The sequence below is a fragment of the Cetorhinus maximus genome, chromosome 14, assembly GCF_964194155.1.
Source record: "Cetorhinus maximus chromosome 14, sCetMax3.hap1.1, whole genome shotgun sequence".
Taxonomy (NCBI): domain Eukaryota; kingdom Metazoa; phylum Chordata; class Chondrichthyes; order Lamniformes; family Cetorhinidae; genus Cetorhinus; species Cetorhinus maximus.
In genome coordinates, this window is record NC_135892.1 from 47,692,019 (window position 1) to 47,836,197 (window position 144,179).

The window sequence follows — 144,179 nt, forward strand, 5'->3', positions numbered from 1 at the left end:
GCAGGTGGTGAGGGAACCAACAAGAGGGAAAAACATACTTGACCTCATCCCCACCAACCTGCCTGCCGCAGATGTATCTGTCCATGACATTATCGGTAGCAGTGATCAACACACAGTCGTTGTGGAGACGAAGTCCCGCCTTCACATTGAGAATACCTTCCATCGTGTTGTGTGGCACTACAACTGTGCTAAATGTGAACAGATCTAGCAAGTCAAGACTGGGCAACCATGAGGCGCTGTAGGCCATCAGCAGCAGCAGAATTGTATTCAACCACAATCTGTAAGCTCATGGCCTGGCATATCCCCCACTCTACCATTACCACCAAGCCAGGGGATCAACCCTGGTTCAATGAAGAGTGCAGGAGGGCATGCAGGAGCAGCACCAGACATAGCTAAAAATGAGGTGGCAACCTGGTGAAACCACAACACAGGACTACTTGCATGCCAAACAGCATAAGCAGAAAGTGATAAACAGAGCTAAGTGATTCCACAACCAATGGATCAGATCTAAGCTCTGCAATTCTGCCACATCTATTCAGGAATGGTGGTGGACAATTAAGCAACTCACTGGAGGAGGAGGCTCCACAAATATCCCCATCCTCAATGATAGGGGAGCCCAGGACTTCAGTGCAAAAGATAAAGCTGAAGCATTCGCAACAATCTTCAGGCAGAAGTGCCAAGTGGATGATCCATCTTGGTCTCCTCCAGAGGTCCCCAGCATCACAGGTGCCAGTCTTCAACCAATTTGATTCACTTTCACTCAGAAGAAAGGTAGTCAGGAAATGCCCAGGGTGCATCTCACTCGAGAAACGTTTCTCTGTGTTGGAAAATGGTGAAAGTGACAGTTCCTCTGGGGAGTGAAGCCATGCTCATGGCACTGTGAGTGGCTCAGCTACACAGGAGGATAAGAAAAAGAGGGGAAGAGCAATACTGGTAGGAGACTCAATAGTAAAGGGAACAGACAGGCATTTCTGCGGCCGTAGACGTGGCTACAGGATGGTATGTTGCCTCCCTGGTGCCAGGGTCAAGGATGTCACTGAATGGCTCCAGGGCATTCTAAAGGGGGAGGACAAACAGACAGAGATCGTGGTACATATTGGTACCAACGACATCGGTAGAAAGAGGGATGAGGTCCTGCAAGCAGAATTTAGGGAGCTAGGAAGCAGGTTAAAAAAAGCTAAGAAGCAGGACCTCAAAGGTAATAATCTCTGGATTACTTCCGGTGCCACGCGCTAGTGAGTATAGAAATAGGAGGTTAGTCCAGATGAATGCGCGGCTGGAGAGATGGTGCAGGATGGAGAGCTTTAGATTTCTGGGACATTGGGACCCTTTCTGGGGGCGGTGGGGCCTGTACAAGGCAGACAGGTTGCATCTGAACTGGAATGGGACCACATCCTTGCGGGGAGGTTTGCTAGTGCTGTTGGGGAAGATTTAAACTAACTTGGCAGGGGAGTGGGATCCTAAGAGGAGGTTCAGCAGTGGGAGATGCACAGCCAAAATTAGAAGAGAGAGCAAGTCAGTCTGGAAGGCATAAAAATTATAGGCCAGTTAAGGCACAAGGGAGTTTGGCAAGGTTGGATGGTATTTATTTTAATGCAAGGAGTCTGACGAATAAGGCAGATGAATTAAGGGCACAAATTAACACATGGAAGTATGGTGTCATTGCTGTCATAGAGACATGGTTGAGAGAGGGGCAGGATTGGCAGCTCAATATTCCAGGGCATAGGGTCTTCAGGCGAGACAGGGAAGGAGGTAAAAGAGGAGGGGGTATTGTAATATTGATCAAGGAATCAATTACAGCAGTAAGGAGGGATGACATCTTAGAAGGCTCCTCAACTGAAGCTATTTGGGTAGAACTTAAAAACAAAAAAGGAGCAATCACATTTCTGGGAGTGTACTATAGGCCCCCAAACAGCCAGAGAGAAATAGAAGAGCAGATATGTAGACAAATTTCAGAGAAGTGTAAAAATAATAGGGTAGTACTAATGGGGGATTTCAACTTCCCCAACATTAACTGGGTTAGTCGTAGTGTGATGGGTTTAGAGGGAGCGGAATTCTTAAAATGCATCCAGGAGAGCTTTTTAAGCCAGTACGTAGGAGGTCCTACAAGAGATGGGGCGGTCCTGGACTTAATTTTAGGTAGTGAAGCCGGGCAAGCGGTAGAGCCATCAGTGGGGAGCATTTTGCAGATAGTGATCATAACTTCGTTAGATTCAAGGTTGTTATGGAAAAGGGCAAGGATGAGCCAGAAATCAGAGTTCTAAATTGGGGAAAGGCCGATTTTAATAAGCTCAGATATGATTTGGCCAGAGTAGACTGGGAGCAGCGACTTTTAGGTAAATCTGTCAGAGCAGTGGGACTCATTCAAGAAGGAACTAGGGCGAGTACAGGGTCAACATATTCCAGTAAAGATAAAGGGTGGGACCAACAAATCCAGGGAACCCTGGATGTCGAGGGGTATACAGGATTGGATAAAGAGAAAAAGGGAGGCTTATGGCAGATACTGCGGGCTCAAAACAGCAAAAGCCCGAGAGGAGTATAGAATGTGTAGGGGGGAACATAAAAAGGAAATTAGGAGAGCAAAAAGGGGGCATGAAAAAACATTGGCAGGTAAAATCCAAAGTTATTTTACAAGTACATTAAGAGTAAGAGGATAACTGGGGAAAGAATAGGGCCCATTAAGGACTGTAGTGGTAAATTGTGTGTGGAGCCAGAAGACGTAGGTAGGGTTCCAAATGAATACTTTGTGTCGGTGTTCACAAGTGAAAGGGATGATGTGGGTATGGAAATCAGGCAGAAGGACTGTGATATAATTAAATAAATTAGCATAGAAAGGGAGGAGGTTCTAAGTGATCTGGCAGACTTAAAAGTAGATAAATCTCCAGGCCCGGATGAAATGTTTCCCAGGCTGTTGAGTGAGGCAAGGGAGGAGATAGCAGGGGCACTGGCAATAATTTTCAATACCTCTCTGGCCACAGGAGAGGTGTCAGAGGACTGGAGGGCAGCCAATGTGGTACCGTTATTCAAGAAGGGAGGAAGGGATAAACCATGGAACTACAGGCCAGTCAGTCTAATCTCAGTGGTGGGAAAACTATTGGGAGCAATTTTGAGGGACAGAATTAATATACACTTGGAGAGGCAGGGATTAATCAAGGATAGTCAGCACGGTTTTGTTAAGGGGAGGTCATGTCTGACCAATTTGATTGAATTTTTCGAAGAGGTGACCAGGTGTGTAGATGGGGGCAATGCATTTGACGTAGTCTACTTGGACTTCAGCAAGGCTTTCGATAAGGTCCCGCATGGGAGACTGATAATGAAGGTATGAGCCCATGGGATCCAAGACAGCTTGACAAATTGGATCCAGAATTGGCTGAGTGGCAGGAAGCAGAGGGTGATGGTCGAGGGGTGTTTTTGTGACTCGATGCCTGTGTCTAGTGGGGTTCCACAGGGATTGGTTTGGGTCCCTTGCTCTTTGTGGTAAATATAAACGATTTAGACTTGAATGTAGGAGGGTTGATCAGTAAGTTCGCGGATGACATGAAAATTGGTGGGGTGTTAAATAGTGAGGAGGATTGCCTTAGATTACAGGAGAATATAGATGGGCTGGTCAGATGGGCTGATCAGTGGTAAATGGAATTTAATCCGGATAAGTGTGAGGTGATGCACTTGGGCAGGCCAAACAAGGCACGGGAATACATGATGGGAATGGTAGGACCCTAGGAAGTACCGAGGATTGGAGGGACCTTGGTGTGCATGTCCAGCCGTCCCTTAAGGTAGTGGGACAGGTAGATAAGGTGGTTAAGAAGGCATATGGGAACCTTGCCTTTATTAGCCGAGGCATAGAATATAAGAGCAGGGAGGTTATGCTGGAACCGTATAAAACGCTGGTTAGGCCACAGATAGAGTATTGCATGCAGTCCTGGAATCCGCATTATAGGAAGGATGTGAATGCACTAGAGAGAGTGCAGAGGAAATTTACCAGGATGTTGGCTGGGCTGGAGAGTTTTAGTTATGAGGAGAGATTGGATAGACTGGGGTTATTTTCCCTGGAGCAGAGGAGATTGAGGGGGGACATGGTTGAGGTGCATAAAATTATGAGGGACATAGATAGGGTAGACAGGAAGGAACTTTTCCCCTTGGTGGAGGGATCAATAACCAGGGGGCATAGATTTAAGGTAAGGGGCAGGAGGTTTAGAGGGGATATGAAGAAGAATTATTTCACCCAGAGGGTGGTGGGAATCTGGAGCTCCCTGCCTAAAATGGTGGTCGATGCAGAAATCCTCGTAACATTTAAGAAGTATTTGGATGTGTACTTGTGATGCCATGGCATACAAGGCTATGGGCCTAGTGCTGGAAAATGGGATTAGAATAGTTAGGTACTTGTTTGACTGGCGCAGACTCGATGGGCCAAAGAGCCTTTTTCTGTGCTGTAGACCTCTATGACTCTGTGACTCTATGACTCCACATGATATCAAGAAACATCTGAAGGCACTGGACACTACAAAGGCTATGTGCCCTGACAATATTCTGGCAATAGTACTGAAGACTTGTGCTCCAGAATCTTGCCACACCCCTAGCCAAGCTTTTCCAGCACAGCTATAACATTAGCATTTACCCAGCAACGTGGAAAATCGCCTGGGCATGTCCTGGACACAAAAATACGGACAAATCCAATCCTACCAATTACTGCCCCATCAGTCTACTCTCCCATCATCAGTAAAATGATGGAAGGGGTCATCAACAGTGCTATCAAGTGGCACTTGCTCAGCAATAACCTGCTCACTGATGCTCAGTTTGGGTTCCACCAGGGTCACTGAGCTTCTGGCCTCATTACAACCTTGGTTCAAACATGGACAAAAAAGCTGAACTCCAGAGGTGAGATGAGAGTGACTACCCTTGATATCAAGGCAGTATTTGACCGAGTGTGGCATCAAGGAGCTCAAGTAAAACTGGAGTCAATGGGAATCAGAGGGAAAACATTCCACAGATTGGAGTCATACCTAGCACAAAGAAAGATGGTTGCGGTTGTTGGAGATCAATCATCTCAGCTCCAGGACATCACTGCATGAGTTCCCCAGGGTAGTGTCTTAGGCCCAACCATCTTCAGCTGCTTCATCAATGACCTTCCTTCCATCATAAGGTCAGAAGTGGGTATGTTCGCTGATGATTGCACAATGTTCAACACCATTCGCGACTCCTCAGACACTGAAGCAGTGCATGTCCAAATGCATCAAGACCTGGACAATATCCAGGCTTGGGCTAGCAAGTGGCAAGTAACATTCTCGCCACACAAGTGCCAGACAATGAACATTTCCAACAGCAGAGAATTTAACCATCAATCCTTGACATTCAATGGCATTACAATCGCTGAATCACCTACTATCAACATTCTGGGGGTTACCATTGACCAGAAACTGAACTGGACTAGCCATATGAATACTGTGGCTAGAAGAGCAGGTCAGAGGCTAGGAATATTGCGGCGAGTAACTCACCTCCTGACTCCCCAAAGCCTGTCCACCATTTGCATGGCACAAGTCAGGGGTTTGATGGAATACTCTCCACTTGCCTGGATGAGTGCAGCTCCAACAACACTCAAGAATCAAGAAGCCTGGCACTATCCAGGACAATGCAACCCACTTGATTGGCATCCCTTCCACAAACATTCACTCCCTCCACCACCGATGCACAGTGGCAGCAGTGTGTACCATGTACAGGATGCACTGCAGGAACTCACCAAGGCTCCTTAGGCAGCACCTTCCAAACCCACAATCACTGCCATCTAGAAGGACAAGGGCAGCAGATACATGGGAATACCACAACCTGGAATTTTCCCTCCAAGCCACTCACCATCCTAACTTGGAAATATATCTCCATTCCTTCACTGTCACTGGGTCAAAATCCTGGAACTCCTTCCCCAACAGCATTGTGGGTGCACCTACACTACATACACTGCAGGGGTCAAGAAGGAAGCCCACCACCATCTTCTCAAGGGCAATTAGGGATGGCAGTAAATGCTGGTCTAGCCAGCGATGCCCACATCCTGTAAATGAATAAAAAAAGAATTGCTTCAATCCTAGAACAGTTCCCAAGGATCAATAGGTAGCAAACATAACCCTGCTATTTAAGAAAGGAGGAAGAGAGAAAAGGGGAACTGTAAGCCATTTAGCCTAGCATCAGTAGCAGGCAAAATGCAAAGAACTGTTATTAGGGACGGGGTAATGGGGCACCTAGAGAATCATATGATTAAGCAGAGTCACCTTGGATGTATGAAAGGGAAATCATGTTTGACAAATCTATTGAAGTTTTTTGAGGATGTAACTAGTAAGATTGGTAAGGGGGAACCAGGAGATGTGGTTTATTTGGATTTTCAAAAATCATTCGACAAGGTACCACACAAGAGGCTTCTCCACAAAATCAGGAGTCATGTTTTGTGGGTAATACATTAGAGTGAATTGAAGATTGTTAATGGACAAAAGAAAGAGAGTAAGAATAAATGGAGTATTTTGGGATTAGTAGGCTGTATTTAGCAGGGTAATGCACGGATCAGTACTTGGACCTCAGCTATTACGATCTGTATCAATAATTTAGATGTGGGGACTAAGTGTAATGTATCCAAGTTTGATGATGACACAAAGTAAACAATAAGGAGGATAAGCAAAGAGGCTGCAGAGGGATATACATAAATTGGATGAGAGGGCAGGAACATGGCAAATGGGAGAAAATAAGTTGAAATTATCTGTTTTGATGCTCAGAGACTGGGAAATATTTGCATTCAGAGGGACCTGGTTGTCCATGTACATGAATCACAGAAAGTTAAATTGCAAGTAGAAAGACAAAATGCGGTTAGCTTTTGTCACAAAAGGGATGGAGTATAAGAGTAATGGAGTCTTTCTACAATGGTACAGCAAAGCCTATGGACCCTGACAACATCCCGGCTGTGATACTGAAAGCTTGTGCTCCAAAAGTAGTTGCACCTACAGCCTAGCTGTTCCAACACTGGAACCTACCCCACAATGTGCAACATTGCCCATTACCCTGTTCACAAAAAGGACAAGGCCAATCCAACCAATTACATCCCCATCAGTCTATTCTCAATCATCAACAAAGTGATGGAAGTGTTATTGATAGTGCTATTATGTGACATTTATACAGCAATAACCTGCTTACTGGTGCTCAGTTTGGGTTCCGCCAGGGTCACTCTGCTCCATTACACCAGTAAACAAACTTCATTGTTGATAGTGAATAGTGAACCAGAGTCTTTTGAGGGTCATATAAATTGTTTACATGCAAACTGCAGTGAAAGAAAATGGCCTGATTATATTTCATACTGAATAATTTAAAAAGCAAAAAGAAACAATGTGCAAGGGTACGGGGAAAAAGCAGAAGTATGGCACTAAGTCATGATGCTCATTTGGAGATCCGATGCAGACATGATGGGTCAAATGGCCTCCTTCTGCACCATAACAATTCTGTGATTCAGTGCCTTTAGAAAGGGAGAATTAGATACAATATTTTTACAGTTTCAAGTTCTCTTTACCTTTTGACTCGTGGTGTTAGGACAGGAAAAGGCAGTCTCTCTTGCTGTCTCCATACACTTTCTTTCATTCGCAAGTTTGCAGCGCATACACATCAACACAGCAATTTTGCTGAATTTGCAAGTTTTTCTCCTGCTTATCCAATTTTAGAAGATTCATGGACAATTGGGGAGGGCTGAAAATTCAACTATATGTGTGAGAGAGTGCCACTACCTCTCTTCACATGACAGGAGAGACACTTTTCTAAGATCCTCCACACCCACAACTCTCCCCCGGTCCCTGCCACCATGTGTACCCACGTGCTTAGAATAGACATCCTCTGGAAGATGTAGAGCACCTCCTGATTGGGTGACAGCCCTTCCAACTTCAGATGAATATCTTCAGCCTTAGGTGCTCATGTGATGATAATCTTCTAGGTTTTATATATTGAAAAACTTGGCTTAACAAATGTATAGAGAAACTCACCATAATAAAGATGATATTTGATTTGTATTTTTTGTATTTCCAGGAAAACAAACGATTTACATAAAATAGTAAGATGCCTTTCAGTAATAGATTTACAGCTTAGCGTTGTACATGAGAAGGTCTATCTCCTTTCATGGGAGCATGATGGGAGCAGTATGTAACATCTACAAGATGAAGTGCACAACTCGCCAAGCCTCTTTTGGCAGCACCTTCCAAGCACATGATCTCTACTATGTAGAAGGACCAGGACAGCAGATCCAAGTCACACACCAATCCTGACTTGGAACTATATCGCTGTTCCTTCACTGCCGCTGGAACAAAATCCTGGAACTCCCTCCCAAACAGCATTGTGGGTGTGCCCACACCGCGTAGACTGAAGCGGTTTCAAGATGACAGCTCACTACCATGCTCTCAAAGGCAATTAGGGATTGCCAATAAATACTGGCCTTGGCAGCATTGTTCACATCCCATGAACAGATAAAAACAGTCCAAAAAGCTGCTGCTCCCCCAAACTATTGCTTTGACATTCAGCCACTGCAGGAGTTTTAAGATCTACAATTGAACCCATGATTCACTGTGTGGAGTGTAAGAGCTCACAGTCCAGTTTATTAATTAAAGGATGATCCTCAATTTTTGGCCAAATGTTATCCCCAAACTTCTAAACTTTTCCTACCTGGTGCGGTGGGTAGCGGGCAGATCAGAGGGGCTCCTCATGGGACTGCTCCTGGACTTGTTTGAAAAGACACTACACTGGCAAAATCATGAAGGGGCTGGGCAGAGTAGATAGGGAGAAGCTGTTTCCGCTCGTAAAAGGATCCAGAACGAGAGGACACAGATTCAAAGTGATTTGCAACAGAAGCAAATGTGATGTGAGAAAGAAGTTTTTCACACAACAAGCAGTTCGGGTCTGAAATGTGCTGCCTGGAAGTGCGTTGGAGACAGGTTCAATCAAGGCATTCAAGAGGGCACTAGATGATTATTTAAATAGAAACAATGTGCAGGGGTATGGGGAAAAGACAGGGCAATGGCACTCGGTCATAATGCTCATTTGGAGAGCCAGTGCAGACACAATGGGCTGAATGGCCTCCTTCTGTGCCATTAAGATTCTGAGATTCTGTCTCCTATGAGTGCAACACACAGGGAGGGTGTTTCAAGGAGAAGGACATTGGTCTTCTTTAGTGTATGTCTGTGAGAGATCTGTATTGAATTGATCTTAAGATGTCTGCCCCCAGAGGCAGGGTGCATCATGGTGGAGTCACACGACTATAGCAAGCCAATCAGTCAGTAAAGCATTTCCAAAACCCAAACATCCCAATTTTCATATTAAAAAAAGATACAAACATCCTGCTTTTCATATTTAAAAAAAGATACACACATCCCTTCTGTTCTAGTGAACAAAAGACGGTTTTGCAAGCATGATTCTGTGTGGTTGTGGGTTGTTCAAGTTACCCAATATTTACTCACTGTTCTCATGCATAGACAACTGTTTGGTCTACTATTCTGTCCCTAACTTCCTTTCTCAACTCGTGTAATTGCTTACTTAATTCCCTTACATAGTTCCATATTTTTCCTTTCAGTGGCCCTATATCTCCTCCTCCTACTATAATGCCTTCAGGTAATTGCATGGCCCTTCCTGTCATCAATTCAAATGGGGTGAACCCAGTGGTCCTATTTGGTGTAGCCCTCAGGTGCATCAGAATACTGGGCAATACGGTAGCCCAGCTGTTCCCTGTCTCCTGAATTGCTTTGGCTATAGATGTTTTTAGAGTTCGATTCATTCTTTCCACCATCCCTGAGCTCTGCGGGTGGTAGGGAATGTGGAAATTCTGTTTGATCCCCATGAGTTTACATGTTTCCTTAATGACCCTTCCTGTAAAATGAGTACCCTGGCCTGAATCCATCTGGATAGGCACTCCCCATCTAGGTATTACATCCTCCGCTAATATCCTAGCCACGGTTGTTGCTGAGCACCAACCCAACGGGTAAATTGGTCAATTATTACTAAACAGTATCTTTTCCCTTTTGACATCGGCAATGGTCCAGTAAAGTCAACTTGTATCTGTTCCCAAGGTCCCTTGGGACGAGGTTGGTGTTGTAGTCTAATTTTTACGGCCTTGCCTGGATTACATTGCGCACACACTATACACGGTTGACGCTATTTGGATACATCTCTTCCAACTCCCTTCCACCACCAGCATTGACTTATTAAGTTTATCATATTGTTCTGCCCGGTGTGTTGGTTACCGTGGTATACCTCTAACAGCAACCATCTAATACCCTGAGGGGCGATGACTCTTCCTCCCTTTCGCCAAATCCCATCCTGATCGTTGTCCGCCCTCCATTCTTCCCATTCCTTCCACTCTCCTCTCGCTGCATTATGAATGTCTCTAATATTTATTTCAGGGATCCCCAGGTTAGTGTATTATCTTGTGGGTTTATGACTGCACCCAGCAGTCACAGTTTCTGTCCCTATAATTGTCCCCTTGCCGTTTAGGCACACCCAAAATTTTACGGGTAGTTCTATGCCCTCTATTTCTAATTGTACCCATTCGCTTCTCCTTGCCTTCATTCTTCCCCCACCTACCCCCTGTATCAATATAGTCTGTCCAGTTGTGGGTATGCCCTCATTTGTTAGAGATATAGAAGCCCCCATGTCTATTAACATTCTACAATGCCGGCACCCTAACACTGCATTAATAAACATCCTTGAGTCTCCGCCTCTCTCGTCTCCGGAGGCCGAGGCTATCTATTTGGGTTGTAAGAGTTTCATCACCTCCACCAGGCCTTGCTTTGTAGCAAATTCCATCCCGCCTGGCGCATTACTGATACTCTCCTGTTGTTTGGGTCCACACCCCTCTTTACCTCCCCCTCTTCGTCAGCAGTCTTTTTTGAGGTGCCCCATCTTTTGACAGTTTTCACATTGCCGCTTTCCTTGAGGGCAATCCCGGGCAAAGTGTCCTGTTTGTCTGCACTGAAAGCAGTCAGGGGTGGGGTTCACAGCTGCCACTGTCGTTGCCTCCGTAGTTGCTATCTTCCCCTTTCCTGCCACCTTTCCGCTTTCTAGCTGCTCTGCCCACATTATTAAATCATTCTAATTCCAAGCCATGACTAACCCAGTGGCAAAAACCTTTTGTTGTTCCTCACCCAGCCCTTCCTTTACCATGTTCAGAAATACCAGATCATCCTTAGCGGGGTGCTGTGTCCCACTACGATCCTTATAGGCTGCCCTATAACTAAACTCTCACCAAACTCGGATGGTGATCCCCCTTTTTTTTGATGTACTCCCATAATGATTCCCCAAATTGGCCTTACTTCCCCTAATGCTTCAATTACTCCTTCCTGTGAGAGCTGAATCTTGTCCTCGTCGGGTCGAGCGGTACCATCACACCTCATTCCCATCAGGTAGGTACCATCCCTTACCCTGAAATTAATTTTGTCCCATGTCCCTCTATCAACTTTTGCCCTTACTAAGGCATGGCAGTCTCCTGGGGTGAGGGCATGGGCCTCTTGTAATTCGTCCAATTTTTGCCAAAAGTCTGTGTTCCCACTATTTTTCTTAGGGGTGGGCAGTTCTTTGAGTAACATCTGCCTCTCCATAGTTGTGAATGGCACCACTATTGTGTCCCTTGTTGTACCTGCCCACCCCACCTCCCCCCCCACCGGTGATTTTGTTTGTCTATGGTCTGATAAGGGGCCATCCGGGTAGGGGCAGAAGGTACCATGGGTCCGTTATATAGAGGTGGGTTTCCTCCTTTCTCCCAGCCTTCCCATTGCTCACTATATTTAGCTGCCTCATCATCTAAATCCCATTCATCCTTATTAGCCCCTGTAACAAACTAATCTACCTCTGCGACCGGTGCAACTTGACCGAGGTGTTTCTGTATTCATTTGGTTTGCTGCAGATATAGACTCAGAATGGGTACTGTAGCTTTGTCAGATTTATCATTAGTCTGAGCTTCCACCATTCCTTGGAGCGTGACGGTAGGTTGCTCGGCTGCCAACCATGTTGTTTCATTTTGCTGATCAACTTTCTATGCTTCCTGGAAAGGTGAAGGGACATGGTTCCTTCACCTCCCCATTCCGCAACAAACTTGAGTTCGAATTTCAATCATACTCACATTCACACATTAAACAGGGACACACAGTTCCTCCGAGACACTCCATCTCCCGAGGCTCAATTGCCTCAACTGTCCACCTGAGCCTCCCTGGCTGAAACATTCGGATTCGCCCTATTAGACCTCCGTTCTAGTCTGACGCTAACAACCGGAGAGTATCTTTCAAATGAAAATACTCACCAGATCATTGTTCCGCCTTCACAGAGGTCCAGGCGAAACCTGCTGGCTACGCCACTGAACAGGAGATGTTACACTCTCCGATCCTGCAACGACCACACGAGACTCAGGCTTCCTTTTAACCGGTTTTATTCAAGCATATGCAAGAGAGCCACAACCATTCCTAAGAATCAAGCTCCCAGATTGATTACATTTCATTACTTTTGTACTTTTTCTTATCATAATACATTTGAGTACATTTGAATACATCCAATTGGTAACCGACACACTGGTTCCATACCATCTCTATCCTATTGAGTACATAAACATGTGATTTAGCTATCCAATTATTCTAAAGCATGTCTACATAGTTATAATATCCAATCAGAATTAAGGCACATATACATGGACCTTGATTCTTGCAACTCAAGACTATTGTGCTTCATCAAAGCCCCCTCTTTGTCCATTGTTCATCTTCCCATATCTAAGCTAAAACCTTTTAGCTCCTTCCCCATCTGAGAGAGGAGTACACTTAATCTAATTTATGTCATACTTTTGTCTCCAGTCTGACTCTCAAGGCTGTACAATGTTCATCTGGTAACATTCAACTGTTAATATGTTTAGCAGTAATGGTTGCCTGGAGATTTAAGTGTGATCAGCAAATTCTTACTGCATTTTCATTTCATTTATTTAATTTCCCCCCTAACAGTGGCAACACGCACCCGATTCTGTGCTTGGAGCCTCATTAATTACGCAGAGGCGCATTTTGCTCCAAATCACCTGGCGGGTTAGGAGCTGATTCATCTGTCCGCCGTCAGCTGGCAGGTTCAAAGGTCAAGGCGCCATATTTAACCGCCAGTCCAACACACAACCTCACTCTCTTCAGTCCACCAGAGATGACTGCAACTCATAAGAGAAAGGTAGACACCCTCAGGACGAAGTATGCACCCTGCTTCACCCACCAGGCCCTCCACACCTTAGTTAGAAGGATGCAGGAACAACTGCACGTGCTGTACCCCACAAATGGCTGCAGAAAGTACAGCAGCCTCACCTCTCAGGCCTGGAGCAGGTCAGTGTGGCTGACACCCGCATTTGAAGTGCCACCTAGTGCAGGAAGAGGACGAATGATCTCATCCGTTGCGCCAGGGCAAGTCATCCTTCAACACCCTCCAATATCAAACTCTCATCATGGCATCATGCACTCAAACATCTATTCTCTTCAGGAGTTTCACGCAACCATTAGCAGGGGACACATATCAACACTTGTTCTCTCACTGAGACTTTCACATCACCACCATCCCAGCTATCATGTTGCTCACACTCCATCCTCTGAATCTTCAGGGGAGGACACACCACACACAGGGGACATGCATCTCACCCAACATCTGCTCCATCCCTTCTCACCACATGCCCTTCATGCAGGCCAAGCTGGCACACAATAGGTGCGAGAGAACGCAGACCGGGGGAAGGGATGTCCGACATCTTCGCCCTCAGTGAATTTGAGAAGGCTGCAGCCGAGCTGGTTGGGGACGAAAGGGACCATTCCTGTGGAGAAGGGGAGATCAGCCTCTCCAACCAACCTAGGATGGATCACAGCTTTATCACTTCATCAAATCCTGACACTCACAGTGAGTCACCTACAGTCTTATCTAGCTCATGCTCATTAACTGAAGCTCTCTTTCCTATTTTCTAGACACAAGCACATCAAGGCCCTCAAGCCAGTCCAGTAACACCAATGTGAGCCCCTGGACCTCATCCAAGGATGAAGCTCCTGAAGAAACATCACGGCACCCTTCACCAGCTCAGAGACACACATGTCAGTGGGGCACAGATGTAGATTAGACTTGGGCTCACTTGCTGGGGAGCACCTCATTGACACATCCCCGCAGCAGTCAGAGGCAGGGATAGCCCAGGTCTCTGGCACTCAGAGTGCTGCTGGAGACCAGCCACCCACTCAGTCCAAGTCAGATGATGAGATCTAGAAGCAGCCACCAAATCTATGTTGGAGATGCAATGACAGGCGGTGGAACATCTGGCAGAGACTCGGCAGTCACTCAGCAGACTAGAGCGAACGATGGAGGAGTCCATCCGCGTTCTATCTGATGTTGTGGCTCTGACATGTGAACGCCTTGAGGTCACCATGGGAAGGCTGGCGACCACCATGGAGACCTTGGTCCAGCAGATCTTGCCAGATTCGTGCTCGGCCTGCAGTCCATGACCGCACATCGTGGTGGGCACCATCAGGATGTAGGTGACATGGGGACGAGGCCCCTTGACATCCCTCTGAGTGGATCATCTCTAGCAGGAGTCAGGGCGCCTCTGGCACCCACAGGGAGGATGAACGTCAGCCGAACACCCCGGGGGCTTCCTCTCAGGATATTTCAAGGGTGTGCAGCCGCTCACAGCCCCCTCAGCCTGTGATCCTATCCACTCAAGATTCTCAGGCTGCTGAGGATGCTTCGGACCCTGAGCAGGTGACCCCTATCAGGCCGGGGCCCTCCAGGCCATGGTCCACCAGATGACATCTGCCAAGGTCATCACAGACATCAGGACATAGCAGTCAACAGGCTGCCTCCACCTCTGCTGCAGATGTGGGGGCTTCAATCAGGCGTAGCACCAGAGTTAGGCAAGTTAAGAAAAATTGATGTCACTTTTGGGTCATGGGTGTGTTAGACATGTAACTAAATTGCACTTATGTTAATACATGTGATGGTTATGTGAATGTCCTTGTCAACTGAAGGCATTGTGATTTTGTACTTTGGAATCCTCTTATTTCAAGGTTTAGCCTTCCTCCCACTCAGTGATCGTGTCCCACTGTGAGATTAACATTCCTGTGATGTCAACCTCAGTTGAACTAGTATCTACACCCTTTGTGTGATGTCAGGGAGATGTGTTTAAATCTTTATTGGAAGTGTGTGATGTAAGCGTTTCTAACACTTCTTCCTCAAAGAACATCATTGAGCGAGGGCAGCTCATCAGCATTGATATTCTCACAGCATGTATGTCTCCTCATTGGTAATGGCAGAACAAAAGACATGCACAGGAGGAGGAGATTCCTAGGCATGTCCACATCTCAGTCACAGCAGTGTTTGCATCATTAAATGGGGGCAAAGGCTTCAAGTCTTCTCTCGCATCGATCTTGTTCCTAAGTGGGCTCTCCCAGAGTAAGCTCACTCACAGGGCCCCATGAACCAAAGCAAAGAGCACGGCCTGGCGATTCATGAGGAAAGTGCAAATGCAGGACTCGTTCTCTCCGCAAGTGGGTGGACATCTCCTGCATTGAAAGAAGATGGTGTTGAGGGCTAGGAGAGATGTGGCCATATTCCTTCACTTGACTTTACTGTTCCTGGAACCTGTCAGCGATTAACGTATCATGGGCACGTCTCCCACATCTTCCTACCTCCATGGCGTGATTGCACCCATACTGACCCTCAGCAGCCCCCTGAGGTTCTTGGGCCTCTGGAACTTCATCCTCTGATAAGTTCTCATCCTCCTCCAGGTCATCCTCTGGCAGGGGGTCACCTCTTTGCATTTCCAGGTTGTGAAGGCGCAACACACTGCGATGGTGCGGGAAACCCTGTTGGGAGTGTATTGGAGTGAGCCATCTGAGCGGTCCATGCATCTGAAACACATCTTCAGAAGCTCTATAAGGGAGCATGTGGACCTGTGAGCAGCGTTGTACCTCCCCTCGGAACGACTCTGAGGGTGACGCACCGGTATCATCAGTCAATGTTTCAGTGGGTATCCCTTATCCCCAAGCAGCCATCCCTGCAGACGTAATGGCCCCTCAAATATCTCAGGCACCTGGGAATGAATCAGGATATGGGAGCCATGGCAACTCCTAGGGTACCATGCACAAATATGCAGTATGTGCTTCCAGTGATCATACATCAGTTGTACATTGATGGAATGATAGCCCTTGCGGTTTATAAACATTAGGGCCTGCTACCATGGAGCCCATAAAGCCATATGGGTGCAGTCTTTGTACATTGCACTCTAGGGAGACCTGAGATGGCGGTGAAGCTGGTGAATCTTGCAGCCTGGCTATCTTTGTCCAGACCAAACCTGACAAAATGATGGGCCTTCCTGTAAAGGGCATCTGTGACCTTCTTTATGCATCAATGTGTTGCCAACTGAGAGATGCTGCACAGGTCGCCTGTTGATCCTTGGAAAGAATGAGAGGCCAAGAAATTGAGGGCAGCAGTCACCTTCACAGCCATTGACAGGAAATACTCTCCAACTCCATGTAGCATCAGGTCTTCACAAAGGTGAAGGTGGCATATGTGATGTACTAGATCTCGGGACAAGTGCAGACGTACATGGCATTGCCTCTCGCTCATTTATAAGTAGGAGACTCTTGGATGATAAAACCTAGGTCTGGCGAGTTGCCCCCATTCTCTGGGTCACTCCGCCTGAAACTCCTGTTCATGCTGTGGCTCCGCTTGACCATGTCCCTCCTGCTGGAGCTGCACGTGGAGTCGCCTCTCCCTCCTTTACCTCCTCTATTGCATTAGGACCCTGATAAAGGCAGCATTGAGCCCTGGCTCTGGATCTGCTTTTGCCTTCTCTCTGAGAGGAAACATTGAAGACATTAATGATTCAAGTGGCAAGAAAGCGAAGCTCAGAGGGTGACGCATTTGGAGACTGTAAGTGTCCTTAGTTTTTCCTGCCCTACTTGCATGGTGGCTGATGCTGCCTTGTCCCTGAGACACTAGCACACACATTGAGGTGACCAAGATGGCATCGCAGGTATGTAACATCTTGAGCCCTGCATGGGATGCTGAAGTTTAATTGAGATGAGTGACCCAACCTAGCTCTGTGCTCCAATCTCTGATGTGGCATATTAATGACCAATCAGTTGCTCATGGTCAATGAGTGGATGCCCTTTGGCCTGTTAGGAGTGTCACATCGGGTAAACACATGACAGGTCTTCATTGATGGAATTCCATATATGAGACAGCTGTGTCTCTATCACTATTGCCTCCATTCCCAAATTCTAGGTTCCCATGTGTTATACTTGAGAAGCAGCGACTGTGATATGAAGCCACTGAGTTCTGAGAAGCCCTTTAACAGTGCTAATGGCTTTAAGTGGCTTTCATTGCAAGGAGATCTTCTTCCTTTCTTTCTAAGCAGTCTCCTACTCACTCTGGCAGCAACAAGAGGTTAGATGGCGACCCCAGAAAGCTCCCCCTCGTGTTTGCACTTTCCCCTCCCCGTTGACCCCATTGCATTTGTCAGCCCGACCCTGGTTGAAGTGCTAATCTCTGAAAGTGGAAACCTGCATGAGTACCACAGCACAGTGGTGTTCCTCAGGACAATGAAAGCAAAGAGCAGGAGCAGTCTAACCCTACAACTCCAGTAGCGTGGCATTCATCGCAACAAGACCGGCACAGCGCTATGGCAGATATGTTCCACTCGCCTCGAAGTTACCAGCGAACTGAGGTCCGACACGTGCATGCCATCCCTTTTCAAACGGGTTTGAGGCCGACGTAATTTCCCGCTGGTGTGACGGAAGATTGGAAGACGTGGCAGGATTCTGGCGTGCAGTTGTTTTAATGAGCATTCATGACATGCCAATGAATGCTAAATGGCATTCGCATCGTTAGTCGGCAGGATAACCAACCTACCAGGACACACCATCAGGAGACTTGCAACCTGTTTTTATGGTGGCAGGTTTCCTATTTTTTGCCTCCAGCTGGATACTTCGCACCCGCCCGCCACGAAACCCACCGCAGGTAGGATGGGAGAATTCCACCCATAGTCTTTAAGCCATGCAGATCTCTTAATGGAACATGTACACGTTGACACTGGCTGTTCATCTGGGTGATGTTCCTCGTCCAGATCGTGTCTCTCCCGTGAGCCTTGTTGCATTGGTGATTGCTGTTGTTTATTTCAGTTGTTGGGGACCACTGGGATTGATGGTAGTTCTTTACTCAGTACAACTGGTGAGATCCCTTCTCCCCGACCCCCCCAATTGCTGTGAAGGGACAGCTTCGATAGTTATTCAGATATGCCTGTAGTTGTGCTGTTATATTTGGTTGTTCACTTCCATTGCGTACGATCGAGGTGACAATTTGTCAATGCATGTGCCAGGTTTCCATGTGGGCTGACTTCTGTTGAGAGTAGTGAAGGTTTGTACTCTGACTGGCTCTCCGATGCTCAGTTCTGGCAATGGTTTGGCAGTCTTGCCAAACTTAAATTTGGATTTCTGTTGTTTCACCTTGATCTTTCACTCACACCAATTACTCCTTCTGGTTTCAGTATCTATTTTGCTATTGCAAAGTAGTTTGTGTGTGGCGTGACATTAGTCTCTGGACAGGACTACTTTCCTGTAGAACTGCTTCATTACCTTTGGTTCATGCATTTCATTGCACTGAAGTGGTCAGCAACCATCTTGTGTTTTACTTGAATATTGTCTCCCTCTCTCTGTCGTCTTCTGTCTCCTTCGCTCTGGAGTCTTTAGTTGTCCTTTCTCTGTTGGCACATTCAAGGTTACCAGCTCAAGCTTTAGACATGCTCTGGCTAAAATGGGTGGCCATTGCATCCCATCTATGATCTGGAACTCGATATCTTCCTTCTTGCCAATGCATTGGGCTGTCAGCCTAACTTGTCCTCTCAGTATGAGTCTTGTGCCATCAAATAGCCTTAATCCTACTTTCGAGCGTTTCAGTTTTGGATCGCCACGTTGAGCCACTTCATACAGATCAGTGAAGGTCATCATTTTGCATGATGCACCTATGTCTACCTGACACTTCTTGTTCGCTTGATACTCTCCCTCTGCAGTCAACCTTGTCACAAATCATTTGTCTCCTATAGACTTGACTGAACCAACCTGTCATATATTGTATAGTTCTTCATCAGACTCATCTGCTGAAATCTCTCCAATGGCCATCTGTATAAGCTTGTTTTTGCTTTTTTCTGGCCAAGTACTTGCGTGTTTTCCAATGCTGGGTAGTCTTTCTTTTCCTATGCACGCTGCCCTCCGCAGTATTTGCACACTGCCCTTTGTCTGCGATTGCTCAGCTCATTTGGCTTGGACTGTCTCTCAGCATAATGTATCTCCTGGTCTTCTCTGCCATACATATGCTCTAGCTGTTATTTCACAATTTCTACATTTCAACACACGTCTATTGTTTTCTTTAGCATCAGTTTCTCATCTTTCAGCAGACTTGCTCTCACCGAGGGGTCCCTCACACCTAAGACATCTTTCAGATCATCTTTTAGCTGTCCAAATTAACATGATTCTGCTAGCTATGTTACTGCCGTGATGTAGCATTCAATGGTCTTGTTTTCACTCTGAACTCTAGTGTTGAATAGATAACATTCATATGTAACATTCACTTGGGGTTCAAAATGTGCATTCAACTCTTTCAAAATCTCTGTCGACTTTTTTTTTGCCTGTCTGTTAGCTTTGGGGTGGTATACACTTTGTAGCAGTCCCTCACCAGCAGAGTTAACATTGTGGCCACTCTTATCAATTCAGGCATGTTCATTAAGTCTGTTGCAATCTCATAATTTTGTCATCGTGAGTGAAAACTGCCAGTTTTGCCATGCATCATTTTTCAATATTACTGGAGATCGGATTGGAAAATTTACTGCATCCATTTTTACTCACTCAATAATTAACTTGCAGCCTCTGTGTTTCCTTTGTCCTTTTTCTGTGCAGCCAGTAATTTCACTTGTAGCCTGTGTGTGCTTTTCTTTTGTCCTTTTTTCAGCAGCGTTTTTTCCTGCAGATTTGTACTTTTCTGTGTGCCTTTCTGAGCTGTTTCACTTGCAGCCTTTGTCTGTTTTCCTTTGTTCTTTTCAGTAGCTTTTTTTTGCAGTTTTGAACCTCTCTGTGTTCCTGGGTTCTCAGTGTCTTCTCTGCTCCTTCTGCATGGTTTAAAAATCGACTTTTTCTTCACTTCTGTACACCATATTTCAAGTATGGGGGGAAGCAGTGCCGTAGTGGCCTTGTCACTGGACTGGTAATCCGGAAACCCAGGGGTAATGCTCTGGGGACCAGAGTTCAAATCCCACCACGGCAGATGATGGAATTTGAATCCAACAAAAATCTGGAATTAAAAAAGTCTAATGATGACCATGAAACCATTGCCGATTTTCATTAAATCCTATTTGATTCACTAATGTACATTAGGGAAGGAAATCTGCCGTCCTTACCTGGTCTGGCCTACATGAGACTCCAGACCCACAGCAATGTGGTTGACTCTTAAATGCCTTCTGAACAAGGGCAATTGGGGATAGGCAATAAATGCTGGCTGAGCCAGCGATGCCCACATCCCATGAACGAATAAAAAAAGTATAAGCACAGCTGCACATCTTCAGTGTGTACTCAGTGAGAGCCTTAATTGAACTGATCTTCATATGTCTGCCTCCAGAGGCAGAGTGCCTCATGGCAGAGTCACATGACTATGATAAGCCAGTTAGTCAGTACAGCATTGCATTTCCAAACCCAAACACCCCTTTTATCATATAGAAAGAAGATACAAACAGAGGGTCACTTTTGATGTCTGCCTCTTTTGCACAGCCTTGTCAATGCCCAGATGATGCCAGTGATGTGCTCGGGACTTCTGGACATAGGAACATTGGAACAGAGGTTGGCCATTTATCCCCCTGAGCCTTTTCTGCCATTCAATGAGACCATGGTTGGTTTTTGACCTAACTGCATATACCTGTAATTAAAGTTATGATTTAGAATAATAAGTCTATTTTAGATATTATTTATATTCAACTTATCATACTTGTGATGCATCCTTAAGTCAGGGCACCTGTGCAGGTTTCCTTCTGTTGGTAAAACAGGAGCTGCCCAACCCAATGCCACCTTTGTTTTCTTTTAGGAAATTTAAATTTAAATTTTGTCCCCCACTTCCATGTTACGAAGGCTATGTCCATTGGACACTTAAATTAACACAATTCACCAGTCATTTCTGGAGAGGATCACTGGGTGGAATGCCAGCTCAATGGTGCAACATTGGACAAATTTCAGTCCAATTATGGCTGGATATTGCAGTGAGAATAACAGCTGAGGCTAATAGTGCCATTACAGGGTAAATCAAACAGCAATTTCTGACATCTGCACATGTGCAGTTAAAAGCACAAATCCAGGGGTTGGTATCAGAAATAACCCACCCCTCCATAGCTACGCTTTTACAGCCCTCACCAATAGACTCAGCATTGAAATGACTGTAATCCAATAAGTGAAGGGGACTCACCCACTAGTTCTGCACTAAAAATGGCTGAAAAAACTAGGGCTGTACATGCAGGAGTGAGTTTTTAATAGTACGTAAACAATCTTCCTGGCCTTGAAAGTGTAATTTCCCTCAGGAGAAAATGAGTGTTGGAGTTTTTTTAAAAACTAAAAGTTTATTTTTTAACTTTTCTGCCTGTCTCTTGTGTCTCTTTCCAAGACGGTGGAAAACAAGAGTAACCTTCCCTGCTGTGGAAAACAAGAGTAACCTTCCCTGTGTGTCGCACTCATATTTTACTTTTCTGCCTGGCTCTTTTGTCTCTCTCTCTCTTAAACCCGTCTGTTTTTCCCAATCTTTATCTTGCTTCCTAAATATTATTTAAATGTAATTTATATTTCCTGCTTTGCACTTCCTGGTTTAGATTCTCAGAGAGGATTCTTCAATCCGATTGACAAAAAAGCCTAGCTGTTCCTTGCAATCATGGCATATTAATTTATAATTAATGGCACTGTTTTAAAGAAGAGTAGGAGGGTTACCTCCAATGTCCTGCCTGATATTTATTCCTCAATCAACATCACAAAAACAGATTATCAGGTCATTATCACATTGCTGTTTGTACGGGCCTCAATGCAAATTTGCTGATATGTTATCTACATTGAAACAGTGACTTCACTTCTGTAGTAATTATAGTTTTAGGAAATATAGGACTGTAGCTCTAAGAATAATTTGGCGTTATAAGATCATATGATCTGTGTAAACCAATGTGTTAACAGTACAGGGAATCTCTACAGGGGGGAGTTCTTCTTTAGTTATGGGGTTTGATGAACATGTGTAGTTGCTGCTGTTGTCATGTAAATAATGTTAAATGTTTCCACTAAGAAAAGTTGTCTGAAGATCAATTCTATAACAACTTCAAAAGCATTTCATTGGCACTTTGGGACACCAGTGGTTTGAAAAGCACTACATAAATGCAAGTTTTTCTTTTCTTTTCAATTTCACAGATGTCACAGATCACCTGCAGAGTGGATGGAGGTGGGGCACTGAAACAGTTGCCGAGTTAGAGCAAGTCCGGGCTCTATAGCCCACGAAATCTGTCAGTAAAGTGCATGGCATGCGCTATTCTTTTGACACTGACTTTAAAATCCATGGTTAGTGAAACCTTTTAAGGTAGAGCTTCAGAGAAAATTTCCAAGAATATGTCATGGATAAGGCTATTTTAGATCTTGTGTAATAAGACAAGCTTAATTAGTAATCTCATAGTAAAGGATCTTATGGAGCAGAGTGATCATTATATGACAGAATTTTACATTAAGTTTGAAAGTGACATACTTAAGTCTGAAACAAGAGTCTGACACTTATAAAACCCATTGTTGTACGTTGGCTGTGACTGGCTAAGTTGCAGAGACATGAACAATAGTTTGAACAATAACTGTTTATTGTATGAACATAACAATTTACATATATATATATATAGATATATAAAATAAAAGACTACAGTGTTACTCAGTCTAAGCATTGAGTACTTGACTCCTAATCATGTGATTCTCTCTCTTAAATCATCATGTGGCCAGTACTATTTCTCCAGTCCCACACATTAACCTTTTCAGCCCTGAACACCCTCATACTACACCCGTTACATAAGTATGGGGACGAGTTACCTGAAGTTGATTTGGAAAGCAGGTCAAAGGGAATGGAGATAGATAAGCAGTGGCAAACATTTAAAGAAATAATTCAAAATTCTCAACGAAAACACATTCCATCAAGAGACATAAACTCCCCTGTAAAAGAGATTCATATGTGGTTGACTAAAGGAATTAAGGATAATATTAGGTTTTTAAAAAATGCATATAGTCATAAAAAGAACAGTAATTAGCCTGAAGATTGGGAGGGTCTAAGAAACCAGCAAAGGACAAACAAAAATTGATAAAAAGGGAAAAATGGATTATGAGACCAAACTAGCGAGAAATATAAAAGCAGGTTTTAAGAGCTTCTACAGGTTATTAAAAAAGAGGGTGGCAAAAAGTAAGCATTGGTTGCTTAGAGGCTGAGATGGGAGAAATTATAATGGGGAATAAGGAAATGGCAGAGACACACACATATTTTGTATCTGTCTTCACAGTAGAAGATACAAAAATCATACCAAAACTAGTAGCAAACCAAAAGGCTAATGAGAGTGAGAAACTTAAAGTAATTAATATCTGTAGAGAACAAAGTCAAAAGTAAAAGTCAAAAATTCCCCTGGACCATGATAACTTACATCCTAGGATTCTAAAAGAGGTGGCTGTAGAGATGATTGACAAATTGGTTATGATCTTCCAAAATTCCTTAGACTCTCGAATGGTCCCAGCAGATTGGATGGTGGCATATGTAACTTTGCTAGTCAAGAAAGCAGGTAGAGAGGAAACATAACTACAAACCAGTTAGCCTGACAGCAGTCATCCTGAAAATGCTGAAATCTATTACTAAGAAAGTGTTAACAAGACACTTAGAAAATTATAATATGGGCTGTATTTTACCCTTAGTGGGCGTGTGTGATCGCCGGGAAACAGGCCGCCAACCACGATTGGCCCATGACCGCGATTTCACACTGGCTGGCCAATTAAGGCCCGCCCAGTGTGAAACATGTCTTCCCAATGGTCGAGAAGGACCAGGCGGGGGCAGGGGCCTGTTGGGCGCCGGATCCAATGGCAATCTGGCGGGCAGTTTAAAAATGGCAGAGGCAGCTCTCTGAAGGCTGCCAGGGAAGAATCATATTCAGCAGTCTGGAGACTGGAGCTATGGCCTCAACAGTGGCTGGAAGCGCCAGATAGGAGGGCAGGCCTGGTGGGCACTCGGACCCCGTTTTTCGGATAAGTGCTTCGCGGTCCTCCTGGAGGAGGTGGGTGTCAGGTGGGACACCCTCATTCCTAGGGATGGGAGGAGGAGGTCACCGCACCAGACAAAAAACTCTTGGGAGCAGGTGACAGCCGAGGTCAGCTGCCACGACTTTGTGCGGCGCACTTGTGTGCAGTGCCGTAAAGGATTCAATGACCTGCTGCGCACAGCAAGGGTGAGTATCGAGTTGGTATGGATCAGTGTGTTGAAGTGTTAAGGGCTGGACGTCCCCCCGTGGAGCTGAGCAGTGTTAGAGTCTGAGTGCCAACTGTCAATGACGTCTCAGAGCTGGCCAAGGGGGTGAGCCCTGGTTGCTTGGACTGAGTGCCTTGCGGCTTGAGGGCCATGACTCAGGTGTGCCCTGCAAGATTTTCCTCAGGTGAGGTTGGCCAGGCTGCTATGGCGTTGCAGGTAGGGTGTGGACTAATCAATGCTTGCCAGCAGGTACTCGTTTGCAGGACACCGAAGGGCCATCCCTGATGCCAGAGAACTGCTGGGCTTCAGATGCACCTGCGTCACACTCGTTCTCTGAACCAGGCACCAGCACAGATACCAGCACCTCGGTGGGCATTAGGTCATCGGCTAGAATGTCGGTGCACAGTGGTGAGGGTACTTCACACACGCTTCAGGAGCAGGCGGAGGCAGAGTGTGCCCAGAGCGCCAACAGTCAGAGGACTGCTGGAGACCAGGACGACGCTGAATCGAAGGAGGGTGATGAGCCTCTGGAGTCGTCCATTAGGCGGCAGATGCTGGATGCCCAGCAGGATGTGCGGGAGGATCTGGCAGAGATCGATGAGGGTATGCATGCCATGGTCTCTGTTATGGAGGAGTCCATGCAGAGCATGGCCGAGCACACTGCCTCCTCCATTGAGAGAGTGGCGACTCTCATGGAGAGGCAGCTCCAGGGGCAGAATCATAGGTTCCTGGGGTTGCACTCGGACCTGCAAGCCCTCACACAAGCAATGACCTCAGATGGTCAATGCCAGTGTGGGAGATGGATGAGGCGCCCAGTATCCCAGCTAGGTGCCCATCCATCAATGGTGAGCAGGGGAGCCCAAAGCGACCTCACATTGGCACATGAGCTGCTTGTCATCTCTGCTCCTCTCAGGACACACTGGATGACAGCAGCAGCTTCTCCGCCCCTCTGCCAGTGACCGTGGCATCTGATGAGGCTGCAATAATTGGGGAGATGCCAGCCATGGCACTGGCCGCTCCCTCCCAGGCAGGGCCTGCATATACTCCAAGGTCAGAGCATGACCGCCAAGGTCATCAAAGCCAACAAGGCAGCAGAGTCAGCAGGCTGTCTCCAATGCCGCTGCCAGTGACGGGGGAGGGGTAGCGCCAAGGCGCAGTACTCGGAAACGTAAGTTTAAGGCACCATGAGCACAAGAGGGACTGTTCACGGGTGATATTCTGTTCTGTAATGTTTTGTTTATATGTTTACTGATGTGGGCATTAACACCATAGATGGTAATGTTCATTTATTTTGAGTGTGAAAATTGTATAAATTTTGCTTTTGTCGTAATGACCTCAATATGCTTCACCTTTTTTTTGGTGTCCCCAGCACTGAGTGAACTTTGGGTTCAAATGAAAGGGTCATTTCAGACATCCGGGATGGAGGCGTCAGCCCTGGCATGAGGTGGAAGCAGGTCTTTGGCAGCCTAACTGAAGGAGAGTTGGATCAAGGCTTCCCTGGTGTCCCTGCCTCCCTGAAGGATACAGAGGTCTGCCTCCACGCCCTCAGCGTTTTTCTCACCGTGCTCCTCTTCTGACTCACTGCTGGATTCATCATTTGTGGCCTGTGGAGCTGCGTCAATATCCTCTTCCTCCAGTAGGTCCCCCCTTGCCAGTGCCATATTGTGGAGAGCGCAGAATGCAACCACTATCAGTGCCACCCCCCACTCTGGGGGGTATTGTAGTGCTCCCCCTGAACAGTCCAGGCATCGGAAGCGCATCTTGAGAAGACCTATGGTCCTCTCTATCACCACCCTAGTGGAGGCATGACTCCTATTATAACGCTGTTCTGCCTCTGTTCTTGGGTGGTGGAGAGGCGTCATAAGCCACCTTTTCAACTGATAGTCCTTGTCACCCAGCAGCCATCCATCCAGTTGGGCTAGAGCACTGAATAGCCTTGGCACCTGGGAGTGTCTCAGGATATAAACATCATGGGAGCTGCCAGGGTGCCTTGCACAGACTTGCAGAATCTGCATCTTGTAGTGACAAACTATCTGCATGTTCATGGAGTGGAATCCATTCCTGTTAACAAAGGCACCCGGCTGACCCACTGGATGCAGGGGAACCCAGAAATCGCTGCGAAGCCTCTGGCTCGCTCAGTCTGGCTGGCCTCGTCCGTACGGAAATGAATAAATGTCATTACCCGCCTGAATAGAGCTTCTGTCACCAGCTTGATGCAACTGTGGACAAGCTGATTGGGAGACTCCACAAAGATCCCCCACTGACCCCTGGAAAGAGCCAGAGGCGTAGAAGTCGAGGGCCACTGTGAACTTCAGAGTCACTGGCATGGGGTGTCCACCCACACAGTTTGAGATAGTCTCAGGCCCAATCATATGACAAATGGAGGTCACAGTCTCCCTGGAGAGGCGGAGCCTCCTTTGGCATGTAAACTCTACCTGTAAACTCTGGCAGCAGGATAATGGCATCCTCTATGGCCCCCTACACCTTGGGCTACCTGCTGGCCCTGGGCCACTTGTGCCTGTTCCTCTCCCCCCATAGGTCGCTCCCCTGGAAGCTGCATTGGGACACATGGCCTCCTCTTCCTTCTGTCCCTCTCTTCCTCCTCAGAGGAGATGCCTCCATTGGAGACCACAATTCCCATTCCTAGGGTAATGGAAGGCTGTCAGATATCTGGAAGGGTCCACATGGTCAAAATTCTCTGGGGGCCTTGGAGACACCAATGAGTCCTGAAATGAAGCCTAGAAATGCTAAGAATGAAGCTCAGAACAGAGGTGAAGCTGTAAAGTCCAAATAAGCAACCAGCAGCAAACTATCTCCTAAACTCACTACTCACAATGGCAATGCTGCTGACCTTTTTTATCCTGTCCTTGGATGAGGTTTTGCAAGAAGTGGGCTGCCTGCCTGAACGTTTTGCATGTGCGATGAGCGCAAAATCGCATGGGCAACGTAAAATCGGAATCAAGTGGCTTTTTAATGGCCTTAAGTGGCCTCTTAATTGATGGCAGGCACGGCACCGATATCCGTGCGCGCCTGTCGACCTGAAGGTTGTGCACGTGCAGGATGACGTCGGAATGCTCGCCTGAAGTCATCTTGAGCAAATTTAGGCCCGGTTGGGTCGGGTGTGTGCCCGCCCGCGAGGTGTAAAATTCTGCCCATGGTTGTGCAGAGTCAGCATGGTATTATGAAAGGGAATTCCTGTTTGACAAATTTATTAGAGTTTTTTGAGGATGTAACTAGCAGGGTGTATTAAGGGAAACCAGCAGATGAAGTACATTTTGATTTTCAAAAGGCATTCAATAGGTTATTACACAAGAGGAGGGCTTATGCGCTTGGAGATAATACATTAGCACAGGTTTGGCTAACGAATAAGAAGGAGAAAGTGTGGGGACTTTCGGGACATTTTCAAGTTGGCAGGGATCAGTGCTGGGGGGTTCACCTGCAGTACTGACAAGCTCTATTAATGATTTATGTGAAGAGACTATGAGTATTGTACTTAAATTTTTTTCTGTTGATACAAAACTAGATGGAAAAGTAAGTTGTGAGGAGGACATAAATGGATATAGCCAGGTTAAGTGAGTGAGCAGCAAGGTAGTAGATGGGTTATAAAGTTGGGAAAGGAGAGGTTATGTACTTTGATAGGAAAAATAGAAAAGCATATTTTTAAATGGTCAGAAACTTTTAAATGTTGTTATTCATAGAAATTTGGATGGCCTTGTACAAGGAACACAGGAATTTAACATTCAGATACAGCAGGTAGTTAGGAAGGCAAATTGTCTCGTGGCAGAATCACATGATTATGGCAAGCCAAGTAGTACACTTAGTAAGGATTGTATTTCCAAGACCTAAACATGCCCCTTTTCCTAGCGAACAAGAGGTACATTTGCATGCACGGTCCTGTGTGACTGTGAGTTACCCAAGTTATCCACGACTATCAAGCATTAACAAGTTTGTTCTACTAATCAGTCTCTGCACATGCATTGCGCACACAGTCTATAAGTCGTGCAGGTCTCTTAATGGCCCATGTACGTGTTGACATTGGCTGTATGTTTGGGTGATGTTCCTTGTCCAGAGAGTGTGTCATTCCGATGGCACTTGTTGCCTTGGTGAGTGTTGTTGTTCCATTGCAGTTGTTGGGGATACGTGGACCTTTGAAATTGATGGCAGTTCCGTACTCAGTATAGCTGGTGAGATCCCTTCCCCATGACCAGCCGATTGCAGTGAAGGAGCAGCTTTGCTATTTGATCATATATGCCTGCGGTTGTGCCTGTAGATCTGGTTGAGTTTTTTCAACTTTGCTTTGATTTGCCGGCTGTGGTATTGGAGATCATTATTTCCCCCTGGTCCCTTTATGGCATCTCTGACATTCAGATCTCGCACAGCTTAGTGCACTTAAGACTTCAGTGTATTGTGCATGTTCAAAGGTATATACTCAGCTTGAATCTTGCGCTTTAAATCTTCCAGTTCAGCTGTGATGTGAACATTTTCCTGTAGAACTGTTTCATTTACCTTTGGCTCGTGAATTTCATTGCACTGACGTGGTCGGCAACCATCTTGTGGTTTACTTGAATATTGTCTCCCTCACTCTGGAGTCTTTTGTTTCCTACTCTCTGGGGTCTTTTGTTGCCCTTCCTATGTTGGCACGTTCAGGGTTACCAGCCCAAGCTTTAGGCTTCTCCAGCTGAGATGAGTCCCATCTATGATCTGGAACTTGAGATCTTCCTTCTTGCCATTGCATTGGGCTCTCAGACTAATTTGTCCTCTGGAATGAGTGTTATGCCATCATATAGCCTCAATCTTACTTTCGAGGCCTTCATTTTTGGATTGCCATGTTGAGCCACTTCACACAGATCTGTGAAGGTCATTATGTTGCATGATGTACCTGTGTCTATTTGGCATTTCTTGTCTGCCTGATACTCTCCCTCTGCGGTCATCATTGTAACAGTCACAAACCATTTGTCTCCTATAGACTTGACTAAACTTATCTGCTGTATTTTGTATAGTCCTTCACCAGGCTGATCTGCTGATATCTCTCCCATGGCTATCTGAATAAACTTGTTTTGCTTTTTGCTAACCAAACACTTGTGTGTGAAATGATTCTGCTTCTTGCAGTTAAAACACTGCTTTCCTCATGCTGGGCAATCCTTCTTTTCCTTTATATGCTGTCTTCTGCAGTATTTGCATCCTGGCCTTTGCCTGCGATTGCTTCTGGACTCTCTCTCAGCATAATGTATCTCCTGGTCTGCTCTGCCACACATATGCTCTAGCTGACATTTCACAACTTCCGCATCTCAACACGTCTATTGTTTTCTTTAGCATCAGTTTCTCATCTTTCAGTAGACTTGCTCTCACCGAGGGGTCTCTCACGCCTAAGACTAAACTATCTTCAATCAGGTCATCTTTTAGCAGTCTCAATTCACACAATTCTGCAAGCTGTGTTACTGCAATCACGTACTGTTCAATGGCTTCTTGTGCATCTTGTACTCTTGTGTTGAAGGCATAGCATTCATATGTAACATTCACTTGAGGTTCAAAGCTTTCAAGGCTTTCAAAATCTCTGTTGTCTTTTTTCTTTGTTCTACTGTTAGATTTAGAGTGGTATGCACTTTGTAGCAGTCCCTCCCCAGCAGTGTCAGAGGTATGGCTACTTTTTTCGATTCTGGTTTATTAATTAAGTCTATTGCAATCTCACAGCTTTGCCATTGTAAGTGGAAAAACTGCCAATTCTGCCATGTATCACTGTTCAGTTTGACTGGAGCTGGGATTGGAAAGTTTCCAAAGTTTGCCATGTTCACTCAGCCAGTATTTAAATGCAGCTTGCAGCTTTTGATATGTGTCTGCTTGCCTTTTGTGTTTGCTTTTCCTTTGTCCTTGTCCTCCAGCTCAGTGCTTTTCATGAACTTTTTTAAGCAGCTTCCTTTTTCAGATTTGAACATTTCTGTGTGCCTTTCTGAGCTATCTTCTCTGAACCACTTCCAGGGTTCAAAAATCTCTTCCTGGCACCATGTTTCATGTATAAGGACAGCAGTACTCCTTCAGTGTGTTCTCAATGAGAGGCTTAATCCAACTAGTCAGAAATGGCAGCCTACAGTCAACTTGCCTCATGGCAGAGTCACATGACTATGGCAAGCCAGGTGGTATACTTAGTAAAGATTGCATTTCCAAGATGCAAACAATCTCCATATCTAAGGAATGATATACTTGCCTTGGAGGCAGTACAATGAATGTTCACTAGATTGGTTCCTGGATGAGAGAGTTGCCCTATGATGAGAGACTGAGTTGATTTACTGATTTGTCTTATACTCTCTCACGTTTATAAGAATGAGGTGATCTCATTGAAACGTGCAAGATTATGGAGGGGTCTGACAGACCATAAGACCATAAGACATAGGAGCAGAAATTAGGCCAATCGGCCCATTGAGTCTGCTCCGCCATTCAATCATGGCTGATAAGTTTCTCAACCCCATTCTCCCGCCTTCTCCCCATAACCTTTGATCCCCTTACCAATCAAGAACCTATCTATCTCGGTCTTAAATACTCTCAATGACCTGGCCTCCACAGCCTTCTGTGGCAATGAATTCCATAGATTCACCACTCTCTGGCTAAAGAAGTTTCTCCTCATCTCTGTTCTAAAAGGTCTTCCCTTTACTCTGAGGCTGTGCCCTCGGGTCCTAGTCTCTCCTACTAATGGAAACATCTTCCCCACATCCACTCTATCCAGGCCTTTCAGTATTCTGTAAGTTTCAATCAGATCCCCCCTCATCCTTCTAAACTCCATCGAGTATAGACCCAGAGTCCTCAAACGTTCCTCATATGTTAAGCCTTTCATTCCTAGGATCATTCTCGTGAACCTCGTCTGGACCCTCTCCAGGGCCAGCACATCCTTCCTGAGATACGGGGCCCAAAATTGCTCACAATATTCTAAACGTGGTCTGAATAGAGCCTTATAAAGCCTCAGCAGCACATCCCTGCTTTTATATTCTAGTCCTCTCGAAATAAATGCCAACATTGCATTTGCCTTCCTAACTACCGACTCAACCTGCAAGTTAACCTTAAGAGAATCCTGGACTAGGACTCCCAAGTCCCTTTGCACTCCAGATTTCTGAATTCTCTCCCCATTTAAAAAATAGTCCATGCCTCTATTCTTCCTACCAAAGTGCATGACCTCACACTTCCCCACGTTGTATTCCATCTGCCTCTTCTTTGCCCATTCTCCTAACCTGTCCAAATCCTTCTGCAGCCTCCCCACCTCCTCAATACTACCTGTCCCTCCACCTATCTTTGTATCATCTGCAAACTTAGCCAGGATGCCCTCAGTTCCTTCATCTAGATCATTAATGTATAAAGTGAAAAGTTGTGATCCAAACACTGACCCCTGCGGAACTCCACTAGTCACCAGCCGCCATCCTGAGAAGGACCCCCTTATCCCCACTCTCTGCCTCCTGCCAGACAGCCAATCTTCTATCCATGCTAGTACCTTGCCTCTAACGCCATGGGCTTTTATCTTACTGAGCAGCCTCCTGTGCGGCACCTTGTCAAAGGCCTTCTGGAAGTCCAAGTAGATAACATCCATTGGCTCTCCTTTGTTTAACCTACTTGTTACCTCCTAAAAGAATTCTAACAGATTTGTCAGGCATGACCTCCCCTTGATGAAATCATGTTGACTTTGCCCGATTTTACCATGCACTTCCAAGTATTCTGAAATCTCATCCTTAATAATGGACTCTAAAATCTTACCAACGACCAATGTCAGGCTAATCGGCCTGTAGTTTCCCGTCTTTTGCCTCACTCCCTTCTTAAACAGGGGGCTTACATTAGCGATTTTCCAGTCCTCCCTGACTCCAGTGATTCCTGAAAGATCACCACTAACGCCTCCACTATGTCTTCAGCTATCTCCTTCAGAACTCTGGGATGTAATCCATCAGGTCCAGGTGATTTATCCACCTTCAGAACTTTCAGTTTTCCTAGCACCTTCTCCTTGGTAATGGCCACCATACTCACTTCTGCCCCCCGACTCTCTTGAACTTTGGGGATGTCACTCGTGTCTTCCACTGTGAAAACTGACGCAAAGTACCTATTCAGTTCCTCCGCCATTTCTTTGTTCCCCACTACTACTTCTCCAGCGTCATTCTCCAGCAGCCCAATGTCCACTTTTGCCTCTCTCTTACCCTTTATATATCTAAAAAAACTCTTGCAATCTTCTTTTATATTACTGGCTAGTTTACCCTCATATTTAATCTTCTCCCTCCTTATTTCTTTTTTAGTTGTCCTCTGTTGGTCTTTGTAGGCTTCCCAATCCCCTGGTTTCCCACTGCTCTTCACCGCATTGTATGCTTTCTCTTTAGCTTTTATGCTGTCCCTGACTTCCTTTGTCAGCCATGGTTGCCTCGTCCTCCCTTTAGTATGCTTCTTCTTCCTAGCGATGAATTTTTGCTGTGTCTCCCAAATTACTCCCAGAAACTCCTGCCATTGCTGTTCCACTGTCTTTCCTGCTAGGCTCATCTCCCAGTCAATTTTGGCCAGCTCCTCCCTCATGCCTCATGACAGGGTAGACACTGAGTTTGTTTCTCTTGCCTGGGAAATCTAAAACACGGGTAGACACTGAGAGGTTGTTGCCCTGGCTCAGGAACCTAAAGGGGCACAGTCTCGGGATAATGGACCGGTCATTTAGGACTGAGATGAGGAGAAATTTCTTCACTCACAGGGCTGTGAATCTTTCGAATTGTCTACATCAGGGGGATCTGGATGCTTGGTCGTTCAGTACATTTAAGGCTATGTTTTTGGACTGGAAGGATGTGGAGATAGTGTGAAAAAGTGCAGTTGAGATCATGATTCATGATGGTTTTATATGGTGGAACAGGTTCATATGGACTCCTGTATTCCTGCTTCCTTTCCTCATGTTTTTTTCTTTCACCCTCTCTGTGTTCCACTTTCCACCAAACAATTGCCATACCTGCCCTGGCTCTTTCATTTCCATGGTGACCCGGTCACTCCATCTCCCTGTGTTACATACTAACCTGTCCGGGCTGTTAGGAAGATGAACACAGCGGCTCGGGGGAGAGTTTCACTGGTGACTCCGCTGTTTTCCGGTTGTCGCGGTGTCCAGAGTTTAGAGGAAGTTTCATTTTCGGGTGTTTTTGCTCGGGTTAAAATCAATGGAGAAATTGCGGAGAGTGCTGAGCGGCCAGGACGATGAGGAACAATGTCTGACGACACAGGTAAACCCTCGGCTGCAGCTTTCCAGTCACTGAGTGTCGGGCCGAGTGTCTGTCCCTCGGGGTTAATGCCGCAGCAGCTCCCCCACCCCCATCCCGCCACTTGTATTCTGTAGATCCGCCTGCACAAATTCCGCTTTCTTTTACACCTTTATGACAAACTGTGAAATGTTCGCCACGAATATCAGTCCTAACGACCCTAGAAGTGTTGTAGACTTAGTATTTACTAAATACTCCAGAAAGTCGAGCACGCCATGCAACAAATAGGTGACCCCTGGAAGCATTGGGTTTTTTGGTTCATGCTTTCAGCACGGTCATACGTCATTGAAGGTGCACTGCCCATGGTGACCCACTTTCAAACTGGTCTAAAACACCCGTGAAGTAAATGATGTCAATATAGATATTTTCTACAGTAACTTTATGAAATCCACTTCCCACTCCGTTTAACACCCTGTCTACCTTGCTCAATAAGTTACATGTATTGTGATTGAGGAAGCAAGTATTCAATTGGTTGCAAGGATGTCTGGATGATTTCATTCAAATTTACCCCTGATACTTCTTGCAGTTGAGGAAGCAAGCCCATATAATCTGCATTCCTAGCATGCAAAACATGTAAGATAGATATACTCTAGCATTTTTATAGTAACTGAAGGTATAGCCCCTCCTGCTTTCTATCGGGGATCACGTTATGGGAGGTTCTGGGAGGCTCCAACCAATGAGCCCTAAACACAAGAAACCTGGCGGGGCTTCCAGATGAGAGTCCTGATCGAGCATGTCGCGCCCAAAAAGCTCTCTGTAATAAAGTTTATCTGTTTCTTGTTGAAACCTGTCTGCTCCATTGAGTCATTACATTTGGCGACGAGGATAAAATAGCTCCACACTGCACCTCGCCTTGTTACCTTGAGTACATCGAATCTTAACAAAAAGAAAAGACTACTCACCAGTCATGCTACTCCTCAGCAGAATCGACCCTTCTGATGCAATTATGGAAGATTGGAGCCAGTATGTAGACCGCCTTGGATTTTATTTCATAGTAAACAAAATTATTGCAGAGGAAAAGCAGAAAGCCATCATTTTGAGTGTATGTGGCAGTAAGACATACAATCTCATCACAACCTGATGTCCCGGAGCATGCACGATTCGAAGTCTTATAATGAATTAGTGGACCTTGTGAAAACGCACTTCCAGCCAAAGCCATCCATAATAATGCGGCATTTTAAATTTAATTCCAGTTAGGGCCCCAGGAGAGTCCACCGCAACCAATGTAGCGAACCTTAAGCAGTTGACAAAACACTGCGACTTCGGGGACATATTACACGCTGCGGGACTGATTAGTTTTTAGAGTTCATTAAAACGTCATACAGCGCCATTTACTCGTTGAGGTTGACATTGACTTTAAGCACACTCTAGAAACCCCCACACCATGGAAAGTGCTGTGTGGAGACGCGCAGGCTTTGCAACACGTACAGCATGGCACTGTACTTCATGTGGGGTGAGTGCCTGCCGCCAGGCATGACACGAAAACCAGACCCACAGCGTCAAAGCGAGAGGCAATGTCCACTGCTAGAAACATGTAAAGGCCCAGCAGCAACTCCAAGATTAAGTTGTTGTAGATGTGGAGGTGACCACGGATCGGTACCTGTAAATTCAAGGAGGCAGAATGTCGTTCCTGCCATAAGAAAGGTCACATAGTAAGGCAATGCAAGGCCAAGTCGAAACAGCCCATAAAGCAACAAGCCAACATGATTGAATTAAAAAATACAGCAGAACTTGAAGCTGCCGACACCGACATTTATTGCCTGTATAACATAACCTCTGTAAAAACCGAACCTATCACTGTCACAATCCAAGTTAATGAGAAGCCACAAATAATGAAGGTGGATATGGGTACCTTAATGAAGGTAGACAGCCAATAAACCTGGAACATTCAACCGCTAAATTAAAGACATACACTGGAGAATCTATTCAGGTAAAGGGCATTGCCACAGTACCAGTGCCTTACAGGTAACAGACAACCCAGCTGCCTCTAATGGTAGCGAATGGAGAAGGACCCAGTCTTTTAGACCGAGACTGGTTACAGAAGATCGAGCTTGACTGGCCGGAGATATTTCATCTGAAAACAGGAGGAGCTCCTGACCTGTTAAGAAAATATGACATAGTATTTCGGGATGAATTAAGGAAGTTAAAAGCGTGAAGGCCAAGATATATGTGGATCCTCAGGCAACACCACGTTTCTTTAAGGCCAGACCTGTGCCTTATGCGTTGAAGGAGAAGGTGGACACAGAACTGTGCCGGTTAGAAAAGCTGGGCATCATCCAACCTGTCAAATTCTCGGAATGGGCAGCACCCATAGTCCCAGTGGTTAAGCCTGACCAAACCATACACACTTGTGGGGACTATAAATTGACCATAAATAAGGCAGCAAAACTAGACAGGTACCCCATTCCAAGGATAGACGATTTGTATGCAAAGCTGGCTGGAAGCAAGTCACATACGAAATTAGATATGAGCCACGCCTACCAATAATTAGAACTGGATAGTACGTCAAGAGATTACATGACTATTAACACACACATACAAGAGTCTTTATCAATAAACTCACATACCCTTTGAAGTATGCGCGATCTTCCAGAGAACAATGGAGAGCCTTTTGCAAGGACTTCCATGAGTGGCAGTATACCTAGATGATGTTTTGATCACAGGGTTAACCGAGACCAAACACTGGGTCGACCGAGACCAAACAGTTGGCCAACCTGGAGGAAATGATAAGGAAGTTCATGGAAGCCAGCGTATGGTTAAAGAAGGAAAAATGTACATTTGAAGCACCGGAGGTTACTTACCTGGGTCACAGGGTGGACTCCATGGGTTTGCAGCAGGTAGAAGAGGAAGTTTGGGCAGTAAAAGGTGCACCCTCGCTATCCAATGTAATCAAACTCAAGTCCTTCCTGGGGGTGATCAACTACTATAGCCGCTTCTTGCCTAACTTATCACCTGTGTTGGCACCATTACACTTGTTACAAAAGAGTCACCATTGGTTGTGGAATTCACAACAGGAAGAAGCCTTTGTGAAAGTGAAGAAACTGTTGCATTTGTCATGTTTATTGGTACACTATGACCCATCGAAAGAGTTGGTATTAACATGGGATGCCTCTCCCTATGGTATCAGAGCCATGTTATCTCACACAATGAGAAATGGAGCAGAAAGGCCCATTGGCTATGTCGCAAAAACCCTCTCTAAAACCGAGAAGGGTTATTCCCAGCTAGAAAAGGAAGGTTTATTTGGGCATTCGGACTTTTCACCATTGTGTCGGACCATAAACCATTAATGGGTTTATTCAGTGAGGATAAGACCATTCCGCCAATAGCATCAGCAAGAATACAATGTTGGGCTCTGATATTATCTGCGTATGAATATACTTTTATGTACTGTCCTGGCTTATACATTGCAAATGCGGACGTACTCAGTCATCTCCCATTACCAGATAGCGTTGTGCATGCTCCTGTTCCACAAGAAATTGTGCTATTACTGAATTTCTTGGATTCTTTGCCTGTATGTGTGAAGCAAATTAGAAATTCGGCGAACAAGATCCGATATCGTCGAAAGCCAGAGACTTTATTTTGCAAGGATGGTCAGATTCGCCTGTATCTGAAGATTTGAGACCATTCCATGCCAGAAACAGAGTTAAGCTGTCAAGATGGAATTTTGTTTGGGGAATCAAGAATTGTCGTCCCATCACAAGCTAGAGAACCACTCTTGACAGAGCTTCACAGTGCACATCCAGGCATATCGAAGATGAAAATGCTTGCGCAAAGCTACGTCTGGTGGCCAGGCATTGACAGTGACATTGAAAGCATGGTGAAGCATTGTCTCCATTGTCAGCAACAACAGAAGCGTCCGTGGGAGTGGCCTGGTCGACCCTGGATTAGACTACATATCGATTAAGTAGGACCATTCTTAGATGCAATGTTTTTGTTGATCATAGATGCATATTCTAAATGGTTGGATGTATTCAAAGTAAAATCGTCAACACCGAGCGCAACTATCGAGAAGCTGCGTCACTGCTTTAGCATACATGGCCTACCTGAAATCGTTGTTTCTGATAACGCTCCAGCCATTGCCAGCTCAGAGTTTCAGAAACTCATGGGCAGAATTTTTACCTCGCTGGACAGGCCCGGGAGCGGCCGTGAAAGCGACTGCCGCCGCGATTGGGCCCCAACCGCGATTTCATGCTGGCTGGCCAATTAACGACCAGCCACCGTGAATCGCACACTGAAACGCTCAGCTCTGTCACATGAGTAGGGACATGTTAAAAATGAGTTTCAAAAGTTTTTTTAATCAATGGTTGAAACCTCTTCGCGCCCATGGATGAGGTTCGCAAAAAATGCAAAGGCCGCTTGGCCTATTTGCCTGCCCGCCAACCAAAAATTCAATTTAACACCACCTTCAACACCTCTTTGTCCTTTTGTCTATGACATCTTTTGGCTATCTCCACCTATCACTGGCTCTCTATCCAGCTCTACTGTCCCACCCACCCCTTAAACCAGCTTATGTTTCACCTCTTTTCCATTTTTACTTAGTTCTGATGAAGAGTCATACGGACTCAAAACATTAACTGTATTCCTCTCCGCAGATGCTGTCAGACCTGCTGAGTTTTTCCAGGTATTTTTATTTTTGTTTTGGATTTCCAGCATCCGCAGTTTTTTGCTTTTATTCAATTTAACTAATTGATTAAGGGCCTTAATAGGACTTTTAATTGTCGGCAGGCGCGCTGTCACCTCTCACGCCTGCCCACCGACTGAAATATCACGCAAATGCACGATGACATTGGGATGCTCATCCAACATCATCACGCACTATTTTTCTTCCGTTTGGCTCGGGCCTGCACGACGAGGGAAAAATTCTGTCCCATGAATCTGAATGGAATCAGACATATTAAAATAGCTGCTTACCATCCCTCATCGAATGTTTTAGCCAAGAGAGATGTACAAACTTTCAAGTCTGGTATGAAAAGATTATCAAAAGATACTCTAGAATCTCGACTCTCCTGCTTTCTTCTCAGTTATCGTACGACGGCACACTCGACTACGGGTTCAACACCGTCTGAATTATTGATGAAATGCCACCCGCACAGTTAAGCCTGGTTTTTCCAAATTTAGAGGGGAAGGTAGAGTGGAATCAGAGGAATCAAAAGTTAAACCATGATATACACAACAAAGCTCGCACATTCAGTATAGGTGACACGGTATCATGCGAAATTTCGGAAGTGGTCCTTGTTGGGTTCCTGGAACCATTGTCTCAGAGACTGATCTCTCATCCTTCCAAGTACAACTGGAAGATGGAATCGTTCGTAAACACGTAGATCATATTCATGTTAGAGAGACATTTCAACAACCAACTATTCTGCCTGTGATTAACATCAAACTGTCAATTCCTGAGGTGACAAATCGGCCTAGAATAGACGTGCCCAATGTCTCTGTTGAGTTGCCAAACCCAGGCTGCCACTTTCTAATGATGTCTCATGCTGCAGTTTCAGATCTTGTTGATCCTGTTGAGGAACCTCAAGTGATAGAGCTATGCCGCTCTAGCCGTATAAGGAGAGCACCTCAGAGATTGGATCTTTAATCACCTGAAGTTTTATATATGTATATGTTGTTGGATATTCAAATGTTTCCTTGTAAATAGAAATCGTAAAAAAATCTAAAGGGGGAGGAACAGTAGTAAATGAAGGTATAGCCTCTCCTGCCGTCTATCAGGGATTCTGGAGGCTCTGACCAATGAATCCTAAACGCGGGGAATGCAGCGGGCAGGTTTCCTTACGAGACCCCTGATCGAACATGTAGCACCTGAAAAAGCTCTGTAATAAAGTTTATCTGTTTCTTATTGAAACCTGTCCATTCCATCATTACAATTTTTGCAGATAGTTTTTTAACTCTTGGTTATATTATTTCCATGTATTTTGTTTGCATCTCTGAAATATAAGCTCACCTTTACTGGACTGTTCTGAAAGTGGCAAGTAAGACCATAAGACGTAGGAGCAGAAGTAGGCCAATAGGCCTATCGAGTCTGCTCTGCCATTCAATGAGATCATGGCTGATCTTCAACTCTACTTTCTTGCCTTTTCCCCATAACCCTTGATTCTTTTACTGATTAAAAATCTGTCTATCTCCGCCTTGTATATACTTAAAGACCCAGTTTCTACAGCCCCCTGCAGTAAAGAATTCCATAATTTAACTACCCTCTGAGAGAAGAAATTCCTCCTCATCTCTGTTTTAAATGGGCAACCCCTTACTCTGAGGTTATGCCCTCTGGCCCTAGACTCTCCCACAAGGGGAAACAACCTCTCAGCATCTACCCTGTCAAGCCCCCTAAGAATCTTATATTTCTATAAGGTCGCCTCTCATTCTTCTAAACTCCAATGAATACAGGCTCAACCTACTCAACCTCTCCTCATAAGAAAATCCCTCCATACCCAGAATCAACCTAGTGAACCTTCTCTGGACTGCTGCCAATGCCAGTATGTCTTCTCTTAGATAAGGAGACCAAAACTGCTCACAGTATTCTAGGTGTGGTCTAACTAGTGCCTTGTGTAGTTTTAGCAAGACTTCTCTATTTTTATACTCCATTCCCTTTGAAGTAAAGGTTAACATTCCATTTGCCTTCCCTATTCCCTGTTGAACTTGTATGTTAGCTTTTTGGGATTCATGCACAAGGACTCCCAAATCATGTTAGGAACTTTAGTACAACACTTTCCACGAGTAAAGTACTGAATTATATTTTGTATTCAGTTTATCAACACCTGTGGCAGCAATATTATAGCAACATGTGTCTATCTATATTACTTGCAGGGATTTATGATGCAATTCTATTAACTAAGATGGGTGTCAGAAAACAGTCTTGTGGCTCTTCTGTGCAGTGCCTCAAGCTCTTCAATGTCTCTTATTTCTTGGTAACCAGCATTAGGTGCAGTATTGAAGGTGGGGACTGATAAGATCACTACAAAATTTGATCACTACCTCCTCTAACATTCCGTTTTGACAACGTATTACAATATCCTGTTGGCTTTGCTTATTTCTGTTGTGTAATGGTCAGACATTGCTTTAACCTGAAAGACTCCTAACTCCAGTTCTGACTAAAGATCATTGACCTGAAATGTTAACTCTCCACAGATGCTGCCTGGTATGCTGAGTGTTTACAGCATTTCTGTTTTTACTTCAGATTTCCAGCAATATGTTGCTTTTATCCCTCCTGAGTCTCTATCCATTTCACCCGTAGCTAATTCTACACCATTCATGGAGCATGCATGTTGTTAGTTTTCCTTCTTATGGACATGACTTTACACTGGCCTGTACTAAATTTCATCTGTTATTGTTCTACTCACTTGCGTATACCATCCAACTCTTCTATGGTACCTGATCTGCCTCCTGTGATTCCATTTAGTACCGTCCATAAATTAGACTATTTAGCATTGAGTTTTTGAAGTCAGGCCATTTATGTAAATTAGGAACAATTGTATTTTTTGAAGACGTCTGTGACATGAATTTATTTTAACTCATTGTAAAACATGTAAATGCTCGTTTACCTTTTTCGAACATTCAAACTCATCAAATTGGCCTACAGCCTTCTATAATGTGTTAGCGTATAATTATGCTGTGTCTTGCCACTTGAGTGCAGTAGAAAGTATTTCATAAAATTGCTCACTATCTCTCAAAATGGACCTCTTCAGAATTTACTTTTTTGTGGACAACCCATGGATTGTGTAATTGACTCTTCATCTAAGATTGTGAGATACCTGCTTCAAACTTATTTGCAAGAGTTGGCTTGCAATTCTGAGTTAATACTTGCCTGTGAGTGCAATAATACTGTACCTTTTCAGTCAAGTGTGGTTGGCTATTTAGTCCTACAGTGCTTTTATCCAAAATGCCCAACCTATTCGATCTCTTAGATTTGAATAGTAATAAGTGGTCCATGATGATCCCTGAAAGGATAATTCAGACTAAACCATTTAAATCATCTGTTATGGACAAGGGGGCAGTTAATTTAAATGGCCCTGAATTCTCCTCTCACCACCCATCCATCAACAGAAAGGTGTTTGATTTGCTACACCCTTTATAAGCGGTGTGCATTTCCCCTCAGCTTTGGTGTGATCCAATTTCTATTAATAACCCCACAGGAAGCTCATGATAGGTTGAACTCAGAGGGTTGGTTTATTTGCACATACTCAAAATGTGGGAGTAGGGGGGGTTCACCATGAAGCCCCTGTGCACTCATGTTGTAAAAGAGGGTTAGAGAAAAGAAAGATTTACAGGACAAAGACCACAGAGAAAGGAATTATTGTTTCACATGAGCCCAGAGTCCAGAATCAAAGTCCTACGAGGCATTCCTTCAAAGAGGTCGGCACTGTTGACTTCACATGATGAGATAGGCACGCAGCGATGAATTAGTTTTGTAGGCGATGGTACAGAAGTTCCAGTAGAAACACAGTAGATGGGGCCTAGCATTCAACCTGGGAAGAGCCACTTTTCTGTGAGATGGCTTGTAGATGGTAAATGTGAAAATGAGTTTTCAATACAGTAGGGTAATATAACTGGTTCCACCAGCTAGAGATTTATGTTACATGACTCCCACCTTTCCACTCTGGCTTTGACAAAGGTGTGTATCTTTTTGTCTGGATCCCGGAGATTATTAAACATTCGAACCATTAAGACTTGAACGGGAGGTGTCCTTTGTCCTAGTCGATGAACAGGCTCCGGTTGGCCAGCCTGGCTTATGAAATGAAGATGGTCTTTGTACAGTTCTCTTTGAATTTGGCCTCTGCAGCCCACAGGTGGTTGTTAGAGTCTCTTCAGAGATAACAAAGTGTAAGTTCCTGTGAAACTGCCAGATAGCTCCTCTGGTTCAAAGATCACAGACAGACATAGCTTTAGCCATTTTAAAAGGTTTTTTCCCCCAGTTTTTGAAATTTTAGAAATTAGGCATGAGGTGTGTAAAAACAATAAGAATAGGGTAATTATATTAGGTGATTTCAACTTCCCCAACATTAATTGGATTAGACATAGTGTTAAGGGCTTGGATGGAGTGGATTTCTTGAAATGTGTACAGGAGAACTTTTTAGGTCAATACGCAGAGGGTCCAACAAGGGACAGCGCAGTGTTGGACCTAATTCTGGGGATTGAAGCCGGACATGTGGCTAAGGTGGTGGTGGGCGAGCATTTTAGCGATAGCAACCACAACATGGTACAGTTTAAGTTTGTTGTGGACAAAGAAATAGACAAGTTGCAAAAAAATATTTTGGATTGGAGGAGACCACTTTTAGTAAAATAAGGCAGGATCTGGCCAAGGTAGACTGGGAACAGTAACTTGTGGAAAATCTACAGAGGAACAGTGGGGGGTGTTCAAAAAGGAAATGGGGAGGGTACAGGCTCAACATGTTCCCTCTAGGGTGATAGGAAGGAGTAACAAGCCCAGAGAACCATGGATGACCAGAGATATTCAGGTTACGATGAGAAGGAAAAGAGAGGCTTTTAGCAGGTACAAGGGAAGCAAATCAGCAGAGGCATTAGTGGAGTACAGAAAGTGCAGGGTGGAGCTTAAGAAAGCAATTAGGAGATCAAAGAGGGGATATGAGAAAGCTCTGGCTGGTAAAAGTAGGGAAAATCCCAAGATATTCTATAAGTATATCAATGCGAAGAGGATAACCAGGGAAAGAGTAGGGCCCATAAGGGACCAAGGGGGCAATCTATGGGTGGAGCCAGAGGACATCGCTATACTGTTGAATGAATACTTCACATCCGTCTTCACCCAAGAGAATGAGGATGAATGTATCGAACTCTGGGAGAGAGACTGCGAGGTTCTTAAGCAAATTGATATAGAGAGTGGCAAGGTATTGGAGGTGTTGGCAGGCTTAAAAGATGACAAATCTCCAGGCCCGGATGATTTGTGTCCCAGACTGCTGAGGGAGGCAAGGGAGGAGATCGCAGGGGCTCTGACCCAAATTTTTAATTCCTCTCTGGCCATGGGGGAGGTGCCAGAGGACTGGAGAACAGCTAATGTGGTTCCGCTATTTAAGAAGGGTTGTAGAGAGAAACCAGGGAACTACAGGCCAGTGAGTCTCACATCAGTGGTAGGGAAACTATTGGAGAAAGTTCTGAAGGAGAGTATCTATCTCCACTTGGAGAGACAAGGTTTGATCAGGAATAGTCAGCATGGCTTTGTCAGAGGGAGGTCATGCCTAACAAATTTGATTGAATTTTTTGAGGAGGTGACCAGGTGTGTAGATGAGGGTAGTGCTGTTGATGTAGTTTATATGGATTTCAGCAAAGCCTTTGACAAGGCCCCACATGGGAGACTTATAAAGAAGGCAAATGCACATGGGATACAGGGTAATTTGATAAGGTGGATTCAAAATTGGCTTAGTTGTAGGAGGCAGAGGGTGATGACAGAAGGATGCTTTAATGACTGGAAGCCAGTGGCGTACCACAGGGATCTGTGCTGGGTCCCCTATTATTTGTCATTTATATAAATGACATAGATGACTATGTGAGGGGTAGGATTAGTAAGTTTTAGTAAGTTTGCGGATGACACAAAGATTGGCCAGGTGGTTAACAGTGAGGTTGAGTGTCTTGGGCTACACGAAGATATAGACGGGATGGTCAAATGGGAAGATAAGTGGCAGATGGAATTTAACCCTGAAAAGTGTGAGGTGATACACTTTGGAAGGAGTAATTTGACAAGGAAGTATTCAATGAATGGCATGACACTAGGAAGTTCTGAGGAACAAAGGGACCTTGGTGTGTGTGTGTCCATAGATCTCTGAAGGCAGAGGGGCATGTTAGTGGGGTGGTGAAAAAGGCATATGGGACACTTGCCTTTATCAATTGAGGCATAGATTACAAAAGTAGGGAGGTCATGTTGGAGTTGTATAGAACCTTAGTGAGGCCACAGCTGGAGTACTGTGTGCAGTTCTGGTCGCCACATTATAGGAAGGATGTGATTGCACTGGAGGGGGTGCAGAGGAGATTCACCAGGATATTGTCTGGGATGAAACATTTAAGTTATGAAGAGAAGTTGGATAGACTTGGGTTGTTTTCGTTGGAGCAGGGAAGACTGAGGGGCGACCTGATCAAGGTGTACAAGATTATGAGGGGCATGGACAGGGCAGATAGGGAGCAGCTGTTCCCCTTAGTTGAAGGGTCAGTCACAAGGGGGCATAAGTTCAAGGTAAAGGGCAGGTGGTTTATGGGGGATGAGAGGAAAAATGTTTTTACCCAGAGGGTGGTGACGGTTTGGAATGCACTGCTTGGGAGGGTGGTGGAGGCGGGTTGCCTCACATCCTTTAAAAAGTACCTGGATGAGCACTTGGCACGTCATAACATTCAAGGCTATGGGCCAAGTGCTGGTAAATGGGATTAGGTAGGTCAGGTGTTTCTCACGTGTCGGTGCAGACTCGATGGGCCGAAGGGCCTCTTCTGCACTCTGATTCTGTAACTCCGTGATATCTATATATATTTTGTAAAAATATACAGTGTGAGGTCTTAGTCCCCTGACACATCATACAGGACAAACCAAGACCATTTTTAACTCCCTCATTGCCATCAGATAGTTTTCTATGTCGTGCTTATGGTTGGCATTGCCTAGTCAGATTTGTGCAGTAAACTGCCAAACACAGGCTGTTACATCAATACTGAAGGAAAAATCAATCTTATTCAAGCATCAGGTCTCTAACCTGCTTGAATAAATGTTACTTAATTCCTTTAAAAATGGAGGTAGCTCATTCTATGTTGTGAGTGAAAGACATGTCAAAATCAGATTATCTCAGTGAGTGATTAAGATCTGCACATTCTATTAAATATTCAAAATCCGAATTGTCAGACTTTGACCAAAGAGATTTTCTATTTTTGGTTATGTTTAACCAGTCGTTATGTTCAAAAGTTTAGCTGTATGTCTCTCAAGCAATCCTCCCTCTTCTAGCACCAGCTTTCACTTTTCCCATTCCACCATTACTGATGCTTCTTCACTACAGCACTACTCCGCCCCCAGCAAAACTGCATCACCTCTTTGCCCGTCTCTTCATTCTGTCTTCAAAATGTCCTGATATTGAAAAAATGCACATCAAGTACACACAAATAGACTATCCCAATGAGTGTTGAGATGGCATCGGGGAAAGTTTATGAATGGACTGCACAGTAGCTTCTGATTTTCTGTGCAGCCACACATGCAGCTTACAGAGGCATTGGATGACATGCCAAACAATAGTATCTATTAGTCATTTTTTATTTACTTAAAGAAGACCTGCACTTATATTGCATCTCTTGCAACCTCAGGGCATCCTAAACCTCTTTACAGTCAGTTAGTTACTTATAAAGTGTCACTTTTTTTAGTGTGGGAAGCGCAGCATTTAATTTCCATACAGCAAGTAGATATCCCCCAAATAGCAGTGATATAAATGACCATATTATGCCATTTTAGGCATTGTTTGAGGATAAATTTTGGCTAAGAAAGTGGGAGAACTATCCTATTTTTCGCATAATACAATTAACTGTCTGGGTTTCCCATTTGTCACATATGGCTAATGTATTGGACAACACTACTGTAACAGGATCGCTTGTAATCTCTGCTATCTACGTTTAGCCAACAAATAAACTTTATCTGAAAGTGGTACTCTGTCAGTATCCCAACTATTTTTCTTTGTTGCAGCATATTTAGATGGTACAAAGGCATATTTGGCCAAAAATGAGCAAATGAATTTGTGGAGCATGCATTGTTTTGAAATTGGAAACAGTGCCATTTCATATATGTCAGTGAGTAAAACAAAATGCTGGTTTGACAAAGCCAAATCCGATATATTTGCATAAATGTGTGAGCCTGTGCTGTTTAACACTGGCACCATTGTTTTCTCCTCACCACAAATGCTGTTTGTTTAACTTGTTACCTCGGGTCATGTGATTACAGTACAAGTCAGTGCACTAAATTGTGTTTAGCTAAACAGGAAAATAGGTTTTTCCTTTTTTGAAGGAGGATATGAGGTCATAGAAACATAGAATGATTACAGTACAGGAGGAGGCCATTTGGCCCATTCTTTCCATGTTGGCTCTGCAAGATCAGCATGGCTAGTCCCACTTGTCCACCCTTTCCCTGTAGCCCTGCAAATTTTTGCTCTTCAGGTGCTTATCCAATTCCTTTCAAAGCCTCAATTGAATCTGTCCACCACGCTCCGTAGCAGTACATTCCAGGTCCTAACCATTGTCTGCATATAAAGGTTTATTCTCATGTGGCCATTGATTCTTTTACCAATCACCTTAAATCGATGCCCTCTGCTTCTTGTCCCTTCTGCCAAAGGAAACAGCTTCTCTCTATTCTGTCTCGATCTCTCACGAACGTCTCTATCAAATCTCCTCTCAACCTTCTCTTTAAGGAGAAGAAGCTTCTCCAATATAACTGAAGACCCTCATCCTTGGAACCAATTTCAAATCTTTTCTGCCCCTCTCTAAAGCTTTCACTTCCTTCCTAAAGTGCGGTGCCCAGAATTGGACGTAATACGCCAATTGAGGCCAAACCTATGTTTTAGAAATGTTCATCATAACTTCCTCAATTTCGTACTCTCTCTCTATTTATAAGCCCAGAATACCGTATGCCTTTTTAACCACTTCCCCAACCTGTCCTGCCACCTTTAATGATTTGTGCATATATACCCCCAGGTTTCTGTTCCTGCACCATCTTTAGAATTGTATCCTTTATTTTATATTGCCTCTCCTCATTCTTCCAACAAAAATGTATCTCTCTGCACTTCTGTGCATTAAATTTCATCTGCCACATATCCACCCATTCCACCAGCCTGTCTATGTCCTCTTGAAGTCTATCACCGTCTTTTTCACAGTTTACAATACTTCCAAATTTTGTGTTATCTGTGCATTTCGAAACGTGCCCTGTGAACTCAAGTTGAGGTCACTAATATACAGTATACCGAGAAAAGCAGTGATCTGAATACCGGCCCCTGGGGAACCCCACCTTTCTCCAAACCAAGTAACAACTGTTTGCCACTACTGTGTTTCCTGTCACTCAGCCAACTTCATATTCATGCTGCCATTATTCTTTTTTTGGAAGCTCAGCTCAGGTCAGTAAGGATGGCTAAGTTGTGAATGGCCTGTAATAACTCCCTTCAGCCCCACTGCCATGTTGTTTTGGTTTGCCCAGGTTGTGTGATTCAACCCTTATTTACTATGGCATTGAAGTAGGGCCTTGGGTTGTAATGCTGTATTATACAAAGGATGTTAACTGGAATATCCCCATGACAAGAAGGCATTCCTTTTGTCTGCACATTTCTATGAGACTGATAGTCCTTCCAAAAATTTTCAGTAGGTAGTTTTTGAGGTGTTTGTGCGCTGAATTTTGTCCTGCGGTGTAAATTCAGGATTCAGAAGTGCTACAGCTTATCAAAATCAAATAGTGTTGCTATGGGCTGAACATAGACATTGTTTTTTTCAAAGCTGTGAGCAGGAAATGGGTTTATCAATTGCAGCAAAAATCTCGGACCTTTAAGTTTTGGCTTCCACAGCACACTGATCCTGGGATTCACGAGTATGTCCTATTAATATGAATTATCTGCATTTCTGTTCTTCTGCCTGCAGTTAAAATACTGAACAACTTGAAAGTTAATTAATATCCATTTTTGCAGAAAAACCTTATGTAGCTCTATAAGTTTAAACAATATGCAGCTAAACATTAATGTTTGTGTCTCACCAAGGTTGTCCACAACCTGCCCACCACTAATGACAATCCCTCAACTATGTTTTCACAAACACACAAAGGTGGCACATAAGCCAAAACTTGTAAGCAGTATGCTTCAATAAGGGTTTTTAATTGTTAACAAATCTGAAGCACATGAAGGCGAAGAAACAAGTAGAGAAGAAAGGTTTTCAGGAAAGAAGTTGAAATAAGACAGATGACAGAATACTTGGCCACTGATGGTGGAACAAAGCGAGGCGCAGTTACGCAAGAGGCAGGAGTAAGAAATTTATAACCCTAGAAGGTTACAGAGATAGGGTTGGGTGTGAGGCCATGGAGGGATTTAAAGACTGGAAAAATTATTCTATATCTTTCATGGTTTTTAGTGTTTTTTAAAAATTTACTTATGGGATGTGGGTATCACTGGCTAGGCAGCTTTTATTTCCCATCCCTAGTTGCCCTTGAGAAGATGGTGGTGAGCTGCCTTCTTGAATGGCTTTAGCCTCTGTGTGTAGATACACCCGCAGTGCTGTTAGGGAGGGAGTTCCAGGATTTTGACCCAGCAACAGTGAAGGAATGGTGATATATTTCCAAGTCAAGATGGTGAGTGGCTTGGAGAGGAACTTCCAGCTGATGGTGTTCCCATGTATCTGCTGCCTTTGTCCTTCTAGATGGTAGTGGTTGTGGGTTTGGAAGATGCTGCCTAAGGAGCCTTGGTGAGTTTTTGCAGTGCATCTCGTAGTGCATCTGCTGCCATTGTTTATTGGTGGTGGAGAGAGTGAATGTTTGTGGAAGGGGTGCCAATCAAGTGGGCTGCTTTGTCCGGGATGCTATGAAGCTTCTTGAGTGTTGTTGGAGCTGTACTCGTCCAGGCAAGCGGAGAGTATTCCATCACTCTCCTGACTTGTGCCTCGTAGATGGTGGACAGGCTTTGGGGAGTCAGGAGATGAGTTACTCCCTGCAGGATTCTGAGCCTCTGACCTCCTCTTATAGCCACAGTATTTATATGGCTAGTCCAGTTCAGTTCCTGGTTAATGGTAACCCCCAAGGTGTTGATAGTGGGAATTCAGCGATGGTAATGCCATTGAGTGTCAAAGGGCAATAGTTAGATTCTCTTTTGTTGGAGATGATCATTGTCTGGCACTTGTGTGGCGCAAATGTTACTTGCTACTTGCCACTTGTCAGCCCAAGCCTGGATGTTGTCCAGGTCTTGCTGCATTTGGACATGGACTGCTTCAGTATCTGAGGAGTTGCGAACGGTACTGAACATTGTGCAATCATCAGCGAACATTCCCACTTCTGACCTTCTGTTGGAAGGTAGGTCACTGATGAAGTAGCTGCAGCATTGACAACAATGCTTTCAGTTGCCTATGCCCTAAGCTCTGGAACTTCCCGGAATCTGTCTACCTTTCTTGTTTTAAGAAGCTCCTCTTTGAACAAGCTTTTTGTCATCTGTCGTCATACTTCCATTTGTGGCTCAGTCATACAAGCTTGATAACATTGCTGTGAGGCACCTTGCGATGTTTCACTACATTAAGGCTGTTATATGAATGTAAGTTGTTGCTCTGGTTTTCTAAGCAGTGAATTCAATTTTTTGATTTGTTTATTTTTAGATATGTGGTAGTATGTTTGCCTCTGAGTCAGAAGGTTGTGCATTCAAGGCCCATGCCGTAGCAGCAGCTTAACCACGTAAATTCAGGCTGGCACTTAGTTCAGCACTGAAGGAATACTGCATTGTCAAAGATGTTGGAGCAGATTTTACTTTAGAATGGCATCTCACAGCACCTGCCGTTAGGTTGTTATACATTTAGGTTGTTTGATTTTTTTTTGTCGGGCACGTTGATAAAAGCATGAGCTGATAAAGCTCCAAGGTGTAAAAGAGCACCTGGGACCCAAGTGAAAGGCCATGCAACTATTATTTCCTTAACCAATCAAATTGAAGGATTGTGAAATAAATAGAAGAACTGAGAAGCAAGTGTACTTTATATATAGGAGGGGAGTTCATTATCAAGGCACAGGAAAAGAGAGGAAAAGTTTGAAATAATTTAATTAATAATTTAACCTCCAATAATTCAAGCCTGAAACAATGAGATCCTACAATTGTAATAGCTAATTTTCAGAGTCAGAGAGGCTGACTGCAAGTAATTAATATTTATCACTTTGTTAAAAGGTACTAAGACTGAAATTACAAGATTTAACTTTATGTGGTGAGTTTACTTTATATCTTCCATGCAAAAATAGCAGCTTTGTGCCATTCAATGCATTTTAAGGATGAGGTAGTCAGTGAGATGCCATTTTCACATGTCTAACAGTGGAATAGTGCAAAAAAGGATAGCAGTGTTTTACCTTTAACTATGCTTCGCCCACCTGAAGTTACTGTATCATTATGCTTAAAGATCAATGCGTAGCATTAACTTCACTGCTATTTGGAGAGTAAAATTTGGCGCACTATCTTTCAGATGTGATATTAAGCTAAGAACTCATTTACCTGTATTGCTGGCTATTAAAAGTCCCATGATGCTCTTTCAAAGATAACCTAAAGTTCACCAATGTCCTGGCCAATGTAATTCTTTAATTGACATTGCTGAAACAAGTTAGCTGGTCACTTAATCTCATTAATAGGACCTTGTGCTGCCATGTTTGTCTGCAAGCAACAGTAACTGTACTTCAAAGGTAATTGGGGATGCCTTACGAATTTCAAAGGTGCGATATAAATGCAAGTTGTTTCATTTTTAACTTTTCATTTTTAGTAGAGATCAAATTCAAAGGGAATTACTTTAAGTAGAATTACTTTGCTTCATTTCACCCCATCAGCAGTTAACTGAAGATTCAACTATATTTCTCAAATTGAAACCAGTAGAGAATAGCCCACTTGTCATAGAGAGTTCATCGAGTGGGCAGGGAATAGTGGACAGGTTACGAAAATCAATAGCACAATATTCTTGGGCTGTTAACAAATGGCCTGGATTTTGCTATCAGCAACCGAGGAATCCCCTGATCAGAAACATCAGCAACTATCCCCATGATGTGGCAGATTGACACCTCTACAGCCAGAGAGCTTCATGGAATTAATTTAGCACTTCCATTTACCTACAGAAGGTTGTGAAAAGTCACCTACATATGTATTTTACAGGAATTTCTAATGCAAGTCACCAAAAGTCACAATGAGCTGACTGAGGTCCTTGATTTTAGATGGAAACTTTCTTTCAGGTTCTAGTTTGAGGCATTTTCACTGGATTTCACTTGGCTGCATCTGTATAGATCACTTAAAAGGATACATTGAAACGAGTCAATTGTTGCACCGAACCAAGTGTACAGGTCCTACAGAACCTCACCAGTTGCACACTCAGTGATTGTACAAAATCTCTTTTCCAGGAAAAGTTCAGCTTTCATAGTTAAGATCCCTAACACTAGGGTTTATCGTTTTTCCTTACCTCAACACTGTATCCTTTCAAGGGAAATAATATCCTTTCTATGACTAAATGCAGAAACTGCTTACAATATTTCACATGGTGTTGGATTAACAGGAAAGACTCTACTGTTTTGCCTTATGCTGTATTCCAATGTTCACATAACTCAGTACATTTCCTTTTTGTAGTGGTTTTGGCTGACAATTTAATTAAACTGTCCACTGTTAACTCTAAAGCTCCTGTGATCGACATAGTGTGCAATGGTTCCATTTAGCGCACACTGCAAACTGCTGTTGAAACATGCTTAAAACACGATTTTTCACTACAAAATTACGCTGATAGTTATTGCAGATTGATGTTTAGGTTGAAGGTTCAAAATTCTGATTTTCACAAATCTGTATCCAAATATAAAACTTGCAGAATAATCTTAAAATGTGATTTGAGGTGGGCAATGTTGAGCTTGGTATATTATCTCAGGCTGCTTAATATAATCTATCCCAAGGAGCTTGAGGAAATCTATTTTAGGTTGCACCCTAAAGACGAGATGGATCAAGTATCGCAATATCACTTTCCTTCATCTGGAGAGTAGATTGGAACGAAGGAAGGCATATTCTGAATTCTACGATTTCTATGACAAAACACCAGAAAATTATGTAGGGAGGTAAAAAATTGAAACCTAGTGTTACGGACAGGAGGGGGTTTAATTTAAACATCCCTGACCCTGATTTCTTCTCTCGCCACCCATCTGTAAACAAAAAGGTGTTTTGATTTTGATTTCCCCCTTCAAAAGCAGTGTTGTATTTCCCAACCCTTCAGTTTTGGTGTGATCTAATTTCTATTAATAAACTCCACAGCAAACTCGAGATAAGGTAAACTCAGTGTTAGTTTATTCCACACACTCAAAAAGCAGGGATATCGGGGCGGGGATCGTGTCTCTATGTAGCCCCTGGTATATTCATACAATAAAAGAGGGATAGAAAAAAAGAGTTACAGGTCAAAGAACACAGAGTAAAGACTAGTTATTTCACGTGAGTCCAGGGACCAGAATCAAAGTACAATGGTGTATTCTTTCACAGGATTCGGCAGGCTGAGGACAGATGCTGGCTAATTCACTTTTCCAGTAGAGATGACTTCTGTGATGGTATAGGCACGTATATATGAATTAGTCTTGTAGGCGTTGAAACAGAAGTTCCAGTGGAAACAGTGTAGATGGGGGCCAGGCATTCACCTGGACCGAGCTCTTGTTCTGGGGCTGCTGCTTGGTAGATGGAAGATTGGAAGATTGACAGTACATCAAGACAGGGTAACTGGTTCTCCCAGCTAGGGGGTCATGTGACATGACTCCCACTTCTCCACTTTGGCTTTAACAAAGGATGTATATTCCTTGTCTGGATTCTTGAGATTGTTAATATTCAACCATTAAGAATTTGAAAGGTGCAGGGTCCTTTGTCCTAACAGACTGGCAGTCTCTGTTGGCCAGGCCTGGCTTAGGAAATGTAGATGGCCTTTGTATAATTCCCTTAGAATTTGATCTCTGCCACAGGTGTCATTAATGTCTTTTCAGAGATAATGAGGTGTCAGCTTCTCTGATATTGCCAGAAAGTTCCCTTTGTTCAGGGCTACTGGCAGCCATAGCTTCAGCCTTTATAAAGTCTTTCTCCAATTTTTTAATTTTAGGAAGTAACCACATTGGTATATTTTTTCATTAAAATATAGCATGACGTCTTAGATCCGGGACACTAGTTACAGTATTTCTAAAAGTCTGTGTAAACGCTACACAAGCAACTGTGACTTTTACACCAGATGCTGTATAGCAATGCATCATCATGTGCGAAAGTAGCGCTTTCATGTTTGCAAGGTTTTGTATTAAAAAAGATCCAGCCATCCAGCTAGTGTGGATTGCTTGAATTAATTAAGTGTAAGTTCACTCACTGAGGGGGTGAGGGTTGCATTTAATTTGAAGTGCTTAACTGCAGAAACTCAGTCCAACAGTATGGTCAAAATTTCACTCAGCTGAAGTTGGTTGCAAATGCTTCAACCTTACCTTTTGCACTAACATGCTGGACTTTGCCATCATTCAGAATATTCATGGAGCTGTCCACCTTTTGTTACCTGGGTGTGGCAGGACTTCAGAACTTTGATATGTTGAATGTGGAATCACTTAGCTCTTTCTATATCATGCTGCTCTGCTGTTCAGAATGTTATAGTTCTTCAGGTTGATACCTCATTTTTCAGTACGCCTCGTGCTACACCTGCCATGATCTCCTCCACTCCTCATTAAACTTGTGTTGGTCCCTTGGCTTAATGATAATGTCGAGTGAGGGATGTGCTGGACCATGGGGCTCCTGTGGAATACAATTCTGCTGCTGAGGGCCCACAATGCCTCATGGATGCCCAGTTTTGAGCTTCTGCTGTGAACTGAATCTATCCCATTTAACACAGTGGTAGTGGTACATAATATGAAGGAAGGACAGTTCCTTAGTGAGAAGAGAGACTTCCTCTCCACAAGGACTGTGCAGTTATTATTCCGATCAATACTGTCATCGGTAGATCATCTATGACATGTGGATTGGTGAGGACAAGGTCAAGTCGGTTTTTTCCCCTCTTCTAGGTTCTCTTATTACCTGCTTCAAGCCCAGTCTGGCAGATATGTTCTTCAGGGCTCTGCCAGCTCAACCTGTAGTGGTGCTACTGAGCCACTCTTAGTGATACACCTTGAAATGCCCCACCCAAAATACATTCTGTGCCCTTGGCTTACCTGCAGTGCCTCTTCCAAAGTGTATTCAAAGTAGAGGAGTACTAACTTATTGGTTGAGGGAGGGCAGGCGGTGATAATGAACAGGAGGTTTCCTTACCCATGTTTGGCCTGATACCATGAGAATTCATGGGGTTCTAAATCAGTACCGAGGACTCCCAGAGACACCTGCTCCCAACTGTATCTTTACCTTCATCCTGGGTTGGTCTGTCCTGCTGGTGAGACAGGGTATTTGATTTAAAATTATTTTTGACAATTATTGGATCCCCTCTTTTGTGTCACAGCAAAATGCCTCATTTGTTCACAACGTTTGAAGGAAATGACTGTTTTCCCAGGAATATTTTTCATGGCAGCAGACACCTGATCCAACAGGGCCTCCCTCTCTGAGAACTGAACAGCAAATAGAAAGAGGAGCCTGTACGTATGAGAGACCTTAACACAGCCCAGTAATTTAAATACTAGAACTGTTTCAAGAATCCCCCAAATTGAATTTTCTCGATCTTTTATTCAATCTCTTAAAATCTGAGATATATTCCTCCATGGAATGAACGCCTGTTATTCGAAATCTATCCAAGTGTAATGATGTCTCTTAGGCATTTAACAAATAATTTAAAAGAAAATATCCAAGAACTCTCATAGAAGATGCAAGCCTTCATGACTATCTAACAGACAGGCATCCAACTTACCAAGTACTTTATTTCTGGAGGAGACATTAATACCAAGGCCAAACCTTGTTTTCTCTTTGGTGGGGACATAACCCGTGATCACATAACCACTTAATTCTTCCACTGGTAATGTAGTCCGGGTTCCAAGAACACCAGAGGTTAACCACACTGTGATCATTTATATTTGCTTTCTGCCATTTTTCCCTGGCTAATAGGATTGTAGTTTTATGTTTGTTTTTTTTCTTTTGCTTTCAATGTTCACCTTTAGGAAACCATTCTCTGGCACCGGGTTTTAATCCAGAAAACCAGCTGAAGGATAGAACTGGAGCTAATCTTACCACACTTTTATATTTATTAATTAATTACAAGTAACACCTTACAAATATACACTTCCTAACCGCTCAACCACAGCTTTTAGTCTGTGTTTATTTAAATCTCTTTTGATCAAACCAGAAGCTTGCTAATGAAGAGTAACCAAAAGCCCCTTTGAAAGGGGCACCAATAAAACACGAACAAAAACTAAAATCTTTAAAAGGAAACTTAGCCAATCAAATTAAAGTGACATTTCCAGGGCTGATGATGCCTTCCAGTACTCCCTGCCCCCCCCCCCCCCCCCCCCCCCCCCACTCAACCATGCCCATTGGTAAAACATACCAGTGGACACTGCATGCTCCCTCTCCAGGGATACCTGGGCGTGGATTGGAAGAAATGCAGGCAGTCGAGCTGAATGACCCTCTCGACTGCCCACTGCCTGGACCTGTTGGTTCCTTGCCAGTTGAAATCTACCCCCCCACCACCTCCCACAAACCCAGAAAATGATGCACTTGCTGGCATCTGTGGAGCCAAGATAAGTGGTCACTTCATCAGAAAAACACATTTGCTGCATGCCAGTCTGGTAGACTTATCCATTCACTAGATGAAGCACAGTGCCCCAGCCAATTTTGGGAGTCCCACAAGGGGAATAAGGGGAGATTCAGAATAGGGCATGTGGACATCCACTTCCACCCCCACCCCCCAAATGAAATCTGTCTGTGAACTCTAAATCATCCCCAGTGTCCTCCACTGAGCTACTATCCTCCTCAGGTCATCAGGGTGCACCTCTGACACCATTCAACTCCTGAGATCAATGACAGAAGGATGCTCCCTGGCCTTCTCTGGGAGGTCTGGGTGAGAGGGCGACACTGATTCAGGCCTCATTCACCTTGGCACAAGGCAACACAGGGAAAAGCTCCATCCCTAGCACTTGTTCACCCAGCACCAAAGTCAGAGATGGAGAAAGGGCACTCCACCCCCAACCACCATCACATAATGAACCAATGTGTCAGCCAATTTATTTGAATCCTCGACCACGTTGAGCAGATCCTGGGGCTGTCAGCGTGCGGTCAGACAGGCTCAGCCTCATTGATCTCGCTGCCTCGGCCTCAAGGACACCTGATCTAGCAGCAAGTGACTGGGTTATACAGGGAGGATTCACCGCCCATACCTTAGGCATGGCTTCCTTTCCACCCTTGGGGGTACAGACAGACAGAAGGATCTGTCTCACTCTACCAAGGGATGAATGAGCCCACCAACAACAGCACATGATAATGGGGTGAGGGAGTGGCAGCATCCACAACAGGCTCAGACTCTTCCACAAAGGAATGTCTCCTCTTCAGATCGCCTCTGCTACCGAGTTGCACCTCCTTTTCCAAGAAAGAGAGACCCTCCATAACTATCAAAAGGTCTGGCTCTGCTCCTTTGCTCCTACATCCAGTTCTGGTCATGGGATGTAAATTTTCTGCCAAAGTGGGCAGAGTCTTGTTTTGGCTCTTACTATCCTGGGGGCATGCCTCATGGTGCCTGGCTTTATGCTGCACCTTTCTTCTGCACAGATGCTCTCCCTAACCCAGCTCCCCACCAGCCTGCACCTACACTGATGCTGGCAACCTATGCTAACTGCATGCCCAAGGGTTTGGGCATGGGAAGAGGAGCAGAGGGGAAGGGCTGGCAGTGCCAGCCTCAGACAGCTAGGTTGTTTTGCCAACCTGAGAGGAAGGGGGGTGTTTTGTACTTGCCCCACCTCCTTACTGGTGTGATGCACACATCCCAAAGGCATGGTAGGTGTCCCCCTGGTGCTGGATAGAGAATGCCCCATTATTGTCCATCTGCACAGAGGCGTGGGCAGTGGGAAGGGTAAGATGTGTTGGGAGGTGGTCTCTCTGAAGCCAAGTGGGATCTACACTATTTCCACCTCAGTTAATGGAAGTACAGGAGGAAGAGCTCACCCAAGGTAATGGGCAGGGAATTTGAATTGACTAATTGCTGTGCAGTTGGTACAAGAGGGCCCACCAACAGGAAGGTGCCGCCCACCGTGAGCCATCTCTCAAGGGGCGGGTGAACTGCCTGCACGGTTTTCAGAACACAGCCTTCCCATGCTTTTTTGATGTGACTATGATGGTTGAAGGGCTGACAGTCCCAGCCATGGTTTTGGCGCATGCCTCAATCATCATGTTGGTGTGGGTGTAGCTCTTCACCTTGCGCTTTCTGGTGATGAACATAAATGGTGATAGTGTTGCCGGAGCAGCAGAGGCAGCCAATCCTGCGTAGGTCCTCGCAGACCCCACCAGCAGCGAAGATGGAGTCACTGTTGAAGCTTTGTAAGTTACACCCACCTCAAATCTCAAGCCTGATATATTTGATGGCAGTCTTTGTCAGCACAGATGGGACTGAGGAGGAAAAACCACCCATCTGTTGGATTGGAATGAGAGAGTTGCTTCTCCCTTTCTCTGCAGATCTAATGCACAAAAATAATTGAGACACAACTGAAAGTCATGTCGGTTGCCTCTCAAAAACAGAGAGATAGCGAAAGGGAGGTGAAGGCAGAGAGTACAAGGGCAGGGTCACCACTCAAAATGTAGCTCAGTAGGTGGGTGTTGGCAGCGTGTTAATCTCTGGTAGTGATAATCTTAGTAGGGGTCAGATGTCTTCATCCGGGTCAGCCGGAACCGCCCAGGCACAGTCCTCCACCAGATTAAGCTAATGAGAAGAAAAAAAATTTCACCCAGGCATTGACAGGAAACCAATGGCCAAGATCATAATTTAGCAGACTGCAAGCATTCAAAATATAGTTTCATTGAACAACAGTACAGCAGAGTTGAGACTAAAACACGTTTATCTGGCATTTGCACTGAATCAAGAGCATAAGTGGTTTGGCTTAGTGTCACATGTGACAAGTACCCTGATGATTCTTTCAAATGTAGAAATTGGAACTTAGGTTTTTTTAATTTAATTTCTTGAAAATCTGAAAAGTTTGCTGTGAATTGCATGTACTTATTGAGTTCCAAGTTTGTGCTCTTGGAGTGGGACTTAAACCAGGTAATAGTGCTACCAACTGAACCACAGCTGACACAATGAGGCAAAGTTGAAATTTTTGTGAAATCTATGCAGGTTGTGACTTTTGCCCTTGATTCAGTGCAAATGCCAGGCAACTCCAATTGTCCCAGGCCAGGGAGTGGGAAGGAAGAGCATGCACAGTGATGCACACAATCCTCTCAATCTTCCAGCTTCCATTTTCTTTCCTCCCTTTTCCTCCAAGTAACAGGGCTTGTGAAAGTGCACCAAGTACCCACCTCTTACTGTTGATGATGGTCTCTCGCTGTCACTCCTTTGAGCAGAAGTTTTGAAAGTTGTCTTTCTTATTGTTGTTGTTGATTCTTTCCTCTCTCCTCCTTCCAACATGGGGAGTCAGCAGCAAAGCAAATCAAAATGCTCCCTCCTCCTAGGCTCCAGGCTACCTCAACTGCAGCAGAGTCAGCAGTAATACCCCTTCACACCATCCAGCAATGACTATTGTTTTCCAGAAAGCCAGTTGGTGAATAATAGAACTAGAGCCTATCTTTACGCACTTTTATATTTATTTATGGAGTTACACATTACAAGCATACACCTCCTAACCCCACAACCACTGTTTTAGTCTGTCTATTGATATGGGCTCAAGGGAATCCCTGGTTCTGGCCCACTACCTGCATATAATTAAATACAAATTAATATACAATTAACTTGTATGACTATGTCATGCTGTTGCTTGAGTAGTCTGTGGCACAGCTCTTCCAATTTTGGCACAGTTCCCCAGTAAGCGAGGAGGACTTTGAAGGGCTAACTGGATTGGGTGTACCATTGTTGTTTCCTATGCCTAGGTCGATGCAGGGTGTTATTATAATTTGACTTTTTTAGTTTGACACAACAAAGTTAAGAGTAAACCTCATTGGAGTCACATGTAGACCAGACTAGGTAAGGACAGCAGATTTCCTTCTCTCATGGAAGCTCGTAAACCAAATGGATTTTTATGACAATCCAGTCAATTCATGGTCACAATTACTAAGACTTGCTTTTTAATTTCAGATTTATTTAGTTATTTGAATTTAAATTTCCCCGGCTGCTGTGGTGAGATTTCAACTCGTGTCCATGGAGTCTTGTCCAGATCTCTGGATTATTGGTCCGGTAACATTACCATTATGCAAACTTTCCTGCCCAACAAACTGCTGCAAACAGCAATGTGATAACAATCAGATTTTTTTTTTTATGTTGAGGGTTAAATATTGGGCAGGATACTGGGGGCCACTCTGCTCTTCAAAGTAATGCTGTGAGATCTGTTATGCCCACTTAAGAGAGCAGACGGGGCTTCGGTTTAATGTCACATCCATAAAATGGCATTTCTTAAGAGTGTCTGCTTTGATTTTTACACTCCAGTCTTGGAGTGGGACTTGAACCCAGGCGATAGTGCTGCCAACTGAACCACAGCTGACACCATGAGTCAAAGTTGAAATTTTTGTCAAATCTGCGCAGGTTGTGACTTATGCTCTTGATTCAGTGCAAATGCCAGATCAACGTGTTTTAGTCTCAACTCTGCTGTACTGTTGTTCAATGAAACCACATTTTGAATATTTGCAGTCTGCTAAATTATGATCTTGGCCATTGGTTTCCTGTCAGTTACCACTCTGCATTCCTGTCTGCATCAATGCCGCCCCCCACCACCCACCCACCATCCCCTGTGCCCCGATTCAGATAATGTAATCCTCAAAGCATAGGTTTAAAGTCTTGACAAACCCCTAATTCCACATAATGCAAAAAAAAATCAGTCAGCAATAAATCAATGGTCTTCATTATAAACAAGTAAAATTGCAGAACTTAATCCTTGAAAGACCTGCAAAAATCCCAAAATCCCATTTAATAGAAATGAAGTTTAACCTAGTCACTGCAAACCAGTAACTTTGATTATGATGATGGGCTGTGATTTTAAATAAATCCATTTAATGGAATATTAGTTATTCTTGGAAATTAGCAAATAGTGCACAATATTGGTGATGGTAATAGTAATTAATGCACACTTTTGTTGATAGAAACTGTATGGGATTAAAACCAATGGCAAAACAATTTCAAAAAGTGGAGTAGTTGAGCAATTGCTAATAGAAAGCCCCAGGATTGGTGGTTGCTTTACACTGGGTTTGCTGGTTGACAGAAGGTTTGTTACAATTAATATGTTAGAGAAGTGAAGAATTGTCTGAAGTTCTTGCTTCTGATAGCTATTCAGCGTTCCTGCTAGAAGTGCAGACACGTCGGTACCTGATGAGCATTGGACCAGGCTTGGCTCAGTCGGGAGATGGTGGCGTATGACATATTTCCAGCATCAAGTACTACCAGGGCAACTATGAGGGTGTTCCATTTTTCAATGTTAACAGTTTCCATCTTGATGAGTGCAAAATTACAAATGGGGAGAGAAGGCTTACTGAAAATTTGGCTTGGAAGCACTTATATCACAAATGTAGGTTTCAGTTTGGTAGCCTGGCACAGTTGTTAGCATAATTTCATTTACATGGTCACCTATGCTTTGATCACTGCTTACAATTACTGAAATTAAATCAACTGTACGTGCATAAGTTGTCATGGCTGTTTAATCAGTCTCTGCTGTGAAGGACTGTACTGTCAATGTAAACCCATGAAGCACTGAAGAATCCAGAAGATGATGTAGAGGTTGTTCAGCAATTAATATACAATGGAAATGGCTGAAAATAGTTAGTGGTTTGACGCATAGGCATAAACTGTGGCATAAACATGTGACAAGTACCCTTATGATTTTTTCAAATGTAGAAATTGGAACTTCAGTTTTTTAAATTTAATTTCTCGAAAATCTGAAAAGTTTGCTGTGAATTGCATGTACCTATTGAGTTCAAAGTTTGAATAGGAAGATTAATATGAATCTCTATTTAGTATATTCATTTCAAACTGTAAGTGTATGCTGTACCAAGACAAATGTGAGAATTAATAGTTATATCATTATCATCAAGAGCCCCCTTGATGGCTTAATGGGAAAATGCATTATGTGGTGGGGTACTGAGGTACAAGAAAGCTAATGAAATGCTATCCTTTATTACAAGAACATAGAAGTAAGGATGTTATGCTTCAGTTATACAGGGCATCGGTAAGACTGCATCTCGAATACTGTGCAGTTTTGGCCTCTTATCTAAGAAAGAATGTAAATGTGTTGAAGGCGGTTCAGAGGAGGTTTACCAGATTGATACCTGGAATGAGCAGGTTGTCTTATGAGGATAGGTTGGACAGGCTGGGCTTGTTTCCACTGGAGTTTAGAAGAGTGAGGGGTGACTTGATTGAAGCATATAAGATCTTGAATGGTCTTGACAAGGTGGATGTGGAAAGGATGTTTCCTCTTGTGGGTGAGTCCAGAAGTAGGGGGCACTATTTTAAAATTAGAGGTCACCCTTATAGGATGGAGAATTTTTTCTCAGAAGTTTGTGCGACCTTGGAACTCTCTGCCTCACAAAGCAGTGGAAGCAGGGTCACTGAATCTTTTTAAGGCAGAAGTAGATAGACTCTTGTTAGGCAAGGTTATCGGGGTAGGTGGGATTGCAGGACTCGAAACACAAACAGATCAGCTATGATCTTATTGAATGCCGGAGAAGGCTTGAGGGGCAGAATGGCCCACTTCTGCTCTATTTCGTATGTTCTTATGTACGTCCCACACAGACCAAGTTTGATTCCCAGAATGTGCTGGCTGCTCTTGGTTGGAACACCAATTTGTGTCGGATAGCCTGGGCAGGGGAGAGGCAAGTCACCCCGAGTTGCTACTGCTGACTGCTTTCTGTTCAAAATTTGTATATTTGGCTATGGGATGAGGTGGGGATTAGGTTAAGCTGATACTCTTTAGTCTAACAGCTTGCGACCACTTGAAGTCTGAGCACATGTAAAAACACTGGGTAAGATGTAAGATACAAGAGGGCTGCTAACCCCAGGGGCTTTCTCAATCAATTGGTACATTCAGGGTTGAAAATACAATAGATAATACATATACTAAAAGACATCCTCTACATTTTGAACATCTATTTCCGACTGAATATCTACCGCATTGATAAACATGTAATTCTTTTTTTGTGGAAACTTTAAATTTGTTGAAATGTGCAAAATGGCTGCCCCAATGACTGTTTTTGAAGTTGCTGATAGATAAAATCTCAATACTTTCCGACTGTTCTTCAACAAGCAAAATGGTTAAATGTGAATAATAAATAATGAACTACAAATTACTATTAATTTGCTTCTTTCATGCTGCCTAAGGATAAATATCAGGAACTGATCGGGTAAGTAAGACAATCTATCATAAAAAGTGCATGCTGCTGTTGGAACTATTTAAGTTAAAGTTTAATCAGGAGTAATATCAAGTTTGTTGAAGAACTACTCGTTTGCACCTTGCATTGAGTATAACAAGTACAGTGTGAAATTGTCTTCTAAAATAAATTTAAATGCTGTTTGGATATAACTAACCACAGCATTGATAGTGTGTAGTGCAAGATGTCAGTCGTTCTGTAGAGGTTCCCAAACTGAGTTGGGGAATGTGTGCCGAGGTTATCTAGGGACGTTGCATGGAGGTCAGACTGGACAGGAACAAAAGCTGCCAATGTATATCGCCAGAGGGGGTGCATTATAGAGTGATCTCAGCACTGTTTTAATTTGAACATTTTGATGTTTGAATCTCTGCTGGAAAAAGCCTTTGGACCTGGCAGATCTGTGTATGTTACGTAGTAATTGATTATTATTGCACCAGAAGCACTTCTGACAAATCCATTTCTGTGGCACCTCCTGATTGCTGCATGACAGCAGAGATCCTTAAAGCAGTTGGCTATTTAAGGCGTCTTACATAACCGAAGGCAGGGTGACCATTGTGAACTCTTTGTAAAATACTGTTCCTTAGTTTAAAAAAGGAGGGAACAGTCTGTGAATGTGACCTCTGTCTTCAAAAAGGGTCTCATCAAAAGAAAGTTTGGAAACCTCTGCTCTATTTGGTTTATGTGGGTAACTAGCCCCATTGGAATTCATCTGTCTAAAAGGTTCAAAAAATTGGTTTCAGTAGCAGTGTTATTTGTTATCATAGAATACAGTGCTAAAAGTAATCAAATTTGATTTTTAATCCAGCTGCCCCAATATGGTTAAAGGTCAGGAAAGTTTATCTTCCTTTACTTTCATTGTTTAAATCTATAATTTCCATTAGGTCCTGTAGGTGCATGCTCCTCAGTGTACTAAATCTAACTGACTTCATCATTTACATAAATATGCTTTTTAAAGAATTGACTATAATATATTGCTTCTATTGTAAATTATTATAATTAGATAACATGCTTTCCTCAATTTATCTTGGGGCAGCGACTACGAATGTTGGTTGTTGAGTGGTTGTGGTAAGTGCTTAAAGTACCTGTAAGGATTTAGTCATCTGTTCAACCTTGTTTCTTTTTATTTGTAGCTCATAAAATAGTTGAAGTAGAAGTGCTTTTGATTTGCAGTGTACTTTATTGGATTAATTGTATGTTATCCAAATTTCACTATTAGTGAGAACTTTCTCCAGCAGCACTACAAGGCAGAATAAATTTAGTTTTGGTTTTGTGTTTCTAGCTTTTCACAGGTTCAGTATTTTTACCCTAAGATGCTTGTGAATAGCACTATGCAGTGCTTCGGAAACCAGTTCAGATTTTATCCATTTTAAAAATAGTGGGACTTACATTTTCTGAGTTAATATTCCTGCCCCTTCAAATTTATATTTTGGATCTCAACTCAACATTAATCTCTCTTTTTCTAAAAATCCAATTAACATTTTATATGCAGCATAATTTCAGAAACATTGGAATAAAGCTGTTGTTTCATTTTTGATCAACTTCTCCTGTTCCCTGCTGGTTTCTGATGAATCTTCCCTCATGTGCCCTCACTGGATTCTGGAGTTCTGACTCCAGATATTTTAAACTCACGAGCTTAAACCTCTTGGATATCTCCAGTGCCCAAACTAATTTATTACTCTTGTTTTTAAGATATTACATACTAGTTTATTCTGTGTATAATGAGAAACTATATCTCAAATTTGTGATTTTATTTCAAGGTCCTTGATTCAACGTCACTCAGCTTCGGGACAAGGGTGAAGTGGTTTGCGATTTGCTTTGCCGTTGGAATTTGCTTTTCAATTCTTGTAAGTTGAAGCTTTACTCTGTTACTTTTTTAGTCGTGCTCAAATAAGATTAAGAATATTCCAGTGTCAAGACTTCATAGCATTAAAACCAACTGGTGAGGGCTGCCCCACTTGTTCGTCTAGTTAATGTAGTGAGCACCTGAATTCTAAAAGTCATGAAGGTTCTAGCTAGCAATACAACTGGCCTCAGAATCATTGAAAAATATCCTTCCGAATTCTTGCTTCTAATTATCCAATGACTCCTGCTGAAGATGTGCATGTGTGGACATTAGGTCAGTGCAGCATCTGGTTTCTAAGATGCTCCAGTTGAACAAGTAGCCTGACAACATTTACTGTCTGTACTGACATGTGATGGATGATTCAGGCAGGTTACTGGATGCAGCTGGCACCAATTGAATCATTTGCAGGAAATAGTTGGGATGTCCCACTACACGTTTTATAACCATCAGTCAGCATTTTTAATCTAATGGATAATATGCATTGTACACCCTTTTTACCTCGTGCTGTCACCTGGCATATAAAATATTTGAACGAATACACGATTGTAAACATTTCAAGTGGCCTGATACATTTTGAATGTGTCTGATTTTTGAATTTTTACACAGCAGACAGCTATGTGACTGCCTGATTTAATATGCCTAAGTTACATTTAAATGGGGCTTTAACATAGGAAAGTGTCCCAAGGTGCTTCATAGGAGCAAATTCAGAGAAAAGATACACGACTGCACTTGTCTGCAGCACTCAGGTTGCTCACCATGTGAAAATCAGGTGGCTTGCTGATTAAGTTTTGAAATATAGCAATAATCTTGTCCCAGTGAGTTACTTTAAGTAACTTTTGGCCCTCCATCTATGGATGCTGTTACATGACCAGTCTTTAAGATTAGTGTCTTTAGGGTGTGATGTGCAGCTGCCGACTTAAGTTAACTGTGCCTTTCACTGATCTCAACAATAAAGAGGCTTTTGTATGCATACTTGAAATTCTGTTCCCAGGCAACTCATTTTTCATCCTTGAATTGCACAAGGTGAAATGTCCATTGGACTATCTGGATATTTTAAAATGGTTGGTGTTATCCTATACCTGGCATAAAGTTCAAGCAGTGAGCCTACACACCCTCCTGATTTCCCTGTATTTAAGAACCATATCAGGACATGCATTTCAGCCTAAAGTGCCTATTGTTGTATTAATTTAACCAGAGACTCTGCAAGTTAATTTTAAGTAGAAGCTGCCTCACCTTGTGGCTGTCCACAATTTATATTAGCTTTAGAATCAAAGATACGATTTCTAAATTTGGGGATGATACCATATAGAGGTGAGATATAGTCAATATTGAAGAGGACTGCAATAAATTACAAGAGAACGTTTATAAACTTGCAGAATGGACATAAAATTAGTAAATGAATGTTAACACAGTCAAGTATGAAGTATTGCATTTTGATAAGAGAAAGGAGGTTAGAAATGTTTGGAAAATAAAAGCCTATACAGGATATAGGAGTAAAGGGATCTGGGAGTACAATCGCACAAATCATTAAAAGTAGTGTTGTAAGTTCATAAGGGCAAAGAAAAGTAAATCAAACACTAGGGTTTACTTCTAGAGGAATAGAATTGATAACTAGAGAAGTTACGCTAAACTTGCATCAAACCTTAGTTAAGACCACATTTGGACCATGTGTGCTGTTCTGGATACCATATTATGGGAAGACAGTAGCGTAGTGGTAATATCACTGGACTAGTAATTCAGCGCCCAAGCTAATGCTTTGGGGACATGGGTTCAAGTCCCACCACGGCAGCTGCTGGAATTTAAATTCAGTTAATAACTCTGGAATTGAAAGCTAGTCTCAGTAATGGTGACTATGAAACTACCATCAATTGTCGTTTAAAAGCCCATCTAGTTCACTAATGTCATTTAGAGAAGGAAATCTGTCATCTGGTTTGGCCTACATGTGACTCCAAACCCACAACAATGTGACTGACTCTTACCTGTCCTCTCAATTCAAGGGCATTTAGGGATGGGCAACAAATGCTGACCTTGCCAGTGATACCCACTTCCCATGCAGGGGTCAAAACAGACCTAAACAAGCGAAGAGAGCACTCAGTAAAGCACATAACTCCACCCAACTGTTAACTCAACATTATTTCAATTATGCAGCTCTTCCTTGAGGCTTTTCCCTGCCAGGTTGATGCTCTGTAACTGTAAGGCTGAAAAAATATCTTTTTATTAAGAGATTCCCATCTCACTGAGGAGGCTTCAGACCAATCCACATACAACAATCTGCTGTGAAAACTCTGCTCTCATTTCATACAGCTGTGATAAATTGCACCACAGCAGCTGAGACAATCCACAACATTCTAAACCAATGAATAACATTCTTAAAAAAAACACAATGCTCTTTTTTTTAAAAAATCAATTTACCCTAGATCCCAATGTTAACGGATCCTACAGTGGTGGAGGTAATAAACTGTGGAAGAAAATTATTTTAATATAATTAAAAGACTATGGGCAGAATTTTGCCATTGGTGGGTGGACGGGCCCCACCGGCTTGGCGACGGGCGGACAGCCGAACTCCGCCACCGAAACAGGACCCCGCCGCCATTTTGAGTGGGCGGGCCAATTAAGGCCCACCCAGCGGCCTGCCCGACAGGAAGCGCTATGCGCTTCCTGTGCGGGGTGGGGGAGGGATCCCCCATCTGTCAAAGTGCGCTCTTTCGCGCGTCTCAGGGAGATTACTGACAGGTAAAAAAAACTCCAAAGATAGAAAAATATTAAAATTATTAACATGTCCCCCTCGTGCGACAGTGTCACACGAGATGGGACATGTTAAATAGAAACACATAAACGTTATGAAACTTTTTAAAAACAGACATGAAACCTCATCCCGCCATTGGATGAAATTTCATGTATAATCAGAAGCCTGCTGGGGCTCCTGGCCTGCCCGCCAGCCTTAAGGTTGGACGGGCAGGTCTTTAACAATCGTAATTAGCCTGTCAATGGCCTTAATTGGCCATTGACAGGTTGGTGGGCAGACAGCTGATTTTGCTGTCCACCCACCTTCCTGAAAATTTAACGGGACCGGGATTACGTCGGGGGTTCACCCGCGTCACTTTCCCGTCGGCGAGCGAGCCCCGCCCCCAAATCACCGACGGGAAAATCCTGGCCTATATATTTTTCTAGATATGGTAGAAAAGCTGCAGTCTCCCACCTTATTGTACATAGACAATCTCCAGGATTCACAGAAGTAATTCAGTTCTTTTTATATTTCCATTAATGGAAATTGGCCATGTAAAGTTGTCATGCTGTAATTATACTTTAACTAGTTGTGGCGCTGAAGTGTCTCCATTGTGGGGAGGAGAATGCATGATGATAAATCTATATAGGCAATTTCCATTATAAGGAGTTTATATTGGCATGAATGAACAGGATGTTTACACAGGTGCTAGAATTTTAATGTTTAAATAGATTAATAGTTGAAGGCAAAACTCATGGCCGTTTGGAAAGTAAGGGAGTTGGTTGGGCCATAAAGGAGTTTCTCTGCAATACAGGCTAAAGAGCTCAGAGATGCAAAATTGAGAGGATGTAATTATAATGTAGCCTCTTTAGTCCAGAATGCCTGTGACCAAGGCATTTCTGGATTTCAGAATTTTCTGGATTATCAAGTAACATTTGAATGCCTAACCACAAGTGTGTAAACCAAATATAAATATGTACCTGAGACGAAAAAAAGTGAGAAATGTTATTAAGTTATAACAGAAATTGTTTTATTTATCTAAATACTGCATCTTCCATGATTCCAAAGTACTTCACTGTACTACAATGCCAATTGGCAAACCCTCAGCCTTATGCAGTAATAGCAGGAGAATAAGGGCACTTTCACTGAAGGAACTACTCACAAATACCCAGTTACCAGGGTTCACAGAACAAAAGGCCATGAAACTTTTATGGCCATCACCAATTCAGAAAACTGTACTGCCAGATGCTGTTGGGGAAACATGCCAACTAGAACTGCTGCCACTTATCACAGGAAATAGTTTTGCCTCCACGCCTAAGGACTCTACTGCCTTAATTTCTTGGCAACTGGATTCGTCCAAACAACACAAGATGATCTTTGCCATGATAACTGTCCATCATGCCTTGAAGGAGGTCGCCACTCTTTCCAAGAGAGCTCCACAATTCATAACCTTCCCAATTGAAGCACACAAATAAAAAGAAAATCTCCAGACACTGAGTGGAAAATTTTAACCATCTCTTCCTTTGGTCAAAATCCTGGGACACTCTTCCAAACAGCACTGTGGGACACCGCCCAAACTGCAGCAATTCAAGAAGGTGGCAGTCAAGGACAGTAAAGGGTGAGCAATAAATGCTGGCCTTGCTGGCAACACCCACATCCCATGAATATATAAGAAGAAAATTAGGCACAAAAATGTCTTTAAAATATCAACTAAGTAATAATATGGCAACCCTGACTTGTGAGCCAGAGGATAAAAAACTAATTTATTGTTTGCTGAAATAAAATTCTGATTACAATTCCTCTTCTTCCCCAGCTTCTCCACAGAACAGAAGAATTAGGAATAGACCATTGGGCCCCATGATCCTGATCCACCATTCAATAAGATCACGGCTGATCTGACTGTGTCCTCAACTCCATTTTCCTGTCTGCTCCCCCTCCTCCCATATCCCTTGACTCCCTTTTCGATCAAAAAATTTATCCAACTCAGTCTTGAATATATTGACCCAGCCTCCACTGCTCTCTAAGGAATAAAATTCCACAGACTATAACCCTCTGAGAGAAAAAAAAATCTCCTCATCTCAGTCTTAAATGGGAGACCCCTAATTTTTAAACTGTCTCTTAGTTCTAGGCTTCCCCACAAGGGAAAACATCTTCTCAACATCCACTCTGTCAAGTCCCCTCAGGATCTTTTATGTTTTAATAAAATCACCTCTCTTTCTTCTAAACTCTAATGGGTGTAGGCCCAACCTGCTCAACCTTTCCTCATAAGATAACCCCATCATCCCAGGAATCAGTCAAGTGAACGTTCTCTGAACTGCTTCTAATGTAATTATATCCTTTCTTAAGTAAGAAAACAAAAACTGCACAGTACTCCAGATGCAGTCTCAGTTAGGCCCTGTACAGCTGTAGCAACACTTCCATACTTTGATATTCCATTCCCCCTGCATAAACACTAATATCCCATTTGTCTTCCTAATCACTTGCTGTACCTGTATATTAACTTTTTGTGATTCATGTACCAGGACACCCAGTTCCCTCTGTACCTTGAGTTCTGCAATCACTCCCTACTTAGATAATGTACTGCTTTTCTATTCTCTGTGCCAAAGTGGACAAGTTTGCATTTTCCTACACTATAACTCCATCTGCCAAATGTTTGCCCACTCACTTAACCAATCTAAATCCCTTTGTAGGCTCTATGTCCTCTTCACAACTTAATTTCTTACCTATCTTTGTGTCATCAGCATATCTAGCTACCATATATTCGGCCCCTCCTTCGAAGTCATTGATATAAATTGCAAATAATTGAAGCCCAGCACAGATCCCTATGGCACTCCACTGGTAACAGTTTGCCAACCCGCAAAAGACCCATTTATCCGTACTCTGTTTCCTGTTAACTAACCATCCTCTATCCGTGATAATATGTTGCCCTCAACATCATTAACTCTTATTTTGTGCGGTAACCTTTGATGTGGCACCTTTTTCGAATGCCTTTTGGAAATCCAAGTACACTGCATTTCCAGTATATCTACATAACTGAAGTCACTCATCCCATCCTAATAAGTCTTTTCTGCACCCCCTCCAAATCCTTCCTAAAGTGTGTTGCCCACAATTGAACATGGTATTCCAGTTGTGGCTGAACCAATGTTTTATAGAAGTTCATCATAGCTTCCTTGTTTTGTACTCTGTCCCTCTATTTATAAAGCCCAGCATCCAAATGCTTTTTGAAAAAGTTTTTCCAACTTGCCGTGCAACTTTCAACAATTTGTGCACATATGCCCTTGGGTCTGTCTGTCCCTGAACCCCCTTTAGAACTGTACCCTTAATTTATATTACTTCTTGATCTTTCCACCAAAATGTATCATGTCACACTTGCTGCATTAAATTTCATCTGCCACTTGTCAACCCATTTCACTAGCCCAACCTTTTGAAGTCTATCACTGTCCTCCTCACGGTTCATTACATTTTCAATTTTTTAGCCCATCCAATATCTCAACAACCTCTATGACTTTGACAGTATTGTTGTTTCTTGGAAAAGACAGATGTAAAGAACTCATATAGTTCTTCAGCCTGCTTCCTGTATGCCTAAATCTCCTTTTTGGTTCCTAATCGGCCGCACCCCTCCTTTTACTACCCATCTGCCGTTTATATGCTAAAGAGGACTTGGATTCACTTTTTTGTCAACTACCTTCTCACGTGCTCTCTCTCTTATTTCCCTTTTCCCCTCTGGGCTTTCTACAGTCAGCCTGGTTCTAAATTGTTTTATCAATCTGATTTCTTTCACATGTCATGGGCAGAATTTTCCCCCTGTCAGCGGGGGGAGGAAGTTCAGGAACGGGCGCGCCTCCGATCGGCACCCCCAATTGGGGGCGCGCCGCCATTTTACGTGGGTGGGCCAGTTAAGGCCCGCCCATCATGACATCCGCCAGGAAGCACTATGCACTCCCTGTGCGGGCGGGGGGGATTCCCTAGGCCTAGAGTGCACTCTTTTACGCATACGCACGAAAGAACGCACCCATCTCCCTGGGGCTAAGTGCTGCCTCAGGGAGGAACCTCCAATGTCATCCCGGTCCATTTAAATCTTCAGGAAGGCGGGCGGACAGCGAAACTAGCTGTCCGCCCGCCAACCTCAATTGGCCATTGACAGGATAATTTAAGATAATTAAAGACCTGCTTATCCAACCTTAAGGCTGGCGGGCAGGCCAGGAGCCCCAGCAGGCTTCTGAAAAAACATGAAACCTCATCCACTGGCGGGATGAGGTTTCATGTCCGTTTTTAAAAACTTTAATAAAGTTTCTGTGCTTCTTATTAACATGTCCCTTCTCGTGTGACATGTTAATAATTTTTTAATTTTTCTATTTTTAAAGTTTTTTAGACTGTCAGTAACCTCCCTGAGACAGCACTTTGTCACTTTGTCGCAGGGAGCAGTGCACACTTTGACAGTTGGGGGATTTCCACCCCCCCTGCACAGGAAGCACATAGCGCTTCCCGTCAGGCAGCCCACTGGGCAGGCCTTAATTGGCCCACCCACTCAAAATGGCGGCAGGGGTCGGCTGCCTGTCCGCCGCCGAGCCGGTGGGGCCCACCCACCCACCAAGGGCAATATTCTGCCCCATATGTTTTTACTGTTGTCTTAACGGAGGTGTAACTGAGTGTTAGACTAATTAGGGGAGCTAGGAGCTATCATAGTAATTTGTAGACCGATATATGTGCTTAACATTATTTCTTTTATTAATAAATGTTTAATTTAGTTTTGTAAAAACCCTCTAACCCTCGGTGGTCCTTTTTTTTTACTGAATTCATAGCCCACATCTCAAAATAAATACAAGTTGCAAATAGTTGTGGCAGCTGCTTCACGTTTCCCTCTGGGATCTGAGCAGCTTAGTATTTGCCATCTGCTGTGCCATAACAACAAATCAATTCTGTCTTTGACCCCTCCAGAACGTTCTCTGTCTCCAGCACTGTAACATTCTCCTTAATCAATACTGCTGTCCCTTCTCCTTTCTTTCCTTCCCTATCTTTCCTGAACACCTTGTATCTGGGTACTTTTAGTACCCATCCTGATTTTTTTTTCTCTGAGCCAGGCCTCTGTCATCGCCATAACATGATATTCTGATGTAGCTATTTGCAACTGCAGCTCACCAACTTTATGTACTATGTTTCATGAATTTGCACACATGCACTGCACACCTATTTTAAACCTTGTATTTTCTCTTAATCTGATCCCAGCTAATACTGTACTATTTCCTACTTAGTCTGTCTACCCCAATCCTTTGTGCACCTTGTTTACTCTTTTTTTGACAAGTCATCATGTCCAGTCCCTGCCAAATTAGTTTAAGCTCTCTACCACAGCGCTAGTGAACGTCCCAGGAAAGACATTTGCGACTGCCCTGTTTGTGGTGCAAAAGGCTGCAGCACAGAGGGATTTGGGACTCCTTGTGCATGAATCCCAAAAAGCTAACATACAGGTTCAACATACAGGTAATAGGGAAGGCAAATAGAATGTTTGCCTTAATTTCAAAGGGAATGGAGTAAAAAAAATGGGAAGTCTTGCTAAAACTATATAAGGCACAAGTTAGACCACACCTAGAATACAGTGAACAATTTTGGTCCCCTTATCTAAGGAAAGATATACAGGCATTGGGGGCAGTCCAGAGAAGGTTCACTAGGTTGATCCTGGGTTTGGAAGGATTTTCTTATGAGGAGAGGTTGAGTAGGTTGGGCCTGTACTCATTGGAGTTTATAAGAATGAGAGTCGACCTTATTGAAACATATAAGATTCTTAGGGGCTTGACAGGGTAGATGCTGAGAGGTTGTTTCCTCTTGTGGGCGAGTCTAGGACCAGAGGGCATGATCTCAGAGTAAGGGGTCACCCATTTAAAACAGAGATGAAGAGGAATTTCTTCTCTGAGGGTAGCCAATTTCTGGAATTCTTTACACAGAGGGCTGATGAGGCTGGGTCATTAAGTATATTCAAGGCTGAGATAGACAGATTTTTAATCAGTAAGGGAATCAAGGATTATAGGGAAAAGGCAGGGAAGTGGAACTGAGGATTATCAGATCAGTCATGATCTCATTGAATGACAGAGCAGACTCGATGGGCCGAATGGCCTACTTGTGCTCCTACGTCTTATGCTTAACGCCATAAAATCTGCATGCAGGACCCTCATCCCTTTTTCTACCCATGTCCTCAGCACTAATATGGACTGACACCTCTAGCTGTTCAATCTTCCTTCCCCACCCCACCCCCCCGCCTCATAATGTTTCGCAGTCACTCAATAACATGTTGGACCCTGGTACAGAGAGACAACGTACCTTCTGCAGCTGCAGAAATGGCTGCCTGTTCCATTCATGGTTGAATCCTTGATCACTATTGCATTGCTGATCACCCGCTCTGCCCTCCAACCCCGCCCCCCACTCCTCCGTGGATTAAGGATTGCTCTGTGAGTAATGACTTTGGGGCCTTACACAATTGGAGGAACCGTTTTCTACCTTATGACTTCATACTATATGAAAGCTTCTATGAAGCTGTGGGCCAGAGTTTGCTGGAGAAGGCATCTTTCAGTTTGTACCCTGTTAGTTCGATTTGTTTATGCACCACTTAGTTGTTAAACATTTTTGCCCACAAAGTGCTGGAGTTGCAAGCTGATAATAGTGTATTGGTGGCAACAGAACATCAGGAACCTTGGTGACCAATAGGATCAACAGTCTATCTCATTAACCAATGAGATTTAAGGATAGAGAAATGAGCAAAAAGAAGACCGAGAAAGACAATGAATTTGAATGGGTGAAGTCAATGACAAATCAGGCATAGAATTGGGAATAGAGGGAAAGAAAGATTGGGTTGAGCAAGAGAGAAAAGAGATGAAGGAAGAGTAAGAAAAAAATGTTTTTTTTTTAAAATGACATTTTTAAACCCTATAACAATTCATAACCTGGAGGAATGAGACTCCACAGCTATAATTCGCTTTCTGGGCAAGAGAGATTAATTAGCAGCAATTAACAATTATCAGGTTATTAAAAGAGCACTTATCTGTTACTAGATAACTTTGTGATGAGTTTAGTGGGCAATTAATGTGCAAATGCAGCATCTTCATGAAAATCATGGAGAGGTTAAGTATGAAATGTCATTTTCGCAAAGCTTTTGGGACAGCAGCACAAATCAGCTTGCAGCTTGTTGTGATTCACAATTCAGAGGACATCTCTTTTTCGCTGGAAGGTTGCTTTCACATCAATAATAAATAGCATGTATCGTTCAGACACCATTATTTTTTTCAGCCAAATGTCTTGATGGTTTCCTTGTTGGCTAATGAGCCAATCCCCAGGCATGTAAAAGGGCAAATAAGGCAAAGGATGAAGAAGACCAAAGTAAAGGTCACTTTTTTGAATTTTCCTTTCTCTTCCTCTCAAAAGGCTATTGAAAGTCCTTTGAAGTGCATGGTGAAGATGGTGACATGCATGTACACCCCAAGGGTAAGCATTGCTGGAGCTTGAATGATAAATTGGAGCATTTACTCTTTGTATTCTTTTATTGTTTCAGGGAACAGTTTTGCTCTGGCTTCCCAATGGAATAAAATTATTTGCAGTTTTTTACACGTTAGGAAATATTGCTGCTCTTTCCAGGTAAGTGACTTCATACTATATATTCCCAACTTAACAGCAACAATTTTTAGTCATAATAGATACATTTGCTCCTTTATGTCCGGCTTTTTGTTCGAGACTTAAGGGATCTGCTCTGACTTAATGTTTCAGTTTTTCACTAATCTCTGTCGTCTTTCAATCTCCTAATTATTTTTGTCAATTATTCTTCTAATAGAAATTGTTGACAAATGTTTTCAAAGTAAAAGTCTCAATTAACTAGTGCCTTTTAAACCAACGAAGTAGCTTTTATCAAAAATACAATTCCTCCTTGTCTTCTATGTTCTGCTAAAATATTAGTCTTTTTTGCTAAATACTAAACAGTAGTAAGTTACAATGGCCCAGACGGTCGGAGACTGGGCCTACCCCGGAAGATGTGTTATGGGACCCCTTGGAAGCCCCAATGCAAGGATACCATGGCAATTGCGCAGGTAGTTTGAACTTCCAATGGGCAACTCCCTTACTCCCCTGGACCCTCCGAAAAAGTCTCCAACTCTGAGTTAGAGTCAGAGACTTTGGACAGTTCCAACTTCTTTACCTGGACATTTACCCAGGAAATGTCAGACAGATTAAAATCTAGTCTAACACCTGGGTAACTACAGAACTGAACCTCCCAATCACAGTCACTGACCCCCATCCCTCCCCCAAACTCCCTCTTCCCGACCTCCATACCCAACCTGACAAGCCCCAACCACTTAACAACCCTCTCCCGACTTTACCTGACCCACCAACTAACTCCTCGTGTCCCCATCAACCCGCCCTGACTAGCCCACACAAGCCTACTCCCCCTCCCCACTCGACCTGAATAGATCCTGACCCGACAAACCTTTCCGACCTGATTACCCACCCATTCGCCCCCCGCCACCTACCCGCCTGCCACCTTACCCACCACCCCCCCATCCCCACCCATCCCCCACCCGTCTGCCCTACCCTGCTCCTTACCCACTTACCTTCTCTCAGGGCTAGCTTTTCAAAGAAGCTTTGGGACATTTAAACGCTATACAGTATTTGGCAGCTAGTGTCATAAAAATGGGGCATGGTTTCTGTCCGGATTCTGTCTGCTGCTCTCTCCAGGGATTCCTGCAATTGAATCAGTTCAACAGGATCCCCCACCAGAAGACTGCCCTGAAAAATCGGAGGAAGATAAGCCCGTATTCTTTTGTCTGCTCAAGGTCGGAAATAGGGTTCCGACTCTGAACGGAAGATTCAGGCCAATGAGTGCTATATTGAGGCCTCATTCACGTTCTCTAAAGGATGAATGGAAATAACTGTCCAGATGAAGTCCAATATCCTCCAGCTTTATCTAGTACATGATTGGGTTTGTTGATGAGTGCTTCCATGTTGATTTCTTGCCGTATCCAGTTCATTTTGTTTTTCTTTATCTGCTTTTGTCAGTGGTCACCTCCTTTCTTGTTTTGCTTCTTGTGCCAATGTGCATTACCTTACACTTATCAGTAAAATTTATCATTCTTTAGCCCTTGTAATTTTTTGGTATAGTGTATGCTGTTTATCTCAGGGAGGATATGGCTACTTGCTCCACAAGTGGCACATGAGGAATAGTTCAATGGTCTGTGTCAAATTTACACTTCAAAATAGTTCAATAACTTTAACAACAATATTTGAGCAAGATGAGAATAATATTCTGCAAGACAAAACTTATCTGCTTGTTTCATTCTATAGTTGCTTACTTTTGCAACGCTAAAATATAAGTAGATCAAAATTAACTTGGCTGCCTCATCTCATTCAATCCTTCAGCTGCCCCCCGCACCCGACCTGACTAGCCCCAACCACCTGACACCTCCCTCCCAACTTGACCTGACCCACCATCTGACTCCTTGACCCCAGTCCCCGTCCCTAGCAACTCACCCTGACTAGCCCACACTACCCCACTCACCCCGGCCCGACCTGACCAACCCCAGCACCCAACTGATTGATTGACACAGATGGACAGATTGTATGGAACTTTGATTGTATTTAAACAGTCATTCTAGATCTCTGACACTAGATGGCAATAGAGCATAATTATTGACAAGTCACAATTCATTACCAGCTTGATGCATCCACTGGGCTCATTCAGCCAAGAGCACTGTTCAAACCGCTCATCGCATTTGCTTCTCCCTCTTTCTCATGAAGCAGTTCCCACCAGGAAAACATATTGCTTGTGTGACTTAACCACCTGTACGTTCAATAAATCACTGTTTATACTGTAGAACAGTTTTTCGAATTGAAAACTAGTCAGAGACTTCAGAACGTAAGTACCGAGAGTGCTGCATTTTCGGAAGAACTGTCCTTCGAATGAGATGTTAAATTGTAGACCCATCTGCTCTCTGTTGAATGTAAAAGATCCTACAGCACCATTTGAAGAAGAGCAGGGATGTTCTCCCAGTGACCAGGCCAACATTTGTCCTTCGGCCAACATTTGTCCTTCAGCCAACACCTAAAACAGATGATCTGATCATTTATCTAATTATTGTTTCTGCAAATTGGCTACTGCCTTTTCTGAATTACAGCAGTGACCACACTTCAAAAGTATTAATTTGTTGTAAAGTGCCTTGGGACGCAACAAGGTTCTGAAAGGCGCTAAATATAAGCGAGTTCTTTCTTTAAAAAAATGTGAACAGCCACAACTGCTGCAGACTTGCTATAAACAGTTTACCTTTTCTCACAGCTTTTCCTGTCCAAAACTTGAATTGCCCACTGTTTCTGTTCCTGGTATGCTAAACTTGAACAGTGAAATGAATGATAATGAAATAAAAAGTCTGTGTGGCTGAAATATACAGTAATTTTATTTTTAGTAATTTAATACATCAAAGGAATAGATGTAAAGCAAGTTCAGAGGAAATAGCTCAAAGTGAACGAAGAGGTTTGGCAGCAGATGTGTTTGAGGATGCTGGAAATCTGACAATGGAGACACACACACTGACCAAAGTTCCTTCTGCAACTGCAGGAAACCAGCTGAAGTAGTAGTGCTGGGAGAGATTGTATTGGAGACTAGTGACTCTAGACATTGCAATTGCTGCAAGTTAAACTTGCATCATACAGAACATATTCTGATATTTATTTCTCAGCTAGTTTTAATCACAATATTAATGACAAGTTTTTCACCATTTGCTTTATCATTTATACTGACAGAAGGGAGGGAAACTTCTCTGCTTTTGCTGTTAGTGTCATTCCTACCTTTTATTCTGACATGTAGGGCAGGATTTTTGTTTGAAACCTTTGTGGGGAACAACCATCTGGCAGTGATTTTCCCTGAATTGGTCAGTGCGCATGTTCACCACCTAATTAAGGATGGCAGACAGGCTTATGAAGCTGAAGGGCCAATAGGAGGACCTCCTACTCGGAAAGAGCTACAGCTTGCCATATAGGGTAAAAGGGACGGGGGAGGGGAGGTGCCTACATCTTGAGGCGCCGTCTCAGCAACATTTTAAACTTTTAAATTAAAAAATGGTCACAACTGCCAAGCTACCACCATCAGGGGGGAGTCCCACCACACGGTGGCCTATTTGACTGGATAAGTGGGGAAGGCCTCAAAGCCAGACTTGAGCACTGACCTCTCATCTGCCTCTGGGAGGCTGCCTCTAGGCACCTCACCTAGTTCCTAGTGTTGCAGGGGCCCGCATGCTGACTGCAAAATTCTAGTCTGCCTCACCTAATTGGCCATTTACTTACCTTAATTGGGTCCCCGCAGCATGTGGGCAGGTAGCTCTTCTGCCCCTGATCCCACCTCCAGGAAAATGGCCCAGGGACAGGATGGTGCTGGCAAATAGTATGCCATCCATCAGGATGAGTTTTTACATGCGCTTCCTTACACACCCACTTCTTGGGGCTGAAAATTCTGCCCCTGAATTGTTCTCTTCACAGCCTTACGACCTGCTCACTGTCTGTCATTATGACTTACTTCCTGCCCATCATTCATTTTGCTGACTTTCCTATTGATCACCTATTTTTTTTCTGTGACAGCTGTCACTATGTGCAGTTGCACAATGCAGAGACTCAAAACAGTAACTGCCCTCCCAGTTTGTTTATGTGCACAGTGCTACATCGACACCAAACGTCATCTTAAAGGGGGCCTTCCCTTCTTCCCATCCCACCTCCCAACACTATGAGCATCTTGTCAATGCGATATGTGCTACATAGATGGTAAGAAAATGGGTAGACAATATTCTCTGACACAAGGTCTGCATCTGAAATGTTGACCTGTTTCTCTTTTCAGATGCTGGCTGACAGCTGCTGTGAATTTTCAGCATCTTATTTCAGATTTCCAGCATTTGCAATTTTTTTGTTCTATTAATCTATACGTGAAAATATCTGAGGAATGTCAAATCTGCATAAAGAAAAAGGAAGTAGGAAGTATGTTTATTGTGTCTAATATAAGGATATATAGAATGAAAAAAGTGACTTTATTTCAGGGGGGCATTTCCTCATCCTGTGTTACATGTTGAGGAATCGTCATTCATCTTAGAGTGCGAATTTCTGGGAATTGATTAAGGGGTTTAGAAGGAAGAACAAAATTGATTAAAACATATCCTCTTTAATTATTTGAATATCTAAAATTCTCAAAGGTTTAATTTCTTGAAAGATATAATACTGCAAGTGAGGTGGATCTCTTAAAAGAAGCTTTAGTTGTAAACTAATGGCTGACATGCAAGTTGGCAGTGACCATCACTTTCCTTCTTTCCAAGGATATAACTGTCAATAAGCAATATGTTACTTTCGTAAGTAACTTGGTAAAGTTACCCAAGTATCAGATTTCACTGTGTTTTGCATATGAGTCTGTATTTTTGAAGCCACTAAACTACAACATACTGTAACTATAATATATTGAAAGCCAGGCAAATTGGTCTTAATTGTCAGGTATAAAAGACAAATGAGGATTTCTGTGTTGCTTTGGAATTATGTATTGTGCTGTGCATTGTGATGACAATATTTTGGGGATTATTTTTTCAGTGTAGCATGCAAAAATATTATGCATCATCCAATATGAATATCACAGCAATATACAAAGACTGAATGAACAGGTTGACATGTAAAATACCTATGTGGAATAAAAAACAAATGATTGATTCTGTCTAAATAGCAACCGTGAACCAAAGTTCAATTTACGTTGCAGTTTTGCGTACTTGCTTTCATCAATCCAAGTACTTAGTTACAAAACAATTACTCACTTCTACATCATAAAAACAGGAGAGACAATAAATATTGGCACTGAAGCATAGAGCTCATGGAAAATGACTCATTTAATATTGCTGTGAATTACAATACGTTGACCAATAATAATCTGCATTGTGAAAATGTTACGCAATTTGTTTCCTTTAAAAACTGAGGCAAATTTTATTTCCACCATTTTACTGCAGATAATTGAACTTGAAGAAGCCTATTGTAGGTGTTGAAACATGTGGCTGATTTTTGCACAAATAGCCAGTAAAGACTAGTACTAACTTTGTTTATTGTTTATAATTGTAGAATTTTGGAGCTGGAAAGTATCTCACTGTTGTTGCCAAAAATAAGAATTTTGTATGGGTCTGTATAGTTTACCTAACATGGGGCAGAATTTTGCCCTTGGCATGCGGGCTCGGAGGGGAAGCCAACAACCGCCCATGATCAAGCCCGAAAGGCAATTTCATGCTGGCCCAGCGTGAAATGCGAGCAGCAGCGCTCAACACTCCCTGTGCAGGCAGAGGGAGGTTGCGAGCCGGGCGAGTGCGATCTTCACGCATGCACACGAGTGCGGGCTACATAATCTCCCTGAGGCAGGCGAACTAATTTTTTTTTAAAATTAAAGATTTTATAAATGTTATGAAACATGTCCCCTCATGTGACTCTGCCACATGAGACATGTTATTAATGAAAAATGAAGTTTTTATTTGATTTTTACTTGCTTTTGGAAACCTCATCCTGCCCGTGGATGAAGTTTCCAAAAAAAATGCAAAGGCTGCTTGGCCTTTTCGCCTGCCCGCCAACCGTAAGGTTGGATGGGAAGCAAAGAATTTCTTTTAATTAACTTATTAATGGCCTTAATAGGCCTTTTAATTGTTGGCAGGCGTGCTGCGACTCTGTCGTGCGCCCACCAACCGAAATATCGCGCAGGTGCGCGATGATGTCGAGGCGCATGCCCAACGTCATCATTTTATGCTCGTTCGGGTTGGGCGCACACCCACCCGCCGAGCTAAAAATTTTACCCATGGATTTGAATGGAGGTTGGTCCTTCAAGTATGAAATGTTAACTCAGAGCCACACCATCTACAATCCTTATTGGATTGTTGATTCTAAATGAGAAAATAAGCTGTAGGTAAGGTAGCAACCACTTAGAGTTTTGCCAGGTTATCCTGTGTTAAGAATATAGCTGAAATGTAGAAAAGAAAATCCACAGGAAATCTGCTTGACTTCCTCAAAGAAATAGTTTTGACTGCCAGCAACAACCAAGCTCCCTGGAAATTTGAAGCTTACATATTGCATGTAAAAATTATTGAAAATATTGTTGCCTCCAAAATCTGTGCCCATTTTTTCCACGACTCCATCTTTGAACCTCTCCCGTTAGGCTTTTGCCTATGCCCACAACCCTGGAACAGCCCTAGGTCACAAATAACACCTGTGATTGTGACCGTGATGCACTACCCATCCTCATCCTTTTGACTCCTCTGCAGTCATTGACGGGATTGACCACTCCCAACGTCTGTACTCCCTTGCCCAGCTGAGATAGACGTCACCTAATTCCACTTTTTGCTATGGAGTCATAGCCAGAAAAACTACATTGGTTTCTTTTCTCACACCACCTCTGGCATGCCTACTTCCACCTCCCTAACATCACCCATCCTCACCCCTGTTCAGCTTATCTGAAGTCTGAACCCTTCATTCATGCGTATATTTTTTCCAGATTTGATATTTCAATGCTCTCCCTGCTAGCCTTTACACCCTCCATAAACTTGAGATCATCCACATCCTAATCTGAACCAAATCCCACTCAGTCGTCCACCCCTGTCTTCACTGACCTACATTTGTCTCCCAGTCCACCAATATATCGATTTAACATTCTTATCTTCATTTTAAAATCCCCCCTTGGCCATACCCCTACAGCCGTCTAAGAACTGTGTGTTGCTCCAACCCTAGATTCTGGTGCATCAAGCACTTCCTTCACATCACCATTGGAGGCCATGCCTTCAGCCGTCTACTGTCCTAAGCTTTGGCATTCTCTCCCTTGACCCCATTAAGACTCTTCTTAAATCCAACTTCTTGCAAGTTTTAGTCACCTGTCCTTTTTTTTCCTTCCTTTGCTCACTGTCAGTTTTGTTTGCTTACATTTCTGTGAAGTGCCTTGGGACATGTACTCCATTAAAGGTCCTATATAAATGTAAATTGTTGTGGTAATGTCTCATCCATCCCAAAAGGTATTCTTTGAGACTCTATTCTTTAGCAAGGAACATGAGTTTTATCATGAATTTTATCTAATTCATTCAAAAAAGAGTTTATTCCAAGAAATCATTAAAAGCTGAAAGCAATATTCTTAAATCAACATTTAGACTCTTTCCATTCTTTATTTTATACAAATTTTATGGTGTTCAGTATTTTCCTTATATTTTGCTTCTGTGTCACTTTTAATTGTAAATCATTTTCTCTTAGTTTATGCTATAAAGTGTTCTAAAGTTGACATTTGCCACTTTTCAGTGTGGCAGACATACCCTGTGTTCTCCAAGATAAATTTGCAGTGATCTGCAGCAGATATGCAGATTTTAGTTTGTAAGAGATGCAGTTAGGTTGTTGAAACAAAGCAGGAGTAGGCCATTCGGCCCCTTGACCCCGCTCCGCCATTCAACTAGATCACGGCTGATATTTTACCTCAACTCCATTCTCCCGCACTATCCTCATATCCCTTGATATCTTTGATATCTAGAAATCTGTTGATTTCTGTCTTGAATATACTCTGACTTGTTTTCAAACCATCACATACCAGTGAAGACATTGGAGAAAGCGTGAATGGTAACTGTTTTCAGTGCACTTTAATACAATTAATACTTTGAATTAGTATTGAGTGCAAAGTCAAGACATGATGACAGTGATGACAAAGTGAAATCTACATTAACGAATACAAGTTTTACTTTCATATAAATACTATTGTGTGAAAAGCTGCACATCAAGAAATCTTTTGTTTACAGTTAAGCAAAGGAATGATTCTTGTTGAGATTATTAATAATCGGGCATTTATTACCTGACAACTGTAGATTTTTTTTCTTCCTCTGCTCAAAAGACTCTTGTTTGCAAAACTTAGTTTCTGAAAACTTAATCTGCTGTCTGTCTGTTCATTCCAGCACCTGCTTTCTCATGGGACCATTGAAGCAACTGAAGAAGATGGTTGACCCAAACCGCTTGGTTACCACTATTGTTATGTTGGTAATTAGAACTTTATAACACAAAGCTCTTGCTTTTACCAGTTCTAGTGTTTGTAAATTCGGCTTGTATTCTTTCAATAAGCTCAGCAAGCCTATACAAGGTATTCTATCTTAAAAGGACACTCCTGTAAGGAATTGAAGTTGTTATTTTTCCAGTAATTATTCTGAATAATTTTAAAAGTGCAAGTCTTTTTGAAGCTCGCAAAGATCCAAGTTGTCATTGTGCAAGACTGCTTTATATTAGTATTTTTGTTTTTGATCTTCCTTTCTTGCCAGCCCCATGAACAAAAATACTATTTGTAATCTTTGGAAATATGTCAGCCGTTCCTTGGCTTTGATAATGCTGCACTTGTACTTCCCTGTTTTAAACTACGGGTATTAAGTAAATGACCGGAGCTTGCTGAAAAATTGGATCGCTGTGTCGGCTCTCATCCTCCATTGGGGCTTCAAATGTTATTTTGTTAATGGATTGGAAAGGTTTCTTTCAAATTACAATGTTTGTGTACATCTATTTGTCTTGCAGTAGAACATTGTTTGCTGTGTTCAATATCTGTTTCATCCATTATTTGACTTAAACAGGATTATTTGTTGTAGAATTGTCAATCTAGCAATGTGAATTTGACAGGCTAGTAACTTAGACTCCTATTTTTCCTCCTCTGAACAAATATGCAAGAATGGACATCCATGTTTATGATTTCAGTTTGTCTACAAAATTGCTGTTCTACATTTGTTCAGCCTCTACGTGCAATCTTCCCGATAAAGGACAATTACCCTGGGATTTTGTCCCTCAAGGAAATCATACTTTAAGCAGTCATTTGTGATCCCTGCCTGCTCTGCAGTACAAGACCCTATGCCCTTCAGTGGACTGTACCCATCATTGGCAACAGTCTTTCCCATTAGAAAAAAAATTAGTTGATTATTGTCGTGGCTAAAAGCATGTTAAATACCTTCTTGCAGCCTTTGGGAGGCAACTGGAATAACAAATTTACCCCCACATGGGCAACCAGCTCAGCTCATCAGGGCATCCTGAAAAGTAGTAGAAAAGGAAGAATTCATATTTCAAAAAAAAACAAACTCCTTACCTAAAAGCTGATCTTTAAATACTTGGTTCCAGATGACTGGGCAATTTCTTGCTCCTTATTGCCATACAAGCTGAATAAGTCACCATCTGAGTAAGGTACAAAATATAGGCCCAGAACTGCTTGCAAGTTCTGGGTCAGGTTAGTGACCACCTTCTGTATACGAATTAGTACATGATGCAGTGAACTTATAGGAGATTGAAATGTACTGAGTTCACACCCTCAAAGCTTTCCTCTGTACATTTTATCTTGCTGTGGGGAGGAAAACAGTTTTTCTTTTAAATTGAACCAAATATTGCCTTTTCTAGTGTTAACATGGTCTATTATTGGAGAGATTGACAAAATACATGCAAAAAAGGTACCAATATCCAGTTCTGATCATAGGGTTTCTGTCTTTAGGTCTCTCTTTACTATACAGGTAGATATAGGGCATTGTGGGCAACGCTCTCAAAAGTAAGATTGTCAAACTGTTTACAGAAGCAGCTTACACTCTTGAACCGTAAATATATCTACAGTAGACCAAATTTGTAACATGCACTTTGGGATACTGAGGACATAAAAGGTACTGTATAAATGTAATTTGTTCTTCAAGACTCTGCTCAGACCAGCACAAAACATTGCAAGGATCATGAAAGGCTCATAGATTTCAATCCAGACTCCTTTCCTTCCCCTTTATTTTCTCCCTCTTTTCCAGAGGAAGTGGAGCATTTAGACTTATGATGTGTTTATACTCAGTCCCCTTTGTACTGCAGAGTTACCTCGAGCAGTAGGAGCAACATTGAGGACAACTCTGTTACATAAACGCACACGTAAACGTCAGAGGCAGCAAAATATTCCCGAGTAGCGCTTTGACTGGGTTCGTCCAAATACAATGCTAGATAGCTCCTTGTGTTGGAAGCAGCTTCTTGACGTAAAAGCAACTTCTATTATTCAAAATGTTCTTCATTCTTCCTGTTTAATCAAGCCCCAAGTGTTCTTATTGGTTAATAATTAACCTGTTGGAATTTTCAGTTATTAATTCTGACTTTGAAATGTCATCCGAGAAATTCTTGGGTTATTCATGCTGTTACTCATTATTGTCACATTCCAACAGTTTGCCATGTGTTGTTCTTGGTATCTTTTAATCAGTCTCTTTGTTTAAATTGGTGCATTTGTGAATGTTCCCCAACACTAGCCTTGAAACGATTCAGTTAACATTCATTGCAACAGTGATTTTTGTTGCACCATCTGCATTTTTTGTTCAAGTCCACATTCCTTAATCCAAGGGTCACAGACTTGAACGAATATGGCGGTCTACTGCCATTCATAGCCAGATCTATCTGGGCGACATAAAGCATTAACTGGCCCAGCTCCTTCCAGCCAACTGCTCACTATTCCTGTAATGCAGAGATAACCCCTAGCTTCTTTCTGCTATGGAAACCAGCCGCCTTGTTCCCAACATCAAATATGAGGAGCTCATGGGCTTTTTTGTCACTAAGATGGAGATCCATTCAGCTTCCGCCTCTTGCTTCCCTCTCTTCCCTTAGCCCACCAGACCAAACTTCCTCTAAGGTTCCCTCATGCCTTTACCCTGAACTCCTATCTTTCTCTAGTTTCTCCTGCCTCCCTTCATGCCTTCTCAACGCTCACCTTGCCCATGTCACCACCTCTTGTTCCCACTAACCTGTAGCAAACTAAACTAAAGAAAGTTCATAAGTAAGTGAAAAGGAAAATGAAAGGCAAAGACAGAATAAGAAGAGACTGGCAGCTAACATGAAGGGGAATCCAAAAGTCTTCTATGGGCATTTAAATAGTAAAAGGCTAATAAAAAGATGGATGGGGTGATCAGGGGCAAAAATGGGGATCTATGTATGGAGGCAGAGGGCATGGCTGAGCGACTGAATGAGTACTTCACATCTGTCTCTACCAAAGAAGATGATGTTGCCAAAGCCAAGGCGAGATACTGGATCGGTGAACAATTGATAAAAAGAAGGCACTGAAAAGCTTGGCTGTACTTAAATTTGATAAGTTGCCAGGACCAGATGGGATCTGAGAATGCTGAGGGAAGTGAGGGTGGAAATTTAGGAGGCACTGGCCATAATCTTCCAATCCTCTTTAGACACGGGTGTGGTGCCAGAGGACTGGAGAATTGCAAATGTTACCCCCTTGATCAAAAACAGGTGTAAGGATAAACTCAGCAAATACAAGCTAATTAGTTTACCCTGGTAATGGAAAAACTTTTAGGAATGATAAGCTGGGGCAAAATTAACAGTCACTTAGACAAGTGTGGATTAATTAATCCAGCATTTATTTGTTAAAGACAACTTATGTTTAATTAACTTGATTGAGCTTTTTGATGAAGTAACAGAGAGGGTCGATGAGGGTAATGTGGTTGATGTGTTGTACATGGACATCTAAAACATATTTGATAAAGTGCCACAAAGTAGGCTTGCCAGCAAAATTGAAGCTCATGGAATAAAAGGGACGGTGGCAACATGGATAGGAAGTTAGCCGAATGACAGCAAGCAGATAGTTGTGCTTTTCAGACCGGAGGAGGGTAAACAGTGGGGTTCCCCGGGGATCAATACTAGACCCACTGACTTTATTGATATATATTGACGGCTTGGACTTGCAGAGAACACAAAACCTGTAGGTATTATGGATTGTGAGGAAGTTAATAATAGACTTTTAGAGGACATAGACAGGCTGGTGGAATGTGTGGACACATGGCAGAGGAAATTTAATGCAGAGAAGTGTGAAGTTTTACATTTTGGTAGGAAAAACAACAACTGAGGCTGAACCAGACTGTTCACAACTTTGATATTGTATTTTACTCCGAGGTGAGCTTCTGACCATATATTCAGGCCATCCCCAAGTGTTACATAAACACTGCATCCGAATGTACCTTGTTGTCTTTCAACTTGTCCACCTTAACTCTAGCTTGCAATAAGGGCCTTTATCTTTATACCTAATTTCTCAAGTTATTTTTAATATGATTTGACAGTGATAACCCCATGCCACTTAATAGATTATCCTTTCAGAGCTACTATTTTGAATGTCATTCGAATGGATAAGGCAGGTTAATTCAAAACATTTGAAAATAGAGAGTAAATCCATTAAGGAACAATGGACATGAGAAAATAAACTAATGTGTGTTGTATTGGCACTGAAATGTACACCATCAATGCTAAGATTTAAACACACATTCCACAGTAATTGAAGGCAAAGTGATTTTTGGTTAATTTTTATACTTGTATAATATTGTAGATTCTTAATATCTCTCTACCTCAGCTAATTTTCTGTTTGAAAAATAATTTGGCATTTTGGCTACATAACTGATGACCACTAAAAGAGAGACTGTTGCATTCACTTTGAGAGGTGCACTTTACATTACATTGTCATCCTCGTATCATAGGAGTCAGCCAAGTTTATCATAGAGAAAATAATAAAGATTCAGTCCTTTTTTTAAAAAAAAAATTATGAACAAACTGGTACTTCTCCCATTCTATTTCGAAGTGCTTCCCTGAGCAATGTATTCCTTTGTTTTGTTTGCGAGCTCCTGCTCTTTGCTATTTTGATCAGATCTCTCTTTGAATTTTTACCTCCAAACTACCAATAAACTGCCTGGAATGTTAAATGGTGTTAGATTTCCACTCACTGGTCTATAGATATTGGTACATCTGGTGACCAGAAATCACCATCAACAAGCCAGAAAAATTTTGTTCATGATCCCTTTTCCAGGATGTACATCAGATTGACCGTTGATGCTGAAGCTATTTACTACATCATCCACGAGGAGATGGTTTGTTCTGAATTAACTTGTTACCTGTTCAAGAGTTATTGAACACAAGCTGCAAAAAATGATCTTTTGTCGTCTGTAGAAGAAACACTTTTCTGATCAATTATTGTGCAAGATTCTTTATATGTTTGTCGAACTTGTACTGGAAGTTAACTTCCACCAGGTGCATACCACACTTCTAAAGGGAAATATGATTAATGCAACAAACTATTGTTGGATTACTTTGGAAGGTAGTATCAGAATTTATTTTCTAATAAGTTATACACCATCTTTCTGCCTTCATATAATATAGTAGTTACAATATGTGGGTGACAAACAAATTCTATTATGGTATACAGTGTCACTTCAAGACTAAAATTGGTTAGTTTCTCCTTTCTTACTATTTCCTTCTCTAGGCTGCTGATTTAGTTCAAAATTAATCATGAAATGGAAAGAGGTTATCTCCTTTTTTTCTATCAGTGTCCACAGGTAATTAGTGTGAAAAAACTAATAAAAGAATGTATTATAAGAGGAGAAAATGTTTGTTCATACAGCCTTCAGGCAGGCAGATTCTTGCAAATTGACTGGTTGCAAAGTAGTTCATCCAAAGTGAGCATTCCAAGTAGTTGTAGCAGTGGCTTGTTTGAGTATGAGTTACTGGAATTACTTGCATGTGTACAGTAGTAGTTTTTTTAAAATAACATTTTTCTCTTTTATTCTATAGCTGTGCTTCATCTTAACACTATGTGCAGTCTTTTGGGTAGGTGCCATATATGGTGTCCCTTTTTTTGCTCTGGTATAAAATGTAATTAACATTAAGAAGAAAATTGTATGGAGGTCCCCCAATTGCCTAGTATGTAAATCCATAAACTTCTGTCATACTAAGCTGTGCAGGTCAAAAGATCTCTCTCCAATTCAACCTTTGGTTTATGCTGAGGTAACATAAAGCTTGGGGGAAGTGGGGAAAGAGAAATCAGTCAAGATAGCTTCTCCTGATCACCCGTCTTGTGTTATTTACTTGGAAGTGTGCAAGGTGATTGCCAATGTTCACTCTTCAAGTTCTCATGTGAAGAATAATCACTTCAATAAGCACTGATATGTACATGGAACTGAACCCCAGAAAGAGTTAAAATGCATGTTTGTAACTTGCTTCCAAATTTGTTACTGCTGTTAAGTACACTGACCACTTAGGTTTCTTTGAAACATTATAAGATGGTGCCTTCTCTTTTGTGGCACCGGCTGCACTATAGATAAAATATTGCATACAAAACATTAAGTATGCAGGAACAACAGTAGGCCATTCAGCCTCTCGAGCGTGTACGACCATTCAACTTGATCATGGCTTATCTATATCTTAACTCCATCCCCCACCTTGATGCTGTAACCTTTGCCTAACAAAAACTATCAATCTCAGTTTTAATATTTTGAATTGACCTGGTTTCAACAACTTTTTGGGGGGAGAGAGTTCCAGATTTCCACATCACTTGTTAATGGTCTATCTCTAATTTTAAGGTTGTGCCCCTTTTTTGGACTCCCCATTATGGTGCCATATCTAATTTTAATAATGATCTCGTATCTGAATAGATGAAATCAGAAATTGCCTAATGAAATTAGTCTAACTGTAATGTTAGGAATTAGAAAAATTAAATGATGCTACTGGAATGTGTGGGTTGGAATAATATTTATGTAGTGCATGGTGTATCTGCTTGACATTCATGTGTAGCATGTGTCGTCACAGTAGTAACAGGCATCGTTATCTTCTAGCCTGGTTTACATTTTAGATCACTTTTTCTGCCTGGTCTTCCATTTTTATCTGTTCTATAATCCTGCAACATGGGGGAGAATTTTCTCCCTGCCAGGGGGGCTGAGCGGGCGCACAGCCGATCACCACCCGCAATCGGCTGTGCACCGCCATTTTACGTGGGCAGGCCAATTAAGGCCCGCCCAGCGTGATGCGCACCCGGAAGCGCTGAGTGCTCCCTGTGCGGGCGGGGGGAGTAGGCTGAGTCGCATGAAAGAATGCAGAAATCTCCCTAGGCACAGAGCTGCCTCAGGGAGATTAGTTTCATTATCAATAATTTAAATAAAGAAAAACATATTTTTTAAGACATGTCCGCTCTTGTGACAGTGTCATGTGAGCTGGGACATCTCAATGAACTTCAATAAAAACTTTAATTCAATTTATGAACACTACATGAAACTTCATCCCGCCTGTGGATGAGGTTTCATGATAAATGCGAAGGCCGCCTGGGCTCTTCGCCTGCCCACCAACCTTAAGGTTGAATGGGCAGCTCTGTTAAGTATTTTAATTTATATTTAAATGTCCTTAACAGGCCTTTGACAGTTTGGCAAGCGCGCAGCCAACTCTGGTGCCCGCCCACTGAACTGAAAATTGGAATGATGTGCGGTGACGTCAGGGGACACGCCCAACGTAACCGCGCGTCATTTTACACGTCGGCGAGCGGGGCCCACCCCCACATGCCGACCCGAAGATTCTGGCCATGGAAGTTGTACTTGTGATTTTTATTCAACAGTTTTTAGTACAACTGCAGTGGCCAATAAAATGGTTTGTGTAGTTTTCTGTTATGGCTGTCAGCTAATTACCTTATGTGTTAAGCATTTTAACCTGCTGAAAAAGTCAAATTGCTTTTTTGTTTCAGTGGCAGAAAAAAGGACTCGCCCTTATCTTCTGTATATTGCAGTTCGTGGCAACAACTTGGTAAGACTCATTGTTCAGGACATAAAACAGAATGAGTTAAAACAAATGTACTCCCAATCTTATCTCAGTTATTACTTGGTTATAGTAACTGTTAAATCTGTAAAATCGTTTGCAGTATATTCAGATACAGAAAGCTACATCCATCCAAATGCATGCCTTTAGAATAAAGGTGGCTTTCTGTTCCACCGTTCAACTTATACGAATGGAAAGTGGCCATAACCATTTATAAATCATTTTACTTAATAGTTATTTTGGTACAGATTTGTCACTTAGGTGTGATGAAGTCTTTATATCCTAGACATTGTTTCTACTTAACATGCAAAACCTGGTCAAAAAACGAGTGAAGAATGTTTCATTAGATTACTTCTGCCTCCATGGGATCCTTCTCTTCACAAAGCTGCAGAATAACGCACTCAATCCTATTTTATACTTTAACTGTCAAAGCAAACTATTGAACCGTAATGAAACAAGCAGATAATAGCAGTATCATTTATAGAATAACTGTTAAACATAATCACCTACTCACTATAATTTTTAAAATTCACAACTTTTATGTTAAGCTAAATTTTGATTATCTTTTATTTGCAGTTTTTATAGTACCTTTATTTCACCAAATATTGAATTATCTATTTTAGCCTAGGTGATAGTAGAAACAACGATAACAACTTGCATTTACATAGTGCCTTTATTGTAGTAAAACATCTCAAAGCGCTTCACTGGAGCATTATCAAACAGAATTTGATACCAAGCCACACAAGTAGATATTAGGACTGAAGAATGGAAGGTTTTTAAGCTTGGTTTTGAAGGAGGGAAGAGAGGTAAAGAAATGGAGAGGTTTAAGGAATTACAAAGCTTAGGGTCAAGGTAGCTGAAGGTGATGGCAGATCCATTAAAATTGGGGGTGCACAAGATGCCAGAATTGGGAAAGCACAGAGATCTTAGAAATTGTAGGGCTGGAGCAAGTTGCAGAGATAGAGAGCAGTGACATCATGGAGGGTTTTGAAAAAATGGTTGAGAATTTTAAAATTAAGATGTTGATGAACCAGCAGCCAATGCAGGTCAGTGAGCACAGCAGTGGTGGGTGAGCAAAACTTGGTGCGGATTAGGATACGGACAGCAGACTTTGAATGAGCTCATGTTTGTGGAACATGGGAGACTCGGTCAGGAGAGTATTGGCAAAGTTATGTCTGGAGGTAACAACGACACGGATGAGGGTTTCAACAGCAGATTAACTGAAACATGGTTCATAAAAGAATGGCTGCATGAATGAGGTACTGCAGAGTATTCAGTATTGTGGGAATTGTACATCCCTAGGGGCAAAGTGGGGAAAATTTGGAGGATAAAAATGAGCTAAGAATAAGAGGAAAAATAGGCAGGTGAACCTAGGTGAATGAGTATTATTGGTAAGGGAGGGTTTGGAGCCTAAAGGGAGAAGACCAAAGCAATCTAAATAATAAACGTACCAAAATAGTAACTGCCATCTGCTATGAACCAGTGCTTGGAAGCACACTAGATTGATAACTGCTAAAAGGTAAAAGAGGCAACAGGAAATTTGTAATCATAGAAGGCTACAATCCACAGTGATATATCAGGATAACCAGAGGGTGGGATGAAGGTGCAACCAATTTCACAGAGGTAAGCCGCCACAGTTAACTCACTAATGAGTATCACCTTGAGCCATGAAGTTGATAGGCATAACAAAAACAGAATTACCTGGAAAAACTCAGCAGGTCTGCCAGCATCGGTGGAGAAGAAATCAGTTGACGTTTCGAGTCCTCACGACCCTTCGGCAGAACTGAACTCAGTTCTGTTCTGCCGAAGGGTCGTGAGGACTCGAAACGTCAACTGATTTCTTCTCCACCGATGCTGCCAGACCTGCTGAGTTTTTCCAGGTAATTCTGTTTTTGTTTTGGATTTCCAGCATCCGCAGTAGCTTTTAGCTTTTTGTTTTTATCTAAGTTGATAGGCATGATTACTATTCTCCACAAGAACATTATTACTGGATCTGCACCACAAATTGGTGGCATTTAAGCCAAATCTTTGCACTGTTAATAGAAATATAAGGGTTGCTACAGCCTCACCTTTACACTTTGAATTGATCCAAAAATTTAACACAGTGCTATAATGTTCATGCACTACTTGCCTCATTTGAAGTGCCTTGCAATGTTTTACTATGTTTAAAGTGCTATTTAAATGTTTGTTGTTGTTTTACCCGCAGAACCCTTTTGTAGAGAGTGTAATTACCTTAAACATGCCAGTTGACTTAGTGCTCCTAACAAACATCAGCATCAAGTTTATTAGACATTTGTTCTAGTTAGCTACCTCTAATTGGTGGAGTGGTAAATAATGAGGAGGATATCCTTAGATTACAGGAGGATATAGATGGGCTGGTCAGATGGGCTGATCAGTGGCAAATAGAATTTAATCCAGATAAGTGTGAGGTGATGCACTTGGGCAGGACAAACAAGGCACAGGAATACACAATGAATGGTAGCACCGAGGGTGAGAGGGACCTTGGTGTGCATGTCCACCGGTCCCTTAAGGTAGCAGGACAGGTAGATAAGGTGATTAAGAAGGCATGTTGGATACTTGCCTTTATTAGACAAGGCATAAAATATAAGAGCAGGGAGATTATGCTGGAACTGTATAAAACACCGGTTAGGCCACAGCTAGAGTATTGCGTGCAGTTCTGGAATCCGCATTATAGGAAGGATGTGATTGCACTAGAGAAAGTGCAGAGGAGATTTACCAGGATGTTGCCTGGGCTGGAGACTTTTAGTTATGAGGCGAGATTGGATAGACTGGGATTATTTTTCCTGGAGCAGAGGAGATTGAGGGGGGACATGATTGAGGTGTATAAAATTATGAGGAGCATAGATAGGGTAGACAGGAAGGAACTTTTCCCCTTGGTGGAGGGATCAATAACCGGGGCCAGGGGGCAAAGATTTAAGCTAAGGGGCAGGAGGTTTAGAGGGGATGTGAGGAATTTTTTCACCCAGAGGGTGGTGGGATTTTGGAACTCACTGCCTGAAAGAGTGATAGAAGCAGAAATCCTAATAACATTTAAGAAGTATTTGGATGTGCACTTGTGATGCCATGGGATACAAGGCTATGGACCTAGTGCTGGAAAATGGGATTAGAATAGTTAGGTACTTGTTTGACTGGCGCAGACTCGATGGGCCGAAGGACCTTTTTCTGTGCTGTAGACCTCTATGACTCTATAACCACAATCTGTTATTACAAATGTAGAGGTGCACATTTATTCAATGGGTTAATATAAATGACTCCTAAACAAAACATACCACAGTTACAATGGTGCATTTCCTTTACAATCTAAATTGATGGAATTTCTCTGAACCATTAAGTTCTAATGAGGCATAGTGATTTTACACTGCAGTGGTGATTTTTGTTTGTCTTTATACGGAAGTGGTGATTTTGTTTTATCTTAAGTGAATTGGTTTGGCTACAGTAAGCTTTGAAGTATTGTGTATTATATGTTCAGCAATTCAAAACACTGATTAGAACAATTTCTTGATGATTCAAAAGGCAGGTCCCTTTCCTACTTTGAGACAATTCATATTTTGATTTTATTCAGACCTTGGTGAGATTTCTGACTTTCTCTTTCCAATTTCCTTTTCAGGTACAGTCTGTCATATATTCCCTTTGCAAGGTGAGACTGAAAAATTTCACTTTTTAAGTTGGACATATAAGTATGCATCTGCAAACAGTCCCCTGAGAGTGTGTCTTTATATTTTCAGCAGTTACTTGATTCAATTTTAACAGCATAAGAAATAGGAGAAGAAATAGATGTATACTTCCTTGAGCCTGCTAGGGCATTTAGTAAGATTGTGGCTGAATTTCTACATCAGCTCCATTTTTCTCCCTATTTCCCATATTCCTTGATTTCTTGGTGCTCAAAAATCTAGTGATCTCAATCTTGAATATACTTAACAACTGAACGCCCACAGCCCTCTAGTGTGTAGAATTCCAATGATTCACAAACCTCTTGAGTGAAGACATTTCTGCTCATGTGAGTCCTAAACGGGTGACCCCATATCCTGAGACTATGACCCTTAATTCTAGACTCTCCAGCCAAGGGAATCAGCTAGCTCTAGTAAATCAGACCTGTACTAGCCTGTTTCCTCATAGCTTAAATGGCTATAGGTGATACACTCAGGGTAGTGGATGCATTAATATCACACAAAAATTGCATTTATTAAAGGGAAGGGATATGAGTACAAGATCAAGTTACCTCATTGCACTTTCACCTCTGGGATTAAATAGCCCCATTATTAGCTGATCTTAACATAATTCGGGAGACATTCATTCTGAGTGATTCAGCTTCTGCTTCCTGATCCTCCACATTCAACACTTGCTATTTAAATAAAAAATTTCAAAGGTATTAATGGAAAGACAAGTAAGTAATTCGTTCATTATCAAGGAACCTGGTTTACTGTTATGGAGCAGCTCATGAAAGGTTTTAGCAGCTTCATTGATGTAGTTATATGTATATTTCCTTTCATCCTTTTTCAAGAGACGTTAATAAATACCATCACAATCCTAATATGTGCAGAATGATTATGGAACTTGGTTCTGAATCTAGAGGACCCCACAAAAACCTAATTATATGGCCCAGTTCTGGTTTTTTTTAAACTGAGTATCAGTGCATTTATTGTTCATATATCACAGTCCTTATACTGCAACCTTTTCTTTCATTACATAATGATTGTATTACGAATGTATGTATTTGGCCATTAAACACTATGAGACATCCTGAGGTTGTGAAAGGTATCGTATAAATGCAAGTAATTTCCTAATTCTTTTCTGTCATCTTTTAGGGATGCTGTCATAAAGTGTTGCACTTCTTGTGTAGAATAAATCCAGGGGAAAATAAAAACAGCCAAGACTGAGACACTTTCAGAATGTTGCTTGTGGCCATAGGAAAAGACCTGCCTACTGCATATTTTGTTACATGGATGACTCCTAAAGACTATGCATTTGTTTATTACATAGAAAATTATGTAATATGAATTTGTTTTAAAAATGTCTATTGCACATGTTAATGATTATATGCTGTTCCAAAGAATCAGGCCTTTGACCTTATTCAAGGAATTTTCATCTTTTATGTAATTGTCTCATGTTTGACATCATTCCATTGTACTTGCATTACCTGTGTTTTTATTTGCATTGCTGGTGTGACAAATGAATTTTGCTTATGAATTTGAGTGCAAAGCTAATATAATAATCAACATTTATTTAGCAAAGATTGAATCTGAGTGCTATTTTATAGTGATTATTGCTTTATACTATAAACAAAAGCTTGTATATAATATTGAACCAACATTACACTCAAATAATAACTCTGTTCAGGTAAAAGTTTTTATTATTTTGTGTGTTTATTTGTCTATTTCCTGGAAGCCAAGATCCTGCAAAATTTTTTCATGTAATTATACTGGAAAGAAAATGCAATAACAAGGTTATTTTATATTAACCTTCAATCTGCTCACCACTGTCCTGCATATGATATTGCTGTGATGTGATCAGTGGCTCCTGGCCCTAACCAGAGTCACTATATGCTGTGCTTTATACTTATTCTCAGGTCAATCATATCCCTGGGCCTGATGAAAACTTTCACCAATTTTGCTCAGTTCATGGCCACTTTTTCATCTCAACGAGTCTATCTATGTGTCCTCTGTTTTCAACTTTACAAGATAGAGAGGAGAGAGGCTCAGTAGCCTAGATGCTGAGGAAGTGGGTGGTGATGCTGGATTTTCCTCATTGGAAACTTCGGGTTGGTTTCTGTTGCATTTGATGGATTTTCAGAGGGAATTTATAAAAAAAATAAAAGTCTCAAGTGTAACAGTTTTGTTTTGCAAAATCTGTGCTGAATCCTCTTCAAACATCTTTTGCCTTGATTGGTTAGAATCCTTTGTATCTGTCCAATGTGTGCTTTGGAGTATTGTTATGATCTCAGTAGAGACCAGCAACCTTTTTTTAAAAAAAAATTCTGAAATCCCAGTTATTTACTGAAAGAATGAAGCTACAAACTCACAGATTAAAACAGAAGATTTACTATACAAAAGTCAAATACAGCAAACACTGTTTTAGTAACCTATATTCTAAAATCCAGAATCAACATAAGTTAAACATGAATGAACAGGCAAATTGTGGTTGATTATAAACTATAAATTGCACATTAAATGGCAGATATAAGTAAAAGACAGTCCACTCAACCTATACGTAATCAATTTCAGTCACAAAGTCCTTCAAAACTCCGCCTCTGTCACAAAGAACTTCAGCTTCTCTTCTAGGATTTTAGCCTGAACCCCAGCTGACAGTGCCAAATCAGCTCGAGTTTCATGGACACCATCTTCACCAAAAATGGCACAGGTCTGCAGAACTTCTTCAACTCTGCTTTTGATGATCTGGATTATGTAGATCCACCAATGTTAACTTCAAGTAACTGAAACAGACACAGCAACTGGATTTTTGCTTATTCTCAGCTTCTGGATCTAACCTCTGACTACTTCAGTCTGCCTGTACTGCACCACTGAATCATCTGCTGAGTTTTGGTCTCCCCAGAAGTTTTAGGGGTTTTTTGGTCAGCCTTAGTTTCTTTAGGAAATTGTCCCCTCCCAGTTTCTTTCTTAATTTCCCTTTTTGGTTTCCCATTTCAGTTTCTCTTTTCAATTAGGGTCTGTCCCAAAAATTACAAGCTTTGAAACCACGAATTCCATCACAGTATGTCAATCTGATAATTCTGTACTTTTTGATCCACAAATCGTCTCCATTTGCAGAATAATTGTGTGTCCCTGGCCATCCATAATATGCAGATTCTGTTCATCCAATGATATGGTACTTTTGTCATTCTAATAATCTGTCAGGACCTCATATCAATTTCATAAATAAAACTCCAATATTTGCAGGAAAACTTGCAAGGGTGTGGGTGAGGCCAGAGAATCTGGCAAAGCCAGAAATGTGGAAGCTCTGTTGGCCTTAGCAAAGCGAGGCCTCCCTCCGATCAGGGTTTGGTGGGTGAGGAACGAGGTCTGCGATTGGGGTTGGGGAGGAATGGAAGTCTGCAATTGGAGGAGAAGCCAATGATTGGGGTTATGATTGCAATTGGAGCTGGGGTAGGAGCAAGGACTGAGATTGGGGTAAGGTTAGAGCAGGGTGAGGCCTGTAATATCGGCTGGGGGTAGGAGGCTAGGGCAGTGATTGGACTGGGAGGAGGTGCAGCCTAGGGTTGGGGCTGGAGTATTGGTAGATGGTGAAGCCTGAAATTAGGCTGGCAGGAAGAAGGTGAGGTCTTTGATCAGGTCTTGGGCAGGAGGGAGGCCTACGATCAGTACTAGGCAACAGGCTAGCTTGTGATCTGGGCTATGGGACATGCCAATTGGGAGGCATGTAATTGGGGCATGGGAGTGGAGGTTAGGTCGACGATCAGGACAGAGGAATGTTTGAAGAGGATTCAGCAGAGTCTTTTCTGCTAAACTCCTTTCCCAATCCACTCCAGCCAACTCTGCCCTCATTTCATTGTAATTACCCTTAAGTTGAGCACAGTGGTTTCTGACCCAAGTTTCTCACTTTCAAACTGAATGCTAAATTCTACCATGTTATGGTCACTGTTTCCTAGGAGATCTTTTACTCTCAGATCATTTATTAAATCTATCTCATTACACATTACCAGATCCAAAATAGCCTGATCCCTGGTTGGATCCACAACATATTGTTCTAGGAAACAGTCCTGAATACACTCTATGAATTCTTGCTCATGGCTACCTCTGCCAATTTGATTTTCCCAATCTACATCAAGATTAAAGTCACCCATAATTAATGTACTACCTTTTTTATATGCCCTCATTATCTCCTGATTTATTCTCTGTCCTACAGTATAGCTAACGATAGGGACCCAATAGACTACTCCCACCAGTGTTGTCTTCCCCTTGTTATTCTTTACCTCTACCCATATAGATTCTACATCTTCCGAACCAAGATCATTTCTTGCTATTGTACTTATTCCATCTCATACTAACAAAGCTACCCCAACACCTTTTCCTTCCTGCCTGTTCTTTCAAAAAGTCACGTACCCCTGAATATTTAGTTACCAGTTTTGATTTCCTTTTAACCATGTCTCCAAAATGGCTATAAGATGCTTCACGTTAACCTCTATTTGTGCCATTAATTCATTTATTTTGTTCGAATACTGTGTGCATTTAAGTAAAGAGCCATTAAATTTGCCTTTTTACCATTTTTCCCCTTTTGACCCTATTTGCTGCTTTTTTAATGTTTGTACACTCTGTCCCTTCCTGTCTCACTCATGGCAGCTATTTAGGTAATGATACCCAGCACCCCTGCCATATCTTTTTGCAACGTAAGCCTTCACATCCCCTCTATAGGACACCCCCCACTGCCCCCTACCCCCATCTCTTCTATTTAGTTTAAAGCCCTTTCTACAGCCCTAGTTATTCAGGATGGCCAGTATGATCCTCAATCCCGAGGGACTGCACAAGAAGAAGTTCTGAAATATAAAATATATAACAAATCGGTGAACACAACAGTTCAGGTCTTCCATTAGAAGAATAGTTTCTCATCATGTACCCTGTTGAACCCTTTTGAAATTGGAAACATCTTGTTTTGAGCACCGCTCAAACATCTACGCAAAAGGAAGTACCTTATGCAACCTATCCTCATGATTTAACAATAACTTCTAAGTATCATTCTGGTGAATCTGCACTTTCTCCAAGGTAAATATTTCCATCCTGTGGTGCAGTACCCAGAACTGAATACATTCCTCCAGACAATAAGCTGTTATATAAAAGCATGCCTTTTATCTATGGATACATTTCACATGAGTGTTTGCCACTGCTATGTTCCTTTAGAAGTTTGCGGAGAAAATCATTTGCACCAATCCCTTGTGGACCTCTATTTAGTAAGCTTGTATGGATCAATGTAATATCAGCCGGGGGAATAATTTTGTTAGGTTCTGATGATGATATCTTGCCTCCCTGAAACCACTTTGCCTAACATTTGCTAATCACCATATTGTGGATTATCTGTATTTAAGGCCTGTACTTCAAATAGGCAGATTGGTGAGGTAATTCTAAAGACCTCTATAACAAAGGTGTCTTTAAAAATGCATTATATTGATAGAGCCAATACAAATCCAAGCCCACTTGGACAATTCACCTGTCATTCAAATAAGGAAATAAGTTTTCAATCTAGCCAGCTAATTTCCATGAGTTTCAACCATCTTTAAAAGCAGTTTACACGGAGCTTCTGAAAATCCAAGTAAATAATATGCTCTGGTCAGACCAATGCACTAACTTAGTCAGCTCTTCAAACTCTAGTCAGCTAATAATCAACGTAATTCATCTCGTTCCATATTAAGTATTCTTTATAACCTCTGCATTCTCAGATAGACACTGATAGCATCTTATCTTAAATATTTCTCCACTGCAGACTTCATGATGACACCTTTTCACATCAGTGTGTTTTATCATTGCATCATCTATTTGTAAAATACCTGAAAAGATGTTTACCATGTTTTGCAAAAATAGCGCTCCTTATTTTTCTTCCCAATTTTCTACTATCCCACTCTTGAAGACACTCCTTGATAAGTTGAGATTTTGAAGCATTGGTCACTGTACATACTTTGCCTTGGTTTCCTTTATTTATCTATGCATCCTGTTGGTAAGTGACAAATTGTTCAATCACATCGGCATCTCAGGTAGGTCTGATCCTATTTTCAGCAGGTGTATGTGTAGTTCAAACAGGGAGTGCTAAATTACTAACCAGAAATGTGGTCAATATTCCTCTCCCTAACCCACTCCATACATTAGCAAAATTGACTAACTCAGCACAGGTGAAGAAGCAAACCTTCCTTCGTGCTTTCCTTGCCTGTATGAATCAGCTAATCACTGGACAAATTCACTTGAGCCATCAAGGGAGCTTGACAGTACCCTTTAAAGGGGTTATTTAATAGACTGAACTAATTTGTTTTAATAGTTCATAATAGATAATAAGACTGTAATAAAAATTGAATAGTGATTTGAAAATAAATATTGTAGCTATTTTTCTATGCATTCCTTGGATTTAAGCTAGATTTTAAGAAATACATGGCAAGTTGGCTTTTAGCCTACTGCACCTACTGAAGAATTCAAGATACATTTCTATTCAGATAGATATAATATCTGCAGGAATGGATGAAAACATTCGACAAATTCCAAGCAGGGTGAACTGTTTGTCAATCTACAAGTCACAGTGGTTAGTGTGTTGTTTATTGTCAAGGAACTATCATATTTTTCCTAATATTATTGTGCGATACTTTAAAGCAGGCATTTTGTGTGTGTATGGTTGTGTGTATGTGTGTGACTTATTTGATTAAACTAGAGATGATTAGACTGCAAGATTTAAATTATCAAAGAAGTTAGGTGTAAAACAGGCATTTGAAATGAAGATGAGTCAACTAGAGGGAGGTCTCAGCAGAGACAGTGTGAATGGAATTTGCATTTTTAGATAAGTGGAGAAGTGTTTAATTTTCAAAGGGATGTGATAAGGTTTTCACAACTGACAAGATATGTAAGGTAAACTGGTTATGTTTATTTTTTCCCAACAGCGCTGGCCATAATGAGAACATGGAAGATTTTTATATTCTGGGAAAAGTAACTTCTAAAAATTAAATTGAAACAATAGGATTTGCAGATCAAAAAGGGAGAAATATATTTAAAGAAGGACGGAAGGCTATGAGAGGTGTGGCCGTGTGAGATCTCGAAAGGTCACCGTGTGAAACAAAATTGGAGGAAAAGCCTGTAGCCACCGCAAAGAAGTTTGCTGTTCCAGTAATCAAAGTTGTGTTAAAAGCCTTGGAAATCCATTGTCCAGTGGGTGCTTTTGGTAATATCGTTGGATGACATAATAAATTTGGAATCTATTTGGACTGTTGCCTTAGCAGGGGGTGTAGTTGGGAATCTGGTTAAGTAGAAATTTTGGGAACTGTTATAACTGTGTAGCTTGTGCGTGTTTAAGATTTTTCTTCTCTTTGTTAATAAATGCTTTAATTTAATCTTTAAAACCTCTAAAGGTAGTGGTGGACTCATTTCTTCTGACTTTAATGCACCAGCCTTGTCGTAATAAATACAAATTGTAAAATCGTTGATAGTGTGACCAAGTTTCCTTTGTAGATTTGGTCAGCCTAGCAAATATCACCTGCCATATCATAACATTATATATTTTCCAATGTAGAGTTTGATAACCTTTGACCTGGAAGGAATACAGTAAGGAAAATGTGTAATTTCTTTAAAAGGTCTGTTTTTAAGAATGTTTGAAAAGGACTTTTAAGAGTTTGCACAGATTGCAAAGGACCAGTTGTAATTTTCTTCCATAGTAAGAAATACTAGTCCATGTAACCTGGTGGCGATCGTGTCAGCCTGTTCCTGCCCCACGGAACTCATTTCTCACTATCTTGACTCCCTTCTCTCTCCCCTTGTCCAGTCTCTTCCCACCTACATCCGTGATTCCTCTGACACCTTATGTCACATCAAAAATTTCCAGTTCCCTGGCCCCGACCGCCTCCTCTTCACCATGGACGTCCAATCCCTCTACACCTCCATCCCCCACCAGGATGGTCTGAGGGCTCTCTGCTTCTTCCTCGAACAGAGACCCAAACAATCTCCACCCACCACTACTCTCCTCCGTCTGGCTGAACTTGTTCTCACACTGAACAATTTCTCCTTTAACTCCTCTCACTTCCTCCAAATAAAAGGTATGGCTATGGGTACCCACATGGGCCCCAGCTATGCCTGTCTCTTTATGGGGTATGTGGAACATTCCTTGTTCCAGTCCTACTCCGGCCCCCTCCCACAACTCTTTCTCCGGTACAACAATGATTACTTCGGTGCTGCTTCATGCTCTCGTCGGGACCTGGAAAAATTTATTAATTTTGCTTCCAATCTCCACCCCTCCATCATTTTCACATGGTCCATCTCTGACACTTCCCTTCCCTTCCTTGACTTCTCTGTCTCAATTTCTGGTGATAGACTGTCCACCAATATCCATTACAAGCCTACCGACTCCCACAGCTATCTTGACTACAGCTCCTCACACCCCGCTTCCTGTAAGGACTCCATCCCATTCACTCAGTTCCTTCACCTCCGTCGCATCTGTTCTGATGATGCTACCTTCAAAAACAGTTCCTCTAACATGTCCTCCTTCTTCCTTAACCGAAGTTTTCCACCACAGTAGTTGACAGGGCCCTCAACCGTGTCCGGCCCATCTCCCGCGCATCCGCCCTCACGCCTTCTCCTCCCTCCCAGAAACATGATAGGGTCCCCCTTGTCCTCACTTATCACCCCACCAGCCTCCGCATTCAAAGGATCATCCTCCGCCATTTCCGCCAACTCCAGCATGATGCCACCACCAAACACATCTTCCCTTCACCCCCCCCCGGAGGCATTCCGCAGGGATCATTCCCTCCGGGACACCCTGGTCCACTCCTCCATCACCCCCTACTCCTCAACCCCCTCCCACGGCACCTCCCCATGCAAACGCAGAATATGCAACACCTGCCCCTTGACTTCCTCTCTCCTCTCCGTCCAAGGGCCCAAACACTCCTTTCAAGTGAAGCAGCATTTCACTTGCACTTCCCTCAACTTAGTCTACTGCAGTCGTTGCTCCCAATGCGGTTTCCTCTACATTGGAGAGACCAAACGCAGACTGGGTGACCACTTTGCAGAACACCTTCGGTCTGTCCGCAAGCATTACCCAGACCTCCCTGTCGCTTGCCATGTTAACACTCCACCCTGCTCTCTTGCTCACGTCTGTCCTTGGCTTGCTGCATTGTTCCAGTGAAGCTCAATGCAAACTGGAGGAACAGCACCTTATCTTCCAACTAGGCACTTTACAGCCTTCCGGACTGAATATTGAGTTCAACAATTTTAGATCTTGAACTCCCTCCTCCATCCCCACCCCCTTTCCGTTTCTTCCCCCTCCTTTTTGTTTTTTCCAATAATTTATATAGATTTTTCTTTTCCCACCTATTTCCATTATTTTTAAATGTATTTCACCCATTATTTATCTATACCTTTTATGCCCTTTTAGTCTTATTTCACCCCACCCCCACTAGAGCTATCTGTACCTTGCTTGTCTTGCTCTCCACTCTTAATTAGCACATTCTTTTAGATAATATCACCACCTTCAACACCCTTTTGTTCTTTTGTCTGTGACATCTTTTGGTTATCTCCTCCTATCACTGCTTGCTTGTCCCAACAATCCCCCCCCCACCCACCAACCTTAAACCAGCTTATATTTCACCCCTTTCCTATTTTTACTTAGTTCTGTTGAAGGGTCATGAGGACTCGAAACGTCAACTGTGCTCATCTCCGCCAATGCTGCCAGACCTGCTGAGTTTTTCCAGGTATTTCTGTTTCTGTTTTTGTTTTGGATTTCCAGCATCCGCAGTTTTTTGCTTTTAACCTGGTGGCCATTGACCTGGAAGCAGTACCAACAAGAAAGAAGTTAAGAAAGCTTCCAAATGATTGACAGACACAAAGGAGAGCTACAAGCAGAGGAGCTGGAGTGTGAAGATGTAGACACAAAGAGAAAGTAGACAGAAGGGGAAACACGGAGAATTGTTTTGAGGAGAAGAAGCAAATCACGCTCAGGAAGAGGTCAGTTTTTCTGTTTGACAGTAAAGGAGACAGGAGTTCTTGGAGGCACTGTGTAAGCTGGCTAAAAAGTGTGAATAGCTCAGCGACAGTAAAGAGTTGGGTGTTTTCCCAGAAGTTGCCAAACCAGGAAATGGGGTATTAATGGTTGGTTGTAAAAGAACTTTGGAAATCTACACCATCAGGACTGTCATGGCTTAAGAGAGAGAGGAGGTTCATAGATGTGTGTCTTGTTGATAATAACCATACCTGTGAAAATCAAAGGTGAAAGCTGTTATCAGATAGGACTCCTGACCTGATTTTCATGATAGTTATGTAGTGCCACATTTAATTTGACTATGTTTTGAGTTTTGCAAGCAGGGGCTGTATGTTAGTGCTTTCAATATCACATACCTTTGGCTGTTCACAACAGGCAAAGTACTGACTGTATCCAACTAGCCATGCTTGCAAAACTCAAAACATATTGTCCAACATTAAATGTGATTCTGTGATTGGACAATTCTTTCTAAACAATCCTGATTGTGCTAAGAACTACACTGAAAACCAATTTAAGATGTCAGGTTCACAGCTTGGCTCATTTACACATGCTAGAAGCCACATATATTCACACACAGGACCCTATCCTTTGCAGGTAGAAGGAGCATGTCCAGGTATTGTGCCTTTTACAACTAAACAAAAGCTTGGGGGACAGCCATTCCATGATTCATTCCCATGGCAATGCCTTGGCCAATTAGTGTCAACCTGCTTGGTTTGAAATGAACAAAGGCTTGGCTATTAAACATTCCCTGCTTCATTCTCCATGGCAACACCTCCACCAATCAGAGTCCACTTGCCAACCAATCAGCACTCTCTTCTCATGCAGTATAAATTGTTGTTTCTTTTACCGTTGATAATCTTGCGATCTATCCTGATGGGTGTAAGGCAAAAAGCTTAGACAGCATGTCTCTTTTTTCAGCAGTGCCACATTTGTTAGGGGAGTGATGTGGGTGCTTGTGGTTGCGTAAGACATATTTTTGTTGTATTGACTATTTCAAGTGAAATTTACCTTTTTATTTGAAGTATCATTTGCCTGTTAATTGCCATGAAAAGCCGATCACAGTCACGAATTACTTACGGGCATATTGAACTTTTTAAGGAAGATGTGTGCATTTTTAAAGTAATACAAGAAAGGACACTGACCAAAAGATGGCTGATAACGTAAAGTGACCACTTTCTGGAAAAATTCCTATGTGGATTATACTGACAGACCTGTCCTGACAGAACATGAAATGTTGCACCTGAAAAGCTGTCAAGGCCTTCTTCCTCCAGAAACACTTAAAAGGGAGTTAGAAAAGATGCAAAAGACTGAACATTAATCTCTTATGGTTGCAGAGATAAAAGACTGATTACCACATCTCAGTAGTCATCTTAAATCCATCTCCTGGTGATTCATATCCCCAAATGTGTAAGATGGCCGGAAATCAAAGAAAACAGACTCTGGGTGCAAGACGTGTTTTTTTTCCCCCTTATACGAACACAGGGAAAAATGGGTTAAAAAGCTAGCTACAGAACAGTGCTAGTGTGCTGTGTGTGAGACAGCACAAGAAGACCAACTAGTCACCTCTGCAATCGCAGGTGAAGATCTCTCCCTCTCTCTCTCTCTCTCTCTCTTTGTGTTGCTGGAGGCAAAGCTCAGCAAAGCCACAATCACAAAAGAAATGGGACAGCTTCTTCAGCCAACCTGCAGAACCAAGTGTCTCCAAACCAAATACCAAAGTCAGCTCTACTAGAATCACCCAACTTAACAACCACAATGTTTCACCATCTATGCCTCATAGACAAGCCAAAAACTAATTTGCATCTTTATTAAAACTTTTATTTGGACTCTTAGCTTCTCGGGCAGAATTTTGCCTCGTTGGACGGGCTCAGCGGGGGTGGGCAGGGGCATTCTGGAAGCTGACAGCCATCGGCAATCGAGGCTGGACCGCAATTTCACGCTGGTGGGCCTATTAAGGCCTGCCCAGTGTGACCGGCGGTGGAGAACCTCTGAGAGGGGGCGGGTGGGGGTCTGTTGTCCACCAAGTCCAATGGCCGACCCGGCAGCCAGTTCAAAAACAGCGCAGGCAGCCCCAGGGAGGCTGCCCACGTTGGCGTTGCAGCAGCAACATGACTGCAAATGAGGATGCAGAGACCAGGCAGGAGGTGAGATTGGATGGGCACTCGGCCGGGCACTCGGCTCCCCGTTATTCCGATAAGTGCCTTACTGCCCTCCTGGAGGGCAGAATAGACACCCTTGTCCCCAGAGATGGGAGGAGGAGGCGACTGCACCTCACAAAGAGGGCATGGCAGGAGGTGGCGGCCTGGGTGAGCAGCCACAATGTGGTGCAGCGCACCTGGGTGCAGTGCCGGAAACGCTTCAATGACCTGCTGCGCTCAGGACGGGTGAGTACCGTGTTGGCATGAGTCAGTTGTGTTGAATTGTTTTGATCTGGCCATCCCCCCGGAGAGCTCATGGGTGTTAGTGTCTGACAGCCAACTGTTAATCACGCTGGAGCTGGCCAAGAGGCCGAACCCTGGCTGCTTTGACTGAGTGCCTTGCGGCTCGAGGGCCACGACTCGGATGTGCCCTGCAAGGTGTTCCTCAGGTGGAGTTGGCCAGGCTGCAATGGCGCTGCAGGTAGAGAGCGGGCTAATCAATGCTCCTCTGCCCTTTCAGGAGAAGACATCCCATAACAATATTCAGAGGTCGCGGGCTGGCGGAGGACCCCCACACCTTCTCATCCTCTCCAGATACAAGCAGGAGGCCTTGGAGCTCGAGAGGTGCCATGCACCTCGGTCAAGCAGCCGCAGTGAGGCTGGGGTGTCAGACGAAGGTAAGAGTGCCATGCGCTGAGGTGAGAATTTTGGCTTGTGCAACCATTCTGGTGCAGTCTCTTCATTGATGTGAGCCTTGAACCTCGAGTCCCCATTGATCATTGAAAGATGAGGGCACCATGATGCAGATTTCCATTGTCTCACCAGGGTGCCTGGCATGCACAGTGACAGAGTGATGACTTTAGCTAATGACATGTCCTTCTTCTCCCTTTTAGGTTCACCAGCAGGAGTTCGCTCTCAGGACCCTGAAGGGCCACTCCTGACTCCGGACCACCATGTTCCCTAAGCACCTGTGTCACATCCACTCTCTGCAACAGGTGCCAGCGCAGATGCCAGCACCTCAGTGGGCATTAGTTTAGCAGCTTGTATCTCGGTGCACATTGATGAGGAAACTTCATACTTGCTTGAGGTGCAGGCAGAGGCAGAGAGTGCCCAGGGCACCGGCAGTTAGAAGACTGCTGGAGACCAGGACGATGCTCAGTCGAAGGCAGATGATGAGCCTCTGGAGTCGTCCATTAGGCAGCAGATGCTGGATGTCCAGCAGGGTGCGCAGGAGGATCTGGCAGAGATCCCACAGGGTATGTGTGCCATTGTCTCCATTGTGGAGGGGTCCCTGTGGAGCGTGAGCACTGCGTTGACTCTCATCGCCGAGCGCACTACCTCCTCCATGGAGATAGTGGTGACTCTCATGGACAGGCTGCTCCAGGAACAGAATCTGGGGTTCCTGGGGTTGTGCTCGGACCTGCAAGCCCTCCCCCAGGCACTGACCTCAGCCGGTCATGTCCATGTATGAGATGGATGGGGCACCCAGTATCCCAGCTTGGGTTAGCAGTCCACCAATGATGAGCAGGGAGATCCACAGCGACCTCACATTGGTGCACGAGCTGCCTGTCATCTTTGCAGGCTCCTGTCAGGGCGCTTTGGATGACGGCAGCAGCTCCTCCACCCCTCCGCTTGTGACCATCGCACCTGATGAGGCTGCGATGACTGGGGAGATGCCAGTCATGGCACTGACCGCTCCCTCCCAGGCGGGGCCAGCATGGGCTCCACTGGCCACAGGATGCCCACCAAGGTCATCAAGGCCAGTAAGACACCAGGGTCAGCAGGCTGCCTCCAATGCTGGTGCCAGCGAGGGGGGGGTACCCTTGACATAGCACCTTCAAACATAAGTTTAAAGCACTTTAAGCACAAGAGGGATTGGTCACGGATGATCTTTTGTTCCCCTATTTTGTTTTTCTTTTTTTAATGGTGTGACCAACACCACCGATATTGTTCCGTTCAATACTATGTGAGTTCCAACATTAAATAACATTTGCTTTTGTGTTATTGGCCTGAGCGTGCTTCATTTGTTTTGTAGGTACAGGGTAGGCCAGTATGTAATGCTGGATGTGGGTGGCTCGAAACTTTATTGCACAAGCACTGAGTTTATCTTGGGGGCCAAGGAAAGGATCCAGGATCCAGCATCTGCGATCCAGGATGGAGGGGGCAGCCCAGGCATGAGGTGGTAGTTCTTATTTGGCAGCTTAGCTGAAGGAGCATTGGATCAAGGTGTCCCTGGTGTCCCTGCCTCCCCTGGAGGTTACTGAGGTCTACCCCCTTCCGCTCAGCGTTCTCCTCATCGTGCTCCCCTTCTGACTCACTACTGGATTCATCATCTGGGGCCTGTGCAATTGCGACAACATCCTCTTCCTCCAGTGGGTGCTCCCTTGCCAGTGCCAGATTGTGCAGAGTGCAGCATGCAACTACTATCAGTGACACCCGCTCTGGGGGGTATTGCAATGCACCCCCTGAACGGTCCAGGCATTGGAATTGCATCTTGAAAAGACCTATGGTTCTCTCTACCACTGCTCTTGTGGAGGCGTGGCTCCTGTTGTACCGCTGCTCTGCCTCTGTTCTTGGGTGGCGGAGAGGCATCAAAAGCCACCGTCTGAGGGGATAGCCTTTGTCACCCAGCAGCCATCCATCCAGTCGGGCTGGAGCACTGAAGAGCCCCGGCACCTGGGAATGTCTCAGGATGTATGCGTCATGGGAGCTGCCTGGGTACCTTGCACAGACTTGCAGAATCTGCATCTTGTGGTCACACACTATCTGCATGTTCATGGAGTGGAAGCCCTTCCTGTTGATGAAGGCACCGGGCTCACCTGCTGGCGCCTTGATGGCCATATGTGTGCAGTCTATTGCACCCTGGACGCGGGGGAAGCCAGCAATGGCCGCGAAGCCTCTGGCTCACTCTGTCTGGCTGGCCTCGTCCGTATGGAAATGAACGAAAGTCAATACCCACCTGAACAGAGCATCAGTCACCAGCTTGATGCAACTGTGGACAGATGATTGGTAGACTCCACAAAGATCTCCCAGTGACCCCTGAAAAGAGCCGGAGGCATAGAAGTTGAGGGCCACTGTGACCTTCAGAGCCACTGGCATGGGGTTTCCACCCACGCAGTTGGAGCTGATCTTAGGCCCAATCATCTGACAGATGGAGGACACGGTCTCCCTGGGCAGGTGGATTCTCTTTCAGCATTGCACCTTGGACATATTGAGGAGCTGCATCGCTGCCTGTAAACCCTGGCAGCAGGATAGTGACATCTTCTGCAGCCCCTTCCGCCTTGGACTACCTGCTGGCCCTGAGCCCCTTGTGCCTGTGCCTCTTGTCCCACAGGTCCCTCCCATGGAGACACCTGGCCTCCTCTCCCTCCTGCCCCTCTGTTCCTCCTGAGAGGAGGTGCCACCAGCGGAGAGCACAATCCCAATACCAGGGTAAGGGTCTGATACCTGGAAGGGTCAGAATCCTCAGGGGGCCTGGAAGACACCAATGAGTCCAGAAATGAAGCCTGGAAATGCTAAGCATGAAGCCCCGATCAGAGATTAAGCTGACAAGTACCAATAAGCCACCAGCAGCAAATTATCTCCAAAATTCCTCACTGCTCACTGTTATGACCTATGCAGTTGGTAAAGCGGAGTTATTTAAAAATCCCAGAGGGAAACTTTAAACAACTGTCATAACCTATAATGTTAAGGGCAGAGTATTTACCATTGGCATGCGGGGGCGGGCCCGACACACCGACGCGTAAAATGACGTGCGATGATATCAGGCGTGCGTCCCGACATCATTGCGCGTCATTTCAATATTTCATTCGGTGGGCGTGTGCCGGAAGCAGCTGCGCACCAGCCAAACTGTCAACAGCCTACTAAGGCTATTAAAAAAGCAATTAAAGTTGTTAACCATGCTGCCCATCCAACCTTAAGGTTGGCAGGCGAAGAGCCCAAGCAGCCTTCGCATTTTCCAGGAAACCTCATCCACAGGCGGGATGAAGTTTCCTGAAGCTTGTATAAAATAATTCATTAAATTTTGCAAAATCACAAACATGTCCCAGCTCATTGACACTGTCACATGATGGGACATGTTTAAATTTTTTTTACTTCCTTTATTAAAAAAGTTTAATTGTCAACTTAATCTCCCTGAGGCAGCTCTGTGCTTCAAGGAGATTGCTGCGCTCTTTCGCGCGCAGGCCCCGACTCTCCCTCCTCCCCCTGCCCGCACAAGTAATGCTGAACGTTACGGAACGTGTATTACGCTGGGCGGGCCTTAATTGGACTGCCCGTGTAAAATGGCGGCGCGCAGCCAATCGCAGGCGGCAATCAGCTTCACGCCTGCCCCCGCCCAGCCCACCCGACATAGTCAAGATTCAGCCTTAAGTGTTATGTTTGAGATGCGACTCTAAATGCAGGAATCAGACCACCAGTTCTTGAGGTTTTACATTAAACTAAAGGAAACATTTTATTAATTTACACAGGTTAAAATATATATACACATGGCTACAAATTACTATTTTCATAACTTTTAACAAATTCCCAAACTAATTTCCAGTAAGGTAACAGCAACCCATAGACTAAACCAAACAACAGGCAAAGAATTTTCACCTTATAAATTCAAAATGAGGTTCTTTCATTTTGGTTGCTGTGGAGACAGTTGGAGGCTTACAGCTGCCTTTTGATCTCACATAGCCTCCGCTCTGCACACCTGAAAACTACTGAAGTTCTATCTACCAGCGTCATTGAAAGTTAATTCTCATTGTATCAACAACCTCTGAACTAAACCTCCCTAACACTAAAACCCCTTTCATAGTACCAATTTTATTAATAATATTGGTAGCTTGGTAGCTGCTAGAAAGGTGTCAGTTTTCACCCCACTTCTTGAATGCTCTATTCAAAAAATGCAAATGCTCGCTATCTCTCTTACATATCAGAACTAGTACATATCAAAGCACCCAGACTAGCTGGCTTTAATCCAATTAAGACACACCCGCAGACTAAACCTCTATTTTAAAAGAAAAATACTTTCCAAAATATTATAAACATTAATAACTTCATGACACTCACATTGACAATGCTGCTGACCCTTCTTATCCCACCCGTGGATGAGATTATGCAAATTGTGGGCAAATTGAGCGAAAAATCACACGGGCAATGTTAAATCGCCACCAATTGGGTTGTCAAGGGCCTTAATTGGTCTCTTAATTAATGGCGGGCGTTGCTCCGACTCCGTGTGCCCACCAAGCAAAATATCACGTGAGTGCGCAATGATGTCAGGACGCTCGCCCAACGTCATTTTACACTTGTTCAGGTCAGGCGCGCACCCGCTCAACAAATGGAAAATTCTGCCCCTCGTTTCTGAGTTGTGTGAATGTGTGTTGCATTTTTATTATTTTTCTCAGGTTTTTAGTAACTAATAGACTTACTCTTTCTTTGACTCAAGAAAGCCTGGTTAAATTGGCTCCATCTAAAAAAAATACATTTGGATGGGGAAAGGTATCCACTGGGGATGGGATCCCTTTTAAATTAACCTTGTTGCGACCAACTGAGGTGGTTGAGTGAAGAAGGGAAGCCAGCTCATTCCTCCTCGCCCGGGAGCATAACAAAATTGGAGTCCCATTTGGGAAGTTAACAAATTGGGGGACCTCGCCCAGGGACATTTGTAACATGATTCATGTTTAATTTGCATTGGGTGTGATTCATGTTAAAGTAAAAGCTACGAAGATTGGAATCCTGTTGATAATTTCTTAATTTGGTGGGGGCCGGGGGGTCATTCAGTAAAATTTGTTATTTTGGTTAACAGTTCCCCCACAGGGATCATAACAAAATATAGTGACAAAAATATTTTTACTTGAATAGGCTCATTGTTTACAACAAAATGTTAAATGTCTACACTAAAGAGTGCGTAATACCATATTTCTAGCTGTAGTCAGCTTTATTTTGTCAAGCAGAAAATTCAAGGTAAGAATGTGAAGATCTGTCTTTACATACTGCTGTAATGCTGTAGTCATTCTACAACTTGATTTGAGAAATGTAAAAGTCTTAACACCACACCTTGGTTTCCCAGTGAGAAATAGTATTAGAAGTAAATACCCACATATATCAGGAAAATGTTCCTATTCATACAAAACGTACATGCATCAAAGGCCATCTACAGTGCATTGGTTTTAAGTACAGAATCAACACATAAATCTTTTACTAACATAGCTCAAAATCATGCATTAAAAACAATATTCTCAAATCTTTGACCTTGATCCATATCATATTTTTGACTACATTACTAACAGAAGAATGTTTTCATCAGTTATGCAAGCCTCAACACAACTCCCACATGGGGTTTGAAGGTATTGTAACTTACCTACGCCTTTTTTTATAGAATGAGTAACTACAGTATGCTCATTGATGTGGAAATTCAATGTATGAGAGTGCATAAACCCATGATTTGATCTTGCAATGTATGTATCCTAGACTTTGAACAGAGGTTTCAGAGGCAAAATGAAAAAGTGCTGCAAGTACTCAGAACTCTGCCAATATCTGTGGCAAGAACAGAAAGTTAATGTTTCAGGTGTAGATCCTTCAGCAGAACTGAACAGTTTTGATGAGGGGATCACACCTGAAATGAATTTTCTATTGACCATAGTCACAATAAGGAAGTTCTTCCAGTAACAATCCACAGCTAAGATATGTTAACTCAGTTAACTGGGTGGAACCTGGAAAGCCCAAGAGTACTTCTGAGGCAGTGGGGTTGGTTCATAGCTGCACGCTTAGGCAAAGATAAATCTTGAATTATCTCAGCTCATCAGTTCTTGCATCATTGTACTGCAGTTTGTATGGAGGTGATCTCATATCATTCCTGGTTCATTACTGTTATACCTGGAGATTTGTACAGAACTTTAGTATTATCGGTTAGAGTCAGCGAAAGAAACATCTTCAGTTGCACCCAAGAGGGAACGAAATCATGAGTTCAATGTTTTATAAAAGTGATGCAAACTGAAGTATGATCTTGCTTCTATTTACATTAATAAAATTGTTCCATCGTTTATAGAATCATAGAATGGTTGCAACATAGGCGAATGCTATTTGGCCCATTGTGTCTGTGCTGGCTCTCTTGGCAAGTCCCAATCCCCTCCTTTTTCTTTAGCTCTGCAATTATTTTTCCCCCTTCAAGTATTTATCAAATTCCCTTTGGAAAGAAGCAATTGAATCTGCCTCCATCACACTTTTTTTTATTCATTCATGGGATGTGGGTGTTGCTGGCTAGGCCAGCATTTATTGCCCATCCCTAATTGCCCATGAGAAGGTGGTGGTGAGCTGCCTTCTTGAACCACTGCAGTCCATGTGGTGTAGGTACACCCACAGTGCTGTTGGGGAGGGAGTTCCAGGATTTTGACCCAGCTGTGCATTCCAGATCCTAACCACTAGCTGCATAAAACGTTTTTCCTCATGTCACCTCTGGTTCTTTTGCCAATCACTTTAAATCAGTTTCCTCTCATTCTTGACCCTTCCATCAACAAGTGCAGTTTCTCCTGATCTACTCTGTCCAGACTACTCATGATTTTGAATACTTCTTTCAAATTTCCTCTCAAGCTTCTCTTCACTAACAAGAACAACATGGGCTTCTCCAATCTATCCTTGTAACTCAAGTCCCTCTTCCCCGAAACCATTCTCGTAAATCTTTTCTGCGCCCTCTCAAAAATCTTCACATCCTTCCTAAAGTGTGGTCCCCAGAATTGGACACAATGCTCCAGTTGAAACTGGACCAGAGTTTATAAAGGTTCATTATAACTTCCTTGTTTGTACTCTATGGCCAGCATTTCCCGGTCGGCAAGTGGGGGGGGCGGGGCCCGCTCGCCAACGCGTAATATGACGCAGGATGACATCAGGCGGAACTCCCGACGTCACCGTGCTCCATTTAAATTTTCAGGCCGGTGGGGGCTCAGCAGAATTAGCTGTGCACCCGCTGACCTGTCAATGGCCAATTGAGGCCGTTGACAGAGTCATTAAATTAATTAATGGACCCACCCATCCAACCTTAAAGTTACCCTGGTGGGCATTAGAAAAAGCATGAAACTCATCCACGGCGGGGGATGAGGTTTCATGTAGGTTTTTAAAAATTTTATTAAACTGTATTTAAAACTGATGGACATGTCCCAACTCATGTGACAGTGTCACATGAGGGGACATGTCGGGGAAATGTTTTTCTTCTATTTTTCACATTTTTTATTGTACAGCCGATCTCCCTGAGGCAGCACTTAGCCCCAGGGAGATGAATGTGTTCTTTCATGTGCATGCACAAAAGAGTGCACTCTTGGCTCAGGGAATCCCCTCCCACCCCACCCCCACCCGCGCGGACATCACGTCATGTAAAATGGTGGCGGCCCCCGATTGTGGGTGCTGATTGGAGGCGCGCCTCCACGCGCCCGCTCTTAAACTTCCCCCCCAACGGGGGGAAAATTCTGCCCTATGTTTCTATTTATAATGCTCAGGATTCTGTATGCCTTTATAGCCACTTTCTCAACCTGCCTACTACCTTCAATGATTTGTGCACACATACGCAAAGTTCCTCTGCTCCTGCACCACCTTTAGAATTGTGTCTTTTATTTTATAATGGTCTACCTCATTCTTCCTACCAAAATGTATCATCTCTCTGCACTAAAATTTACCTGCCATGTGTCCGCCCATGTCCTCTTGAAGTCTTTCACTTTCATCCACACAGTCCACAATACTTTGATGAAAGCAAAATACTGCAAATGCTGGAAATTTAAAACAAAAATTACTGGAAAAACTCAGCAGGTCTGGCAGCATCTGTGGAGAGAGAAACAGAGTTAATGTCCAATGTGACTCTTTTTTTGGAACTGAAGAGTGGTAGAAATGTGATGGTTTTTATGCTGTTGGAAAAGAGGGGAGGGTCAGGTGGAACAAAAGGGAAGGTCAGGAATAGGTTTGAGAGCAGAGGAGATTAATGACAAAGATACCATGGAACAAATGGCAAAGGTAATGGTAGTTGTAAAGAAACAGACCATTGTTCTGGAGTAGGTGTTAATAGCTGATTAAAGGTCGGCTCAATCTGAAAGCAAAAACATGAGAACAAGCTACAGACTGGCACTTTGGGGGGGGCGGGTGGTGGTTGGATTCAAAACAGAGGAAGTTGTTGAGGTCAATGTTGAGACCAGAAGGCTGTAAAGTGCCTAATTGGAAGATGGGGTGCTGTTCTTCCAGCTTGTTGTTGGGCTTCACTGAAATATTGAAGCAGGCCAGGGATAGAAATGTGAACACGAGAACAAGATGGTGAATTGAAATGTCAAGCAACTAGAAGGTCAGGGTCATGCTTGTGTACTGAGCCCAAAGTGGTCACCCAGTCAGCATTTGGTCTTCCAAGGTGGAGGAGACCACGTTGTGAGCAGCGAATACAGTGGACTAAATTAAAAGTACAAGTAAATTAGTATTTCACCTGGAAGGAGTGTTTGAACCTCCTTGAACTGCTGCATTTCATGTTGTAAAGGTACTCCCACAGTGCTGTTAGGTAAGGAATCCCAAGATATTTAAAACACAGGATGTAGTGAGGCTGTGAAATAGACTAATTGATCTCCCTTTGATATTTATGGTGTGTTCTTGCAGCTTGGCAGCGAGTGGTGTTTGCAGCCTGGGCTCAGGGCCAGGGGGAGGTCAACATATCCGGGCGTGACTGAGCACTGAGTTTACAAGAGAGTCACCGGGGACGCTGCACACGCCCTGCCCAGCCCGGCCCAGCGCGGCCCGCCCGGTATAAAACCGGCGGCGGCGGCTGCACTCGGGCCAGTCAGTCCACCTGTGAGCAGCCGGGGTGATGAAGACGGGCGCCCCTGCGAGGACATACCGAAGCGCCGTGCCTTTCCCTCCGATCCAGCCGGCCGTGGGCTGCCCTGGGAGGCGGCAGGCGATCCCGCGGGGGCCGAGGACCAGGCAACCCGCAGGCCCAGCGCCGCCGGCCGGGCCCCCTGGCCGCTCCCAGGCCGCTCCTCGCAGCAGCTTATCCAACTCGTGGCCCGAGGCCAAGCTGAAGCTGGGTGGCCGCCGGCCGCAGCCGCAACCCGCAGGCCCCGGGCCTCTGGCCAGCTCGAATGACAGCGGACCGGCCTCCAGCTCCGGGGACTCGGCCAGAAGGAGCAGCGACAACTCGTCCCGGACCAGCCTGATGGACAACACGGAGGAGATGCGCTTCTCGCTCAGCCTGACCCCCGAGGCCGTGCAGGTGATCCAGAGGCGCAGCCTGGAGCGGCAGCTGCTGGGGAAGGGGAAGGGGCGGGGAAAGGCCCCGGCCCCGGCCCAGGCCCCGGCCCCGACTCGCAGCAGCAGCAAGCTGCCGACCAAGCCGCTCCAGCCGGCCTCGGGGGCGCCGCAGGCCCGCTCGGCCCCGGCGGCCGATATCCGAAGCCTGGTGAAGATCTCACTGCTCAACGATCAGCACAAGTACGACGATGTGGAGTATGAGGAGGAGGAAGATGGACCACCCGACCCGGCGCTGCTGCGAAGGTGTATGGAGTGGCTGCAGGGCGTAGAGGCGGCGGCCAGGCTGCCCCGGCTGGTCAGTTAATCCGGAGAGCCCGGGCTCACCCGCCCTGCCCCGGGGAATGGGTGGGTGGGTGGGGGCAGAGCCCGGGCTGCCCCCTCCCCCGCCCTGAGGGGGGGTGGGGGGGCCTGAACCCGGGCTGCCCCCTGCCCTGGGGTGGGGTGGAGGGAGAGAGCGAGGCAGAGACCAGGATATCCCCTGGCCTGGGGAGGGGTGGAGGGAGAGAGTGAGGCAGAGACCAGGATATCCCCTGCCCTGGGGTGGGGTGGGTGCCATGTCCTGTTTTGCTGCCCTGGCTCCAGCACCTTTGCTACTTCCACTGGCTAACTGAAAACAGTGAGAATAATGCTGCTCGTGCTCGTGCAGACTAAACAACTGATGAGCGTTGCTGGTGAATACTGTTTCCATTAACCCCATCGTTAGAAACTCAGGATCTATAAATCCTAGCAAACTAAAGCACAAAATGAGGCTCAGGTACAGTGAGGGGAGAGGCTTGATGTTTGTATAACAACCAAGACAAAAAATGGAAGTGCTGCCAATTCCTGGGGAATTGTCCCTCATTCACAAAATCTGTAGACATTGAAGCTCCTATGGTGTCAAGTTCAGAGCTGTGTGATCGAGATGATCTACCAACTTGATATGTTTTATTAAAAATGAAACTCTCGTGGCTTCTGTCAAAAGAAATAACCAACCAATTGAGTGCGGGTCAGTGTGTGATCGCTCACAGGCAATGAACTTGTAATGAAATGAGGAATTACCAAAGCAGTGGACTTTCTGAGAGATTTTATATTTGTACTTACTAGTTGCTGGCAACATGTACAACTGAAATGCAAAGTGTACAGTAAATCAAAGTAAGCTACTTTACAATTTGAATGTTTAAAATAAATAATGTACCATTGCTTTAAACGATGCAGGTTTTATACTTTTTAATCTATACCTAATAAACTTAATTCCTGAACTTTTCCTGTCATTTTTACAATAAATATTTGCAAATGAAATCTGTGTAAGCATTCTTTAAATCACATTTGATTATTTAGTGGTTCACTTAGAATGCAGCCTGAACTCTTTCAATCTACTTTGGTACGGAAAACAATTTTGATATACACTAAGTCCCTGTACACCTTCATGCATCACATTCTGGTTTATAGATGCAAGCCTTTATATATATTTTTAAATCTCTCGGGAAACAATTACCATTTAAAATAATTGTGTGGTAGAGTTTATATAAATACATAATTTGTAATGATCTATAGAAGAACTTTGGCGGAAATCAAATGACTTCAGGGAGAAATAAATGTCAGTCTGTTTGGGTCACTAAAGTTAATACTTTTATGTGGTAAACCATGTCGTAATTTTTAACTTACAAGTTACTTATTCCCTGATCTGTACATTTTTGCAGAAATTGTTCATGGAGCTTTTGAATTTCTAGGTTCTTTGAAATTGTCATGGCTCAAGTACTTAGAGCACTTTCCTCTGTTAGTTAATATGATTTGAGAGTTGGTTGTTCACTTTAAGTTTTGTGTTTTTGATGGGGTGTTTAGTTTGCAAATGTAGCATGCAACCAGTTAGTTCCTTGTTTACACTTCCTGGCTTGAAGTACAATCTACCCTTTGTCAAGGCTACATATTTGCAGAAAACTCTGTTCTTGTGAGTTAAAATTTGAATATCATGGCATGTTGCACCATCTAAGCACTTAAATGAATTCCGAGTAGACTTTTTAAAAGAGCCAAGGAGAACTACCCGAGCATCTTTTAAAATCGGGTTGAACCCTAGAGTTCTACTGTATCTAGTATTTATTATATTTCTGTAATACTTACCCAGGGATTCTCCTGCTCTCTGTCAGAGGTAAGATCTAAAGCCACAGTTACTCTACAACTTTCTTTATTTTTTTATTCATTCACAGGATGTAGGGGTCACTGGCAAGACTAGCTCTAATTGCCCATCCCTGACCTTGTCCATTGCTATGCAGTGGAAATTGCTTTACAGCAGAGCTGACATCACCAAATTGACTGCATTCCTGAGTTACTCGGGCATGGCAGAAAGCTGGTCCTCATACTGGAAAGAATGAAATGTGATTTTTAAATACCATGGCTAGAAACTGGACAGGAGAGGAACATCAGGTCTGAGGACTGAAGGATCATTAGACAAGGCAAATGTAGGTTGGGCAAGATCATGGAAGGCTTTGAAAATGGGAAAAAATAAAAGCAAAAACCGCAGATGCTGTAAATCTGAAATAGAAATAAAAACAGAAAACGCTGGAAAAACTCAGCAGGTCTGACAGCATCTGTGGAGAGAAAACCAGTTTATGTTTCAAGCCCATATGACTGTACTTCAGAGCTAAAGAGAAGTAAAAATGATGAAATTTATACTGTTTAAGGGAAGGGGGGGGTGGGTGTGGAGCAGGTGAAGCTGGATAGAAGGCCAGTGAGAGGTGGGGGCTAAGGAGAAATTGACAATATGTCACGGACGGAAAAACAATGGGAATATAAGTGGTAGTGGTAAGGGCTAAAGAAGGTGCTGATAGTGGCATGAAGGTAAGAAAGCAGAATGTGTTAATAGCAGTTCGTCATCGCTCTTGAAAGAACAACAAGGAACAAGTAACAGATGGTCCTTCTAGGGGTGGGTGGTGATTGGGGAAAAAAGGATAGAAAAGGGGATAAAACGAATCAATAAAAATGAGTAGGTTAAAAATACATTTTTAAAAAGGGGTGAAGATAGAGGGGAGAGTTCATGGTCTTAACATGTTGAGCTCAATGTTAAGTCTGGAAGGCTGTAAGGTGATCATCGGAAAATGAGGTGCTGGTCCTCCAGTTTGTGTTAGGCTTCACTGGAACATTGCAGCAGGCCAAGGATGGACATGTGGACATAAGAGCAGGTAGTGTGTTGAAATAGCAAGCGACAGGAAGGTCAGGGTCATGCTTGTGGACTGAGTGAAGGTGTCTGCGTTTGGTCTCTCCAATGTACAGGAGACCGCATTGGGAGCAGCGAATGCAATAGACCGAATTGAAGGAGGTGCAACTGAAGCTCAGCTTCACCTGAAAGGAGTGTTTAGGCCCTTGGATGATGAGCACGGAGGAGGTAAAGGGGCAGGTGTTGCAAAAAGGGAAGGTGCAACACCTGCTCCTTTACCACCTCCCCCTGGAGTAGAGTTAAGCACCCGTGAAAATAATCTAACTAATGCCACAATATCTGACTTAAACATTTAGCATGCATTCATATAAGCTTGAAACATTTCACATTCACAGTAATTTGTGTGGCTTATTATTCTTGGTATTGATAGTGAATTAATTTGCATACAGCTTCATGATAGTATCCAATTGAGGCACTATGACTTGGCCTGTGTATTTCATAGTTACATTTCTTACACTTGTATAATAGGAAGCGAAATCTTAAAATCATTCCTTGCTGAACAGTCCAAGGTATTAAAAGAAGTAGGTAAGAGAATTGCAGAAGTGTTAGCTACAATATTTCAAAGCTCTCTTGATTTGGGAATAGTGATATTTTATTGGAAATTTGCTCCATTATTTAAAATGGGTGGCAAACCAGGGAGCTGTCAGTTTAACAACAGTTATGGGAAAGCTACCAGAACTTGGCACTGGGGATAGAGTGACCAAGCATTTGAACAAATATGAGCTGATCAGAAAGAGCCATAATGGCTTAAAGGGTCATGTCTGAATAATGTATCTGGATTTTTGAGGAATTCACTAATAAGGTAGATAAGGACATGTCTGGATTATCTATGTGAACTTCCAAAAGGCACTCAAGGTTCCAGACAAGAGATTATAAGCAAGCAAAAAGCATATAGAATTGGACGTTGCCATTTGGTTGGGAGTTAAGAGACAAAGTGATACAGGGTAGATACTCTGATTAGCAGGATGTACCAAGCGATGCTATCGAGGGATCTGCACTGGAACCTCAAACCTTCACCACATTTATCAATGACTTGGACGAATGACTAACAAGCTGAAGAACTGAGTTTGGATTAGATCTTTAAATAACCTAACTTATGAGGGACAGCAAATAGTGCAGTTGAGAGAAGGTTTAGAGGGTGTTGAGAAGAATTTCTTTTACCCAGAGAGTGATGGTGGTTCTGCAGCTCACTGCCTAAAAGTATGGTAGAGGCAGAAACTCTTATCACAATTTTTTTAAAAACATACTTGAACATGCATTTGTGGACCACAGACTAAAAGCTGAAAAGTAATCCTTCTAGCAATTAAATCTATGTCCCTTGGTTATTGATCTTTCTGCTAAGAGAAATAAGTCCCTCCTTTCCTCTCTGTCATTTCTTACATTCATTCATGTACCCAACTGAGCTAACTAGCCCCCCTCCTCTATGTCTAGGCCCCTCATAATTCTGAACATCTCAATTAGATCTCCTCTCAGCATCCTCTGTTCCAGAAAAAAAAAAACTCCAACTCCTCATGGCTAAAATTCTTCATTCCTGGCAACATCCTCATAAATCACCTATTTATCTTAACTGGTGCAATCACATCCTTCTTGTAATGTGGGGCAGAATTTTGCCATCGGTGGGTAGGGGGCGGGGCCCGCTCGCTGACACGTAAAATGACACAGGATGATGTTGGGCGGAATCCCCGATGTCATCCCCCCCATTTAAATTTTCAGGTAGGCAGGGGCACAGCAAAATCAGCTGCGAGCCTGCCGACCTGTCAATGGCCAATTGAGGCCATCGACAGGATCATTTAAACAATTAAAGGACCTGCCCGTCCAACCTTAAGGTTGGTGGGCAGACCAGGAGCCCCGGCGGCAAATAGAGAAAACATGAAACCTCATCCAGCGGCAGGATGAGGTTTCATGCAGGGTTTTAAAAATTTTAATAAAGTTATTCTGTAAATTATGAACATGTCCCAACTCATGTGACATTGTCACATGAGGGGGACATGTAAGGGATATTTTTTTTCTATTTTTAATGTTTTTCAAAGTCCAGGCGATCTCCCTGAGGCAGCACTTAGCCTCAGGGAGATGTGCGCTCTTTCGTGCACATGTGCAAAAGAGCGCACTCTCACTTTTCGGGAATTTCCGCCCGCACAGGGAGCGCATAGTGCTTCCCACAAGATGTCACGTAAAATGGCAGTGCGGCCCACTTCGCTGGCGGGGATCAGCTCCCCACCCGCCCACCCGACAGGCAGAAAGTTCTGCCTGTGATGACCAGAACTGTGCACACTACTTTAGCTGTGGCCTAACCAGTTTTATACAGTTCTAGCATAACCTCCTGGCTCTTATATTCTATGCTTTGGCCAAGAAAGAAAAGTATTCTACATGCCTTCTTGTCCTACCTTCAGGGGTCTGGACATGCGCTCCAAGGCCACTCTGTCCCTCTACACTTCTTGGTAGTCTACCAGTTGGAAGCTCCCCTCCAAGCCACTCACCATCCTGACTTGGAAATAATTGGCCGTTCCTTCACTGTTGCTGTGTCAAAAGCCTGGAACTTTGTCCCTAACAGCACTGTGGGTGTACCTACACCACAAGGGCTGTAGCCATTCAAGAAGGCAGCTCACCACCACCTTCTCAAGGGCAATTAGGGATGGGCAATAAATGCTGGCCTAGCCAGTGATACCAACATCTCATAAATGATTTTTAAAAAATTATTGATATTTCCTTGTTTGCCTTCCCCAAATGCATTACACGTTTCTCCGGACTGCATTTAATTTGCCACTGTTCTGCCCATCTGACCAGTCTTCTTGCAGTCTTCAGCTATCTTCCTCTGTATCAACCACATGGCTATTTTTTGTATCATCTGGAAACTTCTTGATCATGCCCCCTATTGTTATGTCCAAATCACTGCATGAGAGCTTGTGCTGAGTGAGTACAATGAAACCCCACTGAAAACAGCCTTTCAGTCACAAGACTGTTGGCAATTACACTTTGCTTCCTGCCTCTCAGCCAACTTTGGATCCACCTTGCCCCATATCTTTGGATCCCATGGACTCTTACTCTTCTGACTAGTCTGTGTGTCAAAAGCTTTGCTAAAATCCATATAGACCACAGCGAATGCACCACCTCACCGAACCTCCTTGTTCCCTTCTCAAAAAATTCAATCAGGTTAGTCAGACATGACCTTCCCTGAACAAATCCATGCCTTTCTAAATGCCAATTTATATTGTGCCTCTGAACTTTCTCCAGCAATTTGCCCACCACTGAGTTTAGGCTGATAGGCCTGCAATCACTCGGTCCCTTCATCCTTTGCTACTTTGTCCCTTGCTGCCCTTAGCAGCCTGGAATACATTTCATCCAGGCCTGGCAATTTATCCGCTTTCAAAGAAGCTAGACCCCTTAATATTCCTCCTCCACTATGCTTGTACCAGTCAATATTTCATACGGCTCCTTAACTGATTACAGTGACTGTATTGTCCCCTTCTTTTGTGCACACAGACACACAAGGGCTGGATGTTACTGTTTGTGTAGAGGGCCCGAAGTTGTGGTCATATCCATGTCATCTGGCGGGATGTCCTCACCGATCTTGCTGTGAAGAGCCAATGGTTTGAATTTTCCAAGCCCTGTGAGGTCGGGTTTGGAGCTGATGGGCTAGGAAAATAGGGGGATTACATGTCGCGAAAACTCCTAGGGCAGAATTTTCCCCCCCACCCCGTTAAGGGGGAAGTTCAGGAGCGGGTGCGTGCGGGCGCGCCTCCGATCGGCACCGCGCCGCCATTTTACGTGGGTGGGCCAATTAAGGCTCGCCAAGCGTGATGTCCGTGCGGAAGCGCTATGCGCTCCCTGTGCGGGCGGAGGGGCGGGGGGGTAGTCCCTCATCGAGAGTGCGCTCTTTTGCGCATGCACACGAAAGAGCGCACTGATCTCCCTGAGGTTAAGTGCTGCCTCAAGGAGATCGACGCCAAATTCAAAAATGTTAAATGTAGAAAAGTGAAATTTCTCTGACATGTCCCCTCATCTGACACTGTCACATGAGTTAGGACATGTCAATCACTTTTAATTAAACTTTTATTACATTTTTAAAAACCCACATGAAACCTCATCCTGCCCGTGGATGAGGTTTCATGCTTTTTCTGAAGCCCGCCAGGGCTCCCGGCCTGTCCACCAACCTTATGGTTGGATGGGCAGGTCCTCTAACGAGTTCAATTACTTTTTAAATGGCATCAGTTGGCCGTTGACAGGTTGGCAGGCGCACAGCTGATCCGGCTGCACCCCCGCCGACCTGAAAATTTAAATGGGACGGGGAGACATCGTGAGTTCTGCCCAACGTCACCACGCATTATTTTACACATCGACAAGCGGGCCCCGCGCCCACTCGCTGACCTCAATATCCTGCCCCTAGACACATTCCCACTGTCGGAGATGTTTCCCATGGGTGGGCGTGGGAGGTGGGGACCTGGATCTGTTGTCCACACCACTGAGGCAGGCAGCCAGTTAAGCTGATTACAGACACGATTAGGCCTGATTTTGTGGGCATGCTGGCATTTTGATGCCTGCACATAGCCCCCTGCTGCATGAGGAAGCCACCCTCTCTATTATAAACTTGGGCCTCAATATTGCTGTTGGCATGCAGGGGTGGGCCCAACACACCAATGTGCAAAATGAGGCAGCTGTGCGCCGCCGAACTGTCAAAGGCCTAGTCAGGCCATTAGGGAAGTAATTTAGATAATTAACAGTGCTGCCCCTTAAGGCTGGCGGGCAGACAACGAGCCCAAGCAGCCTTCGCATTTTTCAGGAAACTCATCCATGGGCGGAATGAGGTTTCCTGAAGGTTTTATAAAATTATTAATTAATTTTTGCACAATTCATAAACATGTCCCAGCTCATGTGTCACATGAGGGGGCATGTCTAAATAATTTTTAACTTTATTATTTATAAACTTTTATTATGTGTTTAATCTCCCTGAGGCAGCTCTGAGCCTCAGGCAGATTTCTGCGCTCTTTCGCTGGAAGTACTCAGCAGGTCGGGCAGCACCTGTGGAGCTGGAACCAGCAGACCGTTGGAAGGTGTCATTTTTTAAGAACAGCCCACAGGCAGGGCTGCAGGGAGCGGCTTCATTAGAAGGATGATGAATAAGAAAGCCTGCGGAGGAATTGCCACAGTGCCAGAAGGGTCACTCCAAGATTAAATGACGCCTTCCTGGAGGAATTCCTGCAGGTGGTAAGGGAATGCGGAGAGGTGGTTCCCAAAAGATGGGAGGAGGAGGCCAGCAAGTCAGCATGAATGGAGAGGTGCCCATGAAATGTGAGGCCAGGTGATTGACCCATGCACAGGGCATGACCAGGCACCAACGTCCACATTGAGGTGCCCAGCTTTGGCATACCTGAGCCCCATGGTCAACAGAGACGAGTGGTGTGCTGAGATGCTGAATGACTGCTTGTTGCTGCCAACCCAGTGAGGCATTCAGAGATTAGCAGAGCTAGATTATGAGACAGGAGTAACACTGAGTATGTCTGTGCTTGCAGGAGAATGGTGTTCACAATGCAAGGAAGCGTAAATGGTTGGGAGGTGAAGTGTCATTTATTGCTGTGGTAACACGAACAACAGAGGAGGAGATGATGGTGATCAGAAAGGCCATAGCAGGGCATCCTGTAGCTGACAGCGAGATAGGTATGGACTCCATGGAGAATGAGCAGAGCAATGATTGTGTCCATCGTTACATCCATGTGTGAGCTGTGGTGTCTTGTGCGGGCCTTTAACACCACTAGAAGCTCCTGATCAAGGGATATCATCAGGGGTCGATTGAAGGAACAGCTCCTTCGCATAAATCATAAAGCAGATCCAATAGTGGCAAGGAATTCTGCTCCATTGGACCACCACCATCTGAGGAGACAGTGTCACTTCAGTCCAGCATACCCTCCAACAGTGCAAATATCCACACATCAGTGTTTGACAGTGGTTGACTCTTAATTGTCCTCCGGAATTTCAGTTCAAGGGCAATTAGGGTTGGGCAACAAATGCTGGCTTTGCCAGTGATGCCCACATCCCATGAAAGAATAAAAAAACATGCCCTCCCCTTGTTGTCTGGAAGGGTTCAGCTCCCACAACCAGGGAGAGTTGTGGCTGGTCAATCTCACTCACCCATTGCTCCACATATCTAGTGAAGAAAGCTACGCTAAGGAGGTCTGTGCATACTCTGTGCATCTATTTGGTGCTATGCTGCATGTGTCTCTCCATGTGGGTTGCCACTATCTCAATAGAGGATGCCATGTGTTCACATGCCAGAGACATGGTGCCTCTCATGGCATTGCTGGACACCTCCATCATTTGTTCATGGAAATTCCCACAGATATTCTCACATTTGGTGCTGCTGCTCCAGCAACTGCTACTTTGCTTATGGCATCTGAGGATGACCATACACCTGGAGCTGAGCATTGCTGGATCTCTCCTCAATCCTCCAAGGGGAAGTGGCCACAGCTGTCACTGCCTCAGTTACCCCCTCCTGCACGCCTGTGCAGTGCTCACCAGCTATTGCCACCTGTTCTACATGCACAGTGTGACAATTGATGATAGTTTCATGGTCACCGTTACTGTGATGAGATTTATATTCCAGATTTTTATTAATTGCATTTAAATTCCACCAGCTGCTGTGATGGGATTTAAAGCCATGTCCCCAGAGCATTAAAATAAAACCAAAATGCTGCAGATACTGGAAATTTGAAATAAGAACATGAAATGCTGGAAAAACCAAGCAGGTCTGGCAGCGTCTGTGGAGAGGGAAACAGAGATAACGTTTTGAGTCCACATGACTCTTCTTCAGAGCTGTGAAGAAGAATCTGAAAAAGAGTCATAGGGACTCAAAACATTAACTCAGTTTCTCTCTCCACAGATGCTGCCAGACCTGTGAGCTTTCCAACATTTTCTGTTTTTCTCCCCAGAGCAGTAGCCTGAGCCTCTGACTTACTAGCTCAGTGACATTATCGCTATGCCACCATCTCCCCTTGGGGCCTGAAAAGGCTGAGAAGAAGCAGGCTGAAGGCAATGGGGATTCCTCTCAAGGTGCTTTGATCATTGCAGACTGATCCTTGGCACCTTTGCCAGTGACACCAACGGTACGTGCTCGTCTGATGACAGAGGCAGCGTGTGGCCCCAAAGGTGTCATGTCCAAGTAGGACTCAAGCAGCAGAGGACACAGTCCATGGTCATCTCTTGCACTGGCACAATAAAAGGCAATAGACTGCCCCATATCAACTCCAGGCACTGAGACAGCACCCCATAGAAGTTACCGTAAGCAAGCGCATAAATGCATAGAGTCATACCCAAGCATATTAATTCACCTCTGAGGATCCCATAGTTGCAGTCCTCCATACAGGTCATTTATGAATGAATCCATGCATTCACCCAGTTTTTGTTTTCTCCTGTTAAATATTGCTTGCTCAATTATCAAATTATTTTCAACACTGAAGTACAAATCTAATGCCTGGAGGACTGTATCATATGAGCTTGAAGCCTCATCAACATTCTGTCTTGCAATAACATCATCTGCTATCGCCCCTACTGCATAGAGAAAGTGCTGACCTGATTCTTCTGTTCCATCTTAATCAAACCTGAAGCTGTTCTGTATCTGGAGAATCTCTTCCTCCATTTGCCCCAGTGTTGAGCCTGTTGTGAGCCTTTCACACTTCAGAACAGTCCTGGGAGTGGCAATATAGCCTCCATGCTTACTCTAAGCTCTGACACTGTTTCAGAAGTTTGTTTGTTAGACTGTGATCCGGCATCACTACTATCTGAACTTTGTATCTGCTGCATCCATGAAGCTCCAGGCTCTGGTGAGTTTTCAATTTTCTTGTCCTTTTTTTTTAAGGAGTTGGAGGTCCTTCAGGCCTGTAGTCTTCCCTTTGAGGTTTCCTTCAGCCTTTCATGCTCTGACCATTGCCACTATGTTTTGGATGGTACACTTGAAAAATCAACAGAAAGCACCAGCTGTCATCAAGTTTCGTCTTGGATTCAGGTCTTGGATGGGGTTTTTTTAGGGTTTGCTTGTTATCCTAAAAATGCTTCTATAGGCTGTTTCTCATTAAAAAAACATTCTTGTTTATTTACAGGTACACGTAAATCTCAGTATTATATACTAGGATGTTTTTCCGCTCCCCACCAGATCTCAGTTACTTAACCATGTGACATTGCATAATAGTTACATCAGTATCAGGTCCTTCTGCTGTTAACCCTTTACTCTACAATAGTGACATGGCAGCTATCATCAATTGATGTAAACTCCCATCTGGTTCACTAATATCCTGGTCTGGCCTACATGTGACTCCATATCAACAGCAGGGTGGTTGGCTATCAACTGCCCTTTGAAATGGCCTTGCAAGCTATTTAATTCAAGGGTAGTTGGGGATGGGCAACAAATGCTGACCTTGCCAGCAATACTCACATCCCATGAAAGGATAAAAAAAGGAGCTTGCACAGCTTAAGACAAGGAAAACATCTTGTAATATTCCATTGTCTTCCTGTTTGAGGCACTGTGAGCAGATGAAATTAGCCCGTACAACATTTTTGACCCATTGGCTATTAACAATAACTTTGGATAAAGGTGTGATAATGCCAGAATTGGGTATAAAATAGGGTTTCAAGAACCATCTTATTTGTGTATACCAAGTGAATGAAAACATACCGGTTGCCTTGTATGTTTTTGCAGCCAGGGGCAGAATTCCTGTCAGTGTGGGAACTGGATAGTGCCGTTTATTAAGAACATAAGAAATAGGAGCAGGAGTAGGCCATTCAACCCCTCAAGCCTGCCCACCACTCAATAAGATCATGGCTGACCTGCCCCAGGCCTCAACTCCTCTTTAGTGCCAGCTCCTCATAACTCTCAACTCCCATTATTTCAAAAATCCATCTACCTCCTCTTTAAATACTTTCAGTGATCTAGCCTCCATAACTCCCTGGGGTAGAGAATTCCAGACATTCACTACCCTCTGAGAGAAGAAATTACTTTGCATCTCAGTTTTAAATGAGTGTCCCCCTATTCTGTAACTATGTCCCCTAGTTTGAGATTCCCCCACTAGTGGAAACATCTTCTCAACACCTACCCTGTCAAGCCCCCTCAGATTCTTGTACATTTCAATAAGATCACCCCTCATTTATCTAAACTCTAATGAATAAAAGCCTAACCTGTTTAGACGTTCTTGATAAGTCAATCCCTTCATCCCAGGAATCAGCCTAGTGAATCTCTTTTGAACTGCCTCCAATGCCAGCATATCCTTTCTTAAATATGGGGACCAAAACTGTACACAGTACTCCAGGTGCAGCCTCACCAATACCCAATACAGTTGTAACAAGACTTCCCTATTTTTAAATTCCAACCCCCTAGCAATACAGGCCAAAATTCCATTTGCCTTCTTAATTACTTGCTGCACCTGCATGCTAACGTTTTGTGTTTCATGCACAAGAACACCCAGATCCCTCTGTGCTGTACTTTTTTGGAGTCTCTCTCCATTTAAATAATAGTTTGTCTTTTGATTTTTCCTATCAAAGTGCATGACCTCATACTTTCCAACATTAAACTCCATCTGCCAAATTTTTGCCCACTCACTCAGCCTGTCTATATCCCCTTGCAGATTCCTTATGTCCTCATCACAACATGCCCTCCCACCTATTTTTGTATCGTCAGCAAATTTGGATACATCACACTCTGCCCCTCCCCCAAGTCATTAACATAGATCGTAAATAATTGAGGCCCTAGGACTGATCCTTATGGAACTCCACTAGTTACGTCTTTCCAACCTGAAAAAGACCAATTAATCCCAACTCTCTGTCTTCTGTGTGTTAACCAATCCTCAATCCATGCTAATACATTACCCCCAATACCATGAGCTCCTATCTTGTGCAATAACCTTTTGTGTGGCACCTTATCGAATGCCTTCTGGAAATTCAAATACACTACATCTACCGGTTCCCCTTTATCAACTCTGCTTGTTATATCCTCAAGGAGCTCTAGCAAATTTCCCAAACACGATTTCCCTTTCTAAAACCAAGTTGACTGTTTAATTGTGTTAAGCTTCTCTAAATGTCCTGCTATTTCTTCCTTAATAATGGACTCTAGCATTTTCCCAACGACAGATGTTGGGCTGACTGGTATAGTTTCCTGCTTTTTGTCTCCCTTCCTTCTTGAACAGGGGCATTAGCAGTTTTCTAACCTGCTGGGATCCTCCCAGGATCCAGAGAGTTCTGGAGTATTTTGACCAATGCCTCCACTACCTCTGCAGCCACTTCCTTTAAAACCCTTGGATGCAGGCCATCAGGTCCTGGCAACTTGTCTGCCTTTAGTCTCATTGGTTTGTCAAATACTTTGTCCCTTATGATAGAGACTGTTACAAGACCTTTCCTCCCATTAGTTCCTTGCTTATCTGATATCTTTGGAATGTTCATAATGTCCTCCACTGTGAAGACCAGTGCAAAATATTAGTTTAAATTATCTGCCATTTCACTGTTCCCCAACATCAATTCTCCAGTTGCATCCTCCAAGGACCCCACGCTCACTTTAGCTATTCTTTTTCCTTTTATATACCCATAGCAGCTTTTGCTTTTTTGTTTTTATATTTTTTGCCAATTTACTTTCATAATCAATTTTCTCCCTCTTTATTAGCTTTATAGCCATTTGCTGCTGGTTCCTAAAAAATTCCCAATCCTCTGGCCTACCCTAGTTTTTGCCGCTTTGTATGTCTTAGTTTTTGATCGGATATTCTCCTTGACCGCCTTTGTTAACCACAGGTGGTTAATCATTCTTGTTGAGTCCTTCTTTTTGACTGGGGTAAATTTTTGCTGAGCATTATGAAATATCTGCTTAAATGTCTGCCACTGTTCATCCACTGACCTTCCCCTTAGTCTATTTTGCCAGCCTGCTTTAGACAAACTCTTTCTTCATACCTCTGTAATTGCCCTTATTTAAGGTGAGGACTCTGGTTTGAGACCCGAGTTGCTCACCCTCAAACTGAATTTGAAATTCCACCATGTTGTGATCGCTACCCCCCCAGACGATCCTTAACTACATGATCTCTTATTAATCTGACCTCATTACACATTACTAGATCTAAAATAGCCTGTTGCCGGGTAGGTTCTGCAATGTATTGCTCGAAAAAACAAACACTGATGCACTCTACAAATTCATCTTCCATGTTACCCCTGCCAATCTGATTTCTTGAGTCAATATGTGGATTAAAATCACCCATGACAATTGTAGCACCTTCTTACATGCCTCCATTATTTCCCGATTTATACTTTGTCCTACAGTGAGGCAACTCTTCGGGGGCCTATAGATGTCTCCCACCCATGATTTCTTCCCCTTTGCTATTCCTTATTTCTATATGAACTGATTCCACATCACGATCTATGCGACCTATATCACTTCCCACCACTGCACTGATACCTTCCTTTATTAACCAAGCTACCCCATCCCCCATACCTTTTTGCCTATTTTTCCTGAACATCGAATACCCTTGAATATTGAGTTCCCAGTCTTGGTCACCCTGCAACCACGTCTCTGTAATAGCTGTCAAGTCATATTCATATAATTCTATTTGTGCTGTCAACTCATCTATCTTGTTACAAATGCTGCATGCATTCAGATAAAGAGCCTGAAGCTTCGACTTTTTACTATCATTACTCCTTCTGGTTCTAATTTCAGCTACACACTTCTTCTTATATTTTCTGCCCCTTCCTGTCACACTTTGACTATTATTCATCTCTTCACTACCCTGCACCTCTGCTCTCTCGTCTCTTTTTGATTTTTTAAACTTCCCTTCAATTGAACCCTCCCCCCGACTAATTAGTTTAAAGACCTATCTACGACCCTAGTTATGTGATTCACCAGGACACTGGTCCCAGCATGGTTCAAATGAAGCCCGTCCCAACAGAACAGCTCTCTCCTTCCCCAGTACTGGTGCCAGTGAATTGGAACCCATTTCTCCCATGCCAATCTTTGAGTCATGCATTTACCTCTCTAATCTTATTTACCTTACGCCAATTTGCACGTGGCTTAGGTAGTAATCCGGAGATTATTACCTTTGTGGTTCTGCTTTTTAGTTTAGCCTTGAGCTGCTCGTAGTCCCTCAGCAGAAGCATTTTCCAAGTCCTACCTATGTCATTGGTACCTACGTGAACCACAACAACTGGATCCTTCCCCTCCTATTCCAAGTTCCTCTCCAGCCCAGAAGAGATGTCCTTAACCTTGGCACCAGGTAGGCAACACAGCCTTCGGGACTCTCTGTCTTTGCTGCAGATAACAGTATCTATTCTGCTAACTATGCTATCCCCTATTACTACTACATTTCTCTTTTCACCCCCCAGTTGAATGTCGGCTCTGTACTGCGGTGCTGTGGTCAGTTTGCTCATCCTCCCTGTAGTCTGTACCCTTGTTCACATCGGGAACAAGAACCTCATACCTATTGGACAGGGGCACTGGCTGAGGCTCCTCCAAAGCTAAATTCTGGATCCCCATACCTGCCTTACTAGCGGTCACATCCTTCTGTCCTTGGCCACGGATAAAATTTGATGTCATTAATCTAAGGGGTGTGACTGTCTCCTGAAACACAGTGTCCAGGTAACTCTCCCCCTCCCTGATGTGTCGCAGTGTCCGCAGCTCAGACTCCAGCTCATCAACTCTGAGCCAAAGTTCCTGGAGCAGCCAACACTTGCAGCAGATGTGGTCAATGTGGATCACACCGCCGTCCACTAGCTCCCACATGCTACAGCTGCAAAGCATCACCTGTCCAGCCATTTCTATTCTATTTAATTAATTAATTCAGATGTTCAATATTTTAAAAGTGAATTTCTTAACTGTACGCTTCAGCTGCAATAACGTCTCCTGATTTAAACCACTTGGCCAATCAAAAGAAACATGAAGAGATACCCACCTGATTCCCTGTGGTGTCACACTCTGGCTCTGACAGGTAGGAACAAGTTGAAGGGGTATTCCTCTCTGCCATAGTATTTTATTTCCCGCTGCCCCTGCCCTTCTGACGCAGGCCTGTGCTCCATGTGCATGGTGTGTTCCTATTCACTGAAATACTCAGGAGCCGACAGTAAGAGTCCTGTACACAATATATTGGTCAATGTTCCTGTGGGCCGGTTATTAGTGAAATGTTGTTCCTGGGGTAGAGGCAGAATTCCTGTCAGTGTGAAGGCTGTTGGCTATCCGCTAGAAGCCATGAAGATTGTTGTGTATTCTTGATAAGTATAATTTTTTATTCTTTTTCTCCTTTATTCAATAAACTTTGATATTATTGGCTAATTCAGTGTCTGAATCTTTGCCTGATCTCTATCGAACTAAAGCAGGTTTAAGGGTTAATTTAATATCCTGTAATTAGGCCGTGGGCAACTAAAGTAAATCAAGTCTAAATCGATCAAAACACCCCTTCTTATGCTTACAATGGCGACCATAAAGGGACAGCGATAAGAAGCTAAGACACTTTGAGTTGTGAAGTTATCAAAGGTGTGAAGTGGACCCCGGCAAGTCATTCACGGCAAAGTCAGATGGTGGTCATGGTGGTGAAGCAGACTCCTGCCTCAGTCCGTGGGGGTGTTTGACAGCTTCTCCGGGAAAGAATTGCAGGTACTCCAGCTGGAGCGTTTGAAAGGAAACAGCTTTTTCGGGATAGTGTTGCCTATATTGATGATAAGGTGGAAAATAAGGCGTGGAAGTAAGCGAAAGCTTGAGATCTGTTGGCAGATTATTATTACACATGTGAGGGCGATGAGGTAATCCTGGAGAAGGAGGAGAGGATTCTTGAGTTGGAGCAGCAGTTGAAAGATCAAAAAGCCGAATTACGAAATCAAATTCATGATCTAGAAAGACACACCGAGGAAACTGTCAGTTTAAATGGCTCCTCCTGTTCCAGCCAATAAATATACACTGGCACCCACATTCGCGAAGCCTCCAGCCCCAGCACTGTGTACTGACCCTACCTATCCCTCACTACCCTCCAGGAGTGTTCCAACTCCAGTTCCAGCTCCGTATTCACCACAACAAGAGCCAGTTCCAAATGAGCCGACAGCAGCTCCCACAACAGCTTCCCAAGCCCCCAAGGTCAAGAGACCATAGAAGAACAGACTGTCCCTCTGTCCCAAGCCAATGTGCAAGCAAGGGAGCTAGGGCTGCTGTTGATGGGGACGATCCCTTGGAGTTGGGAGAAGGTGGGGACACTTTCGGAGGTTATTCAGAGCTGAAGGACAGTGATTTGAAACGTATTCTTTTAACTGCCTGCTCAAGAGAACGGAAAAAAATGCATTTTACGATCTGCCAATAGATGCTGAATCTCCGATCTCGCGGGTCCTTGGAATTGGATCGATACATTTGAATGAAAGAGTGAATGTCACTTTACAACATCCCGATGAATCACTCCGAGTTTTGCCATCTGCATGCCTGATTTGTACGAGCGCTGCAGCATGTAACTGCCCGAACACCAGTGTAGGGCAAGAACCAACTTACTTAAGGTTCATTTCTAATACAACTACACCCCAAAGTCTGCAAATCTATGGGAATTTCTGACACAAACGAAAACAGCAAATACTGGAAAAACTCAGCAGGTCTGACAGCATTTGTGGAGAGAGAAACAGAGTTAACGTTTGGAGCCTGAATGACTTCCTTAGAGCATCCGCAGTATTTTGCTTTTATCTATGGGAATTTCTACCTGCCCAACCGATCAGTGGCGCACATTTGAAGCTAGCGCCATGGAAGGATGGACATACCCTGAGCTATGCTGCCGTGGGCAAGGGTTACATACTTTCTGTTCACTTTGAGGAGATCGTCCCCATCAACAACGGTCCCTAGCTCCCTGACACAAGCTTGCACATTGGCTTGGGACAGAGAGGCAGTCTGTTCTTCTATGATCACTTGGCCTTGGCAGTCTGGAAAAGTTGCTTGTGAGACTATGAAAACAGGAGCTGGCGTACTGATGGTGCTGAAAAGAGTGGGTATGAGGGAGAGGCTTCTGAACTCCATTTGTGAGGCCTCACCTACATCAGTGAGACACCAGTGTATATGGATTTGCCGCTGAAAATGGAAATATTGGTTCAATGTGGCGCGATTATTGATTATAACAACAGCTGTTTGTGGTTAGGTGCAAGGAGTGAAAAAGCAGTGGTAGTTTCAGATGGTCATGCTGTGTTTGCCATTGAAGAGTCTTGTACTTATGACCTTCCCAAACATGAGGGTGGGGGGTGTAGAAAGACTAATTCAGAAACACCTTAATGTTTTGGCTACGATTGTGGTAGGATGGAGAGAGGGGAGTCCATCAACAGACCTCCTCATACTTTCGTGAAACAGTATTTGATCCCAAAAGAGAGTCACTCAGATGTTAGAGAGGGCGGACAGGGGTGTGGACACCTGCCTCATCAGCCTGTATCAGGAGAAGGTCTTTGACAGAATATCGCACACCTACATGGTGGATGTACTCTCGAAAATGGGGTTTGGGGAGGGAATTCGCAATTGGATCCAACTGCTCTACACTAATATCAGTAGTGCAGTTTCAATCAATGGGTGGGAATCAGATAGCTTTCCTATTAAATCTGGAGTCAGGCAGGGCTGCCCTCCCTTCCCTGTCCTGTTTGTGTGTTGTATAGAACCCTTTGCTGAGTCCATCAGGAAGGATCCGGGCATAAGAGGAGTGACAATCCCAGGCAGTGGAGGTACTCAGGTCAAAGCCTCCCTGTACTTGGACGATATCGCCGTCTTCTGCTCGGATCCACTGTCGGTGCACAGACTGATCCACATCTGCGGCCAATTTGAACTGGCCTCGGGAGCCAAGGTAAATCGTGGGAAGAACGAGGCCATGTTCTTTGGGAACTGGGCTGACCAATCCTTTGTCCCCTTCACCGTCAGGGCTGACAGCCTGAAGGTGCTGGGGATATAGTTCGGAGGGACCGGGGCATGCGTTAGAAACTGGAAGGAGCATGTGTCAATGGTGCAAAGAAAACTGGGCATGTAGGAGCGACGCTCCCTCTCCATTGCGGGTAAGAACCTGGTCATCAGGTGTGAGGCACTCTCGCTGTTGCTGTATGTGGCGCAGGTCTGGCCCATTCCAGACTCCTGCGCGATGGCGATCACCCAAGCCATCTTTCGCTTTATCTGGAGGTCGAAAATGGATCATGTCCACAGGGACGCGATGTACAAGCCTCTAGATAAAGGGGGAAAAAACGTGCCCAACATCGCCCTCATACTGATGGCCACCTTTGTATGCGGCTTCATCAAGCTGTGCGTAGACCCTCGGTACACAAACACCAAGTGTCACTATGTGCTGAGGTTCTACCTGTCCCCGGTGTTGCGAAGGATGGGTCTGGCCACGCTGCCGCGGAACACTCCAAGTAGTTGGACTGTGCCATACCACCTGTCCCTCATGGAAAAATTTATGCAGAGAAACACCTTTGACCACAAGTCCATCAGGCAGTGGTCAGCACGTAACGTCTTGGAGGCCCTGCGGGAAAAGGAGAGGGTGGATCCTGTGGGATGGTTCCCCGAGCAGACTGTCAAAATCATTTGGCAGAATGCCTCATCGGCAGAACTTTCCAACAAGCACCAAGATGTAGCTTGGCTGGTGGTGAGAAAGGCCCTCCCCGTCAGATCCTTCCAACACGCCAGGAGTCTCACCCCCTTGGCACGTTGCCCTCGAGGTGACTATGGTGGGGACGAGACCGTTGTTCACCTCCTTGTGGATTGTGCCTTTGCAAAGAAGGTCTGGAGAGAGATGCAGTGGTTTCTGTCGAGGTTCATCCTGAGCAGTTCTGTGACACAGGACTCTGTGCTCTACGGGCAGTTCCCAGGGACACACACCGAGACAAACATCAACTGCAGCTGGAGGATCATCAACTCGGTGAAAGACACTCTTTGGTCTGCCTGAAGCTTGTTGGTCTTCCAGCGCAAAGAGTTGTCCCCGACTGAGTGTTGCAGACTGGCACATTCCAAGGTCCAGGACTACGTACTGAGGGACGCTCTAAAGCTTGAGGCAGCCACCGCAAAGGCACAATGGGGAAAGATCGCTGTCTAAGACCTTTCTGCCACAGTGCACCGAGGGGCTGGGAACTGTTGAGAGCCCCTCGGGCTGTACAGCTCAAAATGAATGTATGCATTGAATACTAATTGTATTATAATTGTATTGAAGCACCTCAGAGTGCAACATGATGTATGTTGATAACTCCAATACCATTGTCTGATTGTCTGCATTGACCAGATTGAAATGATTGTAATATTCATTGATTGTATTGAAGCACCTTGTGATCCATGTGTAAAAGTTGAATCTGATTGTACTTTTGTGATTGTGATTTTGAAATGTTTTGGAATGTTCTTCCAGATATTTTATGAATAAAGTATATTTTTCAAAAAAAAAATACTGCGAGAGGCAGAGAACAGCTGCGTCAGCTGCTAGTTACATCCTTTACCTACATCACACATATTATTCTGCACTCTCCACACACACCACGAAACTTGCTAATGAAGCCCGGAGACTCCTTAGTCTCATTACTGAGATTGAGTAAATGGACTTTGGAGTTAATGCATCGAGATATTGCCAACACTGCAGACAAAACAATGTTATTGCCTCACTCACTGTCGTAGGTGGAGACTCTCACAAGTGTCCATTACCTTTAATTGATTTTGAATCACACCCAGTCATGAAAGAACCAACAGAGGGCGCTACAGATGGCTCCAGTTACTATACTGATGGATCATCACACACAGGTTATGCAGTTATACCGCCAGGAAGAGTTATTCATAGACAATGTACCCCACACTCTTCTCAATATGCAAAGATATGTGCCCTCTTAACAGCCATCAGAGAACCGTCCAATCAAACAATTAACATCTGGGCTGTTAATGCCATGCTAGCCCTCCCATTATATCACAGAAATAAATATTGTACCACCACAAGCAAACCTTTATTCATGGTACCTTATGTAAGAGGGTGTGGGAAGCCTTCCACAATCATAGTCAACCTTGCTACATTGGGAAAGTGGCTGCCCACAAACCAGGACAGCCCCATGCGAAGGGAACTCAGAAGCGAATTAAGTAGTCAAACATGCTGCACTGACAGGGGAAGTAGACACAGAACCACCAAGTGAAAGTGCTGGGATAGCAGCAGTCAAAGTAAAAGATTTAGTAGATTTAGTTACCGTACAGCAATAGTATGAATCACACACTTATGTAATTGAATGGCAGATGCAGGGTAAACCATTCCCTCAGGCAACCTCTTGGGCCACAGAAACCAGCCTGTCCCAAGCCTGTCAGATGCAGAACAGTTACTGATGCATGGAAGAAAAGATGAGTTCCCAGCTGCATGTGTCCCTCCTGAAATAGGACTTAAATTGTTACATCTATTGCACTCACACCCTGTAAGCAGTCACCTATCAAAAGATTGCTGAAGTTGCATGGTGGCCAGGTATTTGGGATGCAGCTAATCTGTATGTCTCACCTTGCCGACCATGTCTCCAGCAAAATCCACCTTCCTGTGTTAACAGCCCTTTTAAAGAGAGCTCCTCCACCAGAAAGACCATGGACGCATTTGCAAATTGATTTTATTGGATCATTACCAAAAACTCAAAGTAACTGCCAGTGTGCATTAGTCATGATAGGCCAATTCACCAAGTGGATTGAGGCCTCCCCTTGTAGGTCCAACACTGCTCTTGCTGCTGCAAAACTTTTATTGAGTGAGGTAATCCATAGATAGGGACTACATTTGCAGATAGATAGTGATTGTTGGAGAAATTTTCACTCAGATGCCACAAGTTTTGGGAATCACACACAAGCTTCACATCAGTCATCTCCTTCTGGGGTGGTGGAAAGAGGGAACCGAACTTTGAAAAAACATTGTTACAGAAGTTGTGCACAGATGACCCCACTCAATGGGCTAACATGTTACCATTATGCCTCATGGCTAAAAGATCAACATTCAACAGAACAGGGGTTACCCATTATCAGGCAATGACAGGAAGGCTTATGAAAACCACAGGTCACTCGACATTAACAGTAACAGGTTCTATTACACAGGGACCATGCAGCTCCAAATGGCTAGAGCAGTTAGTGAAACAGACAGCTTTAGTGAATCAGTTTGTTGCAAAGAGTTTAGGAGTGTTGAAAAGGAAGAATAATAAGTACTTTGATGCAAAAGTAAAACCTTATGAGTATGAGGAAGGAAACTCAATTATGGCAAAAGAGAAAATGTGTTTGGTCTGAGGTGGAAAGGATCCTTTTCATAACTGACAAGTTAAGCACAGCAATATACCTTGTTAATAGGATCCAAGCCAAGACACACAGCTTTTCGTTATTACGAGAGTTTATTGACTTGTATAGTGTCACAGCTGTCCCCCCACTAAACCCAGTGTCCCAACTTTCTCCTATTTATATGTGTTCAATTAATACCCATCACCTGTTTCTCCTAACCATAACAATGTAATTAAAAAACCATAACAATGCGATTTGACAAGACATTAACAGGTTCCCCTCCTTTAAATGAAAAATTTTGAAACCACGAAAACAATCTTTCCAAAAAAACTGAATCAAAAAGAAACAAAATTATACATATACTTTCTCATTTTCTATGTCTTACATTATAGTACAACCAACCATTAAACAGATCCCATATTTGTCTTTCTTTAAACAGCTTTTTTCTTTAACATATAAATAATTACAAAGCAAAAGAAAATATTGGTTTCCCATATTGTCATTATAACACAAGACTTCCCTCTTCCAGTACCTCTAATAATCTCTTGGAGCAAGCACTTCTCTTTGTAAAACAGTCTGACAATTGATGACTTGCATCCACCCATTTTATTTTGGCAATCTCTCTTCTTTCCAACATTTATTTTATGCTGGCAAGGTCAATCCTCAATCTTTTTTCAGTGACACCCTTTGTTGACTGAACATTGTCCCAAAGAGAACGATTATCCACATAGCATTTTATGGGCAAACCTTTCTCAGATTGCCCCTTTTATAGGATTTCCTTTGGAATATTAGATAAGTACACCCCCATATCTATTGCTGCTACTGGTGCAGATGCTTTTAACTACCATTTTTATTTTCTTCGCTTCCCAGGCTAATGGACAACATTTTTTTTTTCTCATCAAGAATATGATAAACCCTGCTGTACTAGAATATCCATCCGAAGATTAGCATGTCTTCTGGATCACCCAAGGCTGGAAACGTGAGCGTGCATTTCTCTGAATTTAATTTCTTTAATGTTTTATTTGCTCTCAGAGCCTCCTCAACTGTAGCATGTTTCATCATAGTAGTCAGTTCCAATATGTCATAGCTGGCATCAGGTCTAATCTGAGTGCACAACCAGTTCAATTGTCCAATCAAACTTCTTAATTGGTCTGTTTCTTCCTTGCATGCAAGATCCTCTTTTTGTGAGGACTTGGCCCTGTTTATTGGGGTGCAATTGACATTTTCTAAGTAAGATTATTGATTCAAGGCCACTCCCAACTTATTCTGCTTAATGTCTAGCCTGATATATTTAAAGGCCCTCGAAGCCTGACTTACAATCTTAAACTCCTTCTTTATTTTATATATTACCCAGCACTCAAATTCCGCAGAACCACCCCAAAGAAAATCATCAATGTGCATCATAAAGATGCCTGTTTGTTTCTCCTTGTGATACCAATAGAACATTGCCAGGTCTGCCTTTTGCTGAGTACAACACATTTTCAACCCATAAACACACTTATTGATTTCCACAGTTTCCCTTCTATACCACCAGCTTCGTTAGGTGGTTTCATAAAATACTTGTCTTTGAAAATTCTCACCCAGCAAAAATACAGCTTTTATATCAATCAATTTACTTTCCCAGAAATACATTGCTAAAAGAGCTAAGAAAATCCTTCAATCTCACTCTTCCTGCAGTAGGGGCATCCACTCTAACATCTTGATCACCAAGTCTCTCTTCAAAACCCCAAGCCACTAGTCTGGCTTTAGCTTTATACACGCCATCAGGAAGTATCTTTTCTGTGCATATCCGCCTGTATGATAAGTTTGGCTGTCCCATGTCTGATATTTCAGTGTATACACCAATTTTTTTCCAACTCCTTTTGTTTGTCATCCTTTATCAACTTATCTTCTAATTTGTTAGAAGCCACTAAAACCTCTCAAATGTAACAGCCTCTACTTCTAGTGGCATTCATAGCCTGTTCTATGGTCCTTGTTCTTGTCAAACAATGACCTGTATGTGCCCTCCTATCTCTTTCTGAACTACTGCTAAACAAGCTCTCCCTCCTACAATCGGAGTTCCCTTCACAAGTCCATGATCTTTTCCTAGAGCTATCATCACTTCAAGGTCCACTTTCAGAATGCACACTGCATTTTCTAGCCTTCCACATCTTCACCTCATTATGACAATCCATGGGTCTTAACTTCTGTCCCTTACCTGCACATTCAACTAATGTTTATATTTGCCAGTGGCTTTTCCAGTTCTCCCTATAAATGGTGGCATCCCTCCATTCACTGGCCCCTTTTGGCATATCAGCTACTCTAGTGCCAATTTTTGGTAGTTGTCCTCTGGGATAAATAGCCTTATCCTGCACATCAGTATCACTTTGTTCACATTCAGTCAGCTCTTGACCTGCTATAATGTGCTCCTCATAGTTGTTTAGCATATGTGTATGTGAAGTGCATGGTGCCTCTTCACTTTCTAGATATTACTTGTTCAGAGTTTGTAAATATATAATCAGTGCCAATTAACCTTCAGGTATGTACCCGAACAGTTTGATTCCCATGTTGTAAAATTACTGATTTTCCATCACTGCCTATTGCCTTACCAGGGCCTTTCTACTCTTTCTACCCTTCTCTTTTTAATATTGCACGTCCCCGGATTAAAATTTATTTCTGATGACCTATTCAGTGCCATAAGGTTCGCTGTATCTTCTCTAAAACTTCAGTCTTGAAAAGTGCCCTTCTCCTTGCCTGCAGAGCAGTTAAGTACTCAGAAAAAAATGAGCTAAGCATAGTCCCTTCCAAGGCTGGAGATAATTCTCACATCACTGAGGGTATTTTTGGATTTCACCCATAAATTAATTGATAGGGACTGTAACCCCCAACAATTTGAAGTGAATTCTTCACATGGACTGCCCACGCCAGGGCAGACATCAGTTTACAACTCAATTGGTCAGCCAAGATTTTGTGAACCATCTCATCAGTAACTGCGTGATTTCTTTCACAAACACCTTTACTAAAGTAACTTTCTGCTGCTGTGTTCATTAATATGTTGTTCACATTTTCACACATACTTTAAAATTCGACCTTGGCAAATCCAACACCACCACCATTGTTGGTTAGGAATTTAACCGGTGCTCCCAGTCCAGTTCCTAACCATTTTCCCATTACCTTGTCCACAATTACATTTTGTTTTTACCAAGTATTGCTGTTGACAGACTGAATCTAGCTGCCATGTCTGCTCTGTGTTGCCCCCAGGCTCTGTGTAGTCTTGGCGTTGTCACGACCAGGTGAGAAGGGGTGAACTGGTTTCCCTCTATTCAATCTCCTCGGTTGGTCACAACAAAGGTTTAAGTTTCTTCTTCACGAGGATATGCATTTTGCAAATCAGAATGTATTTAACTGCATAAGCTGTGAACAATAAGGAGCCAATCAAACAATGTTTCCTCGAGTCAAAGAAAGCATTTGGCCCTCACGCAGTCATTTTGGCCCCCATGCACATACACATACACACACACACACACACACACACACACACATATATACACATATATACACACACACACACATATACACGCATGTACTCACATAAACACACACACACACATATACACATAAACACATACAAACACACAAACACATACACACACACAGGTATCAGAAATAAGGGGAGTTAGAGTCCAATAAAAATGTAAAAGAATATACAGTTAAGTGTCCTTTGATTGTCCTGAGGCATAGGTTTTAAACGCTGCAGCAGACTTGGGTGAGCTGGTTTCTTGGATGCGGTCAGATGTAGAAGATGGTGTAATTATTACAAGATCTCGGTTCACTGGTAGGTTTCTGGTAGAGTCAGCTTCTCCAACTGGGTGACACACTTATTCCAAAAGAGAGATAGGGAGAGGGAGAAAGCAGCCTTCAGCCTGTTTCTTTAGCTGAAGACTTTCTTGACATCTCATGTGTCACTTGCAATCTCTCTCAAGTGGCTGGGCAGTCTGGGAATACTTCATCCATTGTGTATTTCCAAGAAGTTTTGGGTGTGTCTCTGTGGCAGCCATTGTTTCAATATTCAGCATTTTTAATGTCTCTTCCTTAGACAGTCATGAGTTTCATTGGGTATCCGGATGAAAGGCAATGTCTCTCTCTTCACACTCCTCTGAGGGTGATTTATTTGTTTCTCACCTTCAGCTTGGAATGTAGCCTTGCTTTTTTAAGCAGTTTGCCCTGTCTCAGTTCAAAGTGCAAAATTTCCAGTCAGTTGAAAATTGAAAAAACATATTTTCTAAAGTAAAGGGTAATAGCCTCATGATACCTCCCTATCGCAAAAAAAATGAAGTGAGATTCACTCTCATTTCATCACATGGTCTAAAAACACAAAACAAAAAAACACACGTTCAATTCCATTCACTGTCTTAGACTTTTTCTGTTCTAACTGGGTCTCTTTAAGTTCTGGACAGAGCATCTGCAATCACATTCAATTTCCCTGCAGTGTGGGTGATTTTTAGTTTTTAGTTGATATGTTTGGAGAAACAAACTCCAAAAGAATAACCTTGCATTCTGAGTTTTGAATTTCTCCACAAAGGTCAAAGGGTTGTGATCTGTATAGACTGTGGTCTCTCTGTAT

The 144,179-nt window shown here is 43.4% G+C and overlaps 2 protein-coding genes across 3 annotated transcripts; both read left to right on the forward strand.

Annotated features, from left to right (window-relative positions):
- The first annotated feature begins 33,572 nt into the window (after nt 1-33,572).
- sft2d1 (SFT2 domain containing 1) lies at nt 33,573-96,362 on the forward strand. Of its 2 annotated transcripts, XM_078556871.1 has the most exons (8): nt 33,575-33,746; nt 64,708-64,794; nt 75,056-75,138; nt 83,460-83,541; nt 89,101-89,136; nt 91,037-91,095; nt 94,736-94,765; nt 95,934-96,362. In XM_078556871.1, exons 1-8 carry the CDS (start codon nt 33,684-33,686, stop codon nt 95,971-95,973), a joined length of 480 nt encoding a protein of 159 aa, XP_078412997.1. In that variant the 5' UTR covers nt 33,575-33,683; the 3' UTR covers nt 95,974-96,362. The 2 variants fall into 2 exon arrangements, with proteins under 2 accessions (XP_078412998.1, XP_078412997.1); XM_078556872.1 differs by lacking the exon at nt 89,101-89,136 and having other exon boundaries at nt 33,573-33,746.
- A 20,212-nt stretch (nt 96,363-116,574) lies between these two features.
- Nucleotides 116,575-118,429, forward strand: prr18 (proline rich 18). Its single transcript, XM_078556873.1, has one exon. It carries the CDS (start codon nt 116,749-116,751, stop codon nt 117,493-117,495), a length of 747 nt encoding a protein of 248 aa, XP_078412999.1. The 5' UTR covers nt 116,575-116,748; the 3' UTR covers nt 117,496-118,429.
- The last annotated feature ends 25,750 nt before the right edge of the window (nt 118,430-144,179 follow it).

Coding starts and splice junctions, on each gene's coding strand:
- sft2d1 (XM_078556871.1), top strand. CDS start 33,684: ATGGAGAAATTGCGGAGAGTGCTGAGCGGCCAGGACGATGAGGAACAA. Junction 83,542..89,100: donor TTACCACTATTGTTATGTTG/GTAATTAGAACT, acceptor TTTATTCTATAG/CTGTGCTTCATCTTAACACT. Junction 94,766..95,933: donor TCATATATTCCCTTTGCAAG/GTGAGACTGAAA, acceptor GTCATCTTTTAG/GGATGCTGTCATAAAGTGTT.
- prr18 (XM_078556873.1), top strand. CDS start 116,749: ATGAAGACGGGCGCCCCTGCGAGGACATACCGAAGCGCCGTGCCTTTC.